The 144,179-nt window shown below is 39.9% G+C and overlaps 1 protein-coding gene across 1 annotated transcript; it reads left to right on the forward strand.

Moving 5' to 3' along the window:
• The first annotated feature begins 6,841 nt into the window (after positions 1-6,841).
• On the forward strand, positions 6,842-114,356 carry LOC122739448. Its single transcript, XM_043981188.1, has 29 exons — positions 6,842-6,914; positions 9,702-10,044; positions 10,926-11,064; positions 12,856-12,989; positions 14,734-14,887; positions 15,184-15,288; positions 17,849-17,950; positions 18,997-19,134; positions 23,976-24,056; positions 25,692-25,839; positions 28,764-28,913; positions 36,775-36,851; positions 47,424-47,564; positions 58,131-58,643; positions 62,309-62,452; positions 72,163-72,362; positions 73,306-73,487; positions 82,688-82,892; positions 83,764-83,902; positions 85,542-85,675; positions 86,835-86,988; positions 87,285-87,389; positions 90,027-90,128; positions 91,253-91,390; positions 100,364-100,444; positions 102,069-102,216; positions 105,136-105,285; positions 109,733-109,811; positions 114,032-114,356. Exons 1-29 carry the CDS (start codon positions 6,842-6,844, stop codon positions 114,216-114,218), a joined length of 4,446 nt encoding a protein of 1,481 aa, XP_043837123.1. The 3' UTR covers positions 114,219-114,356.
• The last annotated feature ends 29,823 nt before the right edge of the window (positions 114,357-144,179 follow it).

Genomic DNA, 144,179 nt, shown 5'->3' on the forward strand with positions numbered 1-144,179 from the left:
TTTAATTTTTATATTGTTAAATACTTTTACCTCTTTTAAATTCTTGTTAAATATTTATAGTTTCTATAACGGTTTTTACCTCTTATTAGAAATATTTATTTGTATTTGTTGACATCTATTGTTCATAATTTTAAAAAATTATAAAGTAATTCAGGATCAAGGTTAAAAAAATATCAAATATCAAAAATCAAAATAAAATAATGGATTTTAGGGTAAAACCCTGTTGAAAGAATGAATTACAAAAATTGACTACCTAAAGTATATGTGGTCTATAGAAAGGATCCCTGGTTGGGAGTTAGGAGGCATGGGCTTCCAGCCTGGCTACTAACTTGCTATATGTCCTGTGTCGAGTCATATCCCCTCTTTGGGCCTCAGTTTTTTCATGTGTAAAATGGGGACAATAATTCCTTTCCTCCCTACCTCATAATGTTCAAAAAATAATAATGTATCACAGATTCTATGTAGTCCACTCTCCCAAATTTTATTCTCATCAGCAGATCAGATCTCTGGATATCAAATAGCTAAAACTCCCCTCAGTATCCTAGGGGGGCAATCCTGAGGAGGTTTTCTAGTAAGGGACACTGGTCCCTTAAAGTTGTGTTTACAATACATTCCCATCCAACCAAGTTCAATTTTGGGAGTGACATAGCCAAAAGACAAGTTGCTCCCTTGCTTGCAAAACATATTGTTTCTGTTGCTGGACTGCTGGGCTAGGTCTAGCAGCTTACTCCTCAGGGCTGACTCCTCATTAGACCCAGTTACTGTCTTTGCCAGCTCTGACTGATACTCTTCAGACTTTTCAAAGCCTACAAGGTCATAATCTGGTCCATTTCTGATACTCAATCAATTAACATAAAAAAAACATAAACACAATTGAAACAAAAGAAATAAAGGCACCACACATTTACTAACTCATGAGGGTGTCCCCCACCAAGGGGCTTATAGCAGTTTTTGCCTCACTCACTCACCACCAGGAATGAGAGAGTTCATCTGCTCAAGCCTTTTTTGTGCACACAATCTGCAGTTGATCAGTGTGAGATTTAAAATTGGATATTAGATCATAAATCTCCCCTACTTAACCTTTCCCTTAATTTATCTCCCAAACTAGTAAATGGAAGAAGCTTTTGGTTTTCTAGATAGACCTTTTTATTTATTGTTATGGTTGTCACAAGGTGATGTTGATTAGAAGGATAGGAAAGTAGAAACACAATACAAATTGTCTTAAGTCTAAGCTTAGTCTATATTCCTTATAAAAACTCACCAAACCGAAAAGGCCACCTTTGGAGAGAGAGCCCGTCTGTGCCGCGCCGTCAGAAGTCCCGCCAAGCAGGCAAAAGCCCCTACTTCCGTTCTCTCCACCCTGGAAGTCGAGTCCCACAGGCAGTCTGACGTGCGCAGCAGGCAGACTGTTCGTCTCCTCCCCAAAAGGGTGGTCCTTGAAAAACTGGCGTCCTTCAGTTATCCTAACCGACTGTTAAAAACTTTCATATTTTACCACATCAGTTTTATATCATCATGCACTAAGTCTACAAGAAAGTCGAAAGGTCATTTGTTTATGGTCAGAAGTAGAGAGGGGAAAGCCCCTCCATTATACCTTATGGGAAGCAGGTTTGACAAGCTTCCACATGAGCTGGCAGCAGAGCATACTGTATATTCTATAGAAACTGGGATCTCATTGGTTAGTTTCCCCATTACAATAGGATTTAAAACTAGAAACAAGCTTAAAAAGCATCTAATCTAATTCTCTTACTTTACAGATGAGAAAACTACCAGAGAGGTAGAATGATAGCCAAGCTCAAGCATTATATACATGCTAGCTATTCCTATTATTATCATTATTTTATTATTAAGCTATTAAACAGTGGCATGAACATTTGGACCCAATTTTAGGACTCTAAATCATGTGCTTGTTTACTACACCCAAGGACTGCATCCAAGGACTGCACAATTTCAAAATCTATATTATTATAATGGTTACAATGTTTGAGGAGAGTTAATTCTTGGGAGTTCTCCAATAGAGTTTGTACTCCAGAAAAAAGAGTCCCCAAAGGGAAAAAAAGAAGAGTCCCAGAGAAAAAAATTAATTAATATTTCAATGAATCTTGTGGAGAGCCTTCTCTTGACACTATGGCTGTCCTAGCAAAGGAGAGTCAGGGTACTTTACTAACACTGATTTCTTTCTTCTATGCCTACTCCCCTCCTCCCAAACCTCAGCAACTCCTGATGCTTCTGTCATTTCAATTTGCATTGTTTTAATCATTCTTTGTACTGTTTTCCAGGCTCTGCTTCCTTCACTTTTCTTCAGCTCCCAAAAGTCTTTCCATAATTCTATATATTTATTTTATTCATTGCTTTAATATTATAAATATAAATTTATAATAAATTTACATAAATATATAATAAATTTCTATAAATATAAATAATATTCATTATTTTCATTGTCACAATTTGGCCAGTTCCCATCCATAGGCTTCAACATTGTTTCCAATTCTTTGCTGCCACAAAATAATACTGATGAGAATTTTTCCAAGCTGTTCTTGTCAAAGAAATAATTAGTGTTTTTATGTCCTCAATTAAAACCAATGGAATGGTATAGATTTTTTATTCCTTGGCTGGCTGAAGGATCAGCCACATCCATGATGGCCTTTGAAAAGCAGTCTTAGCTGCTCTAGAATCAGTTGAGACAGGAAGAGCTCTAGGAGTTGAAAGAAGAGTCAACTATGCCAGAGGAGACCAGATCTTGAGAGGGAAAATCTCTTTGCCTTTTCCCTCGCACCCCTTCTGGAATCCTGTTGTGAGTAGGAGGGGATTTCTCTCTATATCCCTCACCTTAAAGGTAGCAGAAGCAGAGCATTCTATCTATTAAGAGTTATCACAGGGGCAAGCTAAGTGGTGCAGTGGTTAAAGCACCAACCCTGAATTCAGGAGTACCTGAGTTCAAATCCGGCCTCAGACACTTGACACTTACTAGCTGTGTGACCCTGGGCAAGTCACTTAACCCCCATCGCCTGCAAAAAAAAAAAAAAGAGTTATCACAGTCAGCATTAAACAGGTCCAGAGGTCAGCTGCAGCACTGAGTTGAAGGGCAAAATGGAACAAATCCAAGGAGCCTAGTAGAGCAAAACACATGGCAGATAATTCTATTCATGAGGAGCAGCATGAAGACACCTTAAGAGAAAAAAAAGACATCTGGACCATCTAATGTCAGAGAAAAGGGAAAAGGCAGTATGCCCAAGGTCACATAAGTAGAAAGGGTTAAAAAGCCAGGATTCAAACTCAGATCCTTTGACTCCTGTTCTTGCATTTGGTTTGGTGGGATTTAGCTTCTTAGAAACCAAAAAGGATCATTCCAAAATAGTCTTTGTTTTTGCATGTGGGTATTTATTTTATGTTGTTCCCAGAGGAAAAAAAAAGGGGGAGAGCCATATGTAAGAACAATATTGAGAATGGGGAGAGTTAATTGGATGACTTGCTGAAATATTAGGGTAAGAAAGGAGATTAACAGCCTCTTTTCAAAAAAACAAAATGGGTTTTATCAGTGGGAACAAATTTAAAACACAAGTGAGGTTAATAGAACTAGAGACAATGAGAAAGGGAACAGAGGAAGGAAAAAAATACACCCCACTTCCCAGGTAATTTGAACCTAAATCTCTGTGGCACCAAGATGTGATTCTCTGATATACCTATCTCTTTGAACAGGAGAAAGGCAAAAGCTTTTATAGATGGTAGATGAGGTGATCACCACCTGACAATGGAAAGTTCTCTTTGGGGGTAGGGGAAAGTTTGAGTGAGAGGTGGTGGTCCTGAATTCTGGAGTTATCTCTGTCCCCTGGCACTGAGCGGGCAGCAGCCATGCCTAATAAGCTCATCTCTCTTACTTCCCAAGGTGTGTTTGTCCTTTAGCTAGCAGGCAAGATTAAACTTTAACAGTCCCAAATTCCTTGATAAGTCCCCACCCCATATCAAGCCTTAAGGTGTTCATTCCGGCCAGTCCGTTTAATTGACCTCTCTTTTACTCTTCTTTACCTAACAGATTGTTAGAATCATAAAAATCTTTTATGGTCTTCAACAAATAAAACAGGCCAACATTCCTCAGGTAAAAATTTCATAAAACATATGCCTGTTTTATTATCTATCATACATTTATTTTATCATAATTGTTGCTTTATAACAATTTTATAAATCATTTGTTGAATCAAATTGACCAAACATAGTCTTTTTTTTTTTAATTTGGAAACACCGCTGTAATGGACATAGAGCCTGCCAGTCAAAGTAGCTTGTGACCTTTGGGAAAATTGTCATATGGAATGTATAAACAGAAGCATCATTCACAGATTAGCTGATTGCCTTTTCCTGCTATAAATATTAGTGTGGCAATCCACCAAAAAGAAAAATCACAGAGGAGACACATATGCACACGCAATCTCCAGTTACTTATGAATGTATCATCCTTTTTGAAAATAATCCATATGTTGCCCCTCTCTCAAACTAGGACCCCCACATCCTGGCTTGGTGGTCAAGAAGACCACCTGAAGGAATATTTGAATGAGCCATTTATTCTATGTTTTTCATACCTACTACTAAGAACAAAATCAAACAGAACCTGGGACTTTCTTTAATTAATCACTCATGGGGCAATTAGGTGGCACAGTGGATAGCACATCGGCCCTGGAATCAGGAGGACCTGAGTTCAAATCTGGCCTCAGACACTTAACACTTACTAGCTGTGTGACCCTTGGCAAGTCACTTAAACCCAATTGCCTCACCAAAATTTTTTTCTTTAAATTTTAATTTGAAAAATAAATTTTAATCACTCACTATGTTGGAAATATTGCCTTAGAACTGAGAATACAATGAAAAGCAAACACAGGCTCTTCCCTCAAGGAGCCCACATGCCAATGGGGGTGGGGCAGAATGCAAACAATAATGTATACACATACAAGACATAGATTAGATAAATTGGAAGTTATTTCAGAGGGAAAGCACTAGTTGTAATGAGGCTGGCATAGCAGAGATGAGCAGAAGGTAGGTTCCTTTTTAAAAATTCTATTTTATTGTATTTTCATTTTTTAATTCTCTCTCCTACCTCCTCTTCCCCAGCCATTGAGAAAGCAAGGAAAAGAAAACCCTGTAAGGAATATGTACACCTAATAAAAAAGGAAAATTTTGGATGTTGGGGGGATGTGAGAAAACTGGGATGCTAATCCACTACTGGTGGAGTTCTGAACAGATCCAACTGTTCATATAAATGTATGGATCACCTGGATTTGATGGAGGTGCCTTATCATCTTCCCTAAAGTATTTTTTATGAAACCCTGGATGAATAAGAGCAAAATGTTCTTCACCTGAAACTAGATTGCTAGCAGATAAGTCTCTACCTGGTGACTTCTTTCCCCAGGATAGTAAGTCCCTATCTTGTGGGGATATCTGGGCATCCTCATCCTTAAGAAACTCCTTTTAAGAATCCTGTAATCTTATCATGGTGCTTCTATATTTCCTCCATACTTGTTATAACTGAAATTATTAAAACTGCTTTGCATTACATGCATTCTTGTTATAGTATTTGCTTGTGGGTTGATTTGTATCATGCTAATGAAACTGAAAACACCCTGTAACCAGTGAACAAAAAATAACTTATGTACCCTCAGAAAGAGGGAGTCTTCAAGCTTCTTCTTAGGAAGGGGTCTCCGTATGAGTCATGCTTGCTTCTTCTTGGGACAAATAAACATTTTCTTCAACATTTAGCATTTTTCCTTTTCTTGTCACACTAACCAATATGATAGATATGAGGTGGTACCTCAGAGTTGTTTTAATTTCCATTTCTCTAATCAATAACGCTTCAGAACATTTTCTCATATGGCAATAGCGAGCTACAATTTCTTCATCTGAAAAGCACCTGTTCATATGCTTTGAACATTTCTCAATTGGGGAATCACCTGTATTCTTATGAATTTGATTTAGTCCTCTATGTATTTTAGAAAGGAGGGTTTTATCAGAAACATTGGCTGTAAACATTGTTTCCCAGCTTTCTGCTTTCCTTCTAATATTGGCTGCATTTCTTCTATTTGTGTTAAAACTTTTTAATTTAATGTAATCAAATTTAACCTTTTTGCATTTCATAATGTTCTCTCTCTCTCTTGTTTGGTCATAAATTCTTCCCCTCTCCATAGATCTGACAGGTAAATCATCCCTTCCTCTCCTAATTTGCCTATGGTATTACCCTTTAAGTCTAAATCATGAACCCATTTTGACCTTTTGGTAAATGGTGTGAGGTGTTGATCTATGCCTAGTTTCTGTCATACTATTATCCAGTTTTCCCAGAAGTTTTTGTCAAATAGTGTGTTCTTATCCCAAATGCTTGAGTTTATTGAACTGGGTTTAGGAAACTGGGTTTATCAAACAGTAGATTACTATAGTCATTTACTCTAGTAACAGTACTGCTTTGTCAAAGGACATATAAGGGTTAATAGATTTTGGGGGGGTGTTGTTCCAAATTGCCTTCCAGAATGACTGGACCACTTCACAGCTTCACCAACAGTGCAATGCTGTACCTTTTTTCCCCAGGCCCTCCATTATCTGAATTTCCTTTTCTTGTTGTTGTTGACTTTACCAATCCAATGGGCAAGAGACAGCAAAAAAATTCTGTTGTGGGTTTGTGGCTTTTGGAAAATTATAGCAAAATTGAACAAAGGAATATGTTTAAAGTTTACAAATCTTAATATTCTTCTCTTAGTAGATACAATCTTTCTACAAGTCTGAAATCCTGGGATTCATTCCCAACACCTAGAATTAGAAACATTCCAACCCAACCAGGATTTCCCAACAAGACCCACAGAAAACCATGGGAAGAGGGCAGAAGTCTCTGCTTTGGTCTCTGACCTGCACTGCTTGGCTCCTGCTTCTCTCAACTGAAGGTGAGTCTGTCCCTGTCTCTGTCTCTGTCTCATTATACACTTTATTTTTTCCATAATTGCATATTGAAACAATTTTTAAACATTTTTAAAGTTTTGAGTTCCAAATTCTATCCCACCTTACCTCTCCCCTCCCCGAGATGGAAAGCAATCAGCTATAGGTTATAATTGTGCAATCATATAAAACATTTCTGTATTAGTCATTTTGTAGAAGAAGACTGTGATAAAAGAAAAAGAATTTTAAAAAGTGAAAACAGCATGCTTTAGTCTGTATTCAAACAATATCAGTTCTTTTTCTGCAGCCAGATAGTATATTTCTTGGATTGTCTTGGATTATTGTATTGCTGAGAATAGCTGAGTCATTCATAGTTCTTCATTGAACAATATTGCTATTACTGAGTACAATGTTCCCTTGATTCTGCTCACTTTACTTTGCATCAGTTCATGTAAGTCTTTCTAGGTTTTTCTCAAACCATCCTGCTCAGGGTGAGACTCTTCAGGAGCAGTGCCTATCCTGGGAAAGTAGCCCTGGAATCTCTCCCTGCTGAGTTCTCCCTGTGTTGTCAAGGAGGGAGGTCAGGTAGAGAGGCTAGGCTCCCTTTTCTTGGTGGAAGACAGAGAATACAGAATGAAAATTCCCAGGTTCTTCATAAGAGGTAGCATTTCCCTGTAGCCTTAAGATAACGATGACAAAAAGCTGAATGGGGGGGGGGGTGAGAGAGGGCTGGTGGGGAGAATGGGCATGGAGGATAAGGACTGGTGAACTCCAAGGTATTTTTCAGCCCTACTGCTCTAGAGGCTAAGATTGCTTGCTTCTCTAACATTCTCTTTTTTAAGTTCCAACAGACTTTCTCACTTAATACTCATTTCCCCAGTCCTCCCAGGAGCTTTAACAGTTTACCTTCCACCTCCAGTGTTCTAAATGACAATATATATTGTAGCTCTGACAATATATATTCTAAGGGTCCTTCCAACTCTGACATTCCATGTTTTGAAGTCTCTACCAGCTTTAAGGCCTCAACCTCAAGCATTCTAAATGCCCATCCCATTCTGACATTCTTCTGGGTTCTCTTCCAATTCATATAGTCTATATTCTAAGGACCTGTCCAGCCCTAAAGTTCCATAGTTACAGGTCATAGTTAGTTTTAAATTTCTGAGTCTATGAGTTTTATTCTATAGTGGAAGGGTAGGGTTAGTCAGGGATATTCACAACAAACAAATTGGCTAAGGGGATGCCATCACCAGCTATATTCTCCTTCCTGCTAGGAATTTCAATCAAGCCTAGGTAAGGTAAAGACAGGTGTAAATGCCTAGGGCCAGGGATGGTGTTGGTCAAGACAGGTGGGAGCTCTCTGCCAAGAACCCTGCGTGTATACAGGGGTACAGGATCACTCCATTAAGGCAACTGTGATGTGTAAAATCTATATTGTGTAATCACCTTAAATTAGAAGCTTCAGCACCAGTCTTTGGCCATTAAACATTTATTAAAGCATACAGGTATTCACAAGGAGTTCAGAAAGTTAAGAAAACACCTACCTAGCCTAGAGTTCCAGCCTGGTTGGGTTCTTCCTCAAGTCCTCCACCAGGAGCCTGCTTCAATCAGGAACTCTCCAGCAAACTGATTGTGGAAGCTTTTTATAGGTCTGGAACAGAGGCTGTTAACTTGAAGTAGGCTAATCAGTAGTCAATCACTCTCATTTAATTCAATCAGTTTAGATTAATCTCCAAGTGGACCTTTGAGTATCTGATACATCCCATTATTTTATCACACAACTGAATCCTGGCTGCCTTTGAGGAGAGTTAGGTGCAGGTCCCCCCCCCCAATTCCTCTAGGGTATGAACCTTAGTGACCAAGCTGGATGGTCTGCTCTGGCTACAACTAGCTAGCCAGTGGACAAAACCATAGGGATTTTATACAATTTTTGAAGGGTGTGGTTGTATGTAAGGGGAGAGATTCCAGCTTTTTTCTGGACTACACACATAGTGTAAGCTCAGACAGTACCTTAGGGCCACCTAAATTTATCTTTCTGAAACTTGTGTTTAGAGGGTGAAACCACTGGGTGTGCCTATGCTCATTAAACTTATATGCTTCTTTATATTATAGGAGTCATTTTGCTAAGAGGGGGTGAGGTGGGTGGGGTGCATGCCTTGCAGTTACATTCCTACATAATACAGGGGCATTAGGAATTTCTCCACACCTAATACTCAACTCTTTGTGAGAGGGGGTCATGGGTTTCACAGGCAGCATGAATTCACTTGGAGAACTACCAGGAAATGCTTCAAAATGCCCAAGGAAATTCCAATCCATCAATTAGCCATCCCCTACTTGTTGGAGTTATAAAAGGGAGGTGGTTTTTACACCTCTAAGGTCAGAAAAAGAAAGGGACCAGAGAAGGGTTTTCCCATTTATAGAGCCCACAACCACACCTTTGTTTGCAAGCAATGTCCTCCTGATTGGGCAGCTCCTTGCCTGCCTTAAGAACTCTATTGGGATGCCAGTCAAGACCTGTGGTGACTAACCTCATAGTACTTAAAGATTGGAAAGACCTTGTAGTTCATCTACTCCAACCCACTCATTTTCCACATAAGAAAACTGGGGGGCCCCAAAACAAAAGTCCTTTACTCCAAAACGAAAACTCAACAAAGCCCATCGTGATAATGACAATCATCTGGATGACTAATTAAAGACTTTTTCTGAATCCAAGTCTATTTTCAACCCTTTCCAATCTTTGGACCTAAAGTAGGCTGAGCCCTAAAAGTTCATAAAAGGATTTTTAAAAATACCTATAGGGAAAAAGAATCCTGAAAGAACCAAAAAAACAGACAAACAAAACAACTACATCACAGAGAGAGGAGCCCACTTCCTAGTTTTTATGGAAACCAAATTTGTAGCCAAAGAAAGCCTAAAAGAATCTTTTTGTTCTACAGGGCAAGAATCCGCCAGGCCTGAAGTGATGACCCAGTTTGGTTGGGTCCGTGGGAAACAAGTCGCTGTCAAGGGAACTGATCATCATGTGGATGTTTTCCTAGGAGTGCCATTTGCCAAGTCCCCAGTGGGAGCTGGGAGATTCGCTCCCCCGCAGCCTGTGGAGCCATGGGAGGGTGTAAAAGATGCCACTGCATTCCCCCCAATGTGAGGGTGAACACAATAAAGAAGGCAGGACAGCTGAGTTGGGAGGAAGGCTAAGGCAGCAATTCTGGGGGTGCCAGAGCAGTGAGGAGACCAGCATCCTTTCTATTCTGGAGGTGCCCCCCAAAAGCAGAAACATGTTGTTGTTCATCAGTCACTTTTGTTAATACTGCTCAGTCAGATCCTTCTGATGTTGGGGTGGGGGTGGTTTCTAATCCCAGTTCCACTAGTGAGAATTTTCCTACCTCTTTCAGATGGTTTTTGTAAGGGAAGGGCTCTGTAAGTCATGAAATATAGGAATGCAGATCACTTGTATTGAGTGTTTAAGAGACACTAACTTTCTTAAGTGATGGAAGAACCAGGCAGGAAGAGGGAATGGAGAAGGAATAAAATTAATGCAGCAGAGGGGCAGCCAGGTGGTGCAGTGCATAAAGTACCAGCCCTGGATTCAGGAGGGCCTTAGTTCAAATCTAACCCCAGACACTTGACACTGGCTGTGTGACCCTGGGCAAGTCACTTAACCCTCATTAACACACACACACACACACACACAAAATTAATGCAGCAGAAATGGAGCCCACAAAGGAGCAGAACTCTGTGGTGAACCTTCTCAAAATGTATTAATGACTATTGATGTGACCTTGGGCAAATGACACAACCCCCCCCCCCATGCTTGTTTCCTCTTTCATTAAAAAACGTCATGTGGGGGCGATTTTATTTTTTAAAAGGTCACTTCCAGCTCCAATCCAATGATCCTTTTACCTGAAGTGCCTCTTTCTAGACCTGTCATTCCTACTCCGTGGTTCCCAGTAGTTTCAAAGGATCTCTAAAAAGTCTATTCATGCCTTACCTGCAATATTGTGATTTTCCTTTTATTCGTGAAGGTGTTTGCAGGAATTAGAAAGGACAGAACTTATGAAAAATACTTTAGATGGGAAACAGCAACTCTTTCCAATATCAGAAGACTGTCTCTACCTCAACATCTACACCCCATCCTCCAGACATGAGAAGGAGAGGTTACCTGTAAGTAATTCTCCTTTTGCTTTGAGACCCCTGGTGCTGGAGTAGGTAGAGCACTGGGACTGGAATCTGGAAGACCTGAGTTCCAAACCAGCCTCAGATAATGACTAGCCATGTCACCCTGGGCAAATCACTTAACTTCTGTCTGCCTCAGTTTCCTTATTTGTGAAATGATGATAATTATACCATTTACTCCACAGTGCTGTTGTGAGAAGCAAATGAGATAATACGTATAAAGCACTTAGCACAGTACCTGGCACATAGTAGGTTCTTAATAAATGCTTGTTCCTCTCCTCCCACCCCCTTCCTAATTTTCCTACTACTGTTGAGGACACCATCATCCTTCCATTCATTCACCCAGGCTCATAGCTTTGCTGTCATCCTTGACTCCTTACTTCTACTCACCCTCTATTTGTAATTAGTTATCAAGTCTACCTTTGTAACTCTTTTATACCCTGCATAACCCAAAACTGTCACCACCCTGGTACAGGTCATCTCCTTACTCTCAAACTATTAACATAACCTTCCCTTTGGTCTTCTGGCCTCAAGTTTCTCCTCACTCCAATCAATCCTCCTAAAGCACACATCTGATGGTGTCACTCATCTACTCAATAGACTCCATTGGCTCCCTGTTACCTCCAAGATGAAAAATAAAATCCCCTGTTTGGCTGTAAAGCCCTTTACACCCTGGCCCAGTCCTACTCTCCAGTCTTCTTACACTCACTTTAATCTCCAGAGTCTACAATCAAGAGATGGTGGCCTTTTTGATGTTCCTCAACAACATCACAACATCTCTCAGCTCCATACCTTTTCACATCCTGTTCCTCATGCTGGGCATGATCTTCCTATTAGTTTTTGCTTTCTGTATTCCCTGATGTCTTTAAGACTGAGTTCAGGGGCAGCTAGGTGGAGCAGTGGATAGAGCACCGGCCCTGGAGTCAGGAAGACCTGAGTTCAAATTCGGCCTCAGACACTTAACACTCACTAGCTGTGTGACCCTGGGCAAGTCACTTAACCACAATTGCCTCACTAAAAAAAAAAAAAAGACAGTTCAAATCCCTCTTTCTAGGAGAGGCCATTTCCAGCTTCTCCTCCCCACCCTCAAACACACAAATCGCTTTCATTCTGGTTACCTATCTTTTAGACTTTATCTATTTTGTATGCGCAATTTTTTTGTTGCATCTTGTCTCCCCCATTAGAAAGTGAGTCTCTTGAGGGGAGGCACCATGTACTTGTCTTTCTTTGTACCCCCCAGTGGTTAGCACAATGCCTGACACTTAGTAAATCCTCAAATGCTTATTGGCTGACTGAAACTAATCCCCCCCATTCCTCTACCCTGGCTACTGGGGGTCAAGGAAGTCAAGGATTATCCCCAAAGGCAAGACTCCTCTTGGAATTCAAGTCCCTTTGAAGTGCTCTTTCCTAAGCAGGCTTTGCCCCATGCTAGAACATTTCCTCATTTGGAGACTCCTGGACCCTGGAAAAAGTTCTTCCTCATCTTCTCCTACAGTAATTTCAGTTTTTATGTTGCTCCAATGATTTTTTTCCTTGGGGGTGGAGGTAGGAGGAAGGGGAACAGGTCATGAAGACAAATACCTGGGTATGGCCTTTCCCCAAAGCCTACTGTGCCAGTCAAGGCAAAGCCAACAAGGGATAGGGCATACTTGTTTTGGGGATCTCTCAACCCAGACAATAGGAAGGGACACTTCCTTAGAGAGAATACACCCTCCAGTTACCTTGAATTTCCCTGAGAGATTGTTTCTAATACGTTGCTACTATCAATGTTTCTCGCAGGTGATGGTCTGGGTACATGGTGGGGCATTAGCGATTGGAGCAGCTTCCTCAATGGATGGATCACCTTTATCAGCCTATGAAGATATTGTGGTGGTAGTGGTACAATATAGACTGGGATACCAGGGGTTCTTGAGGTGAGAAAGTGACCAGGGTGTTTTTGTGACCTTGAGTAAGGCCCTTCCCCCAATCTGGGCCTCAATTTCTTCATATGTAAAATGTAGAGTAGGCCTTTTATCAATCAACCTAAGAACATGGTACATTTTCTTGACTATGCCTTCACAATCATGTTGCGGTCATCAACTCAAGTTAAGAAGAATTCTACATGCCAAGCATTGTGCTAAGCTGTGATGATGCAAAGGAAGGTAGTTCCAAGCCCCCATATATTGGGGGAGACAATCTGCCAACAAGCAACATATAGGAGGAATAGATGGAGGAAAAGGATAATCTCAAAGGAAGGCACCAGGATGAAGGAGAATTGAGGAAAGCTTCTTGCAGAAGGTAGAATTTTAGCTGAGACTTTGAAGGAAGCCAGCAGGCAGAGATGAGGAAGGAGAGAACTCCAGGCATGCAGGATAGTGTAAAGAATTCATTATTATTTGACGGTTTTATGCCTCCGCGCACTGGCCTGGGGCTCCACAAACCACATGGTGCTCCACCCACTGGTTGTAGCTGTTGCCAGGGCGCTGGCACCTCACATCATCACCACTCACCAACCCTGGCAAAATTCTAATGATTGGAAGCCTAGTGAGGGCAGTCATGTGACTGTCAGAGCAGACATCCCATTGGCTGGGGCTGTGTGGGGTTTTTCTGGGATTGGGGGAGGAAAATTGGGCATTCTAGCTGGATGCTGGATCCTTAGGGCTGGCACCAACCTCATAAATGACAGGAGGTCTGCTGAGTATTCTCAGCTGATTCCTGGACGGTGGAATCTTTTCAGATTGTATAATTTCCCTTTCCCCATTTTATTTCCTTTCCCTTGATCCTACTGATCCTGTTTGTGTGTGTGTATGTTTTTTTTAAAGTTCGTTCTTGTTAAAATAAATCCTGTTTTGTTTTGAGGGAGGTTGCCACTCTCCTTCCTTGCCCCAATATTGCAGCGAGCCGCTTAGCTAACACTCCCCAATTAAAAATTGGTCCCAACAATAGTCAGTGAAAATACATGGAATCAGGCCGGTAGATGGTGCAGTGGATAAGGCACTGGGCCTGGATTAAGGACTTGAGTACTTAGGTTGACACTGATTAGCTGTGTGACCCTGGGCAAGTCACTTAACCCTCATTGCCCCGCCAAAAAAAAAAAAGAAAAGAAAAGAAAAGAAAATACATGGAATCAAGAAATGAAGTAGGGGTTTTGTGTGTGAGAGAAAAAAACAATGCATTAAAAACCCTAGAATTTTTTTCACATGAACTATTGTCTAACCGTGTCTCCTCAATACTGCACTTGTAAAATTGACTTTTTAAACCCAAGTATAGATTTTACATTTATCTCTATTCAATGTCATTTTCTTAGACTTGGGCCACTATTCTAGACTTCCTACATCTGTTTAGAGCTGGATTTGATCCCCCAACTTTTTAGCTATGCCTCCAAGATGCATGCCATCTTCAATTGGATATGCATTTCATCTAAAACATTAACAGAAAGGGGCAGCTAGGTGGCATGGTGGATAGAGCACCGGCACTGGATTCAGGAGGACTTGAGTTCAAATCCAGCCTCAGACATGACAATTGACACTTACAAGCTGGGTGACCCTGGGCAAGCCACTTAACCCCAGCTGTCTCACCAAAAATGATAATAATAATAATAATAAACATTAATAAATATAAGTCTTCCTCACAGGCAGAATCTGACCTGATCCTTCCTGCTGTCTCATTGACTTTCAGCACTGGGGATAAGTTTGCAACTGGTAACTGGGGATTCTTAGACTTGGTGGCTGCTTTGAAATGGGTCCAGGACAACATTGCTAACTTTGGAGGAGACCCCAGCTCTGTGACCATCGCTGGCCAATCTGCAGGAGCAATTTGTGTCTCTGCACTTGTGAGTTTGCACATGATTCCCCATTGAGGTAAACGTAGGATGATTTGTTGGGAAAACCATTGGACTGGGAATCAGGAGACCTGGGGTCAAATGAGGGGTTCACCACTAAATGACTATCAAATGAGGAAGTTGGACTAGAGGAATGCTAAGCTCCCTTCCTGGCTCAACATTATTTGATTATGACTCATATAATCAGCCTTGAACTCCAATCTTTCCTTGAATGTGGATTCCCTTAAAGTACAATTCTTCCAGAGGACTATCTGACTCTTGGATATTCTTTCTCTCATTTCTTACAGGTTCTGTCTCCTATGACCAAAGGCCTATTCCATAGAGCCATCACCCAAAGTGGGGTGGCCATTACGCCAGGCTTCATCGTAGAAAACCCTCAGCCCATTTTTCAGGTAGGTTCTTGGCTTCTTATTCTTTGGTGACTATTATCTAAGAGACTCAAATCCATTTTAAAGAGAGGTCTCCTAGGGGTTCAAGGTTAGATACAATCCCACAAGTTTGAGAGACTCCCCTTTGGGGGGTTTTCTTGGCAAAGATACTGGAGTGGTTTCCCATTTCCTTCTCCAATTCATTTTACACATGGGGAAAGTGAGGCTAACTGGGCAAAGTGACTGGCCCAGAGTTACTACTACTGCAACTAGTAAGTGTCTAAGGTCAAATTTTAACTCAGGTCTTCGTGACTCCAGACTCAGAGTTCTGTGTACTGCACCACCAGCTGCCCAAGCAGGCAAGATAGGAGTCAATTTATAAACAGAGATGGGAAGTTCATCATTCAACACCACAGAGCTGGCACAATTGGAGAAGGGAGGAAGGGGAAGGTGTTTGAAAGAAATAGGATGCGGAAAGGACAAGTTGAATAGGGATCGTTCCACTCTATAGGGTCTTGCAAAGAAAAGAAAAAAGAAAAACAGTAGAGAGAGAGAGAACTTACTATGTTCCAAGTAGTTTACAGATATTATCTTATTTGGTCCTCATATCAACCCTTGGAAGTAGGTGCTATTATTGTCCCCATTTTACAGATAAGGAAACTGAGACAAATATAGGTTAATTGACTTGCAAAGAGTCACACCAACAGTAAGTATCTAAGACAGGATTTAAACTCAGATCTTCCTGACCCCAGACCCCATTCTTTATACATTGTACCACCTAGCCACAGGACAATGTCAACATGGGTTCAGCATCAACATTACTATCAGTGGAACATTTTCTCTCCAATCACTGCCAACTTGGAGGTAGTGGTGTTGCATTCTGGGGGACCAGATCCTTAGGGCTGGCACCAACCTCATAAATGACATCAATTCTGTAGCCCAACTTCAGCAGATGTCTCTATATTGAGTCAATATTGAGTCCATATTGAGAGAGTCAACAAGCATTTATTAAGTAAGACAAGGTGACAAAGTCAATAGTGTATTAGCCTTGGAGTCAGGAAGACCCAAGTTGGAATCCAGCCTCACATACTTAGTAGGTGTGTTGCCCTGGGCAAGCCATATAACTGCTCTTAGCTTCAGTTTCCTCACCTGCAAAGTGGAGATAATAATAGTCCCTATCTCACAGGGTGTTGTGAAGATAAAATGAGATAACATAGGTAAAGCACTTTGCAAACCTTAAATCACTATATAAATGCCATTTGCCATTTATTAGTATTGTTGTTCTTGTTCTTGTTGTTATCATTATTATTATTATTCCAAGATAGCAAGGATTGAGATGCACTCAGAAAATACTTTGCACAGGGAACATGTCTTCCTTAGCTCCTAGCAGGGTCAAGAACCTGCTGTCTCTGGTATAGGCTGTGCTTCTACCTCTGGTTAGGGCCAGAATGGCCTAGAGTCTTGTCTGGGGTTCTAGCTTCAGGTAAAGGCAGGGTGTGGCTATGGTTTTAGCTCTGGCCAAGGCAGCCAACTCCAAGCCAGGCCAGGTTGGACTTCTACATCCTACAGGGTAGCAAGATCTACAGTCATGCATGCCCTTGAGCTAGGCTAATTATGGATTACCTTTAGAGGAATCAATGTAGTGTAACTTTGGGTAAATTGTGTCATCTCTCTGAGGTCCCATTTCTTCATCCTTAAAAAGAGGGGATTATAACTCCTTGTTGCTGTTGTTGCTCATTCATTCTCCAAGAGGACCAATGACTTCAGGAGGGTGATTTCTTGCCTTGTGCATGAATTGGGTTTAAGGGAGGCAGAGCTCTGCAAAGTCATCAGCCTCATGCTCTCCTCCAGAGTCATCAAAGTCCAGTGGCAAGACAAAAATCAAGACGACTGGTGATAGATTCAAGGTGCATAGGAAGATATGTACATTTTTGGACATAGCCAGTGTGAGAATTTATTGTGCTTAACTATGCACCTTTGCCACAAGAGTTGGTTCCCCCCCCCCCTCAATATTGAGGGGAGAGAAGAAGGAAAGAAAATAGATTATTGTTAACTGAAAAAAATAAAATTTAACTAAAAAATAAATGAAAAGGGAGTGGTTAGATGAGAAGACCTCTAAAGTCCTCTCTTAGCCTAAACCAATGACCCTATAAACCTTAGAAGACTTGAGCCAACAGTTAACATTCCTTAGAAAATTTGGCCCCAGGGCAGCTAGGTGACAGTAGAAAAAGCACCTGCCCTGGATTCAGGAGGACCTGAGTTCAAATCCGGTTTCAGACACTTGACACTCACTAGCTATGTGACCTTGGGCAAGTCACTTAACCCCCACATCCCCCCCCAAACAAAAGAAATGGAAATTTGGCTCCAACATTTCAAAGACTTGTTTGATTATGTGACTATCTATGGATCTATAGAAAGGCTAACCCAGAAAAAACTTGATCTAGAGTTTGAGGTAGGGAGGCAGAAAGTGGAGGATGTGGTTGGAGAATTTGCTCTGCCTCCCAAATCTTTTCATTGGGAAATAGAAATCTCTTTTGTCCCTTCTTGTGATACTTACAAATGTCTGTTCCTTTGAAACCACCAGGAGACTGCTCACTTGTATGGCTGTGAAGGTTCCAGCTCAGAGGACTTGATCCAGTGCTTACGAACTAAGGAGAACATGATATTGAACAGGAATTTCTCATCTGTGAGCTTACTTCTTCTGGAAATAGGTGGTTCTAGTATAATTGCTGGACTGCATTAGGTTGAATTTGGAGATGCCTATTCTCCTGCCAGAAAGATCAAGACCTAGCCCTTGCTTCCCATTATCTCTAAAATTCAAGGAGAGATTTTCTTCTGATTTCCTCTAGGACTTTGGTCCACAGAGATCACTGGGTTCCAGACTAACCATAAGAGATGACTGGAACAAATTGGTCCCCCAAAGAGAAGGTGTTCATTGGAGTTCAAATTGCCAGAACTACAACTCTCTCAGCCTGAGCTATCTGTCCTGGCAAACCCTGGGCTTTGCTAAAAAAAAAAAAGGATGTGGGTTCAGATCAACCCATGTGAAAACTTACTGCATACCCTTCTCCAATATTTAATAGTGAATTCCTAAATCAGGGGCTAAGTCTAGCACAGATATTGTGGTAACTAGAACCTCCCTTTGCCTTCCAACATTTGAGCTTGAACCAGGAGAGTAACCAGATGTTAGGAATCAAGAAAAAATATGAAAGGAGAAACTTTCTGAGTGAACGTGGACCTCCATTTGTCAAAAGAAAAAGAAATTGGGTCCTTGAACAATGGCTGGTCCTGCCCTCTGAGTAAATAACAGGCAGAAATATACATGAGGTCAGGACACTATTTCCAGACATCAAAGAGAATCCCAGAGAAGGAACTTCAGAGCATAAGACACAAAATGGCAAAGATGGAAGGCATCCTAGAAACAAAAAGAATGAAATTTGTCAGAGACCTTGAATACAGAATATTTGAATACAGATAATAGAATGATAAAGCTGGAAGGGGATTTTAAACATGAAAAATCAGGGCTGGAGGAGACCTAGTCAAATCCAATCTGATTTTATAGATAAGGAACTTGGGCTAAAAGAAGGCAATTGACTTTTCTAAGGTCAGTCAAGAAATTAAAGGTAGAAGTGAGATGAAAACCCTAATTTCCTAATTCCTTGTCTTACATAGGTTAATCAAAAATGAAGGAATAACCCACCAAAAGAAAAGTACTTTCTTTTTCTCTCATAGAGAACAATGATCCCGGCAAATGTGGATGGTGTTTTCTTGCCAAAGCTACCAGAAAAGCTGCTCTTAGAGAATGAAATCCCAAGAATTCCCTATCTGCTTGGAGTCAACAACCACGAGTTTGGGCATGCAATATTTTCAGTAAGGTCATTTCTGTGCTTTGGCACAGGGGACTGGTGATGGAGACTGGATCCATGATTGCATTGGTATCAGGAATTCTCAGATAGGGAAAATTTCTCTACTAATGCATATTGGCAACCACATTAGTTTTTTTAAAACTTAATAGTATTGGTTTTTTTCTAATTACATGTAAAGATAGTTTTCAACATTCATTTGTATAAGATTTTGAGTTCAATATTTTTCTCTGTCCCTCCCTTCTGTCACCCCTCAAGGCAGCAAGCAATCTCATATAGGTTATAAATGTACAATCATATTAAACAAACGTCCACATTAGTCATGTTGTAAAAGAAGAATCAGAACAAACACAGAAAACCATGAGAAAAAAAAAACAAAATGTTAAAATAGTATATTTCGATCTGCATTCATACTCCATAGTTCTTTCTCTAACATCCACTTTAAAAATGAAATTTTCTGGGTTATATGGGAAGAGGAGATTACCCTCCAGGAGTTCATGGATACCTCCATTGTCCATCTCTATAAAGGTAAAGGAAATCGTCCCGTGACAATCATGGGATGGGGGGTCCTCTCAGTAATTGCTAGCAAGATTCTTGCCAGAGTCCTCCTTAATAGGCTGATTCTTGGCCTTAAAGATAGTCATCTGTCTTAGAATCAGTGTGGCTTCAGAAAGGGCCAAGAAACAGTTGATATAATGTTTGTTGCCCAACAACTCTGGGAGAAATGCAAGGAGCAAAACAGAGGTCTATATACAACACTCATCTATCAGTCATGAGGGCTTGTGGAAAATCATAGCAAAATTTGGTTACCTGAAAAAGTTCACCAGTATTGCACATCCATTTCATGACAGCATGGTCACCCAAATTTGGTATAATTGATGATACTCTCATGCTTTCCCAGTAACCAATGGAGTGAAACAAGGCTGTGTGCGTGCTCCCAAGCCTTTTATCTTGATGTTTGCAGCAATGTTGTTAGAAACCTTCAACAATAAGAAAAACAGGATCAAGGTCAGCTATCCCACTGATGGTAAATTATTTATTTGCAAAGGTTATAAGTCAAGACTAAAGTAGAGGAAGAGTTGGTGCATGATTTTTTTTTTGGTTCACATATGATTACACACTCAATGTAAAAAGTATGAATTGATTATCTGCTGCTGGTGCTAATTTTGGCCTAACAATTAACATCCAGAAAACACAGGTTCTCCACCAGGCAGCCCCATACCATCCATATATGGAACCATTGCTTACAGCAAATGGAGAAATGTTGGATGCAGTGGATAAGTTCACTTGCTTTGGCAGGATATTTTCCAGGGATGTATATATAGATGATGAAGTTGAGTCACACATTGCCAGAGCTAGCTCAGTGTTTGGGAGGCTCTGAAGGAAAGTGTGGAAGAGTAGAGGTTTTAGGATACCTACCAAAATGAAGGTCTGTAGAGCCATTATGCTGGCCTCATTGTTGTATGCCTGTGAAACTGGGAAAGTCTACCAGCTCCATGCCAGGAAACTGAATTACTTCCATTTGAAATGTCTTAGGAAGATGCTGAAGATCAGCTGGAAGGATGAGGTACTAGACACTGAGGTCCTTTCTTGAGGTAAACTGCCAAGCATTTAAACTCTATTGCAGAGGGTGTAATGGACTGGTCATGTTGTTCAAATACCAAATGTACATTTGCTTAAAATACTATTTTATGGAGAACTCATGCAAGGTAGGCACTCACATGGTGATCAGAAGAAGCAATACAAGGACACTCTCAAGCTCTCTGAAGAACTGTGAAATCAATTGCATGACATTGGAGATGCTGGCAAAGGACCACCCAATATGGTACGCCCACATCAAAGAAGATACTGGGCTCTATGAGTGAAGAAGAATTGCAGTAGCTCAAAAGAAAGAAGAGATGTGCAAATAAAGAGCCATCTCTATTCCAAATGTTCAAATGATCCATTTGTGCCCGACTTGTAGTAGAGCCATCTGAGCTCATATTGGTCTGATCAGCCACAGTAGGACACAATGTACCTGGACTCCAACATAGTGATGTCATTTTGGTCCTCTTCAAGAACAAAGGACCACCACCACCACCGAAACTTAAAGTTTTAGAAATCTGAGAGTAGAGAGCAGAGTTCTGAGCTCTCCATTCTCAGATTTTTTCTTGTTTCTTCTTTCATAGAAGCAGAATTAACAATAGTTAATGATTGCATAATGCTTTCAAGTTTGCAAAGCACTTTATATACACTGTTGAAACATCAGGAAAGGAATGCAAGGTTGTTCTGTGCTACCTTTGGTTCCCGGGGTTCCAAGATCAAAGACTCTAGGATTTAGAGCAGGAAGGGACCTGAGAAATTAGTTAGTCTAACTCCATTATTTGATAGAAGACAAAACTGAGGCCCAGAGAGGTTGTGACCTGCCCTATTTAAACAACTAGTAAATAAAGAGCCTAGATTTGAACCAGATCTTACGTTTACTAAAACAATGCTTTTTCAGTTATATCATGCTAATAATTTACCCTCTACCCCCAACTAGCCACGTTCAAGCCAGGGCCTGAATCTCCCAATAACGAGATTCATTCTCAAAATTCATAAAACTCTTGGTTGCTGGCTAAGGTTGAGCTGGAGCTAGCTTAAGAGAGGCAGACTTGAAAAAGAACCAATTATTCCATTTTCAGTGTGAGTATCTGTGCCTCAGACATCAGCAAATGTTACAAATCCAGAGGCTTGATATGTCATTTTGTTGATTATTTACACTTAAGAAAGTGATGAAGAAAAATGTTAACAATACAGATTAAACCTAAAAGTCAATGATTAATGAGTAGAAAGTATATCCTGCTTTTGGAGAGCTGATTATTAAATATCTATCAGGACACTACTGCATCCCTGTTGAACTAGAATCACAGAATCCAAGTTTCAGAGCAACAGAAAGAAATCTTTAACATCATCTAGTGTATTTCTCTTACCCCTTAAATTTATTTTAAAGATGTTATCACAGGTCTCCATGGTGGAACATTGGAGAAAGCAACAACCCTGAACCCAAGAGGCACTGAGCCTAAATCCAGCCCCAGACATAGGCCACCCCTCTCTGCCTGTCCCACAATAGCAAGGACAAATGCTTTAGATATCATCCCTTCATATTCAATTAATACCTGTGCTCTCTGTCTAAGTATTTTCCTTTCAGCTGTCCTAATACTGAGGAAGTTCCCTCATGATTTCTTTTTCCTGTTTATCTTTTTATGCTTCTCAAGAGTCTTGTATTTGAAAGTCAAATTTCCCATTCACTTCAGGTCTTTTCTTCACAAATGCCTGAAATTCCTCTTTTTAATTGAAGTCCCATTTGTCCCCTGAAACATTATACTCAGTTTTGCTGAGCAGGTTATTTTAGGTTGTAGTTCCAGTTCCTTTGCCCTCTGAAATATCATATTCCATGCCCTCCAGTCCTTTAATGTAGAAGCTGCTAGAACTTGTGTTATCCTGACTGTGGCTCCACAGTATTTTAATTCCTTTTTTATAGCTGCTTCTGATATTTTCTCCTTGACCCGGGATCTCTGGAATCTGGTTATAGTATTCCTGGAAGGTTTCCTTTTGGGATCTTTTTCTGGAGGTTATTGGTGGAATCTTTATTTTACCTTCTGCTTCTAGAATATCAGGGCAATTTTCCCTGACAATCTCTTGGAGGATAGTGTCTAAGCTCTTCAGGCTGTGCAAGGTACAGTTTCTCTGAATCAAAATTCTAGAGCTAAAAGGGTTTGTCCAGTCCAACTCTCACTTTACAAAGGAGGAGATTGAGGCCAAAAGAAGTATTCATTAATTGTGTTGAATCTTTTAATGCCATAGTGGACATTGATTTGCAACATTGATGGAAAATATTACTATATGGATTCATACATTCTCTGCAATAATTCTAGAATGTCTATGGATTTGTGACCTATAAGTTAGAAACTATTAGACTAAGTACTTCTCTAAGCCCCCTTCTCGTTCTAAAGGCTATGATGGTTCAAAGAAGGGAGTGTTTCAGGCTGTTCTTCCTCAGCCCTTGGGAAGCAGGGGTGAGGAAGCTGAGTCAGTACATTGTGTATGCTAGATGAGTCCTTAGAGATGAGAGTGGGTGTCCGCTATGGATCCCAGATGATCGCTCTTGGTTGGGGCTTCTTTTTTTCTTACATCTTTCTTCTCCCATTATAAATTTTTTTTTAATTTATTTTGAACTTGACCAAAAACAAACACAAAAAATAACATTTCCAAGTACACAGCACAATATAAAAGAGGATTCAATATAAAACCATGAATTTCTATTTCACACTATTCACCATTTTTGAAAAAGTATGTAATAAATACTATACTTTGTTTTTAAAGCTACCCTGCTTTTCAGTGCTTCCTTCTAAGTTTTCTTTTGTTCCCTGCTGGACACTTTTGTTTTTCTCTCTCCCTACCCACTATATCCTAGAGAAGTTACCATTAGATATATGTGTGTGTGTGTGTGTGTGTAAATGTATATGCATATGCATATATGTATGTGTATGCACATATATGTGCATAAATATATAAATACACATATGTCTACTTTTCATGCGTCCATTTATCTGTTCTTTCTCTGCAGGTGGATAGCATCTTCCTTCATAGGTCCTTTGTAGTTGATCTGAGTATAATACTCAAAATGACTTAGTTGTTCAAAGTTGTTCTTACAACAATATTGCTGTTACCCTATTGGACATAGGGTGTACAGTGTTCTCTTGGTTCTGCTCATTTCACCCTGCATTATTTCATTGTCTTCCCATGTTTTTCCATTGGTTGGGGCTTCTTAGAGGAAAGGCTGAGCAACTATAATCTTCTGACAGGGGAATTACTCTCTCCCACCAGGCATGGATCTCCAAAAATCTGGAAAATGGAATGACAAAAGAGGATGCCCTCACGTTGTTGAGGAGCCAGAGCACTCTCCTGGTGAGAATATGGGTCTTTCCTTTGGCTTCCTCAGCCTGATTCTCTCTCATGGTTCCATTTCTCATGAATCTGGTTTATTTCTTCCAGCTGGTTAGCGCCATTGGGCCGAGAAATAGAAGTAGCCAGAAGGCCAGAGGGCTACCGATTGCATAAAGAAGTGATTGGTGTTCTCAGCCCACCGCCTAGGGAGACCTGGGTGTTTTGGAAAGAGGACTGGATCAGATAACTTAGGTTCAAATCCTCTCTACCTTAATATGTCTTTCATCAGTTTACTTAAACCTAGAACAGCTTCCATTACATCATGTCAAATGGGGATAATAATATTTATGTTATCTAGCCCCTGAACCATTACAATGATGAGGGACCTTAGAATATAGAATATCAGAGAGGAAAGAAATATTAATGTATTAGTATATTGTATATTGTAACAAAGACTATGAGAGCTGGAATGGGGCATTAGAACATAGGAGGTCAGAATTGGAAAAATGCAGAAATACTGGAGACAATGTGGAGAGTAGACCTTAGAACAAGGGCAAGCTGGGTTCCAGTCCTGTCTTGAGACACACACTGACACCAGGTAAGACAGATTAGACTATAAGAGATTACCTAATAAAACCCCCATTCCCTGAGAACTTAACAAAACTGAGGCCCAGTGAAGTAATTTGCTCAAGATCTCATAATAAAACTGAGGTTTGGGGGCAGAGGACAACTAGGTAGCACAGTGGATAAAGCGCTGGCCCTGAGGAGCTGAGTTCAAATCCAACCTCAGACACTTGACAATTACTAGCTGTGTGACCCTGGGCAAGTCACTTAACCCTCATTGCCCCACAAAAAAAATAATAAATAAATGGATGAATGGATAGATAGATAGATAGATAGATAGATAAACTTTAAAATTTAAACAAAAACCTGAAGTTTGGAAAAGCAAGGAATCTGCCCAGTGTCACACAAATAATATGTCTCAGAATCTGAACTAAAGGATTTCTAACTGCAAGTTACCCATTACTTCAACTTAGTACTACAACCCAAGCAACTGTTGTTGGTTAGTCATTTCAGCCATGTCCACCTCTCTGTGACCCCATTTGGGGTTTTTCTTGGCAAAGAACCTGGAGTGGTTTGCCATTTCCTTCTCCATTTCACAGATGAATAACTGAGGCAAACAGGATTAAGTGACTTGCCCGGGGTCACACAGCTAGTAAGGGAGGCTGGATGTGAACTCAGGAAGATGAGTCTTTCTGATTCTAGGTCCAGCACTCTGTGCACAAGGGTGCCACCCAGCTGCTTAGCATTTATACAGTTCTTTGAGATTTGCAAAGTGCTTTATGAATTTTATCTCATTTTTTACAACACTAGGAGGTACATACTATCATTATTCCCATTTTATTGATGAGAAAACTTGCCAGGGGTCACACAATAGGAAGTGTCTAAGGCTAAATTGTAATTCAGATCTTCTGGACTTCAAGTCCAGCACTCTATCCACTGAGCCCCTTACTTGACTCAAACAACTAGGTTTTCTCCTCTGATTCCAAGCTCAGTAATCTTGCCATTGCCCCAAACTTAGGCTAAAGGATGAGATACTGGCTCTGCCGCTGATTCCTGTGGAGTCTCCTGAGTTTTCTTCTCTTTTTATTCCAGGGTATCCCCCCTGAACTGATCCATTTAGTCACAGATGAATACATGGGTAACCAGACAGACCCACTCGCCATTAGGGATGCAACTCTGGATATATTTGGAGATGTGGTCGGGGTTTTTCAAGCTCTGAAGGTATCAAAGGAATACAGAGGTGAGCTATTCACCATTATTCCAGTCTCCTTAATGTCATCTGACTTCATTCTCTCTCCCTCCCATGTATAGAATTAGTTGTTGAATATTGCTGCTTTTGCCTTTATAAAATCTCTCTCATCCAAAACTTCTATTCATACAACAGTCACCCTAATTCAGGCTCCCATTACCTAGACTATTAATAGCCTCCTAATTCTTCTTCCAGGCTCAAATTTCTCACCCCTTCAATCCATTCTCCACACTTGTGCCAAAGTGATTTTCCTAAAACATAGATGTAACCATTTTCCACCCCTATACCAGTGGTTCATCATAGTCTCTGGGGTTGAATACAAATGCCTCTGTTAATCTATAAAAACTCTTCACAACCTCAGTGCAATTTCTCTCTCCTTCTTCATTGCAGATGACTCTGCAATCCCCTCAAATTGGTACTTCTATTCCTATTTCTGTTTATTTCTATTCCCCACACATGACATATCATTTCCCAACTTCTAGCCTTTGCACTGATGTGCTCTCCCCTGAGCTTAGAGAGCTTTCCCTCCTCAATTGGGTCTCACAGAATCCTTTGACAAACAGCTGAAACACTCCATTCTACATGAAACTTTCCTCTTCTCATCAACTGCTAGTGGCCCCCTCCTCAAATCACCTTATAGTGAACACCTTCGTATTTATTTATATTTGGTCTCATATTTTTCCTGTATATTCTTGCTATCTCCTCCTTCAGAATGTGAGCCCCTTTTGAGTAGGGATTATTTTCATTCATCATATCTATGTCTGTATCTCTGCAATAGCACCGATTTATTTCAAGTTAGAAAATCTTGCTTCAGATCCTGTTCCTGCCAAAGGAATTGGGATTACAACCAAAAAATTACCCACCCAGCAAAACTGAGCATAATCTTTTAGGGGGTAAATGGGACTTCAATTAAAAAGATTACTTTCAGGTGTTTGTGATGAAAAGACCTGAACTGAATGGAAAACTTGACTACAAATACAAGACCCTAGAGAAGCATAAAAAGGTAAACAGGAGAAAGAAATTAAGAGGGATGTTAAAAGGTTAAACTGCTTCCTATATGCAAAAATGATACATCTAACTCATAAGAAATTTTTCGGTATTACAGGGGATGATAGAAATAAAGTTAGACAGAGGGCACAGGTGGGAATTGATTATGAAGGGATGATATCTGTAAAGCATTTATTTTTTGTTTATCTTTTGCTTTTTGTGGAGAATTCAGAGTTGGGTGAAATGCGTGGGGAGGAGCAGTGGGTTAATGTCTTGTGAGTGGGGCTGTATTTGAGCTTGGGGCCTCCTGGGTCCAGGGTGGGTGCTTTGTCCTCTGTGTCACCTAGTTGCCCCATGATGACATCTTTAGCATAAAATCTAGGGGTGAGAGGAATGCACTGGGGGAGGGGCAAGGGAAGAATTAGAATGGGGAGAAATCCCACATGAAAGAAACAAGAAAGGGCCTATGGAATAGGGGAAGAGATGGGGGAGGAGCAGGCAGTGAATGAACCTCACACTCATCAGAATTGGCTCAAAGACCTTAATCTCATCAGAGTTGGCCCAAGGAAGGATTAACATGCACACTCAGTTGGGTGGAGTAACCTATCTAACCCTGCAGGAAAGTAGGAGGGGAAGGGGATAAGGAGGGATGGGTGAAACAAGGGAGGGCAGAGTTGGGGAGGGAACAGTCAGAAACAAATCACTTTTGAAGAAAGATAGGGTGAAAGAAGATAGATGATAGAGTAAATATCATGGGAAAGGAAATAGGATGGAGGGAAATAGTTAACAATAGTAACTATGAAAAAGAGAAAAGGAAAAAAATTGTACAAAAAATATTTATGGCCACTCTTTGTGGAGGCTAAATATTGGGGATCACGAGAATGCCCATCAGTTGGGGAATGACTGAAAAAGCTGTGGTGTGTGATTGTGGTAGAATATGATTGTGCTGTGGGAAATGATGAGCAGGATGATTTCAGAAAAACCTGGAAAGACTTATATGAACTGATGTATAGTGAAGTGAGCAGAACCAAGAGAACATTGTGCACAGTCACAGCATTATTGTTCTATGAGCAATTGTGAATGACTTAACGACTCTCAGCAATACAATGATCCAAGAAAATCCCAAAGGACTAATGATAATGCATACTATCCACCTCCAGAGAATAAACTGATATTGAATGAACACAGACTAAAGCATGCTACTTTGCATTTTCTTCTTTTTTTATTACTTGAGTCTTTTTATATAAAATGACTAATATGGTAATATTTTACATAACTGCACATGTATAAACTATATCTCATTCCTCACTACCTCAGGGACAGGGGAGGGTCAGGAGGGATGGAATAAGAGAGGGACAGAATTTGGAACTCAAAACTTCAAATAAATTTTGTTAAATGTTTAGGAAAAAATAGGACCTGTTCAGACATCAAAGATGCCAAGGTCATCTACTTCATCCTGAGTCATCTCCAATCATTCTGTTTTTTGTTTTTGTTTTTGTTTTTGTTTTTGTTTTTTACAGGGCAATGAGGGTTAAGTGACTTGCCCAGGGTCACACAGCTAGTAAGTGTCAAGTGTCAGAGCCCAGATTTGAACTCAGGTCTTCCTGAATCCAGGGCTGGTGCTTTATACACTGTGCCACCTAGTTGCCCCCATCTCCAGTCATTCTGAATTTTGTCCTGCCACTGGACTTTGATGACCCTGGAGGAAAGAGCAAGGCTGATAACTTTGTGCAGCTCTGCCTCATTGAAATCCAATTCAGGTCCAAGTCAAGGCATTACCATGTGATATCATTGGTCCTCTTCACAATGAAGGATGTACAACAGAAGGCAGCACCAACAAACAACATTGAAGCAAAATGGGCTTCCCCCACCCAACATGACTTCTCAGACTCCTAACTCCAGGCCTCTCCTTGGCTCTTTTCCATCAGATTCTGGTGCTCCAGTCTACTTTTATGAATTCCAGCATCGGCCAAGTGCTTTCGATAAGATCAAACCTGCTTATGTAAAAGCTGACCACTCAGCTGAGCTCACATTTGTTTTTGGAGGCCCTTTCATGGCAGATGAGCGCTCCATGTTGGGTAAGGAAAATATATCAATCAATCTTTACTGAATATTTACTGTGTGTCTAGAATTGTGAGAAATACAATGAATTTTTGTCATTAGTATCTTTAGTATACATACATATATACATATATATGTATACATATATTTGCATATAAAAATGAGAGAATGCACACTCTCAGGGCAGATTAAACTGATAACTAAATGTTGATTTTTATAATTAAAACATTCATATAGCAAATGAATAACCAGAATAAATAAGTGGAAGGAGACTTCAGTTATTATGAAACCCATTTGACAATCAGCCAACACACATGTAATATTAGCCACAGTAACCCAATGTTATTGGAGTCTCTCTTCCTTGGCACTGCCCTTGGAGAATTAGAGATCTCCACGGAAAAGCAATAATACTAAAAAAGCAGTTGCCAGGTGTGGTGGCATATGCCTGTAATTCCTGCTTCCAGGAAAGCTGAGGTTGGTCAATTGCCCTTAGGAGTTCTGACCTGCATCGGATTAAACCAGTTGGGTGTCCACATTAAGTCCAGCACCAACGTGGGGAACTCTCCTAGGCAGGAGGCCTCCAGGCTGCCTAAGGAGGGTCAAACAAGCCCAAGATGGAAAGAGTAGGTCAAAGCTCCCATGTGGATCAGTTTGGGGATTGGTTCCATGTGCAGCCACTATACTTACAGTCCAAACAAGATAAGGAGAGTCAGATGAAAGAAAGAAAAAAAGAAAGGAAAGAAAGAAGGAAGAAAGAAAGGAGTAGAAAAAAGAAAAAAGAAAGAAACAAAGAGGTTACCTCATACAAAGGAAAACTAAAACTATTAACTTTAGCTTCTTGGGGGATAAAGAATGGGTTTAGGGAGAGCACCCAATTGCTGAGTAAAAGAATAGTTAGATCATTGTAACCTGTTTTAAGTCTTTCTGTTAATGTGTTTTTGTAAAAGACCTTTCTATTAAGCTTTTCTTTTGTATGTAGAAAATAAATACTAGCCTCATACATGATTTTCCTTGTACACTGAGTACCAGTCTACTCTGATTTTGGGGGGAGACCCTAGATATGAGCCAGACCTAAGCTTTAAGTAGATCTTCCTGAGGTAGCACTGGAATGGGTCAGAGTGTGAGGAAAAGAATTTGACCCTTTCTTTTACATGGTCAGGATCCCACCACCCCAGACAAAAAAGTAAAGTGAGACATGTGTCTCTGAGAAAAGTAATAGTATATCTGCAGGGTCATAATCAGCCAATAAAGCAGGTCTGATGATTGCCTCTATTAGCGAAAAGAAAAAGAATTGGAGTTGCATAGAACAAAGAGTACCAAAGATGAGTAAGGAGATGATACTGTTGGTTATAATATTGGCAGCTTCATGGGGGTGAGGGATCATAATGGCTTACATTAAGGAAAGAGGGAATACACAGACATGTGGAATCAGGGCCACCCCTCCCCATTTCTGGGGAATGCTATTGAATTTATAGGACTCAGCTTTATATCTCTAGGCCAGTGGTAGTGGACTGGGAGGAGCAGACTACTCATGAGTGCCTGGGAATAATTCAAGACTGCCTTTAATTGGCAAGGACAAGGCTAAGTTGGGACAGGGACAACTTTTTTGTTCCTCAAAGATAACACACAAAAGCCATGGCTTTGCTCAGAAACTGAAGTTATGTGGGATGATAACAAGCTTTGCTCGGCACAAAGTGTTTTTCAGGAGATGCTGAGATACCAATTGCCATGGAATTGGAATGTTTTATGAGATCATTGAACTTCTAAACTTTGGCTAAGAGTTTTTTCTTTAATTAAAAGTGATCAATAGAGAAACTGACCTTTTAGCATCTGACTCGTGAGAGACAAAGATTGAACTTTCAAATTCATGAGCTTCTTCATATAGAAGTAGAAATAGGCTAAGGTTTCTTATGTGGGGCTGCAGAATAAAATGACTGACAGAAAAATCAAATATAAAACACAGGATCAATAGCTAATTTTGACCCTAGTATACACAGTAAGTCAGAAGCCTGCAGGACAGCTCATCATATACTCTCTTAGATAATTTTATGATTCTAAAACTATGTCCTGCCCTACATATCTCGGTAGCGGAATTTTCATAGGACACTTATTCAGAATCTCCCCTTACATAAAGGGAGTACAATGAACAACAAATCTTTTGGTCAGGCTCAGGTCTTTCTGAGATGTGTGGCATGGAGCTCCAATGGTTTGTTATTGCATCAGACTCTTCATGATGCCAGTTGGGTTTGGCTATATGAAAAATGATTCTGTCTCCAGCTTTTCCAGATGCCACTGAGGGGGAGAAACATCTAAGCAGACTAATGATGAGATACTGGGCCAATTTCTTTCGGAAGGGGTAAGTAAGATGGAGACAATCACCCTACACAAAGGAGGAACCTTTTCGTTGTTGAATGGGCTCTCAGGTAGGTCTTAGGATATTTGGATCCACGGCCTTGGGGCTACAAAATAGGACAGAATCACCATCTCAGAGACTCCCATTCTCCCCTTGTTTCTGCTCCAAAGCACAGGGACAAAGCCACTGTATCCACAAAGATGATCATTGTTCTAGGTAGCAGAGAAGAGGACTCCATCTCTGAAGTCTACCACAGCTTGAGTTTTCAATTTCAGCTGTAGAGAAAATTGAAATCTGAACCTTTGCTACCTAGCAAAAACCCTTTGAAAGGGTTCTTGTGGGTCCTGGATTTTTTTCTCTTTGCAGCCATGGTCCATTAGTAGCCCCAAATGCCAATGTCCTATGACATCTGACTACAAGTTCCTACATCCCACACGTTTACCTCAGAGAACTGAGAAGGGCTCAGAAGATAGTGACAAGGTTACTCCTTACCTTGTGACACTGTATCTCTGCTGTTTTGCCCTCTGGCATCTGCTGTGCCTCTGGCAGATTATCCTACCACCTTGTAAAAAGCATAAGATTTTCCACAGGGTCACATACAGCACGTGGGGAGCCCATTTATAGACACCCAAGGAAATCTATCTGGGTAACCAGTGCCCCCTCCTCCAAAAACTTTTCCACAAAGAGGTGTCTTCTGGCTCTCCCTTCTGACAACACTTGGTTTGAAAGTTCCAAGGCAAATGTAGAAAGATCAGCCCAAGAACTTTCCCTAGTCCTCTTTTGATACTACAAGCATCTTCAGAGGAAGACGGAGACTGGTGCCCACAGCATCAACTAGCTTATTGTTCCAGTTATTAGTTGGCTGACTTTCTTGGTTTCGGTAACACCTGGTCAGCAATGGGCTTTCAAAGTGGCTCATTATTGAACAAAGGAAAGCATAAAAAGGCAGTGAGGAGACTTAGTCAAATACAGTGCTAGTCCTGGAGTCAGGAAAGCCTGAGTTCAAATACAACCGCAGACAACAGCTAGCTATGTGACCCTAGGTAAGTCATTTAACCTCTGTCTGCCTCAGTTTCCACAACTGTAAAACAAAGATAATAATAGGACGTACCTTCCAGGGTCATTGTGAGAATAAATGAGAAATCTGTAAATCATTAAGGACAGTGCCTTGCAGATAGTAGGCACTTAATAAATTCTTGTTCTCGTCCCACAACATCCCCAAGTAACTTCACAGATAATCACAAAATGGACATTTTATAAACTTCCTAACAATCAGAACTAACTATATGGAGGATGCTAGGGGGTAGAGTGGATAAAGTGCTGGATTTAGAGTCAGGAAGATATGACTTTAAATCCTGCTTCAAACAGTTAATAGCTATATGATTCTGGGCAAGTTTTTTTTTCATTTTTCACCTTTTTTATTCAATGTGCACAGCATATACTAGGATTCATTTTACAGAATGGAGATACAACACTATACAGCACTATAGAGAGCTTTGTGAAGATAGCACAGTAGTATAAGTCATTCAAGATGCTATGTATTAAAAGTTTGTTCTAACTCCCCCCAAAGAAAAAACTTTCATATGAACATCATGAACCAGTTATAATCAAGATACAAAGTAGCACTAATAAAGATAATTATTTCAGATAGGTAACCTTTGTCAACCTCAGTTTCTTCATCTATAAAAAGCAGATAATAATAATAATAATAACATCTACCTCACAGAGTTGTTACAAGGATCAGATGAGATAACATTTGCAAATTACCTGATAAATTTTAAAGTGCTTTATTTTGCTATTGTTGTCCAGTTACTTCAATCATGTCTGAATCTTTGTGACTCCATTGGGGGTTCCAGTCACAAAGATACTGGAATGGTTTGTCATTTCCTTCTCCAGTGTTTGGCAATAATCAGAGATCAAGTGACTTGCCCAGGGTCATAGTGTTAGGAAGTTCCTAAGGCTGAATTTGAATTGGGAATTTCCTGACTCCAGGGTTTTATCCATTGAACTACAGGGCTGCCTCCAAAGTACTTTATAGATGCCTACCTATTATTGGATGTGGAATATCTTAGGAAGTAGTAGCAACAAGATCCCATTAAGGGGAAATCTTGAAGCAGAAGCTGAAGGACCATTGGTTAGCTATGTTATAGTACTTTTTTCAAGTAGAGATTGAACTAGATGGCAAATGAGGTCCCTCTTTCAACTCTGAAATTTTTTAATTTGGGGATCGGTTCTTACCCCCCCAAAAACTTACTTAAGTGTGGCTTTTCAAGCCCATGGCTGAATGAGGAGGAACAGGGAAAAAAAGAGAAGACAAGAAACATTTATTAATCACCTATAAGGTGCCAGGTTCTGTGCTAAGTACTTTATAAACATGATCTCATTGGATTCTCACAATAACCCTGGGAGATAGGTGCTATCATGACCCTCATTTTACAGTTGAGGAACCTGAGTTAAGCAGTGGTAAAGTGACTTGCCCAGGGTCACACAACTGAGTGTCTGAGCTGTCCTTTTTATATTAGGACTTATTAGAATAGCATGTTATTCACTAAACAATTAGTTACACTGCCTCCATCTATACCTTGAGTACAACAAATTGGCATTTCCAAGCATTCACCTCTTATCCCAGTCACCTCCCATGTAATCCCATCATGCTACTGTTGGCATTCCCTTGTCTTTAACTGGGTACAAAGCAACCTTGCTGCTCTGCTTAGTTCCTGGTAGGAATTTTGACTCTGTTTACTGTGGAAGCCCTTTACCCTGCTTTTTCTTTACCCCCAAGAGTAGTTTTATTGGCCTCAAGTTATCATGAGTTTCATGATTAAGCCTGCTTATTCTGGGCTGCAATTCCACAGTGCCAGAATTCCTTTTGCCTAAGATCACCCTATTTACACACAACACTCTCCCATACTCCCTGCCCCGCTACCATGATAGAAAATAAGCTAAATTCTTGTGAGTCCATGATTCAGACAAGCTAGATGAAGCAGCATCAGAACTTACAGCATCTCAACACAGTTCACACTACTATAGATGAGGGGGTGGAAGGGACCAGCAACCAGGGCACAGCCCTATCCATCCCTGGACCCCTGTTTCCTCACCTCAGGTTCAAGTTCCCATGTGGACTCCCAGGCTTCACACACTGTCTTGCTATCCTACATACGACCACTAAAATTACTCCACACCAGAATCACTCTCCAAACACACCAGAACCACCCTCCCCACAATCCCTGACTCTCTTTGTACAATCCCTCTATACCTACTCCCAACTCAAACTTTAAATGGCCAGGTCAAGGAACACCAGCCCCAATGATTATTCCTGATGCCTAGTAACCAAGGGTTCTTACCTTTTTGAGTGTTATCCCTTTTGATAATCTGGTGAACTCTGTGGGATTACTCAGAATTTTGTTTCTAAATGCATACAATAAAATTCATTGGATTTAAAAGGAAACCAATTCTATTAGGCAGCTAGGTGACTCAGTGGATAGAAGTGGGGTGGAGAAAGCTTGGATGCCTATCATATTCCTGAGAGTTGAGGAGGATTTTTTTTAAAAGGTGGTCTTGACCTTTGGGGTTATCTCAGTCTCCTAGCTCTGCTCATGTAGTAGCCATACCTAATTGAATTTCCTGCTATAAAATTTTATCCCCCCCACACACACACTCCTTCTTAGGTATGTCTGTCCTGACATCTAGTTGATCAATCTAAACTTTACTAGTCCTTTGATTCCTAGATATATGTTTCCTGTTATCTGGTGTGAGATTTAAAATTGGATACTAGAGCATTAACCTCCCCTTTTAACCTTTCCCTTATTTATCTCCAAGACTAGTAAATGGAAGAAGCCTCTGTTCTCTAGTTAGAGCTTTTATTGTTTGGAAATTACAAGGTGATGTTGATTAGAGAGACAGGAAAGTAGGAATACAAAACAAATAGTCTTAAATCTAAGCTTAGTCTATATTCTGTATAAAACTCACCAAAAACCCGTATAGGACTCACCAAAAACCCAAGACCACCTCTGAAGCTGAGAGCCACGTCAAGCACATGCTGTTATGGCGAAGTGGGCCGAGTCGCTCTTCAGTCAGCATCTGTGTGTGCAGCGTAAACAACGGACAAGGAGAGCGTATCAAAGACCTCACTTCCATTCTCTCCTTGCCTTTTAAGCTCACACCCCGGAAGTGGAGTGCTTAGCAGCCAGACTGGCATGCATAGCCCATGCACTGCCATTCGTCATGGTCTCCTCCCCAAAGGGTGGTCCTTCAAAAACTGGCATACTTTTTGTTATCGCTAACCGACTGTTAAAAACTTTCACTTTTTTTACCACACTGGTCATCTTTGGTTTTGCTTCTCACAGGAAAAAATTTTGATTTCCTCTAAGCCCCATGTCAATTACTTTACACAACTTCCTACATTAGAATAGATTAAATATTTATGAAATACTTCCATATACAAATACATAGGGCATATAGCCAGAAACTCTACTAAGCACTGGGCACACAAAACCTAGGAAAAAAGAAGTTTCCTACTCTCATGAAGTCTACATTATAACATTGCAAGATGACAACTAAAAGGGAAGTAGAAAGGGGGTAGGGATGGATGGTAACCCTTAATATCTAGCCCCTCATCTAGACTCAAGGAAAAGTCATTCATTGGGGTGGCAAGCCAACTGGTGTGGAGTTGGAACAAACCAGGTAATGAGCCAAAAGCAAAACAACCTGTGTTTCTGGCAGCTTGTGAAAGACATGGTACAATATCCTCTCTTCTCCCTTCTCCATACAATTCACTCCTTTTCCTCTAATTTCCAGGGACCCCAATGGAGAAGGACTGCCCAACTGGCCTCTCTATGACCAATCAGAGTCATACCTAGAGCTCAACTTGACTATAAAAAGTGGAAGGAAACTCAAAGAGGAAAAAATGGAGTTTTTGGAAAAATTCTTTCGTGAAACAGTTGAGCCATATTATGAATGAAATAAAGTGTACTTGGAGTTGTGATTTTTTGAACACTAAACTAATGTAACACATTAAAGACCAAAGCAATTAAAGAGATCACTTTAAGATCTTAGTAAATGTTCTGCGTGTGTGTTTTTACAACAACAAACCAAATAACTGAAATAACCAAGTAAAAATTTACAACCAAAATAACAATAGCAATAATGATGATGATGTTAATATATACCTCATTACACTATTTAAAGCAGCCACATCAGAGAGTACTGTATACAGTGAGAGCTTAGTAAGTGTCTATTGAATGTTTATATAGTGTTTCATGTTTACCCTGTAATTTACAGGCATCATTTATTTAATCAGCACAACAATCTGATGAGCTAGGTGGTGACACTGTGAAACTGGATCTGAAAATATCTCTCTATCAAAGAATTTCTCACACACATGATCCAATCAAAGTTTAAGTAAAAGTTTTTATTTGGCACACAGAGGTATGGCTGGGAGAAGAAATCTAAACTTCAACTCCTGAGGAGGAACAGATTTATGGCATGTTCCTCAATCAGCTTGAGTAAAGACGATACTTTTTAAGGAGGACTAGGAAGACTTGAAACTGAAAAGTTACAGCAGCTGGAGATGGGGATGGTTGAAATAGTTGGAGGCCACAAGGTAGTTACCCTGCTCTAAGAAAACTAGTTGCATTAAAATTCTTTTCTTCAAAACTAACTTAATAAGTTTCTGATTCAGTTTTAGAATGTATAACTAAAAACCGACATATGACAAAGCCAGATGCTTATACATTTTAATTATTTTAAAATATAAAAAGGACTAGAATTCCTAGGTTAAATAGTTTGAATCTTGTACCTACATCTCACCTAGATATTACAGTGTTAACCAAAGGGAAGAATATCCAATATTGTGTTCATGATGATCACATGATTTGATTAAAGGAATTTGCTATAAAAGAAAGGGACAAAGCTCTCAGGAATAACCCTTCCCTAAACTTCATGTCCACTCCAGGAAAAAGTTATATAGATAGCCAATTGGAGTGTGCCAGGCTTGAAATAAGCAAGGTGGAATACTTTATGCTGTCACAAAAATTTCTAAGTCCGATGAAGGAAAAGAAACAGCAAAGTCTCCAAGCTGTAGAAAGATAGGTTTATTGAGAGAGGGTACCTATCTCACAATAAAGCCAGTCTCAGGTCTAGGACTCAAAGACCCCAAGTATAGGAATCCCAGTGCTTTTATACCCTTACAGGCTCCTTCCATTGCACCCTCAGAGCATATTCTAAATTGTACAGAGAGAGCACATTGAAACAAGGTCACCAATAAAAAAAATCATACACATGAGCATTTAGTGGCACAGGATCACCAAATGTGACTGGCACTCAGCCAGCTTGCTGATCCAGCCCACACTATGTCCCATATTGTGTCACTGAATGCTATGGTCATGAGTGTCAATTCTAATGGATTCCTTTAGCTTAGAAGACTCTATTTATAGTGTTGTGGTTAACCACAATGCATTTTTTAAAAAGGGACATTACAACCAAGCTGGTATGACCTTGGTTGAACATGTAACCACAATGGAGAGAGACAATGTTTAAGAAATAAGTTTATAAGTACTGCATTAGCTTAAACTCAAAGGAAATTACTAAGAACACATAAAGAACAAATGATATAATATCCATACTAACTAACTTAAGATTATTACAACAGTGAAATCACTGATATTTAAAGGGTAGGAAAATCTCACTCATAATACTCCATGTGTCATATTGAGGAAATTGAGTCAAGAGAATCCTCAGCCTTTGCCAAAAGTTGTTCTCCCAGCCTTTCCCCCAAAACTCCCCCTGCAGTGCACACATATAAAAACCCTATAGGATTGCTGGCATCATGTGTCATATGGTTCAGCATTCCTTGATGACTATACCTTGAGTCAGATTCACAATTATAACAGTTAACAGTTCCATAATGTCTTAGATAGCAAGTTCCAATAATTAGTACTTCAAGTGAACTCACTTCTCAAGGATCACATAGCCTAGAGAGCAAGCATTAACTATACTTGTACTAATGTTAAATAGATACTTTACATCCCTAAATTAACATTCAACAAATGAATTTGCTTTGTGAGATTTAAAATTGGATATTCGATCTTAAATCTCCCCTCTTTAACCTTTCCCTTAATTTATCTCCCAGACTAGTAAATGGAAGAAGCTTCTGGTTTTCTACCTAGAGCTTTTATTTTATGGTAGTTACAAGGTGATGTTGATTAGAGGGATAGGAAAGTAGAAATACAAAACAAATAGTCTTAATTCTAAGCTTAGTCTATATTCCAGATAAAACTCACCAAAAGCCCAAGGCCACCTTTGGGGAGAGAGAGAGACCGAGTCAAACGCATGCTGCTGCTGACCGCAAGCCAGGCCAAGTCGAACTCTAGTCAGTGTCTGTCTATGCAGCACAGTCAGGAGACCAGCAGAGCAGGAAAAAGAAGATGCCACTTCCATTCTCTCCTTGCCTTTTAAGCTTGCACCCCGGAAGTCGAGTGCTTAGCAGGCAATCTGGTGTGCATAGCAGGTGGACTGGCATGAGCAGCTCATGCCGTTGGTCTCCTCTCCAAAAGGGTGGTCCTTAAAAAAAACTGGCGTCTCTCCATTATCGTTAACCGACTGTTAAAACTTTTTACCACAGCTTTAAGATAGATGCTTAATAACAAACAACAAAAGAGTTGAAATAAGTGTACAAATCCCAAATTGCATACAGAGAACAGACTAGAAAATGTATAATAATAGTTTATAATAAAACAGTTACAGTTATTAACCCTGTAAGCTTAAACATAGGATATTGTCCTCAGAATTCCTTTAAACAATGAGAACATCTTTCAGATGACTTAACTAGTTTGCATGTGATTCCACACATGTTCTAATTCCAGGTTAAATAACAAACATAGGTATACCCAGCTTCCCCATTAAGGTGACAGAAGGCAGCTCATAAGTTACTATTGTTCACTAACATACCTTATACATATGATAAGTTCAGGCACTAATTTAACTATTGCTTAATACCAATAAATTCAAATCCAAACAGCAAGATCTTTCTCACAGCTTAGTATAGTAATTTAGATGCTTTAATATTAATTTAATAACCAGTAGATTCAATATTGCAATAATAAACTTCCACTTTGTCTACCTTGATAATTTAAATATTCTGAGAGTTATAAGCAGGACACACCAAATCTAAGAATGAAACTCAAAGAAAATATATATTCACGTTCCCAGGAAAGCTTTCCCCTCAATTAACAAAGCCTCACAAATCACGGTAGGGCTGGATGTAATTATAAATACCAAATTGCCATTGGAACAAATTAGCTTACAAAAGTAATAGCAGGCCTTCTAAAATCACACAAGTGTTAACTGAACATGCACACAATATATCCTGAAAGTACCTTTCCTTTGAGAAATATCTAAACATTTATCCAGATGTTAAAAGGAATATCCACCAAAAAATCATGAGATAAAATACTTTTAAAATACCAAATATCTCTCTCTTTTTTCTAAAATATATCACTAGAAGTAAAATAATACTTACATGACCATATAAGCATTAGCAGGCAGATGACAAACCTGAGTATTAATGTACCTAGTTGTTTTGTATATTGAGTGACCACCCATTTAGACTAAAAACAGTAAAATGTTACATAGTTGCATTCTGCTCATATCATCTAGTTGCAATATGAAATAAAAGTTTACCAGGAGACCCACACATTTAAGAGATTTCATGTAACAACTTTCACCCTTGTTTTGTTTTGTTTTTCTTTCCCAACTTACACAAACCTTTTCTCTTTTTTTGTGAGCCAAGGAAGGGTTGAGTGTTGTTGCTGCCAGATTTTAAAGTCACAGTACACCCCACCTTTTTCTTTTCTCAAAAGTTTCCCAACTGTTTACTCTCAAAATTCTCTGTTCACACTGTCAATGCAAACAGGGTACAACTTTGTTTTTACTTTCTTTTACCAATCATAACTACTTGATTAAAACAACAACTCCAAATAGCTTAGTTTATAGTATGTGTTCTTAATCTTAGTACTTCAGACCATGTGGTCAGTAGCCCAACAGCTTCCTAGCACATTCATTCCCCCTTTTTACTTAAAACAAAATCAAACTTCCTCACACCTTCTCAACATGCCTAAATCATCTGAAATTAGCAAAATGGCAGTTAAGCCATTATTTTACTAAAACCCTGTAGAATATTAAAATATACCTTTTGTATCTGCCTGTTTCCTACAAACAAATCAGAGAAATAATCTTTAATCTCTCCTATAAAATTAATAAACAGATCAGAGAAATTATATCTTATAATATCTCCTACAAAAAAGTAGAAACAGATCAGAGTCATGTCTCCTACACACAAAACCAGATCAGAGACAGGCAGAAAAACGCAATATCAATTTAATATTTTATTCCAAAAAGGAAGATAACACACAACATCATCATGTGAAGACTTCCCTAAGAGAGAAGCTCAAAGCTCCTCTTCTTTCTAAGAGTTTTAAAGTTTCTTGGCTCACACAAGAACTTCATTGGCATGATACAGATCAACCCAATACAAATGTAAATCAGTTAAACAATACAAATCAGATTAACAGCTCAACTTAAAGTAGATGCTATGGATAAATAGGTGGAAACAGGAACAGGTATTATCTGAGACAAGGAGGTCTCTCTTTACTTCCTGGGGAAAGAAGATAGTGAATGGGAATTTCAAAGGGGCATTTGAGTATGTTTATTCTCTTGGGGAAAGCAAATAAGGACTGGCTGGTTCACTTTGAAGTCTGAGCAAAGGGCATTTTGCCCCTATTAATCCAGGGTCTCATAAAATCCATTTGGATAATAAGTTACATCCATCAAATTCAGGTGATCCATATATTCATATTAACATTCCCCCTGTTGGTCAAGGGATACCTGATGATAGAAGCTCCATGGGAGAAGTGGCTTCCCCTCTGAAGTCATCCAGACCCCACTGATTTCTTTAGTCTTGAATTTCTTTTTCCACTTCTCTACTTCAGACTTATGACAAGTAAGAGAAATAGAAACATCCTCAGAAGATGAGAGGTTAAAAACATATTCAGGGGTGGCAGCTAGGTGGCAGCTAGGTGGCACAGTGCATAAGGCACCAGCCTTGGATTCAGGAGGACCTGAGTTCAAACCCAGCCTCAGACACTTACTAGCTGTGTAACCCTGGGCAAGTCCCTTAACCCCCATTTCCCTGAAAAAGAAAAAAAAACATATTCAGGGGCTTCCAAAGCAACAAGCTTAGCAGCAGCTTGTGCATTCCCTTTTGAGACAGGGTCACTTTTTCCCGTGTGAGCAGGACAATGAATAATAGCTAGAGCAGATGGAAGCTTCAAAGCAGATAAAAGATCTTTAATAAATTCTCCATTAGAAATGAGTTTTCCAGCAGAGGTCAAAAATCCTCTCTGCAGCCACAGCATTCCTACAGCATGGCAGACACTGGATACATATCTTGCATCAGTGTAAATAGTAGCACTTTTTCCTCTGGCTAGGTGACAGGCTTGAGTGAGAGCCACAAGTTTGGCAGCGTGCTCACTAAGATAGGAGGGCAGAGAAGCTGCCCAGATGGTATCATAATTAGAAACTACAACAGCACCTGTGTAGCAGGATCCCTCATGTATAAAACAGGATCAGTTAGTATAGAAAATAAAATCAAGGTTTTCTCAGGGTGTGTCAAACAGATCATCATAAGGTTTCTCAGCTATATCAACTAGAGAGGTGCAGTCATGCAAAGGATTTCCTGAGAATGTCAGGTGATGAAGCAGTGTTGCTGGGTTAAGGACTTTACAACACTTTAAAGTTGAGGCAGTAAGACAGCCTCAACTTCATGAGGGCACTGTATGATTAGAGGGTTACCTAAGACCAAAGCAGAGGCTTTTTCTACCAAAAGTGCAGTAGCAGTCACACCCCAAAGGCAAGATGGTGCTCAAGCAGCTACAGAGTCGAGTTGAGTAGGATAATAAGCTATTGGACACTGCACAGGCCATAATTTTTGAGTCAGGACCCCAGAAGCTACTTCTCTCTGTTCATATAATCTGGGAGTCCTAGTGCAGGTGCTGATAACAACACTCGTTTTATTTCTGATAGAGCTGAAAGATGACGGGAATCCATCAACTCTTTTGTTGTTTGTTATTAAGCATCTATCTTAAAGCTGTGGTAAAAAGTTTTAACAGTCGGTTAACGATAATGGAGAGATGCCAGTTTTTTTTAAGGACCACCCTTTTGGAGAGGAGACCAACGGCATGAGCTGTGCACGCCAGTCTGCCTGCTATGCACGCCAGATTGCCTGCTAAGCATTCGACTTCCGGGGTGCAAGCTTAAAAGGCAAGGAGAGTTTATGGGACAGAATTTTTTTGTGAGAGATATAAGAGGCTTAGTGATTTCTCCAAAATAGTGTATCCATTGTCTGCAATACCCAGATACTCCCAGAATAGCTCTTAGCAGCTTCTTAGTAGAGGGAGCAGAAAGTTGTTGAATAATCAGAACATGCTTAGGTGAGACGGACTGCGTGCCATTTTTCCATAAAAACAAAACGAAATATTCGACGTGAGGTAGGCACCATTGTACCTTTGACTTAGAGACCTTGTGGCCTCTTTTGTGCAGTTCTAGTATCAAGTGGCAGTTATCTTACTGGCAAATATCAGCATTAGGTGCAACCAAGAGTAAGTCATCTAAATATTGAACTAGAGTGGAAACTTTAAAGGTAATAGAGGCTAAATACTACTGCAAATTTGAAAATAATGTGGGACTGTCAACAGACCCCTGTCGGGGCCTGTTCCAAGTCTACTGTGTATGTTCCAAGTAAAGGGAAACAAGTATTGATAATCTTGATGCACTGGTATTGAAAAGAAAGCAGAACAGAGATCTACTACTGTAAAGCATGTTGCCTCACATAGGATTGAGGAAATAATAGTAGTAGGGTTGGCACTATTGCATGTCTTGTAGATTTTGTAAAAAATGATAAACAGGTTTGTCATCATGCCCAGGCTTGGGCTTCTTAACTTGCAAAATTGGAGCACTATACAGGAAATGATGGCATGGAACAATGACATGTTGGTTTGTCAATTCCCAATTATAGGTGTAATTCCTTCAGTGGCTTCCTTGGATAAGGGATATTGTGGAATGAATGGTGCTGGGCCATCTTTGGTCTTAATGGTCACAGGCACAGCAGATTTAAGGAGACCTACATCAGTAGAGGAGGAAGCCCACAGGGACTCAGGAATATCAGAAGGGATTTCAAATGTATCCCTCACTGTTTCCTGAGTGTCTGAGATCAAAATTGGCAAAAAGTGGACAGTGTCCTGTGGCAATTCCAGGGAAATGCCACCATCTGGGGAACAAGATATGGTTTCTCTAAGTTTACAAAGGAGGTCACAACCTAAGAGATTTGCAGGAGAGTTGGAAATAAGTAGATATTAATGTTCTACTGTTAATGGGCCCATAGATACCATGTGAGGGGTTAATTTTGCAACTGTTAGAGTTTTCCCTGAAACTCCAACTACATTTAGAGATCCAATAGATGTACATTCAGGATCAGGTTTGCTCACTAGGACTGATCTTGAAGTTCTAGTATCTAATAAACAATTATAATAAGTGTCCCCAACCCTAAGGGTTACGTGGGGTTCATTATTTTGGGGAGGTATATGGACTGGAACAAGAGGGCCAAAAATCTCAGCCTCTGGAAAGAGAAATTCTTCAGATTCCACCATCCTTTCCCCTCCCCTACACCATTAGTCCTCTGTTTCTCTCTGAAAGGATCTATAAGTAGCTTGGTTCTGCTCCTCTGCACCCCTTCGAGGGGGACTATAACTGTTTTCATTTTGCCTCTCTGTACCCCTGTGAAAAGGTCTATAATTATTCTGACTTCATTCCCTTTGCATAATCCTACTGTACCGCATTATGTGCCCCCATCTATTGCAGTAATACCAAAATCTAGGGGGTTGATAGCTATTATAGTGTTGATGGTGATTCTCAACTGCCTGACCTCCCTGCCTCATGGTTTCCTGTACTGGAGCTAAAATGCTCTGTCTGTTCATGTTTTCCCTCTCATTTTCTTCACAAATATATGTTGCTATTTCTTTAATTCTGTCAGTACTCAGGTCATTCCAACCTGGACACTGCTTTTCCAAATATTTCCATATTTCTGCCAATGATGATACACAAAATGATTAGAGATAAAGTGGGCATCCCTAGAATCTAATGGGTCCAATCTAGTATATCGTTTGGCACTCGTACACAATCTATCATAGAATCTATTAGGTTTTTCATTAGGTTCCGGAACTATATAAATTGTTGCCAGTTATCAGTCTTGCTAGCACAGGATTCCATTGCCTTCAACAATGTTTCCCTTGCTTCCTGCAACTCATCAAAATGCCCAGGGATATTGTGGTCGCAGGTAGGGTATTCTAAATTCCATCAAATAGTAACATTTCCTGATGTTTCTAAGGAGTTTGCTGCAGCTAATATATCAGCTCTTTCCCCTGGGGATAATATCATTTCCATGAGATCAGTAACATCACCCTAAGTGAGCTGATATCCTCTGAAAATTGCTCTAAACTGGCTGATAACTGTTGTGGGATCTTCATCAAATTTAGGAATATTTCATTTCCATGAACTCAAATACTTGGGCCCAAAAAGTGTATATTGTCTGAGCTTTATTACAATATACTTTCAGTAATGGATGAGGATCTGTTGAAGGGGAAGAATTTGGGGTTTTTCTGTATCCTCCGAAGGTGAATTTTCTGTAGAGGAAATAGAAGTTGGGTTATTTGGCATTCCAGCCTGAGAAACAAGCTCAGTTTCAAACACGGGCATGGATTCCCCCTTCTCTTATATCCCCTTGTATCAGTTTTTTGCTCGCTTTACTCCAGATTTTCCAATAAAGTAAATGTTTAGGTGGCCAGTGGCAGAAGATTCCTTGTAAATGCCTCAATCTTTGGGGATTAAATGTTCAGAACATTCTTCCTCTAATATACTATGCCATATAAAACACAGATTGATAAGATTTCCCTTGGTCATGGCTGATTTCACTGTAAGTTTTTTGTTATCCCAATCCATGAGTAGCTTTCCTAATGGGGAGTCCTGGGTTATGCTATTTCTAATCCTTTCCCTGCTAATCAAAACTTTCTTTACCACAAAACAAAAAAAAAGGTTAAAATAAAAATAGGAATGGACTATTCAAATTTGAATGGACCAAGTTTAAACATGATCTTAACCTCAGCTTGTCTGATGAACCAGACTAAAGTACTTAGGATGTTGAAGAGATCCATTTGAAAACTGAAAGGGACAGGCACATGGAAATAAGAAACATTTCTTACCCAACTTAAAGATCAGAAGATTGCAGGTCAGCTCCTGGCTGCCTCCCCAGAACTGTGACGGACAAAACGCAATGTGTGTGGTCACCCTACCTGTCCCCTTTTGGGGAGAGCTAACTAGGACAATAGTTTCACAGTTTAGGTATTAAACATTTATTAAAATATATTAGAGGTTAGCAAAGAGAGAACAAGTGTCCCTGAAAGGACAGGAAATCCCCTCACTACCTCAGCCACTCCTGAATCAGCTGCCAACCCAATGAGGTTCCCCCCACACACTCATAAAACCAACTCACCAAACCCACTGCCTCACACCCTGCTTCAAGCTGAGTGGTTGAGAGTGGTCTCATGTTGATGTGAAGTAACTTTGGGACACTGAACCTTAGAAAGGTCAACCCATGCTCACACATCAAGGGGTCTCTTGTAATAATAATATTCTCAAAATTCCCTAGACATACCATCATATCATCAGCAAAGAGTGATAGTTCTGTTTACTTGTTGTGTATTTTAATTCTTTCAATTACTTTTTTTCTTCTCTTATTGCTATAACTAGCATTTCTTGTACAATATTGAATAATAATGGTGATAATGGGCATTATCCCCATTACAGATAATGCTTGCTGATGGTTTTCAAAAGATTCTGCTTGTCATTTTAAAGAAAGATCCATTTATTCCTATATTCTCTGGTGTTTTTAATAGGAATGGGTGTTATATTTTGTCAAAGGTTGTGTCATTTAAAATATTGGGGAAATAGAAAATAGAATAAACAGCATGGGAAGGGAATAAGATGGAGGGAAATACAGTTAGCAATAGTAACTGAAAAAAAATTTTGAAGTACGTTTACTTCATAAAGACCTCATTTCTCAAACATAGAGAGAATTGAGTCACAATTATATGAAAAATGAGCCTTCATTCTGAAAACGATTATGATTTGGAACCTGATTTGACAACAGTTTCCTCATCTAGAAAATGAGGGGGTGGGACCAGATGGTCTTCTAAAGTACTTTCCAGCTCTAAATCTACAATCTCATGGATATCCTTTGCCAAAGCAACAAGGACCTGTGAGGTCTAGTTTCATTGTGTCCACAGCAGATGCCAAGGAGATGGGAGAAGAAAGGATTCCTGACTTTCTTTTTTTTTTTTTTTGCAGGGCAATGAGGGTTAAGTGTCTTGCCCAGGGTCACACAGCTAGTTAAGTGTCAAGTGTCTGAGGCCAGACTTGAACTCAGTTCCTCCTGAATCCAGGGCCGGTGCTTTATCCACTGTGCCACCTAGCTGCCCCCAGGATTCCTGACTTTCAGTCCAATTCAAGCCTAGAATTCAGAGTACTGAACAATTTGGTGCTTCCATGCCTTTCTTGCCTTACCCCTTATAACTTGCCTGCATGCACCCCACGATCCAGCCAAACTAGTCTCTCCTCAGTCTTCTAAATGATCCCTATAATCTCTTACCTTCATGCCTTTCTCAGGTACTCTCATGTCCATAAAGTTCTCCTTCTTGTTATCATACTAGTTTACAAAGTGCCTTTCTCTTAACAATCTATGAGGGAAAGGAGTACAGGCATCATTGTTCCCATTTTATAGATAGGTTAACCTCTAAGGAGTTGGCTCAGTGGATAGAGCAATAGACCTGGAGTGAGGAGGACCTGAGTTCAAATCTCACCTCAGATACTTATTAACTCTGTGACCCTGGGCAAGTCACTTAACTCCAACTGCATACACAAAAAAAGAGTGCAGGTAAGTGATACAGAGTGTCTAAAATAGGATGGTAACAATGAGAACAATGAGAATGGTGAGAAAAGGATAGTGGGAGGGAAATTGTGTAGATAAACTTAAAATTTCTTTTCTTTTTTTTCCTGCTTCTTTCTTTAGCATTTCCCAATAATGCCTGGAGTAGTTGATGGACAGTTCCTGCCCAAACACCCTGAAGAGCTACTGGCTATGAGAGAGTTTCACCAAGTCCCTTCCATCATTGGTGTCAATAACCATGAGTATGGTTGGCTTATTCCTGCGGTAATATTCTAGGATTTTCTACTTTGTGCCATCTTTTTTATGACCTGCACAGTTTATGCTTCTCCAAGGAATCACAGACTTTCAGAGGTGGACAGGTCCTTGGAGGCCATGAGGTCTAACCCAGAATTGAAGGAGAATCCTTTCTATAACTCATTGGACAAATGGACATCCAGCCTCTGCTGAAAGACTTCCAAGGACCTTGAGGCAGCGCATTCCACTTTGAGACAGCTCCAGCTGCTGGGCATGGTGTCATTCCAGCAAGTCCAAATGGACTTCTTTTTACACTTCCACCTGTTGTTCCTTGTTCTGCCTTAGAGCAAATGGCCCAAGTTAAATGCCTGCTCCAAGTGATGCTCCACCAGTTATTAAAGACAAGGATCATGGCTCTCCTGCCCTTTGACCAGCTAAGCAAGTTCTTTGAACTCATCCCTATATGGAAAGAAGATGAGCCCCCTTCTCCAGCTTCTCTATTTTCTGCCTCAAATGCAGTGCCCAGAACTGAACAGAAGATTCCAGATACACAGTGATCCCTTCCACATCTTAGTAGTGAGGGGTGCAGCACCCCCATGATCTATAACATCCATGTAAAATGTTTTGGACCTCCCGTCATGTCAGAGAAGAAGACAGAATTATTGAGGAACTAAGAGACAGAATATGTTGATATTATACAATACTATACAGATATTTTATGCATTTCTGGGTTTTTAAACTTTTTTCTCTGTTGTCTGATGGCTTTTGCATGTCATCTGTGGCTTCTGCAAAAATGCCCCCCAAATTCCCATTTAATTTCTTATGCCAACCCACAATATATCAACACCACAATGGGGAAAGTTGTGATGTGGAAGGGATAACTGTAGTCTCCCCAGAGGTAGAGTACAAAGGGACTATCACCTCCTTATTCTTGAAAACTGTGCCAGTCTTAACACAGCTCACCATCACGTTGCTTTTTTGGTTGCCATATTTCCCTGGCCACTCCTTGTGAGCTTGTGTTTCACCAAAATCCCCAAATCATTTTCAAATAAATTGCTGGGCAACCATGCCTCCCTCATCCTGAACTTGTAAAGTCAATTGTAAAAAAATTCCAAGTGTAAGACTTTGTTTGTACCCATTAAATTTGATCCTTGTGGCTGTGGTCTAATATTCTAACCTGATTTTTTTTTATCTTGACTCCGTGATCCAATTGGTTAGCTAACCCCACCCCCACCCCCACCCTGCACGTTGTCACTTTGTGTCATCTGCAAATTTGCCTTTTCTAAAATCACCAAAGTTATCCTGAGCAGGCTTCCCTGGAAAAAAACAGAAGTCATTTCAACCTTTGGTTATTTTCTCTCTGGATGACTCATTTCATGTTGCAAATCTGCTCGGAAGTAAAGGAAGAGACACCAAAGCCAGTTCTAGTTCCCCTTTGGTTAAAATATCTTCCCCAGGTCTCTTTAATCAGAGTTAAATGACTTGCCAGGATCATACAGCTTGTAAGTATCTGAGGCTGGATTTGAATTCGGGTCTTCCTGACTCTAGGTCCTGTGCTCTATTCACTATGGCACCACCTACCAACCTCTAGTCTCTTTATTTTAAATGAACAGTGATTAATACCAGCCAATATCAACATAGCACTTTCATAAAAAAAAAACTACCTTCACAGTACCTGCTGTGACATAGGTGCCAGTAAGATTTTTATATATGTGTGTGTATGTATATGTATATATTTATATATGTATATGTATATATATATATGTGTGTGTGTATATATATATAAAGATCTTACTTAATAATAATAATAATAACCTGCATTTCTATTTTTGCGAGTATGCATCATGGACCCCTTTGGCAGTTCAGGGAAACTTACAGACTCCTACCAGAATAATGTTTTTAAATGTATAAAATAAAATAAATAGGATATAAAGCCAATTATATTGAAATCCAGTTATAACAATAGCTAACATTTTATAGCACCCACTATGTGCCAGCCACCATACTACATGCTTTACAGTGATCTCATTGGATCATCACACTAACCCTGGGAGGGGAGGGCTATTATTATTTCCCTTTTAGAGATGAAGTAACTGAGGTATACAGAGGTTAATTGCAATTGCCCAGAGTCATGCAGCTAGCTGGCCATGTTGCTCAAATGCCAAATGTATGTTTGCGTAAAAGACCTTTTTACAAAGAAGTTACATAAGGCAGGTACTCACATGATGATCAGAAGAAACAAGATGAGGACACTCTCAAGGTCTCTCTGAAGAACTTTGGAATCAATTTTGTGACTTAGGAGACTCTGGCAAAGGACCACCCAGCAAGGTGTGCTCACATCAAAGAAAGGGCTGTGCTCTGAGTGATGCAGAATTGCAGTAGCTCAAGAGACACATGAGATGTGCTTATCTAGAGCTATGTCCACTCCTAACATTAATATGAACTATTTGTGACTGACATGTGGTAGAACCCTCTACTGATTCTTTCAATGGGGCTCAAGTGTAGCTTGGAGGGGCAGCTAGGTGGTGCAATGGATAAAGCACTGGTCCTGGAGTCAAGAGGACCTGAGTTCAAATACAGCCTCAGACACTTGACACTTACTTGCTGTGTGGCCCTGGGCAAGTCACTTAATCCCAATTGCCTCACCAAGAAAAAAAAAAGAGTAGCTTGGAAAAAATTGTCTGGTCCTTGGGCTTAGTGTATTCCATAGAATAGTCTATGGAATTTAGGGTATAGAATCAGAGAGTTAGAAATAGAATGGACATTAGGCATAATCTAATCCAACTCTTTTATATATATGGGGTGTTACCTGGAGGTGGTGGTGTTGTTCAGTCATTTTTCAGTTGTGTCTGACTCTTCATTATTCCATTTTGGGGTTTTCTTGGTACAAGTACTGGAGCTTGATGTCAGGAAAAAAAATTTGCAATAGTCACAGCAGCCCCAAAGTGGAATGGGTGACCTCAAGAGATGGCAGCTTCTACCTTATGAGCATCTGACTCCCATGGTTGTGGTGAGGATCAAATAAGATGATCATTGCAAAGTACATAGTATGGTGGTTGGCACATAGTAGGTGCTATCCAAATGTTAGCTGTTAAGTGCTGCCCCCAGTGCCTGGAACACTCTTCCTCCTCATCTCTACCTCCTGCTCCCCCAGGTTCCTTCAAGTCTCAGCCTGGAGCTATGTCTCTCCTCATCTCCAACTCAAGTTTCCCTGGTCTCCTTCAGCTAAAGCTCTAAATAGAGAAGAAACTATCCCCAGTTAGCCTTAATCTTAGTGCCTTCCCCCTGACTATCCCTAATTTATCATGTCTTGTTGTTTATTGTCCTTCATTCTTGAAGAGGAGCATGACTCAGGAGGTGATGTCATTACTTGCAAGTGAATTGGATTTCAGGGAGAGAGGGATATGCAAGGTTACCAACCTAACTCTCTGCTCTAAAGCCCTCTGGGACCAGTGGTAAGATATACATCTGGGGGGGGGGGGGCAGAGCCAAGATGGTAGAGAAGAGGCTGTGACTCCCACAAGCTCCAGATAAACCTGCCCATTCACGCCCAAATCATGTGGTAAAAAATCAAAACCCAAAACAGCCGAATGCTCATAAGAACAGAGTGAGACTATTTCTTTGCAAAAGAGGGCAATTCTGATCACCTACTAATCAGACTGAACAGTTCAGCATACAGTCCAGACCCAGCCAGGGACACTGCTTCCAGCGCAAGTCAGAGTCTTCAGTACCAGCAGCTTCTGAGGCTCCATTCACGGACTGGTGAGGGGGTTCAGCAGTAGGCTGGGGTGAAGTGGAGGCAGTATTTACTGGAATTGGGGCAAAGCGCCCTGGATCTGAACCAGTGGGCTGAATCGAGTGGTGGTGGCCCAGTGGGGGAGGGGCAAAAGCACACCAAGCTTCCGACCATAGAGAATCAGAGTTCAATCAGACTTCTGTTTCTGGGTCAAAGAGAAAGCAGCTGTGATTACTCACAAACTAGGCAGGCTAAGAAGAAGCCCAATTACCCCCTGGGCCATGCTGTAGCATGCACAGTGTGTCCTGGAAGCAGCACTACACTTTAAGAAGGAGTAAAAAGCCAAGAAATAGTAAACCAGGATGAGTAGGCAGAGAAAGCAGAAGACCATCGAAAACTTCTTTGTGGGAAAGGTAGACCACAATACATCCTTAAAAGAAGAAGATAATAACAGGGTCAAAGCTCCAACATCCAAAGCTTCCAAGAAAAATATGAACTGGTCTCAGGCCATGGAAGCTCTCAAAAGGGACTTTGAAGAGAAAGTAGGAGAGATAGAATGAAGATGTAGAGAAAGAGAGGAAGGAATGGGAAGAGAAATGAGAGCAATGCAGGAGAGTCATGAGAAAAAAGTCAACAGTTTGAAAAGCCAAATGGAAAAGGAGATTAAAAAACTGTCTGCTGAAAATAATTGCCTAAGAATTAGGATTGAACAAATGGAAGCTAGTGACTTTATGAGAAACCAAGACACAGTAAAGCAAATCCAATTGAATGAAAAAAAAAATAGAGGGCAATGTGAAATATCTCTTGGAAAAACAGCTGACCTGGAAAATAAATCTAGGAGAGATAATTTGAAAATTATTGGACTACCTGAAAACCATGACCAAAACAAGAGCTTAGACACCATCCTCCAAGAGATTGTGAGGGAAAATTGCCCCGATATTCTAGAAGCAGAAGCTAAAATAGAAATTGAAAGAATCCTCTGATCACCTCCTGAAAGAGATCCCAAAAGGAAAACCTCCAGGAATATTATATCCAAATTCCAGAACTCCCAGGTCAAGGAGAAAATACTGCAAGCAGCTAGAAAAAGGGAATTCAAATACTGTGGAGCTCCAATAAGGATAAAGCAAGATCTAGCAGCTTCTACATTAAAGGACTGGAGGGCATGGAATATGATATTCCAGAGGGCAAAGGAACTGGGACTACAGCCAAAAATCACATACCCAGCAAAACTGAGTATAATCTTTCAGAGGAAAACATGGAATTTCAATGAGAAAGAAGATTTTCAGGCATTTGTTATTAAAAGACCTGAACTAAATAGAAAATTTGACTTCCAAATACAAGACCCCGGAGAAACATAAAAAGATAAACAGGAAAAAGACTTCATGAGGGATATTAAAAGATTAAACAGTTTATATTCCTACATGGGAAGATAATACTTCAAACTCATAAGAACTATCTCAGTAAGGAATTAACAGAGGACACAGGTCTGAACTGAATATGAAGGGATGATATCTGTAAAGCATTTATGTTTTGTTCTTTGTGGGGTGTCTTATGTCTGGGGCCGGATTTGGGCTTGGGGCCTCCTGGGTCCAGGGATGGTGCATTGTCCACTGTGCCACCTAACTAACCCATAATGACATCTTTAAAATAGGGTTGAGGTGTATGAGAAACAGACTGGGGGAGGGGGAAGGGGAGAGATGGTCTGGGGAGAGGTTGCTCACATGAAGGAAATAAGAAAAAAGCTTATGGAGGGGAGGGGAGGAGGGGGAAGGAATTGGGGAGTGAGTGAAACTTAATATCATCAGAATTGAATCAAAGAAGGACTAACATACATACTCAAGTGGGTATAGTAATATATTTTTGCCCTGAGGAAGGGGAGAGAGATAAGGGGTGGGGGGAAGAGGGGAAGGAGGGAAGGACAGATTGAGGGAGAGAGCAGTAAAAAGCAAAATACTTTCGAGGAAGGTAAAGATATTCTGCATAACTGCACAAGTATGACATATTGAATTGCTTGATTTCATAGGGAGGGTTGAGGAGAGAGGGAGGAAGAAAATTTAGAACACAGAATTAGCTCAAAGGCCTTAAACTCATCAGAGTTGGCTCATGGAGGGAATAGCATTCACACCCAATTGGGAGGAGTAATCTATTTAACCCTACAGGAAAGTATGAGGGGAAGAGGATAAGGAAGGAAGGGTGAAAAAAAAGGGGAGTGCAGAGTAGGGGAGGGGACAGTCAGAAGTAAAACACTTTTGAAGAGGAATAGTTTAAAAGAAGATAGAAAATAGTAAATATCATGGGAAGGGGATAGGATGGAGGGAAACAGTTATGATGATTGAATATAATGGCAAAATGTATGGTACCTACTTTGCTGGGCTAATATGAAGAAAATTCTTTGTCAAGTTTAAGGTACTTTATTTAGGTTATGATGAACAGGATACTACCAGAAAAACCTGGAAAGACCTACATGAACTGAAGCAGAGTGAAATGTACTGTATACAAAATAACAGCAATAGTGTAAGATGATCTGCTGGGAAGCATGTGGTTATTTTCAGCAAGGCAATGATCCAGTATAACCCTGAAGGACTTATGATAATGGCATCCCATCTACAGAGAAAGAAGTGATAGTATCTGAAAATAGATGGAAACACATTTTTCTTTCTTTCTTTTTTTTTTTTTTTTTGGTGAGGCAATTGGGGTTGGGTGGCATGCCCAGTGTCACATGGCTGGTGGGTGTTGAGTATCTGAGGCCGAATTTGGGCTCAGATGCTCCTGATTCCAGGGCCAGTGCTCTGTCCACTGTGCCACCTAGCTGCCCCTGGAAACACATTTTTTTAAAAAAATTTTTTTCCTCTTTGACAATTCCTCATTCTGAAGTTTTGGGGGTTTTTTGACTGTTTTCTCTCACAACCTAGCTAATGTGCGAATGTTTTCCACGACTACTCATGTATAACTTATTTTGAAATGCTTGAGTTCTAGTGGGTGGGGTGTGGGAATGGAGGAGGAAGAGAAGTTGGAACACAAATTTTTTAAAAATTGATGTTAAAATTTGTTTTTACATATATTTTGGAAAATAAAATTCTATTCAATAAAAAATTTAAATTAAAAAAAATTATATAAAATAAAATAATTTTTAAAAAGATATACATCAGGATGACTGGAGGTGGCCCCGGATGCAACGAGAGGCCTTGTCCTTCTCAAGCTAAGGTTTTTCCCAATTCTCGGCAATGAATAAATAGATAAATGATTGGGGGAGAGGGGAAGAAGGGGAAGGAAGAAGGAAGGAAGAGAGGAAGAAAGGAAGGAAGGAAGGAAGGAAGATTCTCAACACTAACTATAACTATTTTATATAGGAGTTAAACTAATGTTAATTAAATGCCAATGTAATATGGTACAATATTGTAATATTACAAAGAGCTTAAAATTACTATAGTTAGCAAATATTTGATTTACTTGAGAAAGATAGAAAGCTAAAGATAACATTGGTTTAGAGGAGAAATTCCTTTTCAAAATATTATAGAGAATAATAGTAGACGGTTATCAGGAAAAAAAATTGTCCATGTGGTCCACGGGAAAGAACACTGATTCTGGAGTCAGGGGACTCAGGTTCAAATGCTGCTTTTGAGGCTTATTACCTATGCTACAATGGACAAAGTCACTCAGCATCCCTGGACCCCAGTTTCCTCATGCACAAAAGGATTTGAATAGACTAGATGGCCCCTGAGGTCCTGTGCACCTTTAAATCTACATTTCAATGACTCTAAGGATAATTTCATAAAAATCAGTGAGTGGTAGAGGGAAAAACAACCTTATAAACAATTTTTTTTTGAGAGACCCAGTTAAGCAAAATACTCTTTAGGACATTTAAATCTCATACATTTCTTTTATGTAAACTGAGGTCTAGAGAGATAAAGAGACTGGGCCAATATCACGAAGGAGACCTTGGCTGATCTTGGCTGCCCCAAGACAGATTGAAATGGGAAGAAGTATGACAAATCGATGAAAGATAGAAAAGATCTGCCCAGACTTTCATACTCAAAGTCCTTGAATGAATCTGTAATTTCATCAATGTGGGTAATTAACTTAAATGGCCCAGATCACAACCATCCATGTCTGCCTATCTTGTGCTACTCTTGTCCACAGGTTTGCCTTTTTGGGACCCACCGAGAATATTGGGGGCTGCCCTCCATGGCTCCAGTGCATCAAAAAGATAACAGTGAAATCCTCAGGCTGCCCATTAGTTATCTCTTGTTCTTAGCACTCCATCAGCCCATCTCCTGTTTTAATCATATATTTCTTTTGTGAGATACTTTATTCTACTTGTTCTTGATTTCTTGTCTGTAATATATTACAACCTCCTCATGAGCACATTATGGGTGTGTAGTTTTGTGTATCCACTTAATAAGGGCTTTTTTATTCATTTATTCATAATCACTCCAACAAGTTTGCTCTAAGTGCCCACACAGGGGAAAAAATGGATTAAAAAATGCTTATAGTTAAGACTATGATATGCAGTTGGCTAGACAATTATAGGCCTCTGTGTGTGTGTATTTGTGTATGTGTGTGTGGACAGGCCTGTAGGTTATTTATATACATATACATTTATATACATATACATTTATATACATATACATATACATATACACACACATGTATATGCAGGCACAATACACAATGAATATATCCATATATGGACATGCAGATGTCTATATGTCCATTTGTATAGAGGTATATGTATATAAATCATATATATTCACACAGGTGGATTAGTGTGTGTACATGTATATATGCATATAAATATATGTATACATAATATATATAGTCCTACAAATGTGTGTGCATCTGCATGCATATATATGCATATATGTGACCTATTCCATATACATCTGTGTACAGTTCCTCAGACACATGCTAGCTATGTGAGCCTAAGCAAGTTATTTAACCTTCTAGTCTCAGTTTCCTCATCTGTAAACTGTAAATAATAATAGCACCTCCTTCACAGGGTTGTTGTGAAAATCAAATATGTAAAGCACTTTGCAAAGCTTACAATTGCTATATAAAGCTAGATATTATTAATATATACACGTGTATACATACAATAATATCTATCATCTATCTATCTATCTATCTATCTATCCATCTATCAGCTAACTATCTATAATCTATCTATCACCTAGCTATCATCTATCTATATATCCATCTATCCATCTATTTATCATTTATCTATCCATCTATCAATCTCTCTATTTATCTACTATCTGCTATCGTCTATCTATCCATCTATCTATCACATATCTATCATCTATCTATCTATCTGTCTATCTATGGTGCCCAGTTCCCTCACCTTTTTTTTCCATGTCTGTATAGGGTGGACCAAAAATCACCAAGAGGTTTCAATATTTAATAACTCCTTCATTTTTTGTTTTTAATTTACAATACCATAGAATCACATACAGTATATAAGGGAGATGAATTTACATTATGTGTGAAAAATCAAATCTCATAAATGATGAAAAATGAAGAAGAAATAATTTTCAAAAAGTTATTAAAACATCTTGACTTTTGTCCTACCATGTATATATTCTTCTCATAAGCCCCATTTATGAGAAATAAGTTCCCCCACTCCCTAATTTCTTCCCTACTATATTCCTTCTACCTTCCTTTTATTTCCTCTTGCAACATCATGAAAACAGAACAAAACTATACCAAGCCCTTTTTTTGTTTTTCTTAACTCTCTGACCCTTGAAGACAATGTTGCTCTGAAGGGATGCTTTTCTCTTCCCTATTAGAACATAAGCAGATAATTATTTAGTCTCCTCTATTTACTTTTCTCAATTTAGTTCTTAGTTGTAAGATTTTATCTTTCGTCATTTGGAATATCATATTCCAAGATTTTCTCTATTTTATTCTCCTGACTATGGTTCCTTGATACTTAAAGTTTTTTTTTTCTTTCTTGCCTTTCACAGTATTTTTTCTTTCACCTGGAAGCTATGAATTTTGACTTTGACATTCTTGGATGTTTCAGTTTAGTGTTTCTATCAGGAGATTACTGCTGGATTCCTTGTATTTTCATCTGTCCTTTCATTATAATAGATCTGAGCAGTTTTATTTTAGACTTTTTTTAAAAATATGATATCCAGGGTTTTTGGTTGATCATGGTTTTCTAGTTTCAATGATTCTTAAATAGTTTTTCCTTGACCAATTTTCCAGAGAAGTTGCTTTTGATAGTAGATACCTTATATTTTATTTTATTTTTTTAAATTATTCAATTTTATTCTAGTATTTCTAGAAGTCATTCTGTTCCTTTTGCTTCTTTCTAATTTTCATGGAGTATGTTGCTTTGGATAAGATTTTCTATCTGTTATTCCAAACTATTTTTTTTTCTAGTGCTTTCCTCCAGAGCTCTTATTTCAGTTATAATGTCAGCTTCTAATCTCTTGGTCCTTTTCTTCCAGACATTCTTGAAGTCTCTTGTAGCCAAATAATTTCCCCTTACCCCTGATTGTCTGCTTGTACTTTTTGTGAAATCACTTTCTTCTGGGTTTACTTCTTGGGAATTTCTTGATTCATTATGTTTATTCCTTATGTTTAGTGAATTCTTACATTTATTCATATCTCTAGCCTTGGTTCCTAGTTGGGAACTTTGTGCAAAGGCCAGACTCTATCCTTTCCCATACTCTTGCATGGCATGGTCAGTCCCTGTTTAGATCAGTCCTTGATTTTCTGGGTTCCATTGAGTACCTTCCATGTCCTCTAGAATCTTTGTGCTTAGAGAAGTAAGTTCTCAGGGCCCCCTGGACTATTCTGGATCAGCATAGTATCTTCAGATCCTTCCCTCTCTAACCTTAAACTTCCCTGGTTAGAGCATTGTGATCTACAGACCTCCTGGAGCACCTCCAGTCAGGGTACTGTGGGCTCCTAGACTACCAGAGTGTACAGCTCACAACACAGCTTCCAACTTCTTGAAGATTTCCCAACAAAGCTCTGCAGGATTTCAACCCTCAAGAGCACCCCTGGTCAGACCCCTGGGATCTTCGGGTGCCTCTAGAGAGTCCCTCCTCAGAGCACTGGCAGGCTTATGGTCTGTTTATCTGAGCTCATTGCTGTCTGGGCAGATTAGAGGAGAAACAGTTGAGAAAACAGGGTCACAAAAACCTGTAGAGGAGAGAGTGTCCAAGAGAAAGTGGTCAACAGTGTCAGAGGTTGTAAAGAGGTTAAACAATAGCAGGATTGAGAAACAGCCTTTGGATTTGGTAATTAGGAGATCACTGATAACTTTAGAGAAAGCTATTTCAACTGAAGATCCAGCGGAGGTGGAACCCTGCATTACAGTAGGTTTACAAGAGAATGAGAAGATGAGAAGTAAAGTACTGCTTGTAAGTCGCTTTTTCAAGAAATTTAGTCACAAAGGACAAGAAATATATGGGATGAAGGCTAGCGGGATTAGTAGGATCATTTTTGTAGGTAGCAGGAAAGGAGCTAGTAGAGAGGGAGAGACTGAATACCAGTGAGAGTGGGCATGATATTAACAGAAAAATGTGCTGGAGAGGTCAAGAGGAAGATGGGATTGAAGGTCCATAGAAAACAGTTTGCCTTGGAATGGGAAAGAAGCTACCACTTTAACAGCAAGGGTCCAAGGTAGAGCACGCATTAGGAAGGTAGCTGGCAAGCCACAGCATCTGAAAGGTCCAGGAGCACAGATGATTGCAATATATGGAAGACCTTAGGACACAATGGCAGGTGACATAGAGGGGTTTTGCCCAACACCAGTGGGAAAGGGGGAGGACTGAATGTCCAAAGGGGCTCCTGGTTTCTTTCCAAGGAGTAGGGTTAGGAGAGCTCAATATTTGTGTTGGCAGGGGTGGGGCAATGAGGAGGAAATAGTCATGGATGTCTTGCATGCTTATCATATACTATGCTAAAATGGTAGATCAAATCTTATCATGGCTGTTATTGAACTTAACTGGAAAATAACTGCACCCTGCCTTAATTATAAGCAGGGAAACTTGTTATGTGACTCAGAATTTCGGGAACTATAACCATGTCTTCTTAATTGCTCATTAACTACCTTTTATCCTACTAAAGGTATTGAGACTTAAAAGTCAGCAAGTCATGTCATGAGGAGAAAATGCCAATGCACTGTCTTGGGAATGCTCAGTGTAGCATATTCAGATTTTAAAGTGGCTCCTTGTAGAAAGAGGTGATCAGAAAGTTTGAGGAGACATCCCCCCCCCCGCCCGATTCATCTGCTTCTTTTCTCCAAATGCGAAACTTTTCTACCTATTAGAACATAAGTCTGGCTATTATAAGAAAGAAGGAAGGAGGAAAGAATGAAAGGAGAGAGGGAAGAAGGGTGGCAGGGAGGAAGAAAGGAAGGGTGCGAAGGAAGGAAGGAAGGAAGGAAGGAAGAAAGGAAGGAAGGAAGGAAGGAAGGAAGGAAGGAAGGAAGGAAGGAAGGAAGGAAGGAAGGAAGGAAGGAAGGAAGGAAGGAAGGAAGGAAGGAGAGAGGGAGGGGGGGGGAAAGTGGTTGCCAGGTAGGAGTGTTTTGCATAGGAAGTCAGGAAGTCAGCCTGGATGGTGACTGAGTTATAGAACACTTGACAAATCCTTTCTGGGAACAGTACTATTGATTTTTTTAAAACTGTTCTCAGACCAGAATTGGAAAGGAAATACTGAGTGGATAGGGGGGAGAGGGGAGAATACACAAACAACTGTGATATAAAGAAGCAACATTTTGACATTTACCCATGATTAAATAGAACTGTAAGTTTTGTCCTAGCACACCTATGGAAGGTCAGACCCAGAACTGACAGAACAGCTTAATGCAGTGTTCCTCTTCTCTCACAGCAAACTCCTCTGACCATTCATTGCAAATGCTTGATGACATTACAGAGCCCCTATTGCTATTCATCCCTGAATCCACATGGATAAGAATACAGGGGTGACAAAAATTTTCTTGTAAAAATCATAGCTGAGTTGGCAAAGCATTGGCTTAAAGCACCTGCCTTTATTTCCCAAGGTGAAGCTATTTGCAAAGTTAAATATGGGGGGTTAAATGGGGACCATTGCTGGGGCATATTCAGGGACATGCTTGAAAATGTTTTAACAAGTGGATCTCCAAAAAATTTACTCATAAAACACTCAAGTTTTATTCATGTTATTAACATTTTCTTGGTATGTTCCCTTTGCTGCCATTACCAACACCTTTTCCTCCCCTGACATTTAGTCTCTCCAAACACATCACCCAGCCGAGATCCCAGCGGCCTCAGCCGCCTTCCTCCAGTCCGTTTTTCCCACTTTTCCCAAGGTGTTCCTGGCTCCCAGGCTTCCTCTCCATCCCAAATCTTGCCCTTGGACTAGGGGACACCAACATACATGTTAGTGAGTGTTCTCTTAAATACTCTAGGTTCTCAGTTCCTCAATCTCCTCAAATCCCATAACACTACACACAGGGAGAGTCATACACTTTGCCCATGCCATCACCCAGAAGGAATCCACTTCTGTCATCAAGAATCTGGAAATCTCTCTGTCTGCCCACAACATTCTAGAGTTCCATCTTTCCCTATGCTTTTTTCCTCTTCATCATGACTCCCAGTCAAGACACTTCAACCCTCAGCATCCTCCCAGGCTCTGGCTGCACTTTTCTCTTTTTCCAGTCTTGACCCCATAGTTAACCAGTCCAACACAACACTTCCTTCCCCACTCTTGAATCTCTTCTTTCCTGAAACTTTCATGGTTTGTGATTTGCCAGACTCCAGCCCTGGATCATTATTACCATTTGTCTCCTTTGTTCCTACTCACATGTGACCAAACAGAGCCAGAAGGATTCACACAATAGTGCCAACTGGACCCACTACCAATTTATTTGAGTAAATCTCTACTGTGCCTTCCTTGCTACAAGGCAATCCTCTTACTTCTGCTCTTACTGGAATTCTTTTTGCAGTCCTCTCAGCAGCTCTTCCAAAGAATGTCTTTTCCCCTTAAGTCTCCAATGGGCTTGCAGCACCTGTAGCAACTGGCTCCAGCATACCCCAGGAATATTTAAAAGGCAGTCCCCTGAAGCCCTCACTTTTCTTAAGGGAACACCCTACTCGATAGTGTTGCCCTGGACCTGATACCTTTACTACCAAACCTTTCCAAAGTAGATGACAAGCAAAAGACTGGAGTTAGTTGAGAGAGAAATGCCCAATGGGAGACTAAGTGGATTCCTCCTTAGAACCACTTTTGGAGGCCTGTTCTTCCTGGAAGAGGTGTTGACTCAAGATCAACTGGGAATATTATTCTCAGGTCAAAAGGGTAGATTACAGAGGGCTCAGGTATGAGACTATTTCATTACTCACATCCTTCAAACCTGTTCCTGAGTGTTTATTGATAAATTTTCAGTGTAAGATTTTATACCTCAGAAATCACTACAGAACAGAACTTGATTTGTTGTTTATAGATTGACTGGACTTAAGAGAGGGAAAGAAAAAAATGTTATCCAGGCTCATTAGAATTAAAAGTAAATCATAGGGGCAGCTAGGTGGAGCAGTGGATAAAGCACCGGCCCTGGAGTCAGGAGTATCTGAGTTCAAATCGGGCCTCAGACACTTGACACTTACCAGCTGTGTGACCCTGGGCAAGTCACTTAACCCCCATTGCCCCACAAAACAAAACAAAAAGTAAATCACAGGTACTTTTTTGTGGGGGAAAAGCCAGTTATTAAACATTTACCAGAACACCATGACCTTCTCACTGTTAGTGACTATTTGTGGTCAGTTTGAATGCCAAGGAACAATATGAATATTTCCCACTCAGCGGCAGCAGTCTAGTAATGCCAAATTTTTCACATTAAAATTTCTAACAATACTTGATCAGGACTCAGTAATACAAAGTATATCAGCACATCAATACTGACATACAAAATTCAATAATCCAGAAAGTATCAGTTAAGCAAGCAACAAATGAAGTTGGCAAAATTCCACCAAGGGTACTGACTTGTACAGTATAAAATGAGGTATAAAACAATATACAAATAAATTATCTTAGATCCCTTCTAAAGGAGAACCGCCCCAGGTCCAAGTCCAACACCCCTCCCTTGGACTTGATCCCCAGACTTCTTGGCTTCATAGGATGCCAGGCTGGAAGCAACATCCTGCCTGGGATCTTGACTCCTCTGTCCCTGTGGCTCCAACCCTTAGAACAGGTAAGAATCACCTCGAGAACCTGAAACTGAGGACAAAACAAAATGGAACAAGATGACGCCCCCAGCCACACCACAGGTGTCTAAAGAGGGGGTGGGGGGAAGTATCCCACTCCCTCTCTCCTCCTGGTGCCCTTCATGACTAAACAGTGCTCTTTACTCTCTGGGCACCACAGGAAAGAAAAGGTATTGGCTGTTTTGTTGATTTGATTTTCAGCCTTCTTTTTAATCAGATTAGTTAAAAGTTTGTAAACTTTATTAGACTTTTGAAAGAACCAGTTGTGATTATATTTATAATTTCTTTGAGTTTTTGATTTCTAGTTTATCTATTTCTCCTCTACTTTTTGTCATCTAGCCCTTTGTGCTTATCTTAGGTTTGTTTCTCTGTTGGCTTTCTGATATTTTTAAGATATTCATTAATCTTCTTTTTTTTCTAATTTGTTCATGTATGTTTGAAGAAAGACAATTTTTCTTATGAGGACTGCTCCCAAATCCCAGAAGTTTTGGTATATTGTTTCATTATTGTAATTTCCTTTAACATAATTATTGTTTCTATGATTTGGGTATTTTCCCCACTTGGTTTGTTGTTGTTGTTCAGTCATTTTCAGTTATGTTTGACTCTGTGACCCCATTTGGGGTTTTCTTGGCTAAGATACTGGAGTGGTTTGCCATTTCCTTCTCTAGCTCATTTGACAGAAGAGGAAACTAAGGCAAATAGGGTTAAGTGACTTGCCCAGGGTCACATAGCTAGTAAGCATCTCAGGAAGATGAGGCTTCCTAAGTCCAGGCCTGGCACGTTATCCATTGTGTCACCTATCTGCCCCACTCATTATTTAGGATTTCATTGTCTCCATTTGTATCTGTGTCTTTTGTTTGTGTTCCCTAAACTGATTACTATTTAATTTGTAATACAGTCCATGAATGTTGTGTTTACCATGTTTGCCTTTTACCTTCATTTGCAATATCTTTGCACCTTCATGCTGTAAAGAATTAATTGTTATTTGAGGTTTTTATGCCTCAGCGCGCACTGGCCTGGGGCTCCGCAAACCGCACAGTGCACCACCCACTGGTTGTAGCCGTTGCCAGGGCTCTGGCACCTCACATCATCACCACTCGCTGATGCCTACATGGGCCTGGCAAAATTATAATGCCCTGGCAACGGCTACAACCAGTGGGTGGAGCACTGTGCGGTTTGCAGAGCCCCAGGCCAGTGTGCGCAGAGGCATAAAAACCTCAAATAACAATTAATTCTTTACAATGCAGTTTTTATAAAAGTTCTATGTGATGCTGACAAATATGTATACTCTTTAGTAATCCCATTTAAAAGATGCTATTAGTCTTTGAGCTCTAGTTTCTCTAGCAGTTTGGTCAGTTCTACATTTTCCCTTTTGTTTATCTATCTGCCGCCCTCTCCTTTCCCTGGGGACTAGATCTCAAAGTCACTTCAAGCCTCCTCCCATGATAGGCAATTCACATCTCACAGGCCTCTAACTTTTGAGGGGACAGAACTGGCCCTTGTTTAATGCTGGGGTCTTTTTCTCAGGCCTAATGGACTCATATCCTGCTACAGGCCCATGTTTCTCAGTTCTCTGGCTGAGCTCTTTTGAGGCATAGAACCTGCCAAACTGCCAAGACGAACCAGTCTTTTCCCCTGTTTTCCAGTCTCCCTGCCAGCCATGGCCCAGCCATGTTACCTCCTAGTCATTTTCCCTTTCTATTCTTCTGGGGCTCCAAACCTTAGGACACCATCAAATGTCATCCCCTCTTAACCCAAACTCCATGAAGGGAATTACTGAATTTATCCCTAGAAGCTGAGAGCTGAGGCTACTTTTAAATCAAAGATTTAGAACTTCAAAAGTTTTCAGATTCCAGCTCCTTCATTTTACAAAGAGCAAGGAGGTAGGGGAAATGACTTACCCAGGATCACACAGGCAGTGATGTATAACAGGGCTTCTTAAAGTTTCTCTACTCATGACCCCCTTTCACCCAAGAAATTTTTAGGTGACCCCGGATATATGCCAAATTTTTCGTGACCTCCACATTCAGTTGCCCTACATGGGGTTGTGACCCACACTTTAAGAAACTTTGATGTAGGAGAACTGGGATTTAAATCAGGTTTACTAATCTAAAGTGCTTTCCCTTGCATCAGGGCTATTTTTCCTAACTTGGCTGGACCTCATTAGGGAGAATTCCATATGCATATTTAATACCTCTTGATCAGCTCTCAAAGTCCTTCTTGCCTTTGTTGGGTAAAATCAGCCTGCTAAAGCTGATCAGGTATAATTAGGCTATAAGAACCTATGCCATCAGGAATTACATGTAATCAGAGATGCTGGGTTAGTTGTGGAATAGGTCAAAATGTTTCCAAACCACCTTCTTCAGAGGTAAGAGGACACTTTTCCCCACCCTACCCCCACTCCTACTTCTACCCTCAGAGAGGCTTTGCTCTCAGAAAGTGGCACTGTGCTGACTCCAGTGATGACTTGCCCGGGCTGGGGTAAGTGTGATGATGTGGGTAAAAGTGATGCTGTGAGTATTGGTTTAGGTGTATGAGTATGGATGTAGGTGTGGGTGTAGATGTGAATATGTGGGTGTGGGTGTATGGTGTGAGTGTAGGTCTAGGTGTTAAGTGTGGCTGTGGGGGGTGGGGGGTGGGAATCATGTTCAGGTGAGCTGGATGGAAGTAATTACAGAGCAGAAGAAAACTGTTCCTTTCTCTGTACTTAGGGCTAATGAGCTATTTGGTAATTCTACCAGGCTGATGACACTTGACTAATAGTCCACATTAACAGGGGTACAAAAGTAGGATTGAGAGCAACCAGTATATTCCTATTCTCACAACATCCTTCTCACCTGAACCTGTATCACAGTTCTCTACTTGATATGTAAGATCTTAGAACAGAATTGGGAGGGCACCTTAGAATGGAGAACAGGAGAACATTGCACAGAGAATAAGCACTAAAGAGGGTGAGCTGTCATTCAGTCATTTTTTTAGCTGTGACCCAATTTGGGGTTTTCTTGGCAAAGATACTAGAGTGTGGGGTAGCTAGATGGCACAGTGGATAGAGCATCGGCCCTGGAGTCAGGAGGACCTGAGTTCAAATCCAGCCTCAAACACTTGACACTTACTAGCTGTGTGACCCTGAGCAAGTCACTTAACCCTCATTGCCCTGCAAACAAACAAACAAAAAAACCAGAAACCTATTCTTCTGACCGTTGTCTAAGGAGTGAGGAAAGGGCATAGGGCCTTCATCAGTAGCTAAGCTATGCCCTGTGTCTAAACTGTTTTATCTCAAGGGAGATGAAATTACAAATTTCTCTTCTAGCTGGGAGGAGGTGGAGGGGGACAGGACTTTATGAGCATGCCAGCTGGAAGACTCTCAATTCATCAAATGTCCTTAATGATTTGGTATCAAGTGGCTAAAGAACAAGAAAGACTTTTTCCACTCTTTTGTCACATGACTGTAAACCCAAACTCTTTGAAGTGAACAATTAAAACCTAAAAATGTCTATAGGTTTAGCCCAACTTGATCATTCTTCAAATGAGAAAAATAAAGTGCAGAAAAGGGACTTGCTCATGGTCACACAGGAGGTAAATAAAAGAACCTAGTCCCGTGGCTCTAAATCTAGCACTCTCTATGCTTGTCATACTAAAAAAGTAGAGACGCATGTTCCACCTGGACTTCTCTCCCTTCTCCCACTCTTATCACAAATTAGTTGTTTGGGGATAACATTTCCAAGGTGTTCTGGCCAATTAAATTTTCTGCTTTACTGAAAACTAACCAGTAAAGTGAGGTAATTTAATTCCATCTATCCTGAAGCCTGAGGCTTAAGGTTAACTGGTAAATATAGAATGAAAAAATATTTACATGGTGACACACCTTCATATGTTGTTGTTGGGAGTTTTGGTTGTGTCGCTTTGTGAACTCATCTGGGGTGTTCTTGCCTGAGAAACTGGAGTAGTTTGCCGCTTTTCTCCAGCTCATTTTGTAGATGAAGAAGCTGAGACAAATAGGGTTAAATATATTGATCAGGGTTACACAGATAGTGTCTGGGACCGGATTTGAACTCAGGTCCTCCTGACAACAGGTATGGAGTTCTATCTACTGAATCTATCCATTGTCCTGCACGTTCACATAGCACTTATAAGAGCTTTTATAAGGGAACCTCTTGGTAAAATTAAAAACCTTTAACAATACTAGCATAAGGTCAAAAACCTTAAGGGAAATCATAACAAAAAGTAGAAAGGAAAGGAGCCTTGCAGTACTAAATCACAGACAACATTGCTACTTATGAAGCAGTAATTATCAAAACTATTTGGCAGGGAAGCTAGGGGGCACAGTTGATACAGCACCAGCCCTGGAGTCAGGAGGACCTGAGTTCAAATGCAGCCTCAGACACTTGACACTTACTAGTTGTGTGACCCTGGAAAAGTCACTTAACCCCAATTTCCTCACAAAACAAACAAACAAACAAGCAACTATTTGGCAATAGTTTAAAAAAAAGGAAATTTGGTCATTGAACCAGACTAGGTACACAAGATCAAAAAGGAAATGGATATTTCCTTCCAGTGTTCAGTAAACACAAGGACTTCAACTGAGGTAAGGGCTCATTATTCTACAAAAAACTGTTAGGAAAAAAGTAGAAAACAATCCAGTAGAAATTAGGTTTAGATGAGCATCTCACACCATTATCCCCAAAAGATCCAAATGCATCCATGATTCATGATCAACATAAAGGTTTATGTCACAAGTTAAAGGAATAAGAAAGGAAATCTCCTTCATAATTATGGATATGTGAAGAGTTCTCTACCAAACAAGGGTTAAGGAGGGTCACAGGAGATTAGACAATTTTATCATGTGAAATTAATGATTTTTGCATATACAAAATCAATATAGTTAAAATTAGAAGGGAACCAAATCATCAGGAAAAATCTTTAATAAGATCTTATATCTAAGATGTAGCCACTCCATCTACCAAAGGATTTAAAGCCACTGAGAAGAACCCTGTTGAAAGGAACAGAAATCTTTGGTTCACTTTTATCCATTGATCAGAAGGAATTATGTCATAAAGAGCCAATGTTACTGTCTCCTTGTCTTGAAGGAGAAGTCTTATGAGAGGCAAGATGTGTGTAGGCATGGAGACAAACTCAGACATCCTGTACTTGAGTTTTGAGAGAGAATTGATCGAGTATGGAGGTAAATGGGGCAGCTGTCACATCAACAGCACCTAGACATTGCCACCACTGCCTTTGCCCACCCCAAGCAGGTGTTCAGCCTGACATCAAGATGAGTGGCCTTTCTAGGCAGGCTAGTTATTGTGGAACTTTCCATTCAGGAGAACTGATGATGCCAAACAATAATTTTCCCTGCTCCTTTTTCCTTCTCTCCCAACTTGGGAGAAGAGATGTCAAATCCAAAGTGTGAGGCTTATCTAAAGCTTATTTACATTTCTGTGGAATTAGTATTTAAAGCTGACTATAGATGAAAATGTGGTTCTTCACAGTCATTCTGATTTACTCAGGATGGATGAAAGTGAAGGGCAGTGACTGCTATGAGAGAGACAGACAGACAGACAGAGACAGATACAAAGAGAGAGAGAGTAAGAGAGGGAGGGAGAAGAAGAGTGAGAAAAGCAGAGAGAGAAGGGTGAAGGAGGTAGAGAGTTAAAGAGGGAGTTAGAGGAAAACATGAAAGGAGGGTGGGAGGAAGGAAGGGCAGTAGAGGAAGAAAGAAGGAGAAAAGGAAGTAGGGAGGGACAGAGAGGAAGAGAGATGGGGAGAGAGGAAAAGAGGGAGGAAAAGAGAAAGAAGGAAGGGAGAAAGGGAGAGAAAAAGGGAGAAAAGGATAAATGCAGAGAGAAATAGACAGTTAAAGACACAGTAATCAAAGAGACAGAGAGTCAGAAACAGAGACAGTGAGAGAGACACAGAGAGACAGAGATAAAAACAAAATGAGTGAGAGAAAATAGATTTACTATTGGGAATAACTGGAATCTTTCCAGCTAGGAACTCTGAAGTGATAAGAAAAAGAATCTTATTGTTTTATATTCCATAACTTCCCAAACTAGGGACAAAAGATTAAATTCACCTTCTCCTTGGCAAAGTTGAATCCGGAAGTGGTTTCTATCTTGTAGGAAGTTTTGGTGAGCTGTTTTGATACCTGGCATGATATTTCCCATTGTTCTCCTCTTCATATTCCAAGAGACCCATTCATAGGTGTAACTGTGTAGTTACCAAAAGTCACTCAACTATATTTTCTTGGACCCATTATATCAATGCTACACATATGCCTCAAAGAGATAAAATAGAAAAAGGACCCATATGTACAAAACTATTCATAGCAATACTTTTTGTTATAGAAAATAACTGAATACCAAGGGGATGCCTACCCACTAGGGAATGGTTGAAAAATTAAGGTATGTAAATGTAATGGAATATCATTATACCATAAGAAGTAAACAAGGGAAGGATTTAGACATGAGGAGAAATGTATGAATTAATGCAAAGTGAAGTGAGCAGAACCAGAAGAACAGTTAATATAAAAATCACAATGTTGTAAAGACAAACCATTTTGAACTCTGATCAATGCAATGCCCAATCATGATTTTAGAGGACTGGCAAAGCATGCTGCCTATTTTCTGACAGAGGTAAAGCAGGGCATGGTCACTGTTTCAAGTTATTTTCCTTAACTAAGTTAATTTGTTATAAGGGAGGAGTGTTATAGGATGGAGAATAGCCAAGAGAGAGTAACTTTATAATCACTCTGGTGGTTATTTAAAAAAAAAAAAAGAAATACAGAAAAGAGGTTTATAAGAATGTACAGAACAACTCAGACTCAGTTTCCTTATCTGTAAAGTGGAAATAATAATAGTACACAAAGTTTTTGTGAGGATCAAATGAAATTACCTATGTAAAGCACTTTGCTCATCTTAAAACACAATATAAATGCTTATAACCACTATAATTATCATAATAGTAATAACAGTAGTGCTCATTATTATTATAATTATTAGGAGAATATGCCTCAGGTCTATGGGGAAATATGTTATAGCTACCGTTTTTACCATTCCATTTTCATAGTTACTATATTGTTATTATTGTTGTTGTTGTTTTATTTAGCTAATTGTATCTACTGGCTGATTGTTAATGTGAAGTACATCAACGGGGGTTCATGATCAATAGTTTTAATAATATACACTCAAAGGGTTCTATAGAATTTAGGACTGGTAGCTACCCTCTTAGGACCCTACTCAAGAGTGGTAGTGGTATTTGGGGAAATAAACCAGAGGGGAAAGGAAAGAAGGAGAAAAGGAGATGGGGGAAGGGAAGAAGGAAGGAAAAATGTATGGAAGAAAGAAAGAAAGGCAAAAAGACAGAAAGAGAGAGATAGGAAGGAAGGAAGGAAGGAAAAAGGAAAAGGAAAAGGAAATGTAGCAGATCAATTTGTAATGGACATAGAACAAAAGTAATTTCTTATTTGGTTATTTGTTAACTTATTTAATTTTTATATTGTTAAATGCTTTTACCTCTTTTAAATGCTTGTTAAATGTTTATAGTTTCTATAAAGGTTTTTACCTCTTATTAGAAAAATTTATTTGTATTTGTTGACATCTATTGTTTATAATTTTAAAATTTTTAAAGTAATTCATGATCAATGGTAAAAAAAATATCAAATATCAAAAATGAAAAGAAAATATTGGATTTTAGGGTAAAAACCTGTTGAAAGAATGAAATACAAAAATTGACTACCTAAAGTATATATGGTCTATGGAAAGGATCCCTGATGGGGTGTTAGGAGGCATGGGCTTCCAGCCTGGCTAGTAGTAGTAGGCTTCCACCAGTCGCGGACGACCATGGATCAGCGCCTTGAAGAGCCACAGGCCACAGTGTGGCTATGCAGTCAGATACAGGAGCCGCAGCTCCTGCCAAAATGGGGACATCGGAAAACTGCGCTCTCTGTTGCCCATCGGTTCCTGCATCTCACTAGTTTTTCTTCCTCCTGAGCTTGAAGGCCCATTTCAGCTGCGCACAGGCTGCTCCTGAGTACTGAACTCCACTGGGCTCGGTCCTTGGCTATCTCCTCCCAGCTGCCGATGTCTATTCCCAGAGCCCTCAATTCTCACTTGCATACATCTCTGTAGCGAAGCTGGGGGTGTCCAGCAGGTCTTTCACCTGAGGCTAACTCGCCATAGAGTAGGTCTTTAGGAATGCGCCCATCTTGCATGTGGTGCACATGACCAAGCCAGCGCAGCCGTCTTTGTTTCAGGAGCGTATAGATGCTAGGAAGTTGCGCACGTTGGAGTACTTCTATGTTGGTGATCCTATCTGACTAAGATATGCCAAGGATGTGCCAAAGGCAGCGCATGTGGAAGCTGTTAAGGTTCTTCTCTTGTCTAGTATATGTAGTCCATGTTTCGCTGCCATACAGTAAGGTACTCAGGACGCATGCTCTATAGACAGCAAATTTGGTTCATCTTGTCAGTTTACTGTTTGCCCAGACACACTTGGCAAGTTTAGCCATGGTTGAAGTAGCTTTCCCAATCCTCTGATTGATCTCAGAATCAAGTGACAAATTGTCACTGACAATAGAGCCAAGATATGAGAATTGGCTTACAACATCCAACTGGTAGCTACTGATGTGTATCAATGGAGGCGACACAGCACTCTGACACATGACTTTCATCTTTTTAAGATTTATGGTTAGGCCAAAGTCTGTGCAAGCTTGGGAGAAGTGATCCATCAAGGTCTGCAATTCATACTCTGAGTGACAGGCAAGTGCGGCATCATCGGCGAAAAGCAGGTCTCTAAGGGTGCTACTTCTCACTCTAGTTTTGGATCTCAGACGTGAAACGTTGAACAGGCCTCTGTCCAACCAGGAATGCAGATAGATGCCATCAGTTGATGAACCAAAAGCATGATGCAACAGCATGGAGAAGAAAATTCCAAACAGTGTGGGAGCAAACACGCATCCTTGCTTGACTCCACTGTTTATGCTGAATGCTTCAGAGGTGTTGCCTTCAAACTGTACAACACCCTGCATGTTACAATGAAAGGAACAAATGAGGCTATGGAGTTTAAGAGGGCAACCAATTCTCGAGAGAATTTCGAAAAGACCTTCTCTGTTAACCATATCAAATGCTTTGGTCAGGTCTATGAAGGCAATGAAGAGGGGTTTTCTTTGTTCTCTGCACTTTTCTTGCAGTTGGCGAAGTGAGAAAATCATATCAATAGTTGACTTCCCTGCTCGAAAGCCACATTGCAATTCAGGGTAAACATGGTTGGCAAGTTTACACAGTCTTAGCAAGATGATCTTGGCAAACATTTTCCCAACGACACTGAGAAGTGAAATTCCTCTGTAGTTGTTACAGTCACTCCTGTCTCCACTGTTCTTATAAAGAGTAACTATATGGGCATCATGCATATCCTGTGGCACTTCACCTTCTTTCCAACACAGGCACAACAATTCATGCAGGGGCTTTAATAGGACGTTTTTAGAGCATTTGGTCAATTCAGCTGCAACACCATCTACACCCGGAGCTTTTCCATATCTTAGGGAGCTAATTGCATTCCCAAGTTCCTCAAGTGTGGGTACATTGTCCAACTCCTATAGTACAGGGAAGGACTCCATGATGTTTAAAGCTGATTCTGTGATAGAATTTCTGATGGTGTACAACTCAGAAAAGTGCTCTACCCATCTTTCCATTTGCTTAAGTCTGTCCGTAATGTACTCTCCAGTGCAGGACTTGAGGGGAGCTGTCTTGCTCTGAGTGGGTCCACAAGCTTTCTTGATGCCTTCCTACATTCCTCTGATGTTTCCCGTGTCCGCAGCAACCTGTATTTCCTCACTGAGCTCAACCCAATATTCATTCACACACTGCCTCGCAATTTGCTGAGCATTTCTTCTCACAGCATGTAGTTTCTGAAGAGCACTTTTATTCGGGGAGCGTTTGTATTCAATGAGTGCGCTACACTTGGCCTCAACAATGGGATTTGTTTCATTGCACTTGGCTTAAAACCAGTCATTCGTTTTGCTGGTTCTCTTCCCAAAGACATCAAGAGCTAGTCTGTGGACACTCTTATGTATCTGTTTCCATTTTTCAGCAGCTGATGTAACAGAAGAAGACGCGATCAATGCATTCTTGAGAGATATCAAAAATTGATCCACCTTGCTGAGATTCATGGTTTTGCTAGTGTCGATACGAGATCGCCCTGTTGGTTTAAGGTGATGCAATGCTTTGGGCCGGAGCCACACTTTACAACAAACTAATGAGTGATCAGTGTCACAGTTGGCACTGTGGTATGACTGAGTGTTAAGAATGTACTTGAGAGCAGACCACCTGGTTATTATTAAGTCCAATTGGTGCCAATGTTGCAATCTGGGATATCTCCATGATGATTTGTGCTGTGGTTTGGACTTATAAAATGAGTTGGATACACACAAATCATAGTAAGCACAAAATTCCAACAGTCTTTGCCCATTTTCATTAATCTTTCCAACGCCATATGGCCTGAGACATGTTAGCCAGAACACATGGTCAGAGCCAACTCTTGCATTAAAATAACCCAGAAGAATGATGAATTCTTATCTGAGGATAGCTCCTAGCATTGCTTTCAACTTATCTTAGAGTTCATCTTTGGTCTGTTGTGAAGCTGTTAATGTTGGAGAGTATACTCTGATAAGGTTCACAGGGCTTTCAATTGTGTTCAGACAAAGTGTGAGCAGTCTCTCAGTACCATTGCTGATCAATTCAATCATTTTCAGAAACGTGTTTTTCACAGCAAAGCCCACACCATGTTCTTGTGGTTCTGCTAAAGTTTTGCCCTTACAGAAGAATGTGTAATCCTTCTCCTTCAGCTTTCCAGAGTCTGCGATTTGCGTTTCCTGCAAAGCCGCAATGTCAACATTTAGTCTCCGTAGCTTGTTGTTTATCAACACTGTTTTCCGAAAGTCTCTGACTGCTTGTAGGTCGTTTGAGAGTCCGGTCACCATAGTCCGGACATTCCAACTGCCCAACTTTAGGGTAGGTGGCTTGGAATGTGAGTTAACTTCATTGTTTGCTGGTGCTAATGCTTCAGTTCACCTGTCAGGCCGCAACCTTAATCCCCATGCACCCAATGAGGAAGATGAACAGTGATGGGACAACACCTTACTGGCTAAGGTTTGTCTATCATCCCTCCCACCATCGAATGCAGCCCCTGGCATCAAGCCCTATGTCAATTGGGCAAGTAACTTATAATTGGTAACTGCCACATCCCATGGTTGTATCTACCCCATGAGGAGTAGCTGGAGTGTCCTCTCCAGGGCACTGGCCTAGGCAGATGAATATGGAAAACAAGCTGTTGCCCATGTAGCAGGTTTTCCCTCTCTGCGACATTGGTGGATCCAAAGGAGAGGCAGAGCCAGTACATTTTGGCACCAGTGCCGTCACAAGAGTTGCCAGAGGGATGTGATGTCCAACATCCAACTGCCTAAGGGACTCTGGCTCCTGATTTTTCCTCAGGGTTAACTCCCGAAGCCTTTCCCATATATGGGTATAGCCACAAGGCAGCGGAGGATTAAAATCAGGGTTTAGCCTGGCTGCTAACTTGCTATATGTCCTGTGTTGAGTCATATCCCCTCTTTGGGCCTAAGTTTTTTCATTTGTAAAATGGGGACAAAAATTCCTTTCCTCCCTACCTCATAATGTTCAAAAAATAATAATGTATCGCAGATTCTATGTAGTTCACTCCCAAATTCTATTCTCATCAGCAGGTCAGATCCCCGGGTACCAAATAGTTATTGTTCCACTCAGGATCCTAGGGGGCAATCCTGAGGAGTTAGACATGGTTTTCTAGTATTGTTGTTCATGAGCCCCCATTTAGTGTGATTCCCACTTGTTGATTTCTAGCTAATATTGCCTCAATATCAATTAACTAGTTCACATCAATTAGTTTTTACAAGGGAATATTTCCTGAAAAGGCATAGAAAAGACTGAAATAAAAAACATCATAAATTGGGATCAAACTGTCCTCCACACTGGTCCCTCAAAATTGTGTTTACAATACATTCCCACCCAACCAAGTTCAATTTGGGGAGTAACATAACAGATAAGTCGCTCCCTTGCTTGCAAGACATATTGTTTCTGTTTCTGGACTACTGGGCTAGATCAAGCAGCTCACTCCTCAAGGCTGACTCCTCATTAGACCCAGTTACTGTCTCTGCCATCTCTGACTGATGCTCTCCTGACCTTTTAAAGCTCACATGGTCATAATCTGGTCCATTTCTGATACTCATTCAGTTAAGATAAAAAAAACCATAAACACAATGGAGACAAAAGAAATAAAGGCACCACACATTCGCTAACTCATGAGGTTGCCCTCCACCAAGAGGCTTATAGCAGTTTTTGCCTCACTCACTCACCACCAGGAATGAGAGAGTTCATCTGTTCAAGCCTTTTGTGTGTACACAATCAGCAGTTGATCAGTTTTATATCATCATGCAGTAAGTCTACAAGAAAGTTGAGAGGATATTTGTTTATGCTCAGAAGTAGAGAGGGGAAAAGCCCTTCCATTATACCTTATGGGAAGCAGGTTTGACAAGCTTCCACATGAGCTGGCAGCAGAGCATACTGTATATTCTCTAGAAAATGGGACCTCATTGGTTGGTTTCCTCATTACAATAGGAGTTAGAACTAGAAACAAGCTTAAAAAGCAACTATTCTAATTCTCTTATTTTACAGATGAGAAAACTACCAGAGAGGTAGAATGATAGCCAAGCTCAAGCATTATGTACATGCTAGCTATTCCTATTATTATCATTATTCCTATTATTATCATTAAGCTATTAAACAGTAGCATGGACATTTGGACCCAATTTTAGGACTCTAAATCATGTGCTTGTTTACTACACCCAAGGACTGCATCCAAGGACAGGACAATTTCAAAATCTAGATGATTATAATGGTTACACTGTTTGAAGAGAGTTAATTCTTGGGAATTTTCCAATGGATTTTGTACTCCAGAAAAAAAGAGTCCACAAAGGGAAAAAAAGGAGTCCCAGAGAAAAAAACTTAACATTTCAATGAATCTTGTGGAGAGCCTTCTCTTGACACTATGGCTGTCCTAGCAAAGGAGAGTCAGGGTACTTTACTAACACTGATTTCTTTCTTCTATGCCTACTCCCCTCCTCTCAAACCTCAGCAACTCCTGATGCTTCTGTCATTTCCATTTGCATTGTTTTAATCATTGTTTGTACTGTTTTCCAGACTCTGCTTCCTTCACTTTTTTTCAGTTCCCAAAAGTCTTTCCATAATTCTATATATTTATTTTATTAATTGCTTTAATATTATAAATATAAATTTATACTAAATTTACATAAATATATAATAAATATAATATATAATAAATTTCTATAAATATAAATAATATTCATTATTTTCATTGTCACAATTTGGCCAGTTCCCATCCATAGGTTTCAACATTGTTTCCAATTCTTTGCTGCTGCAAAATAATACTGATATGAATTTTTCCAAGCTGTTCTTGTCAAATAGGGAGTTCTTTGTCAAACAAAAAATTAGTGTTTTTATGTCCTCAATCAAAACCAATGGAATGATATAGTTTGTTATTCCTTGGCTGGCTGAAGGATCAGCCACATCCATGATGGCCTTTGAAAAGCAGTCTTAGCTGCTCTAGAATCAGTTGAGACAGGAAGAGCTCTAGCAGTTGAAAGAAGAGTCAGCTATGCCAGAGGAGACCAGATCTTGAGAGGGAAAATCTCTTTGCTTTTTCCCTTGCACCCCTTCTGGAATCCTGTTGTGAGTAGGAGGGGATTTCTCTCTCTATCCCTCCCCTTAAAGGAAGCAGAAGCAGAGCATTCTACCTATTAAGAGTTACCACAGTCAGTATTAAACAGGTCATGTGCAGCACTGAGTTGAAGGGCGAAGAGGAACAAATCTAAGGAGCTTAGTAGAGCAAAACACATGGCAGATAATTCTATTCATGAGGAGCAGCATGAAGACACCTTGAGAGGAGAAAAAGACATCTGGACCCTCTAATGTCAGAGAGAAGGGAAAAGGCAATGTGCCCAAGGCCACACAGGTAGAAAGGGTTATAAAGCCAGGATTCAAACTCAGATCCTTTGACTCCAGTTCTTGCACTTGGTTTGGTGGGATTTAGCTTCTTAGAAGCCAAAAGGGATAATTCCAAAATAGTCTTTGTTTTTGCATGTGTGGTTTTTATTTTATTTTGTTCCCAAAGAGGAAAAAAGAGGGGGAGAGCCATATGTAAGAACAAAAATTAGAATGGGGAGAGTTAATTGGATGACTTGGTGAAATATTGGGGTAAGAAAGGAGATTAACAGCCGCTTTTCAAAAAAACAAAACGGGTTTTATCAGTGGGAACAAATTTAAAACACAAGTGAGGTTAATAGAACTAGAGACAATGAGAAAGGGAATAGAGGAAGGAAAAAAATACACCCCTCTTCCCAGATGATTTGAACCTAAATCTCTGCGGCACCAAGATGTGATTCTCTGATAAACCTATCTCCTTTAACAGGAGAAAGGCAAAAGCTTTTATAGATGGTAGATGGGGTGATCACCACCTGACAATGGAAAGTTCTCTTTGGGGGTGGGGGAAAGCTTGAATGAGAAGTTGTGGTTCTGACTTCTGGAGTTATCTCTGTCCCCTGGCACCGAGTGGGCAGCATCCATACCTAATAGGCTCATCTTTCTTACTTCCCAAGGAGTGTTTGTCCCTTAGCTAGCAGGCCAGTTTAAACTTTAACAGTCCCAAATTCTTTGATAAGACCCAACCCCATATCAAGGCTTAAGGTGTTCATTCTGCCCAGTCCGTTTAATTTACCTCCCTTTTATTCTTCTTTACCTAACAGATTGTTAGAATCATAAAAAGTCTTTTATGGTCTTCAACAAATAAAACAGGCCAACAATACTCAGGTAAAAATTTCATAAAACATATGCCTGTTTTATTATCTTTCTGTTTATCATATATTTATTTCATCATAATTGTTTCTTTATAATAATTTTATAAATTATTTGTTGAATCAAATTGACCAAACATAGTCTTTTTTTTTAATTTGGAAACACCTCTGTAATGGACATAAAGCCTGCCAGTCCAAGTAGCTTGTAACCTTTGGAAAATTGTCATATGGAATGTATAAACAGAAGCATACTTCACAAATTAGCTAATTGCCTTTTCTTGCTATAAATATTAGTGGGTCAGAGCAGCTAGGTGGCACAGGGGATAAGGCAACAGCCTTGGATTCTAGAGGACCTGAGTTCAAACCCAGCCTCAGACACTTACTAGCTGTGTGACCCTGGGCAAGTCCCTTAACCCCCATTGCCCTACAAAAAAATAATAATAATAATAAAATATTAGTGTGGCAATCCACCAAAGAAAAAAATCACAGAGGAGACACATGTGTACAGGCAACCTCCAGTTACTTATGAATGTATCATCCTTCTTGAAAATTATCCATATGTTGCCACTCTCTCAAACTAGGACCCCCACATCCTGCCTTGGTGGCCAAGAAGACCACCTGAAGGAATATTTGAATGAGCCATTTATTCTATGTGTTTCACACCTACTACTAAGAACAGAATCAAACAGAACCCGGGACTTTCTTTAATTAATCACTCATGGGGCAGCTAGGTGGCACAGTGGATAGCACATCGGCCCTGGATTCAGGAGGACTTCAGTTCAAATCGGGCCTCAGACACTTAACACTTACTAGCTGTGAGACTCTGGGCAACTCACTTAACCCCAATTACCTCATCAAAATTTTTTTTAATTTTTATTAAAAAAAAAATGTGGGGGCAGCTAGATGGGCAGTGGTTAAAGCACCAGCCCTGGATTCAGGAGTACCTGAGTTCAAATCTGGCCTCAGACACTTAACACTTACTAGCTGTGTGACCCTGGGCAAGTCACTTAACCCCCATTGCCTGCAAAAAAACAAAAAACAAAACAAAACAAAAAAAGAAATGTGTTTAAATCACTCACTATGTTGGAAATATTGTCCTTAGAACTGGGGATACAAAGAAAAGCAAACACAGGCTCTTCCCTCAAAGAGCTCTCATGCCAATGGGGGTGGGGGAGTATGCAAACAATAATGTATACACATACAAGACATAGATTAGATAAATTGGAAGTTATTTCAGAGGGAAAGCACTAGTTGTGATGAGGCTGGCATAGCAGAGATAAGCAAAAGGTAGGTTCCTTTTTAAAAATTCTATTTTATTGTATTTTCATTTTTTAATTCTCACTCCCACCTTCTCTCCCCCACCCATTTAGAAAGCAAGGAAAAGAGAACCCTGTAAGGAATATGTACAGCTAATAAAAAGGAAATGTTGGATGTTGGGGGGATGTGAGAAAACTGGGATGCTAATCCACTACTGGTGAAGTTCTGAACAAATCCAACTGTTCATATGAATGTGTTGATCACCGGGATTTGATGGAGGTGCCTTGTCATCTATCCTCAAGTATTTTTTATGAAACCCTGGATTAATAAGAGCAAAATGTCCTTCACCTGAAACCAGATTGCTAGCAGATAAGTCCCTACCTGGTGACTTCTTTCCCCAGGATAGTAAGTCCCTATCTTGTGGGGATATCTGGGCATCCTCATCCTTCACAAATTCCTTTTAAGAATCCTGTAATCTTATCATGGTGCTTCTATATTTCCTCCATACTTGTTATAACTGAAATTGTTAAAACTGCTTTGCATTACATGCATTCTTGTTACTGTATTTGCTTTTGGATTGATTTGTATCATGCTAATGAAACTGAAAACATCCTGTAACCAGTGAACAAAAAAACCCTTGTATACCCTCAGAAAGAGGGAGTCTTCAAGCTTCTTCTTAGGAAGGGGTCTCCATATGAGTCATGCTTGCTTCTTCTTGGTACAAATAAACATCTTCTCCAACATTTAGCATTTTCCTTTTCTTGTCACACTAACCAATCTTATAGGTATGAGGTGGTACCTCAGAGTTGTTTTAATTTGCATTTCAATAATCAATAATGATTCAGAACATTTTCTCATATGGCAATAGATAGCTACAGTTTCTTCATCTGAAAACTACCTCTTCATACCCTTTGACCATTTCTCAATTGGGGAATGACTTTTATTCTTATGAATTTGATTTATTCCTCTATATATTTTAGAAAGGAGGATTTTATCAGAAACATTAGCCATTTACTCTAGTAACAGTACTGCTTTGTCAAAGGGCATATACAGATTAATAGATTTTTGGGGGGGTGTTGTTCCAAATTGCCTTCCAGAATGACTGGACCAGTTCACAGCTTCACCAACAGTGCAATGCTGTACCTTTTTTTTCCCCAGCCCCTCCATTATCTGAATTTTTTTTTTTGGTTGACTTTACCAATCCAACCAACATGAGACAGCAAAAAAAAATTCTTTTGTGGGTTTGTGGCTTTTGGAAAGTTATACCAAATTGAACAAAGGAAAATGTTTAAAGTTTACAAATCTTAATATTCTTCTCTCTTAGTAGATACAATCTTTCTACAAGTCTGAAATCCTGGGATTCATTCCAAACACCTAGAATTAGAAACATTCCAACTCAATCAGGATTTCCCAACAAGACACACAGAAAACCATGCAAAGAGGGAAGAAGCCTCTGCTTTGGTCTCTGACCTGCACTGCCTGGCTCCTGCTTCTCTCAACTGAAGGTGAGTCTCTCTCTTTCTCTCTCTCTGTCTCTCTCTCTCTCTCTCTCTCTCTCTCAATATACACTTTATTTTTTCCACAATTACATATTGAAACCATTTTTAAAGTTTTGAGTTCCAAATTCTATCCCACCCTTCCCTACCCCCTCCCTGAGATGGCAAGCAATCAGCTATAGGTTATAATTGTGCAATCATATAAAACATTTCTGTATTAGTCATTTTGTACAAGAAGACTGTGATAAAAGAAAAAAGAATAAAAGAAAGAAGGTGAAAAACAGCATACTTCAGTCTGCATTCAAAAATATCAGCTCTTTCTCTGATGCAAGATAGTATATTTCTTAGATTGTCTTGGATTGCTGACTTATTCATAGTTCTTCATTGAACAATATTGTTATTACTGTATACAACATTCCCTTGGTTCTGCTCACTTCAGTTTGCATCAGTTCATGTAATTCTTTCTAGGTTTTTGTCAAACCATCCTGCTGAAGGTGAGACTCTTCAGGTGCAGTGCCTATCCTGGGAAAGTAGCCCTGGAATCTCTCCCTGATGAGTTCTCCCTGTGTTGTCAAGGAGGGAGGTCAGGTAGAGAAGCTAGGCTCCCCTTTCTTGGCGGAAGACAGAGAATACAGAATGAAAATCCTCAGGTTCTTCATAAGAGGTAGCATTTCCCTGCAGCCTTAAAATAATGATGGCAAAAAGCTGAATGGGGGGGGGCGGTGAGAGAGGGCTGTTGGGGAGAATGGGCATGGAGGATAAGGACTGGTGAACTCCAATGTATTTTTCAGCCCTACTGCTCTAGAGGCTAAGATTGCTTGCTTCTCTAACATTCTCTTTTTTAAGTTCCAGCAGCCTTTCTCACTTTAATACTCCATTTCCCCAGTCCTCCAAGAGCTTTAACAGTTTACCTTCCACCTCCAGTGTTGTAAATGACAATACATATTGTAGCTCTGACAATACATATTCTAAGGGTCCTTCCAACTCTGACATTCCATGTTTGGAAGTCTCCACCAGCTTTAAGTCTTCAACTTCCAGCATTCTAAATTCCCCTCCCATTCTGACATTCTTTGTTCTGGGTTCTCTTCCAACTCATATAGTCTATGTTCTAAGGACCTGTCCAGCCCTAACGTTCCATAGTCTCAGGTCCAATTTGGTTTCAAATTTCTGAGTCTATGAGTTTGTTATTCTATAGTGGAAGTGTAGGGTTAGTCAGGTATATTCACAATAAAGAAATTGACTAAGGGGATGCGATCACCAGCTACATTCTCCTTCCTGCTAGGAATTTCAATCAAGCTTAGGTCAAAGACAGGTGTAAATGCCTAGGGCCAGGGATGGTGTTGGTCAAGAGAGGTGGGAGCTCTCTGCCAAGAGCCATGTATGTATACAGGGGTACAGGATTGCTCCATTAAGGCAACTGAATCCTGGCACCCTTTGTGGAGATTTAGGTGCCCCTCCCCCCATTCCTCTAGGAAATCAACCTTAGTGACCAAGGTGGATGATCTGCTCTGGCTACAACTAGCTAGCTAGTAGAAAAAACCATAGGGATTTTATACAATTTTAGAAGGGTGTGGTTGTATGTAAGGGAAGGGATTGGAGCTTTGTTCTGGGCTACGCACATAGTGTAAGCTCAGACAGTACCTTAGGGCCACCTAAATTTATCTTTCTGAAACTTATGTTTAGAGGGTATAACCACTGGTTGTGCCTATGCTCATTAAACTTATATGCTTCTTTAGGAGTCATTTTGCTAAGAGGGGGTGGGGTGGGTGGGGTGCATGCCTTGCAGTTATATTCCCACATAATACCAGGGCTTTAGGAATTTCTCCACACCTAATACTCAACTCTTTGTGAGAGGGGGTCATGGGTTTCACAGGCAGCATGAATTCACTTGGAGAACTACCAGGAAATGCTTCCAAATGCCCAAGGAAATTCCAATCCATCAATTAGCCATCCTCTACTTGTTGGAGTTATAAAAGGGGGGTGGTTTTTACACCTCTAAGGTCAGAAAAAGAAAGGGACCAGAGAAGGGTTTTCCATTTATAGAGCCCACAACCACACCTTTGTTTGCAAGCAATGTTCTCCTGATTGGGTAGCTCCTTGCCTGCCTTAAGAACTCTATTGGGATGCCAGTCAAGACCTGTGGTGACTAACCACATAGTACTTAAAGATTGGGAAGACCTTGTAGTTCATCTACTCCAACCCACTCGTTTTCCACATAAGGAAACTGGGGGCCCCAAAAAGAAAAGTCTTTTCCTCCAAAATGAAAACTCAACAAAGCCCATCTTGATAATGACAATCATCTGGATGACTAATTAAAGCTGTTTTCTGAATCCAAGTCTATTTTCAACCCTTTCCAGTCATGGGACATAAAATGGGCTGAGTCCTAAAAGTTCATAAAAGAATTTTTTAAAATACCTATAGGGCAAAAGAATCCTCAAAGAACCAAAAAACCAAACAAATAAAACAAAACCAAAACAACTACATCACGGAGAGAGGAGCCCACTTCCTAGTTTTTATGGAAACTGAATTTGTAGCCAAGGAAAGCCTGAAAGAATCTTTTTGTTCTACAGGGCAAGAGTCCGCCAGGCCTGAAGTGGTGACCCAGTTTGGTCGGGTCCGTGGGAAACAGGTCGCTGTCAAGGGAACTGACCATCATGCGGATGTTTTCCTAGGAGTGCCATTTGCCAAGTCCCCAGTGGGAGCTGGGAGATTTGCTCCCCCGCAGCCTGTGGAACCATGGGAAGGTGTAAAAGATGCCACTGCATTCCCCCCAATGTGAGGGTGAACACAATAAAGAAGGCAGACCAGATGAGTTGGGAGGAAGGCTGAGGCAGCAATTCTGGGGGTGCCAGAGCAGTGAGGAGACCAGCATCCTTTCTATTCTGGAGGTGCCCCCCAAAAGCAGAAACATGTTGTTGTTCATCAGTCACTTTTGTTAATACTGCTCAGTCAGATCCTTCTGATGTTGGGGTGGGGGGTGGTTTCTAATCCCAGTTCCAATAGTGACAATTTTCCTACCTCTCTCAGATGGTTTTTGTAAGGGAAGGGCTCTGTAAGTCATGAAATATAGGAATGCAGATCACTTGTATTGAGTCTTTAACAGACACTAACTTTCTTAAGGGATAGAAGAACCAGGCAGGAAGAGGGTATAGAGAAGGAATAAAATTAATGCAGCAGAGGGGCAGCTAGGTGGTGCAGTGCATAAAGCATCAGCCCTGGATTCAAGAGGACCTGAGTCCAAATCTAACCTCAGACACTTGACACTTACTAGCTGAATGATCCTGGGCAAGTCACTTGACCCTCATTAACCCATAAAAAATAAATTAATGCAGCAGAAATGGAGCCCACAAAGGAGCAAAACTCTGTGGTGAACCCTCTCAAAATGTACTGATGACTATTGTTGTGACCTTGGGCAAATGACATAACCCCCCCATGCTTGTTTCCTCTCTTATTAAAAAAAGGTGGGGGGGGGCATTTTATTTTTAAAAAGGTCACTTCCAGCTCCAATCCAATGATCCTGTTACTTGAAGTGCCTCTTTCTAGACCTGTCATTCCCACTCTGTGGTTCCCAGTAGTTTCAAAGGATCTCTAAAAAGTCTATTCATTCCTTAACTGCAACATTGTGATTTTCCTTTTATTCGTGAAGGTGTTTGCAGGAATTAGAAAGGACAGAACTTATGAAAAATACTTTAGATGGGAAACAGCAACTCTTTCCAATATCTGAAGACTGTCTCTACCTAAACATCTACACCCCATCCTCCAGACATGAGAAGGAGAGGTTACCTGTAAGTAATTCTCCTTTTGCTTTGAGACCCCTGGTGCTGGAGTAGGTAGAGCACTGGGACTGGAATCTGGAAGACCTGAGTTCCAATCCAGCCTCAGATAATGACTAGCCATGTCATCCTGGGCAAATCACTTAACTTCTGTCTGCTTTAGTTTCCTTATTTGTAAAATGACGATAATTATACCATCTACTCCACAGTGCTATTGTGAGAAGCAAATGAGATAATATCTATAAAGTACTTAGCACAGTGCCTGGCACATAGTAGGTTCTTAATAAATGCTTGTTCCTCTCCTCCCACCCCCTTCCTAATTTTCCTACTACTGTTGAGGACACCATCATCCTTTCATTCATTCACCCAGGCTCATAGCTTTGCTGTCATCCTTGACTCCTTACTTCTACTCACCCTCTATTTGTAATTAGTTATCAAGTCTACCTTTGTAACTTTTTTTAATACCCTGCATTGCCAAAACTGTCACCACCCTGGTGCAGGCCATCTCCTTACTCTCAAACTATTAACATAACCTTCCCTTTGGTCTTCTGGCCTCAAGATTCTCCTCACTCCAATCAATCCTCCTAAAGCACACATCTGATGGTATCACTCAATAAACTCCATTGGCTCCCTGTTACCTCCAAGATCAAAAATAAAATCCTCTGTTATGCTGATAAAGCGCTTTACAATCTGGCCCTATCCTACTCTCCAGTCTTCTTACACTCACTTTAATCTCCAGAGTCTACAATCAAGAGATGCTGGCCTTTTTGATGTTCCTCAAACACAGCACATCATCTCTTAGCTCCATACCTTTTCACATCCTGTCCCTCACACTGGGCATGATCTTCTTCTTAGTCTTTGCTTTTTGTATTCCCTGATGTCTTTGAGACTCAGTTCAAATTCCTCTTTCTACAGGAGGCCATTTCCAGCTTCTCTCCAGCCCCAAACACACAAATTGCTTTCCCTTGGCTACCTATCTTTTAGACTTTATTTATTTTATATGTGCAATTTCTTTTTGTTGCATCTTGTCTCCCCCATTAGAAAGTGAGTCTCTTGATGGGAGGCACCATGCACTTGTCTTTCTTTGTACCCCCCAGTGTTTAGCACAATGCCTGACACTTAGTAAGTACTCAAATGCTTGTTGGCTAACTGAAAGTAATCCCCCCCCATCCCTCTACCCTGGCTACTGGGGGTCAGGGAAGTCAAGGATTACTCCCAAAGGCAAGACTCCTCTTGGAATTCAAGTCTCTTTGAAGTGCTCTTTCCTAAGCAGGCTTCTCCCCATGATAGAACATTTCTTCATTTGGAGACTCCTGGACCCTGGCAAAAGTTCTTCCTCATATTCTTCTACAGTTTCTTCCTCATCTTCTCCTATAGTTTTTATATTCCTCCAATGATTTTTTTCCTGGGGGTGGAAGTGGGAGGAAGGGGAACAGATCATGAAGACAAATACCTGGGTATGGCCCTTCCCCAAATCCTACTGTGCCAATCAAAGCAAAGCCAACAAGGGATGGGGCATACTTGTTTTGGAAATCTCTCAACCCAGACAATAGGAAGGGACACTTCCTTAGAGAGAATACACCCTCCAGTTACCTTGAATTTCTCCCAGAGATTGTTTCTAATACGTTGCTACTATCAATGTTTCTCGCAGGTGATGGTCTGGATACATGGTGGGTCATTAGCTATTGGAACGGCTTCCTCATTGGATGGATCACCTTTATCAGCCTATGAAGATATTGTGGTGGTAGTGGTACAATACAGACTGGGATACCAGGGGTTCTTGAGGTGAAAAAGTGACCAGGGGGGTATTGTGACCTTGAGTAAGGCCCTTCCCTCAATCTGGGCCTCAATTTCTTCATATGTAAAATGTAGAGTACGCCTCTTATAAATCAACCTAAGATCATGGTACATTTTCTTGACTATGCCTTCACACTCATGTTGCAGTCATCAACTCAAGTTAAGAAGACTTCTATATGCCAAGCATTGTGCTAAGCCCTAATGATGCAAAGAAAGGTAGTTCCAAGCCCCCATATATTGGGGGAGACAATCTGCAAACAACCAAGATATAGGAGGAATACATGGAGGAAGGGGATAATCTCTGGGGAAGGCACCAGGATGAAGGAGAATTGAGGAAAGCTTCCTGCAGAAGGTGGGATTTTAGCTGAGAATTTGAAGGAAGTCAGCAGGCAGAGATGAGGAAGGAGAGAACTCCAGGCATGCAGGATAGTCAATGAAAATACATGGAATCAGGCAGCTAGGTGGTGCAGTGGATAAAGCACCGGGCCTGGATTCAGGACTTGAGATTGACACTTACTAGCTGTGTAACCCTGGGCAAGTCACTTAATCCTCATTGCCCAAAAAAAAAAAGAAAAGAAAAGAAAATACATGGAATCAGGAAATGAAGTAGGGGTTTTATGTGTGAGAGAGAGAAACAATGCATTAAAAACCTTAGAACTTTTTTCACATGAACTATTGTCTAGCCATGTTTCCTCAATGCTGCACTTGTACAATTGACTTTTTAAACCCAAGTATAGATTTTACATTTATCTCTATTCAATGTCATTTTATTAGACTTGGGACACTATTCTAGCCTTCCTGCATCGGTTTAAAGCTGGATTTGATCCCCCAACTTGTTAGCTATGCCTCCAAGATGCCAGCCATCTGTGATTTGACATGCATTTCATCTAAAACATTAACAAAAAGGGGCAGCTAGGTGGCATGGTGGATAGAGCACGAGCCCTGGATTCAGGAGGACTTGAGTTCAAATCCAGACTCAGACATATCAGACATAACACTTGACATTTACTACCTGGATGACCCTGGGCAAGTCACTTAACCCCAATTGCCTCACCAAAAATAATAATAATAATAATAAACATTAATAAATATAAGTCTTCCTCACAGGCAGAATCTGGCCTGATCCTGCTGTCTCATTGACTTTCAGCACTGGGGATGAGTTTGCAACTGGTAACTGGGGATTCTTAGACTTGGTGGCTGTTTTGAAGTGGGTCCAGGGCAACATTGCTAACTTTGGAGGAGACCCCAGCTCTGTGACCATCGCTGGCCAATCTGCAGGAGGACTTTGTGTCTCTGCACTTGTGAGTTTGCACATGATTTCCCATTGGGGTAAATGTAGGATGGTTTGGTGGGAAAAGCATTGGACTGGGAATCAGGAGACATGAGGTCAAATGAGGGGTTCACCACTAAATGACTATAAAATGAGGAAGTTGGACTGGAAAAATGCTAAGCTCCCTTCCTGGCTCAACATTATTTGATTCTAACTCATATATTCAGGCTTGAATTCCAATCTTTCCTTGAATGTGGATTCCCTTAAAGTTGAATTCTTCCTGAGGACTATCTGGCTCTTCGGATTTTTTTTTCTCATTTCTTGCAGGTTCTGTCTCCTATGACCAAAGGCCTATTCCATAGAGCCATTGCCCAGAGTGGGGTTGCCATTTTGCCAGGCTTCATCATAGAAAACCCTCAGACCATTTTTCAAGTAGGTTCTTGGATTCTTATTCTTTGGTGACTATTATCTAAGAGACTCAAATCCATTTTAAAGAGAGGTATCATTGGGTTCAAAGGTTAGATACAGTCCCACAAGTTTGAAAGACTCCCCTTTTGGAGGTTTTCTTGGCAAAGATACTGGAGTAGTTTCCCATTTCCTTCTCCAATTCAATTTACACATGGGGAAACTGAGGCTAACAGGGCAAAGGGACATGCCCAAGGTTACTACTGCAATTAGTAAGTGTCTAAGGTTGAATTTGAACTCTTCCTGACTCCAGACTCAGGGTTCTATGTACTGTAACACCTAGCTGCCCAAGCAGGCTAGATAGGAGTCAATTTATAATCAGAGATGGGAAGTTCACCATTCAACATCACAGAGCTGGCACAATTATAGAAGGGAGGAAGGGGGAGGAATTTGAAAGAAATAGGTTGCAGAAAGGACAAGTTGAATAGGGATCATTCCACTCTACATGGTCTTGCAAAGAAAAGAAAAAAGAGAAAAAGGAGAAAGAGAGCTTACTATGTGCCAGGTACTTTACAAATATCATCTCATTTGGTCTTCATATCAACCCTGGGAGGTAGGTGCTATTATTGTCCCCATTTTACAGATAAGGAAACTGAGACAAATATAGGTTAATTGACTTGCAAAGAATCACACCGACAGTAAGTGTCGAAGACAGGATTTAAACTTAGGTCTTCCTGACCCCAGACCCCATTCTTTTACATTATACCACCTAGCCACAGAACAATGTCAGCAGGGGTTTGGCATCAACATTACTATCAGTGGAACATTTTCTCTCCAAACACTGCCGACTTGGAGGTAGTGGTGTCAGTAAGTTCAGCCCAAATGACTGCATTCTGGGGGACCAGATCCTTAGGGCTAGCACCTACCTCATAAATGACATCAATTCTGTAGCCCAACTTCAGCAGATGTCTCTATATTGAGTCAATATTGAGTCCATATTGAGAGAGTCAACAAGCATTTATTAAGTATTACAAGGTGACAAAGTCAATGGTGTATTACCCTTGGAGTCAGGAAGACCCAAGTTGGAATCCAGCCTCACATACTTAGTAGGTGTGTTGCCCTGGGCAAGCCATATAACTGCTCTTAGCTTCAGTTTCCTCACCTGCAAAGTGGAGATAATAATAGTCCCTATCTCACAGGGTGTTGTGAAGATAAAATGAAATAACATAGGTAAAGCACTTTGGAAACCTTAAATCACTATATAAATCCAGTTGCCATTTATTAGTATTATTGTTGTTGTTCTTCTTATCATTGTTGTTATCATTGTTATTATTATTCCAAGATAGCACAGATTGAGTTGCACTAAGAAAATACTTTGCACAGGGAACATGTCTTCCTTAGCTCCAGCTGGGTCAAGAACCTGCTGTCTCTGGTCCAGGCTGTGCTTCTAACTCTGGTTAGGGCCAGAGTGGCCTAGAGTCTTGTCTGGGGTTCTAGCTTTAGGTAAAGGCAGGGTGTGGCTATGGTTTTAGCTCTGTCCAAGGCAGCCAACTGCAAGCCAGGCCAGGTTTGAATTCTGCATCCTACAGGGTTGCAAGGTCTACAGCCATGCATGCCCTTGAGCTAGGCTAATTATGGATTACCTTTAGAGGAATCAATGCTGTGTTTCCTGAGGCCCATGGTGACTGGATTTAACATTAGAGGAGCTGGGTAGGAATCCAGGTCCTGCCACTAGCACCATGAGTAACTTTGGGTAAATTGTGTCATCTCTCTGAGGTCCCATTTCTTCATCCTTAAAAAGAGGGGATTATAACTCCTTGTTGCTGTTGTTGCTCATTCTTTCTGCAAGAGGATCAATGACTTCAGGAGGGCAATTTCTTGCCTTGTGCATGAATTGGATTTAAGGGAGGCAGAGCTCTGCAAAGTCATCAGCCTCACGCTCTCCTCCAGAGTCATCAAAGTCCAGTGGCAAGAAAAAATTCAAGATGACTGGTGATAGATTCAAGGTGCATAGGAAGATATGTACATTTTTGGACATAGCCAGTGTGAGAATTTATTGTGCTTAACTATGCACCTTTGCCACAAGAGTTGGTTCCCCCCCCCCTCAATATTGAGGGGAGAGAAGAAGAGGGAAAGAAAATAGATTATTGTTAACTGAAAAAAATAAAATTTAACTAAAAAATAAATAAAAAGGGAGTAGTTAGATCAGCAGACCTCTAAGGTCCTCTCTTAGCCTAAACCAATGACCCTATAACCCTTAGAAGATTTGACCCAACAGTTCACATTCCTTAGGAAATTTGGCCCCAGGGCAGCTAGGTGGCAGTGGATAAAGCACCTGCCCTGGATTCAGGAGGACCTGAGTTCAAATCCGGTTTCAGACACTTGACACTCACTAGCTGTGTGACCTCGGGCAAGTCACTTAACCCCCACACCCTCCCCCCCAAAAAAAATTTCAAAGACTTGTTTGATTATGTGACTATATATAGATCTATAGAAAGCTTGACCCAGAGAAAACTTGATCTAGACTTTGAGGTAGGGAGGCAGAAAGTGGAGGATGGGGTTGGGGAATTTGCTCTGCCTCTTGAATCTTTTCATTGGGAAATAGAAATCTTTTTGGTCCCTTTTTGTGATACTTACAAATGTCTGTTCCTTTGAAACCACCAGGAAACTGCTCACTTGTATGGCTGTGAAGGTTCCAGCTCAGAGGACTTGATCCAGTGCTTACGAACTAAGGAGAACATGATATTGAACAGGAATTTCTCATCTGTGAGCTTACTTCTTCTGGAAATAAGTGGTTCTAGTATAATTGCTGGACTGCACTAGGTTGAATTTGGAGATGCCTATTCTCCTGCCAGAAAGATCAAGACCTAGCCCTTGCTTCCCATTATCTCTAAAATTCAAGGAGAGATTTTCTTCTGATTTCCTCTAGGACTTTGGTCCACAGAGATCACTGGATTCCAGACTAACCATAAGAGATGACTGGAACAAATTGGTCCCCCAAAGAGAAGGTGTTCATTGGAGTTCAAATTGCCAGAACTACAACTCTCTCAGCCTGAGCTATCTGTCCTGGCAAACCCTGGGCTTTGCTAAAAAAAAAAGGATGTGGGTTCAGAAAATCAACCCACGTGAAAACTCACTCCATACCCTTCTCCAATATTTAATAGTGAATTCCTAAATCAAGGGCTAAGTCTAGCACAGATATTGTGATAACTAGAACCTCCCTTTGCCTTCCAACATTTGAGCTTGAACCAGGAGAGTAACCAGATGCTAGGAATCAAGATAAAATATGAAAGGAGAAACAGAGAGATAGGGAAGGCAATGTTGTTTTCCTGGAGGAAACATAGGAAAGTGAAAAGTCTGGAAGAAGCTGGGGAAAATTTCTGAGTGAACGTGGACCTCCATTTGTCAAAAGAAAAAGAAATTGGGTCCTTGAACAATGGCTGGTCCTGCCCTCTGAGTAAATAACAGGCAGAAATATACATGAGGTCAGGACACTATTTCCAGACATCAAAGAGAATCTGAGAGAAGGAACTTCAGAGTATAAGACATAAAATGGCAAAGATGGAAGGCATCCTAGAAACAAAAAGAAAGAAATTTGTCAGAGACCTTGAATACAGAATGTTTAGATACAGATAATAGAATGATAAAGCTGGAACGGGATTTTAAACATGAAAAATCAGGGCTGGAAGAGACCTAGTCAAATCCAATCTCATTTTATAGATAAGGAACTTGGGCTAAAAGAAGGCAAATGACTTTTCTAAGGTCGGTAAAGAAATTAAAGGTAGAAGTGAGATGAAAACCCTAATTTCCTAATTCCTTGTCTTACATAGGTTAATCAAAAATGAAAGAATAACCCACCAAAAGAAAAGTACTTTCTTTTTCTCTCATAGAGAACAATGATCCCGGCAAATGTGGATGGTGTTTTCTTGCCAAAGCTACCAGAAAAGCTGCTCTTAGAGAATGAATTCCCAAGAATTCCCTATTTGCTTGGAGTCAACAACCAGGAGTTTGGGCATGCAATATTTTCAGTAAGATCATTTCTGTTCTTTAGCACTGGGGAGTGGGGTTGGAGACTGCATCCATGATTGCATTGGTATCAGGAATTCTCAGATATGGAAACTTTCTTTACCAATGCAATTTGGCATCCACTTTAGTTTTTTTTTTTAACTTAATAGTATTATATTTTTCTAATTACATGTAAACATAGTTTTCAACATTCATTTGTATAAGATTTTGAGTTCCATATTCTCTGTCCCTCCCTTCCCTCCCTCCCAAGACAGCAAGCAATCTCATATAGGTTATACACATACAATCATGTTAAACAAATGTCCACATTAGTCATGTTGTAGAACCCTGAGAAAAAAACACCAAAAACTTAAAATAGTATGTTTCAATCTGCATTCATACTCCATAGTTCTTTCTCTACATCCACTTTAAAAATGAAATTTTCTGGGTTCTATGAGAAGAGGAGATTACCCTCCAGGAGTTCAAGGATACCTCCATTGTCCATCTCTATAAAGGTAAAGGAAATCATCCTGTGACAATCATGTTGGGCGGGGGGGAGTCCTCTCTTATTAATTGCTGACAAGATTCTTGCCAGAGTCCTCCTTAATAGGCTGATTCTTTGCATGAAAGATAGTCATCTATCTTAGAGTCAGTGTGGCTTCAGAAAGGGCCAAGAAACAGTTGACATAATGTTTGTTGCCCAACAACTCTGGGAAAAATGCAAGAAGCAGAACAGAGGTCCGTATACAACATTCATCCATCTGTCAGTCATGAGGGCTTGTGGAAAATCATAGCAAAACTTGGTTGCCTGAAGAAGTTCACCACTATTGCACATCCATTTCATGACAGCATTCTCATCCAAGTTCTGTATAATGGATGATGCTCTCGTGCTTTTCCAGTAACCAATAGAATGAAACAAGGCTGTGTGCGTGCTCCCGAGCCTTTTATCTTGATGTTTTCAGCAATGTTGTTAGAAACCTTCAACAATAATGAAAACAGGATCAAGGTCAGCTATCCCACTGATGGTAAATTATTTATTTGAAAAGGCTACAAGTCAAGACTAAAGTAGAGGAAGAGTTGGTGCATGATTTTTTTTTTGTTCACATATTATTGCACACTCAATGTAAAAAAGTATGAATTGATTATCTGCTGCTGGTGCTAATTTTGGCCTAACAATTAACATCCAGAAAACACAGGTTCTCCACCAGGCAGCCCCATACCATCCATATATGGAACCATTGCTTACAGCAAATGGAGAAATGTTGGATGCAGTGGATAAGTTCACTTGCTTGGGCAGGATATTTTCTAGGGATGTATATATAGATGATGAAGTTGAGTCACACATTGCCAGAGCTAGCTCAGTGTTTGGGAGGCTCTGAAGGAAAGTGTGGAAGAGTAGAGGTTTTAAGATGCCTACCAAAAGGAAGGTCTGCTGAGTCATTATGCTGACCTCATTGTTGTATACCTGTGAAACCGGGAAAGTCTACCAGCTCCATGCCAAGAAACTGGATTGCTTCCATTTGAAATGTCTTAGGAAGATTCTGAAGATCACCTGGAAGGATAAGGTACTAGACACTGAGGTCCTTTCTCAAGTTAAACTGCCAAGCATTTAAACTCTATTGCAGAGGGCATAAGGGACTGGTCATGTTGTTCAAATACCAAACGTACATTTGCTTAAAAGACTATTTTATGGAGAACTCATGCAAGGTAGGCACTCACATGGTGATCAGAAGAAGCAATACAAGGACACTTTCAAGGTCTTTCTGAAGGGCTTTGAAATCAATTGCATGACATGGGAGATGCTGGCAAAGGACCACCCAATATGGTATGCCCACATCAAAGAAGACACTGGGCTCTATGAGTGAAGCAGAATTGCAGTAGCTCAAAAGAAACATGAGATGTACAAATAAAGAGCCATCTCTATTCCAAATATTCAAATGATCCATTTGTGCCTGACTTGCAGTAGAGCCATCTGAGCTCATATTGGTCTGATCAGCCACAGTTGGACACAATGTACCTTGACTCCAACATAGTGATGTCATTTTGGTCCTCTTCAAGAACAAAAGACCAGCAGCACCACCAAAACTTAAAGTTTTAGAAATCTGAGAGTAGAGAACAGAGTCTTGAGCTCTCCATTCTCAGATTTTTTTTTCTTGTTTCTTCTTTGACAGAAGCAGAATTAACAATAGCTAATGATTGCATAATGCTTTCAAGTTTGCAAAGCATTTTATATACACTGTTGAAACATCAGGAAAGGAATGCAAGGTTGTTCTGAGCTACCTTTGGTTCTCTGGGATCCAGGATCAAAGATTCTAGGATTTATAGCTAGAATGGACCTGAGAAATTATCTAGTCTAACTCCATTATTTGATAGAAGACAAAACTGAGGCCCAGAGAGGTCTTTCCATGTTTTTTTTTTAATCTGCCAGGTCATCATTTCTTACAGCACAATAGTATTCCATTACATTCATATACCACAATTTGTTTAGTCATTATCCAATTGATGGACATCCCCTCAATTTCTAATTCTTTGCCACCACAAAAAAGAGCTGCTATAAATATTTTTGTACATGTGGGTCCATTTCCATTTTTTATAGTCTCTTTGGGATACAGATCTAGTAGTGGCATTGCTGAGTCAAAGGATATGCATAGTTTTATAGCCTTTTGGGTCCAGTCCAACTTCTGTCTTGTGAGAAAACATTATTCAATTGTGGGAATTGCAGGAAAACTTTATTGCATTATTTGAAACTAGTCCTGAGTGGCTCCCTCCCTCCCTCTCCCCCACTCCCCCACCTGCTGCTTAGAGATCCCTAACCAAGGACCTAGGTTATGCTGACCAGAAAGCCCGAAAGAGCTAAAATTTGATGCAAGGAGTTTTCTCACAATTATACAGCTCAGGCAACCCATATATCTTATCTGGAAACTGACCCCATACTAGTGAGTCTCTTAGTGGTTCCATGTTCCTTTTTTGTTTACAGACACTTGCAGGGAGTGAGAATCCCCTTTTTCTGATTTCAGGGAATTGTACATGTTCACTCTCATAATCACAACCTAGAAAGTCTTTAATCTTTCGTTCACTTAGAAATCAGATGCCCTAATTTTCTAGCCTGGTTAATTATTGTCTTTTAACTCACTTGTCTTATTTGATTGTTATTAATCTTTACCAAAAAAACAAAAATCTGTGGTACAGTGCCAAAGCTGAGAAACCCTGATCCTGGTTTGTTATGCAATTGGTATGATTCACTTGGCTTACTAAATCAATATGCTCAGAAATTCAAATCTTTGTTTCCTCAGTCATTTAATCTCTAACTTGCCAGTTTTTGGTGAACCATGCTAGGTCAAGTCACAACTCCAAATTCCAGGATAACACCTTTTCAGAAAAACATTGTAGTGTACTCTGGTTAATTTTTCACTGAGGAAATTTTTCTTAGAAACTACCTATGGGGATTGGGCTCCTGATCTCATTCTCTATTTCTTCCAAGCTAAAGTAATAAATAAGTTTAAATTTTGGATTAAGTTTTCCACCAGGGGTGGAGAAAGTTAGGTTAAGGACTTAATTTATGTTAAACCTAAATTTTCCCCCAGGGTGGGGAAAGATTATGGGTTCCCCCTGGATAGATTTTTGGTAACTTGAAACCAGGGCAAGCTCCCAATAGTTATTGGAATAACTAAAGAGTGAGAAATTGAATTATATGATGTCTGGCACAAATCTCTGCAAGAGATTCAACTGGTGATTTGTTTTGGCCCTAATTCATCTCTTTTCATCTTCGAAAACTCAAAAAAGTAAAACTAGCAAGTATACATTTGTCTTCTATTTGTTTTTAATATTATTTGTAGATTCTGCTACTTTGAAAGATTTCAATGCAGCCAGTCAGGAAAACTGCTAAAAAGCTGTAATCAAAGAGTTTCGAATGCTGGGGATAGTTTTTTTAATATTTTATTTTTTTCCTATTACATGTAAAAAACAATTTTTAACCTTCAATTTTACTATTTTGAGTTCCAATTTCTCTCCCTCCTTCCCCTGTCCTCCCACATCATTGAGAAGGCAAGAAATTTGATATACATTATGTAAGTGTGGTCATGCAAAGCATATTTCCATATTGTGAAAGAAAAAACAAACAAGAAAAATAAAATAGCAACAAACATTTGTTTTATTTTCCATTTACATGTAAGGGTAGTTTTCAACATTCATTTTCATAAGATTTAGAGTTCCAAATTTTTCTCCCTCCCTCCCTCCCTTTCTTCCCCCCTCCACAAGATCGCAATCAGATTATATATGTACAATCCACAAGTGTTCTTTTTATCAGTTCTTTCTATAGGGGTGTATAGTAAGCTTCCTCATTAGTTCCTTGGGATTGACTTGGATCCTTGCACTGCTGAGAGTAGTTAAGTCATTCACAATTTCTCATTGAACAATACTGCTGTCACTACACATAATGTCCTCTCAGCTCTGCTCACTTCACTATACATTGATGTTCATTAGTCTTTCGAGGTTTTTCGGGGATCATCCTGTTTGTCATTTCCTATAGCACAAGACCAAAGAAAACTAAAATAAAAAGCACTATACTTTGATCCACATTGAAATTCCATTAGTTCTTTCTCTGGAGGTGGATAACATTTTTCATCATAGGTCCCTCAATTATCTAGGATCTTTGTATTAATCAAATGGGTGTCATTCACAGGTGAACATCGTACAATATCATTACTACTGTACAATATTCTCCTTGTTCTGATTACTTCACTTTGTATCAGTTCTTGTCTTTCCAGATTTTTCTAAATCCATTCCACTCATCATTTCTTACAGCACAATCATATTCTATCTCAATCATATACCTCAACTCGTTCAGCTATTTCCCAATTGATAGACATTCCCTCAATTTCTAATTCCTTGCCACAACAAAATGAACTCATATGTATGTATGTGTGTATGTCTATGTGCCATGTATGTCTATGTGTATGTATATATATATAGGTGTATGTGTATGTGTATGTGTATGTATATATGTCTTTTTCCTTTTTAAAAAAATTACCATGGGATATAGACCCTAGTAGACCTATTCCTGGGTTTTGTAGCACTTTGGGCATACTTCCAAACTGCTCTCCAGAATGGATGAATCAGTTCACATTTCCACCAACTGTACATTACTATCCCAATTTTCCCACCTCCCCTTCAACATTTGTCATTTTCCTTTTCTGTCATAGAAGTAAATTTGATAAATGTGAGGTGGTAGCTAAGAGCTATTTTAACTTTCATTTCTCTGATCAATAGTGATTTAGTAGTGATGCCTACTTATGGTTTGATTTCTTCATCTGAAAACTGCCTGTTCATTTCCTTGACCATCTATCAATAGGGAAATGACTTCTATTATTATAAATTTGACTTAGTGCTCTATGTATTTGACAGATGAGACCTTTATCCCAGAAACTTGCTGTAAAAAATGTTTTCACAGTTCTGGGAAAGATTAAAACAGTTTCAAACTTGAAGCAGTTCTCCCAGATGTTAAACTCCCTGTCTCAGTAAGCAGAACTAACTCCCACTTTAGACTTTCAGTGGGAGATGATGTTAAAAAGAAAGGGAAAAAACCCTGCAAGATGTTTTTTCTCTGGCATTTCATCTATGGCCATGTTGGGATTACAGAGATAAAGTCAGATAGTAAAATAAAGGAAAACTTTTTCCTTGTTTGAAGAACTGTTAAAAGCATTTCAGTAGATTTTGGAAGTTTGCAGATTAAGGAGTTTGGAGATCAATTATTTCAAGATTACAGGGGAGGGGCAGATAGGTGGCACAGTGGATAAAGCACTGGCCCTGGATTCAGGAGTACCTAAGTTCAAATCCGGCCTCAGACACTTGACACTTACTAGCTGTATGACCCTGGGCAAGTCATTTAATCCCCATTGCCCCGCAAAAAAAAAAAAAAAGGATTACAGGGGAGAACTACTGGAAATTTGGGTAACTCCAGGAATCCATCCCCTTCTCTTTGTTCTGTCTGATAAGACATTAGTAGAAGCTTAACATATGCTGTAATATCTTGGTAAGTTTGGGGGTACCACTCTGAAGAATTTTTTTAAGGAATAATAAGAACTAATTATGTAAGAATTTTAGGTGTAAATAACACTTAGATCATTTTCTCCCAAAAAGATTGGTAATGTCATGAAGGGTGGCAGTTAGTTTGAAATTAATCCCAGAGTGAAGAAAAAAAATTAGTCTACACTCTGCATTTCAAATTTCCCTGATACTGAAACCTTTCTTGGCCATAAATAGAGAGGAGTTTGATTGAATCAGGGAGCAACTTAAAGATGAATACAATTTAGTTAAGGAATGGAAAGAGTGATTTAAACCAAAGAGGGGTCTTTGAGGAGGGACCCCATTCCACCCACCATCACCTGGACCAAGACCCTTTGTAGATAATGGGAATAGATATTCACAATGATGAGACAGGAGAGGTGACTAGGAATGTCTTTTGGGAAGGCTGAATATAACTCAATTAATTTCTCAGATAAATTAGAAGCAAGGTCACCAAAGAAAATTAAAAAGAAATAATGAATTTCTAAGCTCTTAATGCTGGAATCTGAGGTGGGTGAAAGATGAAATGACTGAGGAAACAGAGATTTGGCTTTTGAGCATATCAATTTATTAAGCAATGCATGCCAGTTGCATAACAAATTAGGACCAGGCTGTCTCAGCTTTGGCACTGGACCTCAGAATACAGGAGGAGGCAGATTTTTTTGAGCATTAACAATAATTAATCAAATAAGACCAGTTAAATTAAAACAACCAGGATACAAAATTAAATAATCTGATTTCTAATTGAAGGAAAGATTAGGGACTTTCCAAGCTGGGAAGGAGAAAATGAACAGTTACAATTGTCTATAATCAGAAAAAGAAGTGCCTCATTCCCCAACAAGTGTTTGTAAACAATCAAGGAACATGGAGCCACTAGCCAATTGACCACTAGGGGGTCAGTTTTCAGATAAGACATATGGGTTGCCTGAGATGTATAATTATGAGAAAAGTCAGTCACAGGATGGAGTCCATGTGGTTTATTTAATACCCACTATAGTAAATTAGTGACAGAGCTAATGCACAAGTTCACATCTTTTGACTCCTGCTATCATCCATGCTTTTTGCCCCACACCAGGCTGAGTCACAAAGTGGGTCTCATTTCCTGTATTTGGGAATAAAATAAAGTTAAGCAAACTGGATTCCCATCCAAGCTCTGCAACTTGATGACTGATTGACCTCGGGTATATAGTAGATACTTAATAAATGCTTGTTGGTGATGATGACAATAACCCCATTTTCCATCATACTAATTTCCAATTTCCAACCATTTTTTTTAAAAATGAATTATGAATTTCTTCCCCAGCATTTTATGATGTTGGATTTAAGAAACAGTCATCTATTACAATGCATTTGAGTCCTGTTCATATATTGTGCAAGGACAATTTTTCAGGCTGTGCAAGGTACAGTTTCTCTGAATCAAAATTCTAGAGCTAAAAGGGTTTGTCCAGTCCAACTCTCACTTTACAAAGGAGATTGAGGCCAAAAGAAGTATTCCTTAGGGGCAGCTAGGTGGTGCAGTGGATAGAGCACCCACCCTGGCGTATGATGTCATTTAGGATCTCTTCTCCTAGACATTTTCTTCCTTTATTTAAAAAAAAAGAAGTGGAGAAGCTAGGTGGTGCAGTGGATAAAGCGCTGGCCCTGGAGTCAGGAGGACCTGAGTTCAAATCTGGCCTCAGACACTTAACACTTCCTAGCTGTGTGACTCTGGGCAAGTCACTTAACCCCCATTGCCTCACTATAAAAAAAAGTATTCATTAATTATGTTGAATCTTTTAATGCCATAGTGGACATTGATTTGCAACATTGACGGAAAATATTACTATATGGATTCATACATTCTCTGCAATAACTCTAGAATGTCTATGGGTTTGTGACCTATAAGTTAGAAACTATTACACTAAGTACTTCTCTAAACCCCCTTCTCGTTCTAAAGGCTATGATGGTTCAAAGAAGAAAATGTTTCAGGCTGTTCTTCCTCAGCCCTTGGGAAGCAGGGGTGAGGATGCTGAGTCAGTACATTGAGGATGCTAGATGTGTCCTTAGAAATGAGAGTGGTTGTCCGCTATGGATCCCAGATGATCTCTCTTGGTTGGGGCTTCTTTTTTTCTTTACATCTTTTTCCCCCATTATAAATGTTTTTTATTTTATTTTATTTTTTTATTTTATTTATTTATTTTTATTTATTTTGAACTTAAATACAAAAGGACACAAAAAATAACATTTCCAAGTACACAGCACAATATAAAAAGAGGATTCAATATAAAACCATGAATTTCTATTTCACACTATTCACTATTTTTGAAAAACTATGGTATAAATGCTATACTTTGTTTTTAAGCTACCCTGTTTTTCTGTGCTTCCTTCTAAGTTTTCTTTTGTTCCCTGCTGGGCATTTTTGTTTTTCTCTCTCCCTCCCCACTATATCCTAGAGAAGTTACCATTAGACATATATATATATATATATATATATATATATATATATATATATATATATATATATATATATATATATATATATATATATATATATATATATATATATATATAGTGTGTGTATGTAAATGTATATGCATATGCATATATTTCTGTGTATGCACATATATGTGCATAAATATATGCATACACATATGTCTACTTTTCATGCTTCCATTTATCTGTTCTTTCTCTGGAGGTGGATAGCATCTTCCTTCATAGGTCCTTTGTAGTTGACCTGAGTATAATACTCAAAATGACTTAGTTGTTCAAAGTTGTTCTTACAACAATATTGCTGTTACCCTATTGGACATAGGGTGTACAATGTTCTTTTGGTTCTACTCATTTCACCCTGCATTATTTCATTGTCTTCCCATGTTTTTCCATTGGTTGGGGCTTCTTAGAGGAAAGGCTGAGAAACTATAATCTTCTGACAGGGAATTACTCTCTCCCACCAGGCATGGATCTCCAAAAATCTGGAAAATGGAATGACAAAAGAGGATGCCCTCACGTTGTTGAGGAGCCAGAGCACTCTCCTGGTGAGAATATGGGTCTTTCCTTTGGCTTCCTCAGCCTGATTCTCTCTCATGGTTCCATTTCTCATGACCTAATTTATTTCTTCCCATTGGTTAGCACCATGAAGCCCAGAAATAGAAGTATCCAGAAGGCCAAAGTGCCACTGATTGCATAAGGAAGTGATTGGTGTTCACAGACCATCCCCTAGGGAGACCTGGGTGTTTTGGAAAGAGGACTAGATCAGATAGCTAAGTTCAAATCCTCTCTACCTTAATACGTCCTTAGTCAGTTTACTTAAACCCATAACAGCTTCCATTTCTTCATGTCAAATGGGGATAATAATATTTATGTTATCTAGCCCCTGAACCATTACAAGGATGAGGGACCTTAGAATGTAGAATATCAAAGAGGAAAGAAATCTTAAAGTATTAGAATATTGTAACAAAGAGTATGAGAGCTGGAATATGGCATTAGAACATAGGATGTCAGAATTGGAAAGGATGAAGAAATATTGGAGACAATGTGGAGACTAGGTCTTAGAACAAGGGCAAGCTGGGTTCCAGTAATGTCTCGAGACACAAACTGACCCCAGGTAAGACACATTAGACTGTAAGGGATCACCTAATAAAACCCACATTCCCTGAGAACTAAACAAACCTGAGGCCCAGTGAAGTAATTTGCTCAAGATCTCATAATAAAACTGAAGTTTGGGGGGAAGCAAGGTGGCACAGTAGATAAAGCGCTGGCCCTGGATTCAGGAGGACCTGAGTTCAAATCCAACCTCAGACACTTGACAATTACTAGCTGTGTGATCCTGGGCAAGTCACTTAACCCTCATTGCCCCACAAAAAATAAATAAATAAATGGATGAATGAATAGATAGATAAAAAGTAAACAAAAAACTGAAGTTTGGAGAAGCAAGGAAACTGCCCAGAGTCACACAACAAATATGTCTCAGAATCTGATCTAAAGGATTTCTAACTGCAAGTCTAGCATTCTACCCACTACATCAACTTAGTACTACAACCCAAGCACAATAAGAACTGTTGTTGGTTAGTCATTTCAGTCATGGCCAACTCTCTGTCACCCCATTTGGGGTTTTCCTTGGCAAAGAAACTGGAGTGGTTTGCCATTTCCTTCTCCATTTCACAGAATAATAACTGAGGCAAACAGGACTAAGTGACTTGCCCAGGGTCACGCAGCTAGTAATTAAGGCTGGATTTGAACTCAGGAAGATGAGTCTTTCTGATTCTAGGTCCAGCATTCTGTGTACTATGGTGCCACCTAGCTGCCTAGCATTTTATACAGTTCTTTAAGATTTGCAAAGTGCTTTATAAATTTTATCTCAATTTTTTACAACACTTGGAGGTACATACTATCATTATTCCCATTTTATAGATGAGGAAACTTGCCCGGAGTCACACAATAGGAAGCATCTGAGGCTAGATATTAATTCAGATCTTCTTGACTTCAAATCCAGCACTCTATCCACTGAGCCCCTTACTTGACTCAAACAACTAGATTCTCTCCTCTGACTCCAAACTCAGTAATCTTGCCACTGCCCCAAACTTAGGCTAAAGGATGAGATACTGGCTCTGCCGCTGATTCCTGTGGAGTCTCCTGAGTTTTCTTCTCTGTTTATTCCAGGGTATCCCCCCTGAACTGATCCATTTAGTCACAGATGAATACATGGGTAACCAGACAGACCCATTCGCCATTAGGGATGCAACTCTGGATATATTTGGAGACATAGTTGCGGTTTTTCAAGTTCTGAAGGTATCAAAGGAATACAGAGGTGAGCTATTCACCATTATTCCAGTCTCCTTAATTTCATCTGACTTCATTCTCCCTCCATCCCATATATAGAATTAGTTGTTGAATATTGCTGCTTTTGCCTTTATAAAATCTCTCTCATCCAAAACTTCTATTCACACAACAGTCTCCTTAATTCAGGATCCCATTACCTTCACTATTCCAATAGCCTCCTAATTCTTCTTCCTGACTCAAGCTTCTCACCCCTTCAGTCCATTCTCCACACTTGTGACAAAGTGATTTTCCTAAAGCATAGATGTGACCATGTTCCTCCCCTATACCAGTGGTTCATCATTGCCTCTGGGGTCGAATGCAAATGCCTCTGTTAATCTATGAAAACCCTTCACAACCTTACTGCAGTTTCTCTCTCCTTCTTCATTGGAGATGACTCTGCAATCCCCTCAAATTGGTACTTCTATTCCTATTTCTGTTTATTTCTATTCCCCACTCATGACATGTCATTTCCCAACTTCCAGCCTTTGCACTGATTTGCTCTCCCCTGAGCTTAGAGAGCATTCCTTCCTCACCTGAATCTCACAGAATCCTTTAAGAAACAGCTGAAACACTCCCGTCTACATGATACCTTCCTCTTCTCATCAACTGCTAGTGGCCCCCTCCTCAAAGCACCTTATATTGAACAACTTTGAATTTATTTGTATTTAGCCTCGTATTTTTTTCCTGTATATTCCTGCTATCTCCTCCTTCAGAATGGGAGCCCCTTTTGAGTAGGGATTATTTTCATTCATCATATCTGTGTCACTACCTCCCCTATAGCACAGATTGATTTCAAGTTAGAAAAGCTTGCTTCAGATCCTGTTCCTGCCAAAGAAATTGGGATTACAACCAAAAAAATCACCTACCCAACAAAACTGATCATAACTTTTAGGGGGGGAAATGGGACTTCAATTAAAAAGAGGACTTTGAGGTATTTGTGATGAAAAGACCTTAACTGAATAGAAAATCTGACTTACAAATACAGGACCCTAGAGAAGCATAAAAAAGTAAACAGGAAAAAGATATTAAGAGGGATGTTAAAAGGTTAAACTGCTTCCTATATGCAAAAATGATACATCTAACTCATAAGAAATGTCTCGGTATTATGGCAGATGATAGAAAGAAATTTAGACAGAGGACACAGGTGGGAATTGATTATGAAGGGATGATATCTGTAAAGCATTAATTTTTTTGTTTATCTTTTTTCTTTTTATGGAGTAGTCAGAGTTGGGTGACATGCCTGGGGATGAGCACTGGGTGAATGTCTTGTGACTGGGGCTGGATTTGAGCTTGGGTCCTCCTGGGTCCAGGGTGAGTGCTTTGTCCACTGTGTCACCTAGCTTCCCCATGATGACATCTTTAGGGTAAGATTGAGGGGTGAGAGGAATGCACTGGGGGAAGGGGAAGGAGAGAAGTAGAATGAGGTGAAATCCCACATGAAAGAAACAAGAAAGGGCCTATGGAATAGGGGAAGAGATGGGGGAGGAGCAGGCAGTGAATGAACCTCACACTCATCAGAATTGGCTCAAAGACCTTAATCTCATCAGAGTTGGCTCAAGGAAGGATTAACATGCACACTCAGTTGGGTGGAGTAACCTATCTAACCCTGCAGGAAAGTAGGAGGGGAACGGGATAAGGAGGGAAGGGTGAAACAAGGGAGGGCAGAGTGGGGGAGGGAACAGTCAGAAGCAAATCGCTTTTGAGGAAAGATAGGGTGAAAGAAGATAGATGATAGAGTAAATATCATGGGAAAGGGAATAGGATGGAGGGAAATAGTTAACAATAGTAACTGTTAAAAAGAGAAAAGGAAAAAAATTGTACAAAAAAATATTTATGGCAACTCTTTGTGGTGGCTAAGAATTGGGGATCAAGAGAATGCCCATCAGTTGGGGAATGACTGAAAAAGCTGTGGTGTGTGATTGTGGTGGAATATTATTGTGATGTGGGAAATGATGAGCAGGATGATTTCAGAAAAACCTGGAAAGACTTATATGAACTGATGTATAGTGAAGTGAGCAGAACCAAGAGAACATTGTGCACAGTCACAGCATTATTGTTCTATGAGCAATTGTGAGTGACTTAACGACTCTCAGCAATACAATGATCCAAGAAAATCCCAAAGGACTAATGATAATGCATACTATCCACCTCCAGAGAATAAACTGATATTGAATGAACACAGACTAAAGCATGCTACTTTGCATTTTCTTCTTTTTTATTACTTGAGTCTTTTATATAAAATTACTAATATGGTAATATTTTACATAATTGGACATGTATAAACTATATCTCATTCCTCACTACCTCAGGGACAGGGGAGGGTCAGGAGGGATGGAATAAGAGAGGGACAGAATTTGGAACTCAAAACTTCAAATAAATTTTGTTAAATGTTTAGGAAAAAAAAGAACCTGTTCAGACATCAAAGATGCCAAGGTCATCCACTGCATTCCTAGTCATCTCCAATCATTCTGTTTTTTGTTTTTGTTTTTGTTTTTTACAGGGCAATGAGGGTTAAGTGACTTGCCCAGGGTCACACAGCTAGTAAGTGTCAAGTGTCAGAGGCCAGATTTAAACTCAGGTCTTCCTGAATCCAGGGCTGGTGCTTTATACACTGCACCACCTAGTTGCCCCCATCTCCAGTCATTCTGAATTTTGTCCTGCCACTGGACTTTGATGACCCTGGAGGAAAGAGCAAGGCTGATAACTTTGTGCAGCTCTGCCTCATTAAAATCCAATTTAGGTCCAAGTTAAGGCATTACCACGTGATGTCATTGGTCCTCTTCACAATGAAGGACATACGACAGAAGGCAACACCAACAAACAACATTGAAGCAAAATGGGCTTCCCCCACCCAACATGATTTCTCAGACTCCTAACTCCAGGCTTCTCCTTGGCTCTTTCCCATCAGATTCTGGTGCTCCAGTCTACCTTTATGAATTCCAGCATCGGCCAAGTGCTTTCAATAAGATCAAGCCTGCTTATGTAAAAGCTGACCACTCAGCTGAGCTCACATTTGTTTTTGGAGGCCCTTTCATGGCAGATGAGCGCTCCATGTTGGGTAAGGAAAATATATCAATCAATCTTTACTGAATATTTACTGTGTGTCTAGAATTGTGAGAAATACAATGAATTTTTGTCATTAAGGAACTTAGTGTCTTTAGTATACATACATATATACATACATATTATATGTCTATCTCTATGTCTATGTCTATATATTTGTGTATATAAATTACAGAATGCACTCTCTCAGGGCAGAAGAAAGAAAGAAAGAAAGAAAGAAAGAAAGAAAGAAAGAAAGAAAGAAAGAAAGAAAGAAAGAAAGAAAGAAAGAAAGAAAGAAAGAAAGAAAGAAGAGGTTACCTCATACAAAGGAAAACTATTAACTTTAGCTTCTTGGGGGATCGAGAATGTGTTTGCTGTGAGAAAAGTACAGGATATATCAGGATCACAGGCTTCTAAGAGAGAAGAAGAACATGCCCTCATCTCCTCACCTTGAGTGAGATCATCTTGAAGACTCAGCAAGGGAAGAAAAGGGAACAAGTAATCATTGGAAGATTGCCCTCCAGACCTGAAACCCAGTTTATACCAGGCTTCCATTGTTCCTCCCCAGTTCATCACATGTACTCCAGATTAGTCACATATAAAAGGGCCAATGAGAAATGTAAAAGAAAGACAGGTGTTTTATAGGGAGAGCTGAAGTCTACTGATGGAATCTATTGCCACAGGCAAGGTCGGCATCAACTAACAGGGCAGATGGACATTAGCAGCAAGAAAGATTCTAGATATGGATGGTGGGGAGAGGAAGAGATCTAGAGAAGGGAAAGGATTATGGAACTTTGGAGCAGAGGATTTGCAGCATGAAGAGAGTTAACTTTTAGGGAGACACCTAGGTGGTGCAGTGGATAAACACCGGCCCTGGATTCAGGAGGACCTAAGTTCAAATCTGGCCTCTGACACTTGACACACTAGCTGTGTGACCCTGGGCAAGTTACTTAACCCTCATTGCCCCACCCTAAATAAACAAACAAGATTACAAAGTCATATTTTTTGAAAGGATGGCAAGCACCCCCTATTGCAGAAGCTTCTTGGGGCTACTTCACTTGACATTATCTATAAGTTTCAAGTCTTTTCAAAAGGAATGATTCTGTGTTTTCTTTTGCTTCTTTTGACCCTCCAAGGGGTATCATGTAACTCTGGGACTTCCTCTGAGGGGTAGAAGAAGAGGTGGGGAAGGGGTAGTCCTTCTCCACTCCAGCATCATGTCAACTTCTCCCATGTGGCCATAAGAAATGAGAATCAGCTAGGCAAGCTTGAACGTGGGCTTCTGCTGTGTGTTTCTTTCCCTGATTTTTGTCCTGAGATAGAAATTCTCTGTCTGGAGGTCACCTTGTGAGTTGAAGAGGTTTAGATATCGTGTGTCTTCAGTTAGTCTAAGAGGTCTTTTGTTTAAATCTAATAATTGTGAACTGCTACTGGGCCCAAGAGTCTGGGGTACTGCCTTCTCTATATCTACTGTTCCAGGTCCCACATGTTCTGAACCCATGAATGTGGTGACTGTTTAGGAGACTTGTGACCTAGATCAGGGGGCTAGCTCACCCAAATAATCAGAGACATCACAAATCTTGTACAATAAAAAGATTTATTAAGAGAGAGGAATATATGGCCAGGAGACAAAATCACTGAGGAAAACTGTCTCTCTCAGTAAGAGAAGGGCTGATGTTTTATATATAAAACAAAGAAAGCAAAATTACTGGGGAAGGAATTACGAAGAACAACTGGGAGGGGATTTTTGAATCATGGGGCATCAGTAAGATGTGCAGCTCCCATTCATATCTTGCATATATAATCTGGCAGAGCTTGGTATTACTTATAAGTGTACAGGGTCGCTTGTGCTCAGCCACACCCCATTCCTGAGGTGGGAGGCAGAATTGATTTTCCCTTGGAAAAGTTTAAGGATTCCTTGGGGATTGGGATCTTTGGGTTTCTTGGGGTCCCCCATCCCACAACAGGTTTAGTCCAGGCAGGAGAGCATATCCTGACCATGTAGAAGAAAGGGTCAGGGGCAGCTAGGTGGTGCAGTGGATAGAGCACCGGCTCTGGAGTCAGGAGGACCTGAGTTCAAATCCGGCCTCAGACACTTAACACTTACTGGCTGTGTGACCCTGGGCAAGTCACTTAACTCCAATTGCCTCACCAAAAAAGAAAAAAGAAAAAAAAAAGAAAGAAGAAAGGGTCAGATTCTTTTTCTCACACTCTGACCCATTCCAGTGCTACCTAACCAAGATTTACTTGAAGCTAAAGTCTGGCTCATATCTAGGGTCTCCCCCCAAAAAAACCAGAGTAGACTGGTATCAATATACAATGTAAATCGTATTTGAGGCCAGTATTTATTTCCTACATATGAAAGAAAAGCTTAATAGAAAAGGCTTTCACGAATATACATTAACAGAAAGACTTAAAACAGGTTACAATGACCTAACTATTCTTTTGCTCTCCTGGGAAGTTTATACTTAAAACATGAAGGCCTAATGTAATTTTCCAGACTGATGAAGAGATGTTGTTACATTTCACCTCAACTCTGACCTGTCCAAACAACCCCTTCCAGGTTCATGTCTTCTGACAGACCAGGCCAGGCCTTGGAGTTATTCCTCTTGTCAGTGGTCACCTTCTTTGATGTACAAGCTCTGCAGGAGATATAGGGACCACTTTTTCTGCCAGATGAGGACCTAGTGTCTCCAGGCCTCTCAAACTCACGAGGTGGCTTCCTACCCTGGAACTATCCATCTCCAGATCACTGCTTGGTAACCCACCAGCAGGCAAAGAAACAGAAAGCAGAAGAAGGATCCAGAAGTCCAGATTCAAGACCACCTAGATCAGGCCCCATTCTAGTTGCCATGGGGAATAATGACAATACTTCCAGTGGGGAGAAGAGGAACCCTCATGGGAAGTCCTAGAGTTACATGATGTCCCCAGTAGGTCAAAGGAAGAGAGACAAGGGAAGAATCACTATTTTTCAAAGGTCCACTGACTCATTTGCTCTTCCTGCTCAGTGGCCAATAAGAGATTTGCCTCATCATTCTAAAAAGACCAAACTGCTGAGTAAAAGAATAGTTAGGTCATTGTAACCTGTTTTAAGTCTTTCTGTTAATGTATTTTTGGAAAGCCCTTTCTATTAAGCTTTTCTTTTGTATGTAGAAAATAAATCCTGGCCTCATACATGATTTACATTTTATATCTAGTGCCAGTCTACTCTGATTTTGGGGGGAGCTCCTAGATATGAGCCAGACATAAGCTCTAAGTAGATCTTCCTGAGGTAGCACTGGAATGGGTCAGAGTGTGAGGAGAAGAATTTGACCCTTTCTTCTACATGGTCAGGATCCCACCACCCCAGACAAAAAAGTAAACTGAGACATGTGTCTCTGAGAAAAGTAATAGTATATCTGCAGGAGCATAATCAGCCTATAAAGCAGGTCTGATGATTGCCTTGATTAGCCAAAAGACAAAGAATTGGAGTTGCAACTCTTTTTTTTAAATAAGCATAGAACAAAGAGCACCACAGATTAAGTCAGGGGATCATAGCCTTTGTTATAACATTGGCAACTTCATGGGGGTGATGCATCATTGGTTATGCTAAGGAAAGAGGGCATACACAGGCATGTGGAATCAGTGTCACCCCTCTCCATTTCTAGGGAATGCTTTTTTAATTTATGGGACCCAGCTGTATATCTCTAGGCCAGTGATAGTGGACTGGGAGGAGCAGACTACTCATGAGTGCCTGGGAATAATACAAGAACACCTTTACTTGGCAAGGACAAGGCTAAGTTAGGACAGGGGCACCTTTTTTGTTCCTCAAAGATAACACACAAAAGCCTTTGCTCAGAAACTGAAGTTATGTAGGATGATAACAAGCTTTGCTTGGCACAAAGTGTTTTTCAGGCGATGCTGAGGTACCAATTCCCATGGATTTGTGATGTTTTATGAGATCATTAAACTTCTAAACTTTGGCTCAGAGGTTTTTCTGTAATTAAAAGTGATCAATAGGGAAACTGACCTTTTGGCATCTGACTCATGAGAGAGAAAGATTGAACTTTCAAATTCATTAGCTTCTTCATATAGAAGTAGAAAGGAGGCTAAGGTTTCTCATGTGGGGCTGCAGAATAAAATCACTGATAGAAAAATCAAATATAAAACACAAGATCAATAGCTAATTTTGACCCTAGTGTACACAGTAAGCCTGCAGGACAGCTCATCACATACTCTCTTGAATAATTTTATGATTCTAAAACTGTTTCCTACCCTACATATCTGGGTAGCAGAGTTTTCATGGAAAACTTAATCGGAATCTCCCGTTACCTTCAGTGAGTACAATGAACAACAAATCTTTTGGTCAGGCTCAGGTCTTTCTGAGATGTGCGGCATGAAGCTCCAATGGTTTGTTATTGCATCAGGCTCTTCATGATGCCAGTTGGGTTTGGCTACATGAAAAATGATTCTGTTTCCAGCTTTTCCAGGTGCCACTGAGGAGGAGAAACATCTAAGCAGACTAATGATGAGATACTGGGCCAATTTCTTTCGGAAGGGGTAAGTAAGATGGAGACAATCACCCTACACAAAGGAGGAACCTTTTGATTGTTGAATGGGCTCTCAGGAAGGTCTTAGGATATTTGGATCCATGGCCTTGGAGCTACAAAATAGAACAGAATCATCATCTCAGAGACTCCCATTCTCCCTTTGTTTCTGTTCTAAAGTACAGGGACAAAGCCACTGTAACCTCAAAGATGATCATTGTTCTAAGTAGTGGAGAAGAGGACTCCATCTCTGAAGTCTACCACAGCTTGAGCTTTCAATTTCAGCTGTAAAGAAAATTGAAATCTGAACCTTTGCTACCTAGCAAAAACCCTTTGAAAGGGTTCTTGTGGGTCCTGGATTTTTTTCTCTTTGCAGCCATGGTCCATTAGCAGCCCCAAATGCCAATGTCCTATGACATCTGACTACAAGTTCCTACATCCCACACGTTTACCTCAGAGAACTGAGAAGGGCTCAGAAGATAGTGACAAGGTTACTTCTTACCTTGTGACACTGTATCTTTGCTATGTTGCCCTCTGGCATCTGCTGTTCCTTTGGCAGCTTATCCTACCATCTTGTAAAAAGCATGAGATTATCCCCAGGGTCACATACAGCACGTGGGGAGCCAATTTAAAGACACCCAAGGAAATCTATCTGGGTAACCAGTGCCCCCTACTCCAAAAACTTTTCCACAAAGAGGTGTCTTCTGGCTCTCCCTTCTGACAACACTTGGTTTGAAAGTTCCAAGGCAAATGTAGAAAGATCAGCCCAAGAACTTTCCCTAGTTCTCTTTTGATACTACAGGCATCTTCAGAGGAAGAGGGAGACTGGTGCCCACAGCATCAACTACCTTATTGTCCCAATTATTAATTGTCTGACCTTCTTGGTTTGGGTAACACCTGGTCAGCAATGGGCTTTCAAAATGGCTCATTATTGACTAAGGGAAAGAATATAAAGGCAGTGAGGGGACTTAATCAATAGAGTGCTAGTCCTGGAGTCAGGAAAGCCTGAGTTCAAAAACAACCTCAGACAACGGCTAGTTATGTAACCCTAGGCAAGTCATTTAACCTCTGTCTGCCTCAGTTCCCTCGACTGTATAACAAAGATAATAATAGGACTTACCTTCCAGGGTCATTGTGAGAATAAATGAGATATCTGTAAATCATTGAGGACAGTGCCTTACAGATAGTAGGCACTTAATAAATTCTTGTTCTCTCCCCCCACATCCCCAAACGACTTCACAGATAATCACAAAATTAACATTTTATAAACCTCCTAATGATCAGAACTAACTATATGGAGGATGCTAGGGGGTAGAGTGGATAAAGTGCTGAATTTAGAGTCAGGAAGATATGAATTTAAATCCTCCTTCAAACAGTTAATAGCTCTATGATTCTGGGCAAGGTTTTTTTTTTCATTTTTCTCCTTTTTTATTCAATGTGAATAGTATATACTAGGATTCTTTTCACAGAATGGAGATACAACACTTTCCACTATAGAGAGCCTTCTGAAGATAGCACAGTAGTATAAGTCATTCAAGATACTGTGTGTTGAATGTTTGTTCTAACCCCCCCCAAAAAAAAAAAAAGCTTTCATATGAACATCATGAACCAGGTATAATTAAGAAAGAAAATAATGCTAATAAAGATAATTACGTCTGATAGGTAAGCTTTGTCAACCTCAGTTTCTTCACTTATAAAAAGTAGATAATAATAATAATAATAATAACACCTACCTCACAGAGTTGTTGCAAGGATCAGATGAGATAACATTTGCAAATTACCTGATAAATTTTAAAGTGCTTTATTTTGCTATTGTTGTCCAGTCATTTCAGTCATGTCTAATTCTTTGTGACCCCATTGGGGATTCCAGTCACAAAGATACTGGAATGGTATGTCATTTCCTTCTCCAGTGGTTGGCAATAATCAGAGATCAAGTGACTTCCCCAGGGTCATAGGGTTAGGAAGTGCCTAAGCCTGAATTTGAATTGGGAATTTCCTGACTCCAGGGTTTTAGCCATTGAACTACAGGGCTGCCTCCAAAATGCTTTATAGATGCTACCTATTATTGGATGTGGAATGTCTTAGGAAATAGTAGCAACAAGATCCCATTAAGGGGAAATCTTGAAGCAGAAGCTGAAGGACCATTGGTTAGCTATGTTATAGTGCTTTTTTCAAGTAGAGATTGAACTAGATGGCCAGTGAGGTCCCTCTTTCAACTCTGAAATTTTGTGATTTTGTGATTGGTTCTTACCCCCAAAAAAACTTACTTAAGTGTGGCTTTTCAAGCCCATGGCTGAATGAGGAGGAACAGGGAAAAGAAAGGGAAGACAAGAAACACTTATTAATCACCTATTAGGTGCCAGGTTCTGTGCTAAGCACTTTATAAATATGATCTCATTGGTTTCTCACAACAACCCTGGGAGATAGGTGCTATCATGACCCTCATTTTACAGTTGAGGAAACTGAGTTAGGCAGCGGTAAAGTGACTTGGCCAGGGTCACACAACTGAGTGTCTGAGCTGACCTTTTTAGATTAGGACTTATTAGAAAAGCAGGTTATTCACTACATAATTAGTTACACTGCATCCACCTATACCCTGAGTACAACAAATTGGCATTTCCAAACATTCACCTCTTATCCCAGTCACCTCCCATGTAATCCCATCATGCTACTGTTGGCATTCCCTTGTCTTTAACTGGGTGCAAAGCAACCTTGCTGCTATGCTTAGTTCCTGGTAGGAATTTTGACTCTGTTTATTGTACAAGCCCTTTATCCTGCTTTTTCCTTACCCCCAAGTGTAGTTTTATTGGCTTCAAGTTATCATGAGTTTAATGATTAAGCCTGCTTATTCTGGGCTGCAATTCCACAGTGCCAGAATTCCTTTTGCCTAAGATCACCCTGTTTCCACTCAACACCCTCCCATACTCCTTGCCCTCCCCCATGATAGAAAATAAGCTAAGTTCTTGTGAGTCCGTGATTCAGAAAAGCAAGATGAAGCAGTATCAGACCTTACCGCATCTCAACACAGTTCACAGTACTATGGATGAGGGGGTGGAAGGGACCACCAACCAGGGCATAGCTCTATCCACCCCTGGACCCCTGTTTCATCACCTCAGGTTACAGTTCCCATGTGGACTACCAGGCTTCACACATTGTCTTGCTATCCCACATACAACCACTAAAACGACTCCACACCAGAATCACTCTCCAAAACGCACCAGAACCACCCTCCGCACAACCCCTGGCTCTCTTTGCACAATCCCTCTATACCTCCTCCCAAATCAAACTTTAAATGGCCAGGTCAAGGAACACCAGCCCCAGTGATGATTCCTGATGCCTAGTAACCAAGGGTTCTTACGTTTTTGAGTGTTATCACTTTTGATAGTCTGGGGAACTCTGTGAGACTACTCAGATTTTTGTTTCTAACTGCATACAATAAAATACATTGGATTTCAAAGGAAACCAATTCTATTAGGCAGCTAGGTGACTCAGTGGATAGAAGTGGGATGGAGAAAACTTGGATGCTTATCATATTCCTGAGAGTTGAGGAGGATTTTTTTGAAATGATGGCCCTGACTTTTGGGGTTATCTCTGTCTCCTAGCTCTGGTCAGGTAGTGGCCACACCTAATTGACTTTCCTGCTGTAGAATTTTATTCCCTCCCCCCCTTCCTTCTTAGGTATGTCTGTCCTAATATGTATTTGGTCAATCTAAACTTTACTAGTCCCTTGATTCCTAGATATATATATTTCCTGTTATCTGGTCATCTTTGGTTTTGCTTCTCACAGGAGAAAATTTTGATTTTCTCTAAGCCCCTTGCCAATTACTTTACACAACTTCCTACATTAGAGTAGATTAAGTATTTATGAAATACTTCCATATAGGAATATATAGGGCATATAGCCTGAAACTATACTAAGCACCGGGGACACAAAACCAAGGAAACAAGAAGTTTCCTACTCTCGAGAAGTCTACATTATAAGAAGGCAAGATGACAACTAAAAGGGAAGTAGAAAGGGGTAGGGATGGATGGTAACCCTTAATATCTAGCCCCTCATCTAGACTCAAGGAAAAGTCATTCTTTGGGGTGGCAAGCCAACTGGTGTGGGGTTGGAATAGACCAGGTAATGAGCAAGAAGGGAAACAACCGTGTTTCTGGCAGCTTGTGACAGACATGGTACATTCTCTCTTCTCCCTTCTCCATCCCATTCACTCCTTTTCCTCTAATTTCCAGGGACCCCAATGGAGAAGGACTGCCCGACTGGCCTCTCTATGACCAATCAGAGCCATACCTAGAGCTCACCTTGACTCCAAAAAGTAGAAGGAAACTCAAAAAGGAAAAAATGGAGTTTTGGGGAAAATTCTTTCGTGAAACTGTTGAGCCATATTATGAAGGAAAGAAAGTTCACTTGGAGTTGTGATTTTTCCAACGCTGAACTAACTTACCACATTAAAGACCAAAGCATTTAAAGGGATCACTTTAAGATCTTAGTAAACATTCTGTGTGTTTACAACAAACCAAACAACCAAAATAGCCAAGTAAAAATTTACAACCAAAATAACAATAGCAATAATGATGATGATGTTAATAAATACCTCATTACACTATTTTAAGCAGCCCCATCAGAGAGTACTGTATACAGTGAGAGCTTAGCGTCTATTGAATGTCTTTACTGTATTTTACAGGCATCATTTATTTAATCAGCACAACAATCCGATAAGCTAGGTGGTGACACCGTGAAACTAGATCTGAAAATGTTCCTCTATCAAAGAATTTCTCACACACACGATCCAATCAAAGTTTAAGTAAAAATTTTTATTTGGCTCGCAGAGGTGTGGCTGGGAGAAGAAATCTAAACTTCAACTCCTGAGGAGGAACAGATTTGTGACATGTCCCTCAATCAGCTAGAGTAAGACAATACTTTTTAAGGAGGACTGGGGAGACTTGAAACTGAAAAGTTACAGCTGTTGGGGATGGGGGTGCTTGAAACAGTTGTAAGCCACAAGGTTATCATTACTACCTGTTCCTAGTCATGTAACTAGAACATCTGGGGTCCAATTAGACTCCTCCTATAAATTTTAAGGCACCCAAGTTTCTGGGTGTCCATGACAATCCACTTTGTTTTCTGTTTGACTAACCACTATCTGGTTAGTTAACTGCTTTCCCTTTCCAAGGAAAGAGTACCCTCTAACTGACCCCAACAAGCTGATCAACTGTATTATTTCTCATGGTCAGAGTGTCTTCTTCATGGTCAGAATGTCTTTCTCATGGTCAGAGTGTCCTCCTCACAGTCAGGGTTTCCCTAACTGGACCCAGGCCTACTAGGCTGCCACTACATTTCCCAACTTTTTCTTCTAATAGTTAGGGGAAAGAGGACAAAGGTCTGTCTTCTGTAACTGCTTCAGGCTGGATAGGTTCGTAGAGCTGCCCCTAGGTCTTTTTTGTTTTGTTTTGTTCTTTAATGTATGAGGTATTTTATTTTTTCCGTTACATGTAAAGATAGTTCTCAACTTTTGTTTATACATGCTTTACAATTTCAGATTTTTCTCCCTCCCTCCCCTCCCTCCTCCCTCCCCTAGACAGCAGGTAATCTGATATAGGTTATATCTATATATCTCTATACATATACATATAGATATATATATACACACACACATATATATATATATACACATAATAACATTAATCCTATTTCTGCATTAATCCTGTCACAAGAGAAAGAATCAGAGCAGTGATGCAAAACCTCAAAATAGAAAAAAAAAACAATAGCACCCAAAACAAAAGAAATAATATGGTTCAATCAGCATCTATACTCCGCAGTTCTTTCTTTCTTTTTTTTTCTTGTTGTTGGAGATCCTCTTCTATCATGAGTTCCCTGGAACTCTTCTGTACCATTGCATTGGTGAGAAGAATATAATCCATCACAGTAGGTCAACACTCAATGTTGATGATACTGTGTACAATGTTCTTCTGGTTCTGCTCATCTCACTCATCATCAGCTCACGTAAGACCCTCCAGGTTTCTCTGAACTCTTCCTGCTCATCATTTCTTACAGCACAATAGTATTCCATTGTATTCATATACCACAACTTGTCCAGCCATTCCCCAATTGATGGGCACCCTCTCAACTTCCAATTCCTTGCTACCACGTAAAGAGCAGCTATAAATATTTTTGTACATGTGGGTCCCTTTCCCCCTTCCATGATTTCTTTGGGCAAAAGACCTAAAAGTGGGATTGCTGGGTCAAAGGGTATGCACAGCTTTATCACCCTTTGGGCATAATTCCAAATTGCTCTCCAGAATGGTTGGATCAGCTCACAGCTCCACCAACAATGCATTAGTGTTCCAATTTTCCCACAGCCTCTCCAACATTTATTATCTTCCTTTTTTGTCATTTTAGCCAATCTGATAGGTGTCAGGTGGTACCTCAGAGTTGTTTTAATTTGCATCTCTCTAATCATTAGAGATTTAGAGCATTTTTTCATATGGGAATAGATAGCTTTGGTTTCTTCATCAGAAAACTGCCTGTTCATATCCTTTGACCATTTCTCAATTGGGGAATGACTTGGATTCTTATAAATTTGATTTAATTCCCTATATATTTTAGAGATGAGGCCTTTATCAGAAGCACTGGCCTCAAAAATTGTTTCCCAGCTTTCTGCCTCCCTTCCAATTTTGGATGCATTGCTTCTGTTTGTACAAAAATTTTTTAATTTAATATAATCAAAATCATCCATTTTGCATTTTATAATATACTCTATCTCTTGTTTGGTCAAAAACTGTTTTCCTTTCCAAAGATCTGATAGGTAGATTATTTCTTTCTCTCCTGATTTACCTATGGTATCACCTCTTATGTCTAAATCATGTATCCATTTTGACCTTATTTTAGTATAAGGTGTAAGATGTTGGTCTATGCCTAATTTCTGCCATACTATCTTCCAGTTTTCCCAGTAGTTTTTGTCAAATACTGAGTTCCTATCCCAGAAGCTGGAGTCTTTGGGTTTATCAAACACTACATTACTAGTGTCATTTACTACTGCATTTCCTGAGCCTAGCCTATTCCATTGATCTACCACTCTATTTTTTAGCCAGTACCAGATAGTTTTGATGACTGCCGCTTTATAGTAAAGCTCCAGGTTTGGTACCGCTAACCCACCTTCCTGTGAATTTTTTTTTCATTATTTCCCTGGATATTCTTGATTTTTTGTTTTTCCAGATGAATTTTGTTATTATTTTTTCTAGCTGTATAAAATAATTTTTAGGTAGTCTGATTGGTATGGCACTGAATAAGTAAATTAATTTAGGTAGAATTGTCATTTTTACTATATTAGCTCTGCCTATCCATGAGCAATTGATATCTTTCCAATTATTTAGATCTGATTTGATTTGTGTGAAGAGTGTTTGGTAGTTGTGTTCATAGAGTTCCTGGGTTTGTCTTGGCAAGTAGACTCCCAAGTATTTTATATTATCTACCGTTACTTTAAATGGAATTTCTCTTTCTATCTCTTGCTGCTGGACTTTGTTGGTCATGTATAGAAATGCTGATGATTTATGTGGATTTATTTTATATCCTGCTACTTTGCTAAAGTTGTTAATTGTTTCAAGTAATTTTTGACTTGATTCTCGAGGATTCCTTAAGTATACCATCATATCATCTGCAAAGAGTGATAGTTTTGTTTCCTCCTTGCCTATTCTAATTCCTTTAATTCCTTTCTCTTCTCTGATTGCTAAAGCTAACATTTCTAGAACAATATTAAATAATAGGGGTGATAATGGACATCCCTGTTTCACCCCTGATCTTATTGGGAAGGCCTCTAATTTATCTCCATTGCATATAATACTTGCTGATGGCTTTAGGTAGATACTGTTTATTATTCTAAGGAAAGCTCCTCCTATTCCTAAACTCTCTAGTGTTTTTATTAGGAATGGGTGCTATACTTTGTCAAAAGCTTTCTCTGCATCTATTGAGATAATCATATGATTTTGGTTGGTTTTCTTATTAATGTGGTTGATTATGTTAATAGTTTTCCTTGCCCCTAGGTCTTAATGGGAGGAATAGAAATCCTCTTAGTTCTGGTCCAGAGGGCAAAGAAGTATATAGTATGGCATTGCTACCATAAAGTTGAAAGCCTTGAACCTGGATGAAACAAACTTTACCAAGAAGAGGCAAGGGCCAAAAATCAAAAGGACAAGAACTACTATTACTATAGGTGAAAAGGGGTGAATCCCAGGATCCCATGTTAGGAGCATAGAGCTATTCATGAATGTCCTTCATCCAATGAGAGATGAAATGAATGCCCCATGCCGTTCACAGTTTTATCTAACTCTGTGTCTGACACATTGTTAATATCAAGCTAAAGGGATACATGTAAGACATACAAGCTAAATATTTCATAATATTACAAAAAGCAGAACTCTTAAACCTTTCCCAATTACATCTACAACCATTTGGCCTTAGTTTTTTCTCCAAAAATTTTTACTCAATTGTTTAAGATCTAGTCCTCACAGAAAACTTAGGTTACAGAATAATTTTGTAAGAATATGACTACAAATGGAATTACATAAAAGTTACCAAGTTAACATTAACTGTAGTAAAGGACTTAGGATGACACTTAAGTAACTAATTTTAAAACACTGTATGTCAAATAAGTTGTCCCTAATAAACCATGTTTATAAAATAGGGCATGCTCCATAGACAGATGTTATTTTCACATTACATAATAAACTTAAAGTTGATTTTTCCATAGGTGTAACAAAACATTCTATAAGTTACCCCTCTCTAAGAAAACTAGTTATATTAAAATTCTTTTCTTCAAAACAAACTTAAGATGTTTCTGATTCAGTTTTTAAATGCATAACTAATAACAGAGATGTGACAAAGACAGATGTTTATACACTTTAATTATTTTAAAATATAAAAAGGACTATAATTCCTAGGGTAAATAGTTTGAATCTTATACCTACATCTCACCCAGATATTACAGTGTTAACCAAAGGAATGAAGATCCAATATTGTGTTCATGATGATCACATGACATGATTAAAGGAATTTGCTGTAAAAGAAGAGGGTCAAAGCTCTCAGGAATAACCCTTCCCTAAACTTCATGTCCACTCCAGGAAAAAGTTATATAGATAGCCAATTGCAGTGTGCCAGGCTTGAAATAAGCCAGGTGGAATAAATAGTTTATACTGTCAAGAAAATTTCTAAGTCCGATGAAGGAAAATAAACAGAGAAGTCTCTAAGCTATAGAAAGATAGGTTTATTGAGAGAGGGTACCTATTTCACAATAAAGCCAGTCTCAGGTCTAGGACCCAAAGATCCCAAGTATAGGGATCCCAGTGCTTTTATAACCCTACAGGCTCCTCCCATCACACCCTCAGAGCATATTCCAAATTGTACAGAGAGAGCACATTGAAACATGGTCACCAATAAACAAATCATACACATGAGCATTTAGTGGCATGGACAGGATCACCAAATGTGACTGGCACTCAGCCAGCTTGCTGATCCAGCCCAGATTTTGTCATATATTGTGTCACAGAATGCTATGGTCCTGAGTTCCAATTCTGATTGGTTCCTTTAGCTTAGAAGACTCTATTTCTAGTGTTGTGGTTAACCACAATGCACCTTTTAAAAAGGGACATTACAACCAAGCTGGTATGACTCTTGGTTGAACATGTAACCACAACGGAGAGAGACAATGGTCAAGAGATAAGTTTATAAGTACTGCATTAGCTTAAACCACTAAGGAATATTCAGAACACATAAAGAACAAATGATATAATATCCATACTAACCAACTTAAGATTATTACAGCAGTTAAATCACTGATATTTAAGGAGTGGGGAAAATCTCACTCACAATATTCCATGGGTCATATTGGGAAAATTGAGTCAGCCTACCTCAGCCTTTGCCAAAAGTTGTTCTCCCAGCCTTACCCCAGAGAACTCCCCTTGCAGTGTATAAAAGTAAAAACCCCATAGGATTTCTGGTATCATGGGTCATATGGTTCAACATTCCTTGATGATTATACCTTGAGTCAGATTCAGAATTATAATACTTAACAGTTCCATAATGTCTTAGACAGCAAGTTCCAATAATCAGTACTTCAAGTGAACTCACTTCTCAAGGATCACATATCCCAGACAGCAAGCATTAACTATACTTTTACTTATGTTAATAGATGCTTTTCATCCCTAAGTTAACATTCAACAAATGAATTTGCTTTAAGATACTTAATAACAAACAACAAAAGAGTTGAAATAAGTGTAAACAATCCCAAATTGCATACAGAGAACAGACTAGAAAATGTTTCACATAATATATAATAAAGCAGGTTCCATTATTAACCATGTAAGCATAAACATAGGATATTGTCCTCAGAATTCCTTTAAACAATGAGAACATCTTTAAGATGACTCAACCAATTGGCATGTGGTTCCACACATATTCTAATTCCAAGTTAAATAACAAACATAGGTAAACTCAGATTCCCCATTAAGGTGATATAAGGCAGCTCATAAGTTAATATTGTTCACTAACATATCTTATACATATGACAAGTTCAGACACTAATTTAACTATTGCTTAATACCAATAAATTCAGATCCAAAGAGCAAGATCTTTCTCACAGCTTAGTATAGTGATTTAGATACTTTAATATTAATTAAATAACCAAAACCAATAGATTCAATAACAAAGCAATAACAAAGTTCCACTTTTTCTACCCTGATAGTAGAAATATGCTATGAGAGTTATAATCAGGACACACCAAATCTAAGAATGAAACTCAAAGAAATATATATATTCACGTTCCCAGGAAAGCTTTCCCCTCAATTAACAAAGCCTCACAAATCACTGTAGGGTTGGACATAATTATCAATACCAAATTGCCATAGCAACAAATTAGCTTACAAAAGTGCTAGCAGGCCTTCTAAAATCACACAAGTATAAATTGAACATGCACACAATATGTCCTAAAAGTACCTTTGTTTTGAGAAACAACTTAAAATTTATCCTGATGTTAAAAGGAATATCCACCAAACTTTCATGAGATAAAATACTTTTAAAATGCCAAATATCTCTCTTTTTTTCTAAAATATATCACTAGAAGTAAAACAATACTTACATGACCATATTAGCATTAGCAAGCAGATGACAAACCTGAGTACTAATGTACCTAGTTCTTTTGCATATTGAGTGACCACACATTTAGACTAAAAACAGTAAAATCTTACATACTTGCATTCTGCTCATATGTTCTAGTTGCAACAGGAAATAAAGTTTACCAGGAGACTCACACATGTAAGAGATTTCATGTAGCAACTTTCACCCTTTTGTTTTGTTTTTATTTCCCTACTTAAACTTTTTCTCTTATTTTTGCTGAGCCAAGGAAGGGTTAAGTGTTGTTACTTCCAGATTTTAAAGCCACAGTACACCTCCCCTTTTTTCTCTCAAAAGTTTCCAAACTGTTTACTCTCGAAATTCTCTGTTCACACTGTCAAAGCAAACAGGGCACAACTTTGTTTTTACTTTCTTTTACCAAACCTACCTACTTGATTAAAACAACTCCAAATAGCTTAGTTAACAGTATATGTTCTTAATCATAGTACTTCAGCCCATGTGGTCAGCACACTAACAGCTTCCTAGCACATTCATTACCCCTTTTTTCTTAAAACAAAATCAAACTTCCTCACACCTTCTCAACATGCATAAATCATCTGAAACTAGCAAAATGGCAATTAAGCCAATTTTTTACTAAAACCCTGTAGAATATTAAAATATACCTTTTGTATCTGCCTGTTTCCTACAAACCAGAGAAATAATCTTTAATCTCTCCTATAAAATTAATAAACAAATCAGAGAAATTATAATATCTTAAAATATCTCCTACAAAAAATAGAAACAGATCAGAGACATGTCTCCTACACAACAAAACCAGATAACAGACAGGCAGAAAAACACAATATCGATTTGATATTTTGTCCCAAGAAGAAAGATAACACACAACATGATCATGTGGAGACTTCCCTAAGAGAGAAGCTCAAAGCTCCTCTTCTTCCTAAGGGTTTTAAAGTTTCTTGGCTCACAGAATAATTTCATTGGTATAATACAGATCAACCCATTACAAATGCAAATCAGTTAAACAATACAAATCAGTTTAACAGCTCAACTTAAAGCAGATGCTATGGATAGATAGGTGGAAACAGGAACAGGTATTATCAGAAACAAGGAGGTCTCTCTTCCTGGGGAAAGAAGATAGTGAATGGGAATTTCAAAAGTATGTTTATTCTCTTGGGGAAAGCAAATAAGGACTGGCTGGTTCACTTTGAAGTCTGAGCAATGGGCATTTTGCCCCTATTAATTCAGGGTCTCATAAAATCCTTTTGGATATTAAGGTACCTCCATCAAATCCAGGTGATCCTTATATTCATATTAACATTGCCCCCTGTTGGTCAAGGGGAACAGCGCCACTGATCCCCATAGACCAAGGAGCTTCTGTTTAGAAATGAACTTTTACAGGAACACCATGTAATCAAAGTGAGGAGTCAGGGAGATAAATCAGAGTGGGATGACCAGGCTTCTGTCTGAGTAGGTATACAAAGCCAAGCAGGCAGATAGATTCAGCTAGGGTGTGGGGGTCACATGAGAGGGACTGATAATTTTTAAATGGGGGTGGGGCAGAGCTGGCCACAAAGAAAGCCCCCACAAATACCAAAATTAATCCCACCTGTAGTAAAATTCAAAAACATAGAGTGACCTGACAAGATGGATGGGACACAGAGAAAGGTACGGTCTTGGGAGTGGTGTGTATTCACAGCCCTCATCCAATACAATCTTGGGGGGCAGTCTCCTCTGAATGCCATCTACTTCTCGACCTCAGGGTCCTCAGGTTGTGGTCTGCAACAGCTGTCCCCTGCTTAGGTCTTAGGGCAGTCCAAACCAGTTCAGCAGCCCTTTTCGAAGTAGCCAGGTCTCAGTTCTCAGGAGCAGTATTAAGAGAGTCTTTATGGACAAGTCAGTTACTGTATAGACCCAATCATCTATTTCAATTAATGTCTCTCTGGCTGATCACTAGGAATCAGGACAATTGATTGCATTCCAGAGTCCCACATTGATACTGACTATAAGAGAGTTTACTTAAACCCTTAAAAAAAATTGACAGATAACCATACAGCCTATCTGTTTGTGTACAAAAAGAGTAAAAGACTTACTGTAATCTGAGAGTCCTAGTGCAGGTGCTGATGACAACACCCATTTTAATTCTGATATAACTGAAAGATACTGGGAATGCAGATGTAAAGGTTCTGGGACAGAATTTTTTGTTAGAGATATAAGAGGCTTAGTGATTTCACCAAAAGAGGGTATCCATTGTCTGCAATACCCAGATACTCCCAGAATAGCCCTTAGCTACTTCTTAGTAGAAGAAGCAGAAAGTTGTTGAATAAAATGAACACGCTTAGGGAAGATGGATCACGTGCCAGCAGCCAAAACAAAACCCCAATATTCAACCTGAGGTAGGCACCATTGTACCTTTGACTTAGAGACCTTGTGGCCTCTTTTGTGCAGCTCTAGTAACAAGTGGCAGTTATCTTACTGGCAAATATCAGCATTAGGTGCAACCAAGAGTAAATCATCCAAATATTGAACTAGAGTGGAAACTTTAAAGGTAATAGAGGCTAAATACTACTGCAAATTTGAAAATAATGTGGGACTGTCAACAAACCCCTGTCGGGGCCTGTTCCAAGTCTACTGTGTATGTTCCAGGTAAAGGGAAACAAGTATTGATAATCTTGATGTACTGGTATTGAAAAGAAAGCAGAACAGAGATCTACCACTGTGAAGCATGTTGCCTCACATGGGATTGAGGAAATAATAATAGAAGGATTGGTCACTATTGGATGTCTTGTAGATCTTGTATGAAATGATAAACAGGTTTGTCATCAGGCCCAGTCTTGGGCTTCTTAACTGGCAAAATGGGAGCATTACATGGAGAATGATGGCATGGGACAATGATACCTTGGTTTGTCAAAGCCCCAGTTATAGGTATAATTCCCTCAGTGACTTCCTTAGATAAAGGATATTGTGGAATGAATTGTGCTGGGCCATCTTTGGTCTTAATGGTCACAGGCACAGCAGATTTAAGGAGACCTACATCAGTAGAGGAGGAAGCCCACAGGAACTCAGGAATATCAGAAGGGATTTCAAATGTATCCCTCACTGTTTCCTGAGTGTCTGAGATAAAAATTGGCAGAAAGTGGACAGTGTCCTCTGGCAATTCCAGGGAGGTGCTACCATCTGGAGAACAAGATATAATTGCTCTAAGTTTACAAAGGAGGTCACAACCTAAGAGATTTGCAGGAGAGTTGGACATAAGTAGATATTAATGTTCTACTGTTAATGGGCCCATAGATACCATGTGAGGGGTTAATTTTGCAACTGTTAGAGTTTTCCCTGAAACTCCAACTACATTTAGAGATCCAATAGATGTATATTCAGGATCAAGTTTGCTCACTAGGACTAATCTTGAAGCTCCAGTATCTAATAAATAATCATAAGTTTCCCTAACCCTAAGGGTTACATGGGATTCATTATTTTGGGGAGGTGAATGGACTGACATAAGAGGGCTAAAGATCTCAGGGTCTGGAAAGGTAAAGTCTTCAGATTTCACCATCCCTTTCCCCTCCCCTATACCATCAGTCCTCTGTTTCTCTCTGAAAGGATTTTTAAGTAGTTTGGTTCTGCTCATCTGTACCCCTTTGAGGGGGCCTATAACTGTTTTCATTCTGTCTCTCCATACCCTTCTGAAAAGATCTATAATTATTCTGATTCCATTCCCTTTGCATGATCCTACGGTACCATATTATATGCCCCCATCTATTGCAGTAATAGCAAAATCTAAGGGGTTGATAGCAATTCAGGGGTTGATGGTGATTCTCAACTGCCTGACCTTGCTGCCTCATGGTTTCCTGTACTGGAGCTAAAATGCTCTGTCTGTTCCTTTATTCCCTCTCATTTTCTTCATAAATATATGTTGCTATTTCTTTAATTCTGTCAGTACTCAGGTCATTCCAACCTGGACACTGCTTTTCAAAAGATTTCCGTATTTCTGCCAATGATGATCTAGAATCTAACGGGTCCAATCTAGTATATTGTTTGGCACCCTTACACAATCTATCATAGAATCTATTAGGTTTTTCATTAAGTTCCTGAACTGTATCTATAAATTGTTGCGAGTTATCAGTCTTGCTAACACAGGATTCCATTGCCTTCAACAATGTTTCCCTTGCTTCCTGAAACTCATCAAAGTGCTCAGGGATACTGGGGTCCCAGTTAAAGTCTTCTTTGGTATTTTTTGTGTGTGTGTGAGGCAATTGGGGTTAAGTGACTTGCCCAGGGTCACACAGCTAGTAAGTGTTAAGTGTCTGAGGCCGGATTTGAACTCAGGTACTCCTGACTCCAGGGCCGGTGCTCTATCCACTGCACCACCTAGCTGCCTCCTAGTTAACGTCTTCTAAAGGCCATCGAATATTTACATTTCCTGATGTTTCTAAGGAATTTGCTGCAGCTAATGTATCAGCTCTTTTCCCTGGGGATAATATCATTTCCATGAGATCAGTAACATCACCCTAATTGGGCTGATATCCTCTGAAAATTGATCTAAACTGGCTGATAACTGATGTGGGATCCTCATCAAATTTAGGAATATTTCATTTCCATGAACTCAAATCTTTGGCGTATATTGTCTGAGCTTTACTACAATACCCTTTCAGTCATGGGTGAAGATCTCTTGAAGCGGAATAATTTTGGGTTTATCTGTCTCTTCCAAAGGTGAATTTTCTGCAGAGGAAATAGAAGTTGGGTTATTTGGCATTCCAGCCTGAGAAACAGGCTCAGTTTCAAACTCGGGTGTGGATCCCCCTTCTCTCATATCCCCTTGTATCAGTGTTCTGCTCACTTTACTCCAGATTTTCCAATTAAGTAAATGTTTAGGTGGCAGGTGGCAGAGGATTTCTTGTAAATGCCTCAATCTTTAGGGATTAAATGACCCATATTCAGGCAACACTTCTTCTAATAAGCTATGCCATATAAAATGCAATCTGATAAGCTTTCCTCTGATTGTGGTTGATTTCACTGTAAGTTTTCCTCATCCCAATCCATGAGTAGGTTTCCTAATGGGGAGTCCTGGGTTACGCTATTTCTACTCCTCTCCTTGATAATCAAAACTTTCACAACAAAGGGTGAAAATAAAATGGGAATGGAATATTCAAATTCAAATGGACCAAGTTTAAACATGATCTTAACCTCAGCTTGTCTGATGAACCAGACTAAAGTACTTAGAAGGTTGAAGAGATCCATTTGAAAACTGAAAGGGACAGGCACATGGAAATAGGAGAAAATTTCTTACCCAACATGAAGATCAGAACATTGCAGGTTTGGCTCCTGGCTGCCTTGCCAGATCTGTGATGGGTAAAACTCAACGTGTGTGGTCACCCTACCTGTCCCCTTGTGGGGAGAGCTAACTAGGACAACAGTTTCCCAGTTTAGGTATTGTGATGTTTAAAATCTAAATTGTGGTTGCCTTAAATTAGAAGCTTCAGCACCAGTCTTTGGGCATTAAACATTTATTAAAGCATACAGGTATTCACATGGAGTTCAGAAAATTAAGAAAAGGCTTATCTAACATAGAGTTCCAGCCTGGTTGGGTTCTTCCTCAAGTCCTCCTCCACGAGCCTGCTTTAATCAGGAACTCTCCAGCAAGCTGATTGTGGAAGCTTTTTATAGGTCTGGAACAGAGGCAGTCCTTACACACTGCTTCAAGCTGATTGGTAGGCGTCATCCAAATCCATTGGCTTTGAAGGTGTTCTCAAGTTGAGTTCACAGTCTAGCTTCTGAGAACAATACCTTCTTAAGGGCTAGTCAGGTGTAATTACAATCCAATTAACTTGAAGTAGGCTAATCAGCAGTCAGTCACTCTCACTTGATTCAATCCATCTAGATTAATCTCCAGGTGGGTCTTTGAGTATCTGCTAAATCCCATTATTTCATCACAGTATTAAACATTTATTAAAACATATTAGAGGTTAACAAAGAGAGAACAAGTGTCTCTGAAAAGACAGAAAAACCCTTAACTACCTCAGCCACTCCTGGATCAGCTGCCAACCCAATGAAGTTCCCCACACACACTCGAAAAATCAACTCACCAAACCCACTGCCTCACACCCTGCTTCAAGCTGATTGGTTGAGAGTGGTCTCATGTTGATGTGAGGTAACTTTGGGACACTGAACCTTAGAAGGGTCAACTCATCCTCTCAGAGCAGGGGGCCTCTAATATAATAATATTCTCAAAATTCCCTAGGTATACCATCATATCATCAGCAAAGAGTGATAGTGTTGTTTCCTCTTTGCCTATTTTAATTCTTTCAATTACTTTTTTTTCTTCTCTTACTGCTATAATGGGCATTATCCCCATTACAGATAATGCTTGCTGATGGTTTTCAACAGACTCTGCTTATCATTTTAAAGAAAGATCCATTTATTCCTATATTCTCTGGTGTTTTTAATAGGAATGGGTGTTATATTTTGTCAAAGGTTGTGTCATTTAAAATATTGGGGGCCTATGCTGTTTCTGTCTAAATTATGGGGACCTCAGCTGGGTTTTTCTAAAATAGTGCTACTTATAAATTAAAGGCTATTGCACCAGTTTGGGCAGCAAGCATTTATTATTAATTAAGATCACATATTACTAAAGTATTGACCACGTGTCTGACTGACCTCCCCACTAGTTACATACATGGAGTCCCAGGAAAGTGAGGAAGAGGAGAGAGGATAGTTCAAGAGCATCTCTGGCACAAGACAGATCATTGACCAAATTTAACACAAACCAAAAAACCCCCAGCACCATACTGTCTCTAAGAGAGAGCACATGGCTCCAAGCAGAGTTCAGAAGTCCTACATTACCTAAAATAGAGAGCTTAGGGGCAGCTAGATGGCGTAGTGGATAGAGCACTGGCCCTGGAGTCAGGAGTACCTGAGTTCAAATCCAGACTCAAACACTTAACACTCACTAGCTGTGTGACCCTGGGCAAGTCACTTAACCCCAATTGCCTCACTAAAAAACAAAAACAAAACAAAAACAAATAGAGAGCTTAGCTACCAGACAGCCTTCCTCACCCAGCATGCCACCCAGAATGGCGTTCACCTCATGATCTCAGTCTCTTTTCCTCTTCCATTAGAGGTGGCTCTTAAACACTGATCAAATCTAATTGGCTAGCATCATTAAATTCCATTGGTTGACATGACTGGGAGTGGTCCATATTAAAATGAGTTGTACCTTGCTGACCCCAGGGTCTGGTGCAGAGACAAACCCCTTAGGACAAAGGCACTTTTACATAGGTGTGGTTTCTATCTCCACTTGACTGACTTAGTCTGATCTCTATTGTACCTTTGGGCTGGCTTTGAAAGAGATCAGTTGAGGTTCCTGAGTTAAAAAGGGGTCCCCCCAAAATGCCATTATTAATAATTAGTTTCTCACAGGTTTTTTCTGCATCTATTGAGATAATCACATGATTTCTGTTGGTTTTGTTATTGATCTGGTCAATTATATTGATAGTTTTCCTAATATTGAACCAGCCTAAATTCCTGGTATAAATCCCATATGGTAATAGTGTGTGATCCTTGTGATGACATATTGCTATATTCCTTGCTAGTAGTTTATTTAAAATCTTTGTGTCAGCATTCATTAAGCAAATTGGTCTATTTGGGTCACAAAAGGAATTTGGAAGGACTACTTCACCTATTTTTCCCAATAGTTTTATTGTATTAGGATAATTGTTCTTTAGATGTTTGGTAGAACTTATTTATAAATTTATCTGGCCCTGGAGATTTTTTCTTAGGGAGTCATTGATGGCTTATTCAATTTCTTTTTCTAAGATGGGGTTATTTAACTATTCTATTTCTTCTTCTGTTAATCTGGGCAATTTGTATTTTTAATATTCATCCACATTTCACTTAGATTGTCAGATTTACTGGCATGTAATTGGGCAAAATAGCTCCTAATAAATGCTTTAATTTACAAATCCAGTGGAAGGGGGGTGGGGGTGTCTACATGAATAGCATGCAATGTATGATATAGCCACCAGATGGTGCCCTGACATTGATTTACTGTTATTTGCTTTCCTCACTCTCTCTGTACACGTACAGGGAAACATTCTCAGCTGATGAATGACAGTGACTATATCATTGCGTTTCAGCTCAAAAGAAGCATTTTAATTCCTTGGTGTTCTGAGTCCTGAACTAGGAGATGAAATGAAACATTAGAAAAAGGAAGTCATTATTTTGCCTCCTGCCTCTACCTCTTCTTCCTCTTAGGTCTTTTCCCTCAGTACCTGGGGCAACTAGGTAGCATGGTGAAAAGAGCACTGGCCCTGAAATTGGAAGGACCTGAGTTCAAATCTCACCTCAGAAACTTACTAGATGTGTGACCCTGGGCAAGTTACTTAACCCCAATTGCCTTAAATATCCTTTGTCATCTCAAGTCATCCTGATATATAGATATGGATATGGATATGGATATGGATATGGATATGGATATAGATATAGATATAGATATAGATATAGATATAGACATAGACATAGACATAGACATAGACATAGACAGAGACAGAGACAGAGACAGAGACAGAGACAGAGACAGAGACAGAGACATAGACAGAGACAGAGACAGAGACATAGACATAGACAGAGACAGAGACAGAGACAGAGACAGATATAGATATAGATATAGATAGATATAGATATAGATATAGACATAGACATAGACATAGACATAGACATAGACATAGACATAGACATAGACATAGACATAGACATAGACATAGATATAGATATAGATATAGATATAGATAAAGATATATCTTGCCACTGAATCCAGATGGCTCTGGCAGAGAAAGTGAGGTTGGCGACCTTGCACAGCCCTCCCTCACTTAACTCCAATTCATTAAAAGTCATGACATCACCTCCTGATATCATGGACCTCTTGGAGAACAAAGGACAAACAACAAAAACAACAACCTCCATACCCCTTAATTTAGACACTCAGCATAGGATCCCAGAAAATTTATTGTATAAAGGAGTCCAATGTGCTTTAAGCTTAATGAAGATTAAGTGGTTCCCTTGTATCAGATAGAGGTCACATGTCACAGGTAGAGGGATTCAGGGTGAGATCAGGCCTGCTGATTCCTCTCCTGACTTTGTCTCTTTCTCACTGCTTATAAGCTTGGACTTATAAAGTGGGATTCACACGTCAAAGATGACTGCATGTTCACATGTAACATTCTCTCTGGTCTTTGTTTACCTCTCCCATTTATTATGTTGAATTGTGTTAAAATGTGATGGGCACAGAATGGCTTACTGTTCTCCCAAATACTTTCACATCTGTCCCCAAAACTGAGCACTGAGTGAATCTATTGTGTTCATTCTAGACCAATTCTACCTCTCCCCACCTCCACCACTCCTGAATTGTTCACATCCTCCCAAACTAACATGTTAAAAATAGTTTTTTTTCTGCTTCAAGGCAAGGAGGAAGGATTAGAACACCCAATTACTCTGGACTCCTTGTTGAACCACAGATGAAGTACTCCATCTCCCAACTCTAGGCATTTTTACTGGTTGTCATCCATACCTGGAATTCTCTCCTTCCTCATCTCCATCTCCTGGTTTCCTATTTAAAAAATCCTACTTTCTACTAGAAGCCTTTCTTGAGCCCCTTTAATACTTGACAAAGCCAAGTTGCCTATCTGGTGATTATCTCCAATTCATCCTATATGTGGCTCATTTGTACATACCAGAATACCTCATTTTATGTCATTTCACTTTATCATGCTTTCCAGATATTGAGTGTTTGAGATTTTGTTGTTGTTGTTGTTTTTACAAATTGAAGGTTTGTGGTAACACTTCATTAAGCAAGTCTATTGGTGCCATCTTTCCAACAGCATGTTGGAATTCACCCCATATCTCCCTGCCAGGTTTTAATAATTCTTGTAATATTCTAAACTTTTTCATCATCATTATATCTGTTATGGTGATCTGTGATGAGTGACCTTTGTTGCTACTATTGTAATGGTTTTGGGGAGTCATGAACCATGTCCATGTGAGACAGTGAACTTATTTGATAAATATTGTGTATGTTCTGACTGCTCCACCAACTGGGCTGTTCCTGTCTTTCTCCCCCTCCTTGGGCCTCCCTATAACCTGAAACCCAACAATATTGAAATTAGGCCAATTAATAACCCTACAATGTCCTCCAAGGGTCCAAGAGAAAGGAAAAGTCCATCCATGTGGTAAACATCATTGTTGTCTTATTTTAAGAAATGGCCACAGCCACCCCAACCTTTAGCAACCACCACTCTGAGCAGTCAGCAGCCTCAACGTCGAGGCAAGACTTTCCCCAAAGAGTTTTTGCTATGCATCCTAGGATTTCATGGAAAAGGGATATAATTATAATTATACAGAGAATAAAGTTAAAAGGATAATAGGCATGTAATTGGGGAAGTGGATAATGAGGGTCCAGTCCCTAGAGCATGCTCAATATGCCTTGCCAAGTATTAACCTGCATAGAGGCTTGTTGAGCCTGCTTCCAGAAATGCATGATGAAGGTTCCCTTTTCCCTCATTCAGAATATGACCAGGTACCCTCTAATTTAATTTTTAAATTTTTTTATTTTTTTACAGGGCAATGAGGGTTAAGTGACTTGCCCAGGGTCACACAGTTAGTTAGTAAGTGTCAAGTGTCTGAGGCTGGATTTGAACTCAGGTACTCCTGGATCCAAGGCCAGTGCTTTATCTGCTGAGCCATCTAGCTGTCCCCTCAGGTACCCTCTAACTGTGCCCTATCCATTTGCCTTGTGGGAATGAAAAGCTTGTTAATTGGCTACTTTACTGAAAATGGCAGTGCATACAAAAGGCTTAAAGAGAGAAACCTTTCCCTCTCTTTTCCCTAACAGCTTTTGAGTAAGAAGGAAAAAGAAATACTTCAAGCCTCCAGATGGAGAGAGAGAGACAGAGACAGAGAGACAGAGAGACAGAGAGACAGAGAGATGGTAGCAGTAGCCGCAAACACAGCTGCAATTGTTTTTATCTTCCCAACCAGGCCACCATATTGGCATGAATGAAGGAATGCATAAATGGATGAATGACTGAAAGGATGAATGTATGGATGGATTGATGATGCATTTGTTTCTGTGTCTGGTGTTTATTCTTTTCTTATCCTAGGTTACTGAGTAACAGAGATGGAATGGACTAAGTTATGATCTGATAAACTTCAAAATGTCAGAAGAACAACAAGAGATTGAGAGACTCAGGTCCATAGTGAAGTCTGCTAGTAGGCAAATCAGCAAGGAGCTAGGGCTGAGAAGCAACCAGCTGGACACAAACCAATGGCAAATTTATCTGCAATCTGGGACACAATGTCCTGCAAGCAAAGAAACAACCCACTGATTAGTGATGTCACCTGTAGGAGTGAAATTAGTAGGGGTAAAGTATCCTAGTCACCACTTAATGTTTAAGGCCAATCTCTCCAAAGACTGAGTAGGTGTATACTTTGGTCCTTGCTATATCTTCTCAGTAAAGTTTTTTTGTAAAAGTTAATTGACATTCGCTGGTTAATCAATACCAAAGAGATATTAACTTCATTGTTCATTGATAAGGAGAGAATACATTGAATGGGGGCTCATGAGTTATCATTAGAAAGACATCCCAACCCTAAGGAGGAGATGTAAGCAGCCAGGCTCTGGGGACCTGACTTGCTAGTATAAGAGGGTGAGGAGTCAGAAGCAAAACACTTTTGAGGAGGAATAGGGTAAAAGAAGATAGAAAATAGAGTAAATATCATGGGAAGGGACTAGGATGGAGGGAAATAGTTATGATGATTGACTATAATGGCAAAAACGTATGGTACCTACTTTACTGGGCTATTGTGAAGAAAATTCTTTGTCAAGTTTAAGGTACTATATAAAAGTTATGATGAACAGGATGCTATCAGAAAAATCTGGAAAGATCTACATGAGAGTGAAATATACTGTATACAAAATAACAGCAATAGTGTAAGATGATCTGCTGGGAAGCACGTGGTTATTTTCAGCAAAGCAATGATTCAATATAACTCTGAAGGACCTATGAACATTGCAATCCATCTACAGAGAAAGAACTGATGGTATCTGAAAACAGATTGAAGCATATTTTTTGAGAGTTCCTTAATCTGAAGTTTTGTTTGTATCTGTTTTCTCTCACAACCTAACTAATGTGGAGATGTTTTCCATGACTTCTTTTCATGTATAACTTCTATTGAATTGCTTGAATTCTTGGGGATGGGGATGGGAAGGGAGGAAGAGAAGTTGGAACACAAATATTTTTTTAATTATGTCAAAATTTGTTTTTACATATAATTTGGAAAATAAAATTCTAAACAGAGAAAAATTAATAAAAAACTACATTGGATTTGGGGGGTTTTTTTGTTTGTTTTGTTTTGTTTTGTTTTGTTTTGTTTTGTTTTGTTTTGGGTGGGGCAATGAGGGTTAAGTGACTTGCCCAGGGTCACACAGCTGCTAAGTGTCAAGTGTCTGAGGCCTGATTTGAACTCAGGTCCTCCTGAATCCAGGGCCAGTGCTTTATCCACTGTGCCACCTAGCTGCCCCAACTACATTAGATTTGTGATCTCAAAAAAAAAAAAACATAAAAAAAATAAGAGGGTGTTGGGTAGTGAGCTCAGAACCTACTTTCTATAGGTAAAATAGTTCTTTACCTGAGCAGATAGTCATCACTATTTATCTCTCCCTAACAGGCTCATTTCCCTTGAAGGACATTCTCATTCTCTCCCTCCCTCTCTCTCTCCACCCCTCCCCTCTCTTTCTCTCTTCCCTAACTCTCTCCTCCCTAGCCTCCTCTATTTTCTCTCTGTTTCTCTCTCTCCTCTTTCTCTGTCTCTGTCTCTCTCCTCTCTCTTCTCCCCCACATTCTCTGTGTGGTCTCTCTCTTTTTCTGTCTCCGTTTCTCTGTCTTTGTGTGTGTGTATGTGTGTGTCTCTTCCTCTCATAATGAAAAATGGAAAAAGCTCCCTCTTCCCCTTATCAGTCTGGTTAAAATCAAGAGTCGTTGCTCAGTATAGGAGCAACATTTTCTATGGGATAATATGGGAGTCCTGTATGTTTTTACTAACAGTAGAAAGAGCAATGAATGACCTTGGAACCTAGAAACTTGGAGTCATGGAACTTGAGTTCAAATTTTGAGAAGTGTTCAAATTTTGACTCTGCCCCTTCATACCCTAGAGAGTTTGGGTAAGCCATTTAACTTCCTTGTGCCTCAGTTTTCCCATATGTAAAATAAGGTGTTTGGACTAGATAGTCTCTGAAGTTCTTTCCAGTCCTAAATCTATGATTCTATAAACTTGTCAATAAAACTGTTCAAGTTTTGACCCTTATTAGTGTGTGGGGAGCTGCACCCATGGAGGAGCATAATCAATCTATAAGCATTTATTAAGTGATTACTATATATTTGGCACTGTGGAAGGAAAAAATAGTCTTTGCCCTCAGGAAGCTCACATTCTAATGGTAGAAACAAGTAAATAAATAGGCACATACAAGATACATGTAAAGCACCAGATTCCCAAATTCCCTTATCATAGGGCCTTAGAATTTCAAACTGAAAGAGACCTTAGAGTATATCCTCTTCGTTTTACAAATGAGGAGGTGAAAGAAATGACTGTCCCCCATGCCTGGAATGCTCTGCCTCTTCATCTCTGCCTCCTAGCTTTCTTCAAGTGACAGTTAAAATCCTATCTTCTACAGGATGCTTTTCCCAGTCCCTCTTAATTCTATTGTCTCCCCTCTATTGCTTATCACTAATTTATCTTGCATATAGATTGTTTGTACATATAAGACTGTGAGCTCCTTGAGGGCAGGGACTCTCTTTTGCCTTTCTTTATATTCCCCAGTATGTAGAATAGTCCTTGGCACCTAGTAGGTGCTTAATAAATATCGGGACAGCTAGGTGACCCAGTAGATAGAGCACTGGGCCTCGAGTCTGAAAGACTCATGTTCTTGAGTTCAAATCTGACCTCAGACACTTCCTAGCTGTGTGACCCTGGACAAGTTTGCCTCAGTTTCCTCATCTGTAAAATGATCTAGAGAAGGAAATTGTAAACTACCCCAGTACCTTTGCCAAGAAAACTCCAAATGGGTTCAAAAAGAGTTGGACACAGCTGAAACGACTGAAAAACAAAAATAAATCTTTAATAACTGACCGATTAGAGGACCAGAAAGGTTAAGTCCTTGCCCAAAGTCACACAGCTAGCTTGTATCTGAGCCAGCATTTGAACCCTGGTATTCTGACTCCAAATCCAGTGACCTTTTCAATATGTCAGAAGGGAGTCTCTGAGAACTGTTTCCCCTTCCTATGTAGGATATTTCTATATTTTCTGTTTTTGGAACTTGTTGGATGTGTCAGCTCCTTAAGAACTGGAAGGTATGTGTGGCAGGGGGAGGGGTTCTTTCTCTCTCTTCTTTCTCTTTCTCCTCCCCCCCTCCCTTTCCATCTGAAAGGATAGATTCTTAAATCCTAAATGCACTGTTCCTTTGCTGTTTTTAGCTTTCTCAAAATAAAGATGAATGTCAATTATTTTTATTACTCTCTGTGTGGTCTCTCTTTATTACTCTTAATTACTTTACTTGCTTCTTAATTACTTTAATTACTTCTGTCTTTAATTGTATACAAAGAGTGCAGATGTAGGCTGACAGTGGCTTGCTTCAATACATAGAATTGAAACATGGTGGAGTTAGACATCTGTGGCCAAATGTTAGAGATTTCTTTTACTGGGGATATGATGATCAATGGGGTCTGAGTATCTTATGGTGATAGTTCTTAGTAATAACTTGAATTAACAAACTCCTTAAAATATCAGGGAAAGGAATCCACGTTGGTCTAAAGGCTGTTATCCCTAAACTAAAACCATGGGCTCCTTGCTTGCTGTAGCTGGATGACTTTTGACACAGGGGGCCCAGACAGCCTCCATAGGGAAGAGATGGAGATAGACAGGGCGGTGACCAAATGAAATGTTTTGCCCTGAGCTCTCCCAGAAGGATGACAGAGGCATGGTCTGAAAGAAATAGCTATTCCATTTTTGGAAGAGCAAACGAAGTTCTGGGACAGCTAGGGGGCACAGTGGATAGAGCACCAGGCCTCGAGGCAGAACAAGTCATCTTCTGGGTTCAAATCTGGCCGCAAACACTTAGTAGCTGAGTGACCCTGTACAACTCACTTCACCCTGTTTGCCTCAGTTTCCTCATCTGTAAAATGACCCAGAGAAGGAAGTGGCAAAGCACTTCAATATCTTTGCCAAAAAAAAAACCCAAATGGGGTCATGAAGAGCCGGCCATGTCTTAAACAATTGAAAAACAGCAATAACAACAAAGCCGAGTTATAGTCAATCAACCTTTGTCCTCCACAGCAACCAATTCTTGTGGTTTCTCAGCTTATCTCCCTACATTTAGCCATCTCCAAATGATGGCCCGGAACCTCTACCTGACAGGAAACCTACTCCTTTTTTTAAATTTTTTTTTTGGTGTGCAATGAGAGTTAAGTGACTTCCCCAGGGTCACACAGCTAGTAAGTGTCAAGTGTCTGAAGCCAGATTTGAAATCAGGTCCTCCTGAATCCAGGGCCAGTGCTTTATCTACTCTACCACCTAGCTGCCCCAGCAAGGGTCTTTTAAGTCATGTCTTCCTGATTTCAAGCCCAGCATCATATCTACTGTGCCACCTAGTTGCCTCCAAAGAGGTACTTACTTTCATGCCTTTAAGAAGGTTTCCCAACAGGGGAACTGATATGGGGTTATGAAAAGAGCATTATAATTAGAGTCAGAAGGCTCACTCAGAAGAGCTGAGAATAAATGGCTCACAAAAACTCAGAGAGCAAACATCCCAGGAGGGACCAAAAAGTAAGTCCAGAAAGAAAAAAAAATACTCTTCCATTTAGGCACAAATGAAATATCAAGCACACAAAACCACAAGCACAAAACCTGTTATTCACACTGCATAATTTGTTGGAGCTAAAATGACAATAAATTTTTTGAGTGCATATGAATTGCACCCATTGCAATCTCCCTCCGGCAGCCCATGGGATCCTTGCTCTGCACAGCTTGGGAAAGAACATCCGGATCAAACTCCATGGCCAACCCTGTGGTCAGTATCTGATTTGTCCACTAGAGGGCAGTGGAATCTTGCAAATCAAGCAGCTGTGCTTGAGGAAAAATGGGAAAAAAGAGTTCGGGTCAGAGAGGTGACACTTGCAGACAAGATACCACCAACGATGGAACTTCTTTGAGGGTAATAGAAATGCCATTCATCACTGCCATTATCAATCCTTTCAACAACACTTCCTTTGTCTCCCCTAGGGTAGCATCACACAGGTGATCTTTAAGACATCCCTCTTCACTCTTATGGAGCCCATATTCTTGGCAGGAAGAAAATCCTCATGAGAATATAGGCTCTTTGAAGACAGGGATGGTTTTTCATTCTGTATCTTTTATCCCCAATAGGCCTTTGCCCATCCTTAGTAGAAATAGATGGGATTGAGATGAGCACAAACACTCACACACACACACACACACACACACACAAATAGAACAAGCAAAGGGATGTGCAAAGAAAAGAGCATTGGAATTGGATTCAGAGACTGGATCCAAACCCCAGCTCTTCAATTTACTATATATGTGATCCTGAGTATGTCAACTTAACCCACTTTTGCCACAGTTTCCTTGTCTGTACAATGAGGATAATAGCTTCTATCCTGCCTTCTTCACAGGATTAGTAGGATAATCAACAACTAAGAAGTTAAGTGATTTATCTGCCACATTCACAGAAACATACCTTTATTATGGCATATAAACTCATCTAGGCTCTTGATAATTCTCCTACTCTGACTTGATTAACTTCCTATCTCATTCACCTTTTACCTGTTCCAAACCTCTTCTCTCCAAATTTCCCCAACCCCACACTTACAGCAAATAATCTAGCATCTTCCTCCATGGAGAAGAGGGGAGCCTTCCAATGTGAGCTTTCTCAAACCACTTGCTCTCTTCCGCAAATCTTTTCAATATCACCATCCATTCTCTCCCCTTTCCCTATAGTCAGAGAAAATGAGAGATCCTCTCCACCTGCACCTCTGGTCCCATTGCTTTTTAGCAAGCTGCAGTAATCATCCCCTCTATTTTCCGAGATGCCCAGCAGATGCCACTGAGTAGAACAGTTTGGATGAGGAGCCCGTCTCAACCCCCTCCCTTCAGGGAAAGTGGGCACAATTGCTTTTCCTACACCATGCCTATCTCTATTCCCTAGGGGCCAGCTCAGGGATTGACCTTCTCCTAAGGTTTCAAACCCCCTTACCTCAGAAAGAGTGGAGAAAAACTCAATAGCCCAAGCTGAAAAGTGACTTGTCGATTTGGAAATAATGAGATTAGCTCACAAGAGTTTTAGTCTAGGGTAAAGCTTCTTAAACTATGGGTCACATAACTGAATGTGGGGGCCCGAAAAATTTGGCAACAGTAAAAGGTTATATATACCTATTTTATACACCTATATACCCAGAGTCATGTAAAAATTTCTTGAGTGAAAAGGTATTATGAATAGGAAAAGTTTAAGAAGCCCTGGTCTAGGGCAGTATTCTAAATTTTTTTTGGTCTTAAGACCCCTTTGCCTTCTAAAAATTGTTGAGGATCCTAAGGAGATTTTGCTTATGAAGGTTAGAACTATTATGGCTTACCATATTAGAAATTGAAATGGATAAAATGTTAAAATTTATAATTATTAACTCATTTTAAATGATATTGTATCATAATATAAACTATGAATACATCCATATCATTATTTACTGCATTGTTTATAGTAATATATTGATATTCATATATTGTTGGTATTATATTAATAATATGCCTCATATTAAATAGTATTGTATAATGTACAATTATGCAATAATACACTGTAGAATATATTACATATTAAATAATCCATGACATATTAAAATAATATTTTTATTAAAATAACTATATTTTCCAAGGAACAGCTATTTTCCAAGGTAGCACAGTGGATAGAGAACTGGGCCTGGAGTCAGGAAGACCTGAATTGGAATCTGGCCTTAAGCATTTATTTCCTGTGTGACTCTGGGCAAGTCACTTAATTCCCTGTTTGCCTCAGTTTCTTCATCTATAAAATGGGCTGGAGAAGGAAATAGCAAACCACTCCATTATCTTTGCCAAGAAAATCCCAAAATGGGGTACCAAAGAGTTGGATAAGGACCAAAAAACAACAAAATTTAAAACAGCAGAGAAACATGTCACCCATTATATACAGTAAGTAAAACAAAGGAGAAACAGAGAGTGCGATACATTCACCATTATTCTAATGGGTTTTAGTGAATAGCCATTATTCCTTCCCTGCTGGATTCTCTTAACAAGACAGGAAGAATGGAAGAAGGTTGCAACCTCCACTGTCTCCTGGAAAATGTCAGCCATATGCTACTTGCTCTTCCTGCCACCATTTTCTCCTAAGAGTTTTTTTTAATTGCCCCTATAATGGAAAACTTCACCTTCCAGCTCCAATCCCATGATAGTTTTTTATCTTCTCAAGCTGGAAAGAGGTATAGCTGCTAGAGTTTTAGCAACGTAAGCCATCTCCCAAGGCAGCCAGCCCAAACCTTGTTCATACTATGGTTAGCGTGCATGCCTTTGTTAACTCCCCCTCCACTAGCTCCTTCCCATCACCTATTGACAATCCTAAAAAACCTTCTTTTGATTCTTTAGGCAGGGATGTGCTGGAGCCAGTTCCCAAAAGCCAATGGTTAAATGTTTGCACCTCAGAAATCAGCAAACATTCATTACCAGTCAAGATTTAATATTTTATTTTGTTGGTTATCTAGTCCAGGGCTTCTTAAACTTTTCCCTCTTTTAGCCAGGAAATTTTTATTGACCCCAGGTATGTAGATATATAAAACAGGTATACATAAACTTTTACTGTTGCCAAATTTTTCACACCCCCTACATTCAGTTACATGACCCCCCACATGGGGTCAAGACCCACAATTTATGAAGCTTTGGTCTAATCTTAAGAATGTGTTGGAGAAAATGCTAATGCATATTAAACTTAAAGTGCATGCATTTTAGAAAGCTGGTTGTTAAACATTTACCAGCATGCCACTAGTTCTAGCCCATCTATCGACTATAGCATCTTTCTCCTCTCTTCCACAAAGAAGTTGTCTACATCAAATCCCATTGATTGTGCCTCCACATTTCTTGTAAACACACTTGTCTCTCCTCCACCTCCTCATTCAAATCACCCTAATATAGGCCATCAATACCAGCTGCCTAGACTATTGCAATAGCCTCAGAACCCATCTTCCCACCTCCATTTCCTCCATCTTGTATCCCTGCTACATCAGCCGGATTAATCCTTGTTAGGCATGAATTTGTTGCTTTCACTCTTCTGCTCCAAAATTCTTATTAGACACTTTGCCTGGTATTCAAGAGCCTCCCCAATCTGGCACCTACTGATTTCTCCAGGCTTGTCTCATATTAACCCCACTCTGCAAACCCTATGCTTCCGATAAACTGGACTATTCAGTGTCCCTTTGAATGCACCCTGTATCCTCCCATTTTTTCAATGTGCTATTCCTAATACTTGTAATATCCTCCCTCCCTTTCTTCATCTGTTGGATCCCTATCTCTCTTAACTCATGCCAGCTCCTCCAAGAAGCCTTCCCTGATTTTACCACCCTCACTTGTAATTACCTTTTTCTCTCTGTAGAACTCTCACAGCGGTTTATTTTTTTTACAAACTTATGAGGTGTTTATCACTCAATGTTTTGTATTCCCTGTGTTTCCATCTGACCAGTCCCCTAGACTGTGATCACCATGAGGACAGAGACAATGTCCCATTTAAGTCAATTCATTTATTCACTTATTAAGGGTCAGCTCTATGCAAGGCACTGTGTTGGGCATGGGCAATGTAAAGACAAAAACAAAGCCATCCTTGTTCTCAAAAAGTTTCCATTCTGTTCTGAGAATACAACTGCATGAACCCAACAGTCTAAACTGTATCCTTCAGAAAGCTATTCGCCAGCTTTGCTGGGTGACACAGACTCTGCTCTCTGTTTTCTGGCTTCCTTCAAGTCCCAAATAAAATCTCACCTTCTATAGGAAGCCTTTCCCAATCACTCTTTTTTTTTTGTGAGGCAATTGGGGTTAAGTGACTTGCCCAGGGTCACACAGCTAGTAAGTGTTAAGTGTCTGAGGCTGGATTTGAACTCAGGTACTCCTAACTCCAGGGCCGGTGCTCTATCCACTGCACTACCTAGCTGCCCCTTCCTCAATTGCTCTTAATTCTAACTCAAATGTCTTCCCTCTGATAATTATTTCCTGTTTATTCTGTATATAACTTGCTTGTACATAGTTCTTTGTACAAGACTGTGAGCTCCTCAAGGGCTGGTCTTTTGTCTTTTTTTATTTTTGTATCCTTAGTGCTTAGCCCAGGGTACATAGTGGTGCTTAATAAATGTTTATTGACTTAACTGTTCTAGTGCATGCAGTTTTTTTATTTGTTTGGTTTTTTTGTGGGGTGGGACAATGAGTGTTAAGTGACTTGCCCAGGGTCACACAGCTAGTAAGTGTCAAGTGTCTGAGTCTGGATTTGAACTCAGATCCTCCTGAATCCAGGGCCAGTGCTTTAACCACTGTGCCACCTAGCTTCCCCCATGCATGCAGTTTTAAAAGGACCAAGAATATCAAGGGTGAGATTGGGACAACATGATGGCAGCCAGCAATCCCTAGCCTACAGTAGCACCATACCGATAATTCAGTACTCTAAAGGTCTGTGGCAAGTTTTCATGACATATTCCTATGAGTAAACTGATGTTTTTCTTTTCTACTACGTCTGAGAGATTGAATGGCTCATAGCATCAGAAATTAAAAGCTGGAAGATAACTTAGAGATCACCAATTATCACCCCTTCCTTTTACAGATGCTTGCTCAAGGTCATACAAATAGAAAGTGGCCTAGATAGGATTTGAACCCAGGCCCAAACAGAGCATACTTTCCATTGTCTTTTTGTTTTTTGTTGGGTTTTTGTTGTTGTTGTTGTTTTGGTTTTTTGGTTTTTTGTGCAGGGCAATGGGGGTTAGGTGACTTGCCCAGGGTCACACAGCTAGTAAGTGTCAAATGTCTGAAGCTGGATTTGAACTCAGGTCCTCCTAAATCTGGATTCACTGGTTGGTGCTTTATCCACTGTGCCACCTAGCTGCCCTCCCCATTGTCTTTTAAGTGGTAAATTAGTAGTTATTGCTAGAATTCCCAAAAAAACACAGACATACTGAGAATATTTGAAATGTCTTTTGCTCTGATTTCATCTGGTTTAGTATGATAAAAATCACTGGGTGGGGGCTTAGAGCTATGAATGTGAAATGATACTGACACAAAATAACACTTTAAATATGGAAAGTAACAAAAGGTCCCAAAGCCATGTGGGTAACCAAGAAGGCCAATGCTACATCCACAAATGGCTTAGCCAGGATCTATTTTTAGGGAGGGGAAATTTTTGAGTGAGACTATTTTGAGTACCGGACCCATCTAGAGTTACTTGCCTATGGCAGGAATCCATTGAAGAGATTTTTTTTTCTTTTTACTTTCTTTCTAGTCTATAATTTGACAGTAAAATTTTCCAATGAAACTCTTCCAGGTCCAACAAATTGGTTGAAATAACTGCTATACTGTTGCATGTCAGAATAGCATTCAGGCCTTGTTGTTTGTTCCAAATGTGACGTTGCGAAATTATTATTGTTCATTGTCCAACTGAATACTCATCTAAACAGTCACCATGATTATTCAGTTATTGGTAAATTGGTGCTCACGGATGAAATTTAGCCCTCCTTGAGGACTGTTAGTTTGGAGAGTATTTGTTAACTAATATGTTAACTGTGATGATGATGAATCAGAGACTCAGAGCTCGAAGTGACCTCAGATGTCCCTTCTTTGTTTTACAGATAAACAAATTGAGTCCCCATTTCATGTAGTAAGCGACAGATTTTAACCCAGTTCCTCTGACTCTGAGATTATCAGTCTTTCCACTATATCCCACTGTCTCTCAATATTGTGAGCATCCTAAACATTCTGTGGAAATGTTGAGTGTGGGCTAAAGGAGACAGGAATGAGGGGGATGCTAGAGTATGTTTGTGGTGGTTTATGGTGGTGGTGGTGGTGGTGGTGTTTTTGCTGTAAATAGCAGTACACACCAGCATCCCCAGACATAACTGTTAATAGAGCTGTTGTAAGAGGCTTGCTGGGGAGTTGGGGCAATGCTGTCCTCAGAAGATGATTAAGTGGCATGCTCATTGCTTGGTGACAACACCACTCCCAAAAGATCTGTCACAATACCACCCTCACCAATGAGTGACCTGGTGTTCACATCTACACCAGCCACTGGGGGTCCTGTGGTGACTGACCTTTGCAGACTGTTTACAAATTACTCACTCTCATGTGCTTGAACCTCCGGACAAACTGGTTCACTCTCTATTCATTCCCTGTATACAACGTTCTATCAGCTTCTTTTGTGCCCTTCTCCCATGCCAGAAATTCTTGCACACATAGCTTCTTCTGCCTCTCAGAACCTTTCACTCTCTTGGAGTCTCTGTTTACATCCCACCTCCTATGAGAGTGCTGTCCTGATTATCATAGTTATTATTGCTATGCTTACCCCATACTGAGGCAGCTAGGTAGCACAGTGGATAGAGAGCCGGTCCTGGAGTCAGGAAGACTCATCTTCCCGAGTTTAAATCTGGCCTCAGACACTAGCTGTGGGACCCCAGACAAGTCACTTCACCCTATTTGCCTCAGTTTCCTCATCTGTAAAATGAGCTAGAGAAGGAAATGGCAAACCAGTCTAGTATCTTTGGCAAGAAAATCCCAAACGGGGTCACGAAGAGTCAGAAACAACTGAACGACAACACCAAATTACCCCCTACTAAGAAAATTACTTTGCATTTATTTTGTATGTTTGTCTATATTTATATTTCTAAATATATTTGCTTATCTGTGTATGTGTTGTTCTCCTGCATTAAAATAGAAATATCTTGAGGGCAAGGATTGTTTTGTTTTAAGGCAGATAAGTGGTGAATGGATGGAATCCTGAGTTCAAATTCTGCCTCAAACGTCTACTAGGTATGTGACCCTTCAGTGTCTGGGGTCCATGCCTGGAGTAGTCTCCTTCTATATCTCCCCCTCCTGGCTTCCCTGGTTTCTTTCTAGTCCCAGCTCAAATCCTATCATCTTCGGGAAGTCTTTATCAAT

This window comes from Dromiciops gliroides, chromosome 2, assembly GCF_019393635.1.
Source record: "Dromiciops gliroides isolate mDroGli1 chromosome 2, mDroGli1.pri, whole genome shotgun sequence".
NCBI lineage: Eukaryota > Metazoa > Chordata > Mammalia > Microbiotheria > Microbiotheriidae > Dromiciops > Dromiciops gliroides.

Coding starts and splice junctions, on each gene's coding strand:
- LOC122739448 (XM_043981188.1), top strand. CDS start 6,842: ATGGGAAGAGGGCAGAAGTCTCTGCTTTGGTCTCTGACCTGCACTGCT. Junction 24,057..25,691: donor GGAGCCAGAGCACTCTCCTG/GTGAGAATATGG, acceptor TTTTTATTCCAG/GGTATCCCCCCTGAACTGAT. Junction 102,217..105,135: donor GGTATCAAAGGAATACAGAG/GTGAGCTATTCA, acceptor CTTTCCCATCAG/ATTCTGGTGCTCCAGTCTAC.